The sequence below is a fragment of the Mytilus galloprovincialis genome, chromosome 1 (genome assembly GCF_965363235.1).
Source record: "Mytilus galloprovincialis chromosome 1, xbMytGall1.hap1.1, whole genome shotgun sequence".
Lineage (NCBI taxonomy): Eukaryota > Metazoa > Mollusca > Bivalvia > Mytilida > Mytilidae > Mytilus > Mytilus galloprovincialis.
This window is the reverse complement of record NC_134838.1, coordinates 69,388,754-69,532,932: the sequence shown is the minus strand read 5'-3', so window position 1 is coordinate 69,532,932 and position 144,179 is coordinate 69,388,754. Positions and strand designations below refer to the sequence as shown.

The 144,179-nt window shown below is 32.9% G+C and overlaps 3 protein-coding genes across 10 annotated transcripts; 1 reads left to right on the top strand and 2 right to left on the bottom strand.

Annotated features, from left to right (window-relative positions):
• Positions 1-44,857: 44,857 nt before the first annotated feature.
• LOC143042847 (uncharacterized) lies at positions 44,858-50,462 on the bottom strand. Its single transcript, XM_076215362.1, has 3 exons — positions 50,135-50,462; positions 46,932-47,162; positions 44,858-45,446 (listed from the first exon to the last, which is right to left on the bottom strand). The coding sequence occupies exons 1-3, from the start codon at positions 50,393-50,395 to the stop codon at positions 44,868-44,870; spliced, it is 1,071 nt and encodes a 356-aa protein (XP_076071477.1). The 5' UTR covers positions 50,396-50,462; the 3' UTR covers positions 44,858-44,867.
• A 37,008-nt stretch (positions 50,463-87,470) lies between these two features.
• On the top strand, positions 87,471-94,720 carry LOC143082683 (uncharacterized). Of its 3 annotated transcripts, none has more exons than XM_076258503.1 (5): positions 87,471-87,912; positions 89,343-89,498; positions 90,563-90,728; positions 91,249-91,618; positions 94,250-94,720. In XM_076258503.1, exons 1-5 carry the CDS (start codon positions 87,500-87,502, stop codon positions 94,297-94,299), a joined length of 1,155 nt encoding a protein of 384 aa, XP_076114618.1. In that variant the 5' UTR covers positions 87,471-87,499; the 3' UTR covers positions 94,300-94,720. The 3 variants fall into 3 exon arrangements, with proteins under 3 accessions (XP_076114618.1, XP_076114625.1, XP_076114611.1); XM_076258496.1 differs by having other exon boundaries at positions 87,472-87,912; positions 91,249-91,593; XM_076258510.1 differs by lacking the exon at positions 91,249-91,618.
• A 1,170-nt stretch (positions 94,721-95,890) lies between these two features.
• LOC143082649 (uncharacterized) lies at positions 95,891-139,659 on the bottom strand. 6 transcript variants are annotated; one of them, XM_076258450.1, is made up of 25 exons: positions 139,596-139,659; positions 127,111-127,544; positions 126,024-126,056; positions 122,004-122,042; positions 120,445-120,685; positions 118,602-118,750; positions 115,361-115,510; positions 114,450-114,582; positions 113,616-113,788; positions 112,477-112,632; positions 111,909-111,923; positions 110,516-110,705; positions 109,847-109,959; positions 108,571-108,732; positions 107,844-108,056; positions 107,209-107,339; positions 106,457-106,617; positions 104,712-104,854; positions 104,006-104,187; positions 103,551-103,668; positions 102,394-102,578; positions 101,345-101,503; positions 100,427-100,642; positions 99,333-99,925; positions 95,891-99,026 (listed from the first exon to the last, which is right to left on the bottom strand). In XM_076258450.1, the coding sequence occupies exons 2-25, from the start codon at positions 127,487-127,489 to the stop codon at positions 98,771-98,773; spliced, it is 4,290 nt and encodes a 1,429-aa protein (XP_076114565.1). In that variant the 5' UTR covers positions 127,490-127,544; positions 139,596-139,659; the 3' UTR covers positions 95,891-98,770. The 6 variants fall into 6 exon arrangements, with proteins under 6 accessions (XP_076114565.1, XP_076114571.1, XP_076114587.1 ...); XM_076258456.1 differs by lacking the exon at positions 111,909-111,923; XM_076258472.1 differs by lacking the exon at positions 122,004-122,042.
• Between the last annotated feature and the right edge of the window lie 4,520 nt (positions 139,660-144,179).

Genomic DNA, 144,179 nt, shown 5'->3' with positions numbered 1-144,179 from the left:
TGATACCAGGGCTAATATAGAAAAGGGCATGTTATAATCTATACATATTGATTTCATCCAAGAATGGTCGCATATATCATGTGGATTCTGTTTAGGTTGTCATGAATGACACTAATTTGTATCTAAATTGGTATTAACCAGTATATAAATCAGAGATAAACGTCGTAATGTAACTAAACATCAGTAAGTAAAATATATTGGGATGCTAGAATATATAAAGAATAAAGAAATAATAATGAGTAAGATAAAATAAAATGTAGAGAAAAGTAACAGACAATTTAAAGAATATAGAAATAAACAACACCCCCAATCCGGACCCTCATTGTATACACGAGAATCTGGATGGAAACACAGAATATATAGAATAATAGATAAGGACAGTAGGAAGTGATGCATTAATAAAAAAAGATAGAAAAAAATAATAACTGTTTGAGAATAAAGACATGAAACACCCGTGGGTGTTGAAACAGTAACGGATTGCTATGTACTCATATTGGTAATAAATGCTAAAAGTTTACATGCGGACAACTGCAGTTCTCCTCTGCACTTATGTAGAAAGGAACTAAACGGAATAAAATTAATTAAAACTTAAGATAACCAAATGTAGCTGCATTCGCTCCTTTCTATTTACTTCTTTAGACTGATTTGTAAACAACAGATGATTCAGTAATAGAAGAAAAGAACCAATCGGATGATGTTGACGATTTAGAGTTTAACGTCCAGTGACAAATATCATGTGCACAATTGAGCGACAACACGTTATATGTACCCTGTGCATGTTGTATTACAAAGACACTTTCGGACGGATTTGAGAACGTGCTACTTTGAACAGACACAAAAATTAAGGCTGAAGAAAACGTTAATAATAGATTCATGCATATTCCAGCAGGCAATCCATATCCATATATTGAAGTGACACACCCCTTAATGAAATGCAAAGGAAGTCAAAATAAAAATGTTCTTACTAGAAGGATACTGTTGCAGCGTATTGTCATTTTTTTACTCAAGAGCATCTCATTCTTAACTTTTTCAAAGGGAAAATATAAAGGTAGCACAACTATTGTCGTGGCTAAATAACTCTTAACTGACACAATTTCAATTGTCCAACCCATTAACAGACGTTATTTCCATAATGTTCACTAAAACGTGGTATTACTCACGTTATATTACAATTATAAAATATTTACTAATTTCAATTTATATTTTAGAACCAAAGTCGATTTTGTGTCCTTTAAATGATATCTAAAATCGTTTTTTTCACCTTTCATTACAAAAATTGCTATGCGTATAAGCATAAAAACTACATACTTGCGCGACGCCATTTAGTTTTACTGAAAACTGCGCAGACTATGAAATGTTTTTACAGTTGGAAAATGTTCTATGATATATATCATTTTGTCAGACACTTTTCTTTTTTTGATTTGATTTTTATAATGTACCTAAAATCTGTATATTAAATAGATTTTAATATTAAAATTGTGCGTTTTACTCTTAACAGACGTATAACCAACCCGATTAACAGACCAACCGCCGATATAGCCGCATACTCAATATAGATTAACCGACCAAACTCTCGGTTAGCCGAGTGCCGGCCGTGGTGCCAAGTCAGGGAAATTGCCATTGTTATATTATAGTTCATTTTTGCGTGTGCTACATTTTAATGTTGTGTTTTTGTTGTGTCGTAGTTCTCTTATATTTGATGCGTTTCCCTTAGTTTTAGTTTGAAACCCGGATTTGTTTTTCTCTATCGATTTATGAATTCTGTACCGCGATATACTACTGTTGCCTTTAATCAGATTTGTTCTAAAAACAAATAGATTCATTGCAAAACATCAAATGAATCAGTATTAAATCTAAGTTAAATGTGTGTAAAGTTAGTGTTTGTACACAAGCCAAATATGGTCATATTTATTAACGGGTTCAACCATTCATGTCCAAAATATGTAAGCATGTTCAGCAATGCATTGGTCACGACATGTAACATACTATACTTTTAGATTTAAGAGTGTGTGTTCACAAACATTAAAAAAAAATACATACAAAAAGTCATGTATCCACACGATTATTCATTATTTTAGAAACATAATGTCTTATATGAGATTAGTGTGTCAAGTTGTGCATTACGTACGAACTTCGACGTAGTCGAAAAGATCAGTATTTTTTTGTATAAGAAAAAAAACCAAGTATACTCACCAAATATTATCAAATATTTTGAATCCTGTTAATATTGATAATATACAGATAGCACATTTTAAACTCTAGTCGATAGCACACATATTTGCAGAAGCAGAACTGTGTGCCCAAATTAATTGGAACAAGGATCACATCGATAACGGTATCGATTCATGAAAACTAAGTCATATAAATACAAAAGAATAACATAACAAAGATATGTAAACTTTGTAGAATGAATCATATTATAAATACTTATATTATAGTGCGGCAGCTACAAGTATATTTCAGAAAAATTGTTCACATCCTGCTACAAGCATGAAATTTTGCATAGACCTTCCTCAACTATTACTCTTTTATTTAAGATAGGGAGGCATTTGAAAAAAAAGTCTCACTTCCGGTAAAATTCAAAATGTCGGACATCATCCTTTAATCAGCATTATATCGAAGGCTAGTATGTGAAAAGGTGTTATTATCATGCTACTAACATAATATTTGGTACCAACCTTTTTTATATACTACTTTTGGATATATGATATAGATAAGATGTCTTCAAAAACCCTACTTCCGGTAAAATCCAACATGGCGGACTTAGTACTAGAATAAGATTATTTTTAGGGAGTGTAATTGAAATGTGTTTTAATGTATTGCTTCTATCATTAAATTGCATGTGCACGAACCTTATTTTGTGCTTCTCATGGATACAATGTATAAGACATATCTCTTTAAAAATCTTACTTCCGGTAATATCCAAAATGGCAGACACAGAAATATCAATTTTCTATTTTAATATTCAATGTTTTTCAAGATGTAAAGAAAAAGTTTTTTGTTTTGCTTGTCATTAAACTTTTGGCTTCTAGTTATCCTCAAAACCACTAATTTTATTCTGCTGTAAATTTTTTAAATAACACTTCCGGTGAAAAAATCCAACAATATGGCGTGTTTCAAAAATGAATCCTTAATCCATAGCTTTGATTTAGAGTTTTAGAAAGATTGATTAAAACAAAATAAAATTACTAATAAACTAAAACAGTTTTTCAAATTACTACTATTTGGCTAAAAATACATGTTTATTCACAGTCATCACCACATGCAAACAAAGTAGTGTACGGGAGACCCGATTTTCCACATTAACAACGACTGCGACATCCTCTGTATCTGTATGAATACGTTGTCGATACCAATTCTAGCTTTCATATAACGATTTGAGAGAGCGCCGACGGTTTATTGACTAGGCGTAAGAGCAGATTTGACGCTCTCTTCGCTTGATGCGCGCACTACAGTGTCGTCTAGCTGATTCGACGCGATCACTGTCTTTCAAAGAATGAGTTTGAGTATTGTGGTATTTTGCTTAGTGGGATGTCAAAACACTTAGAGTGATTCTTTACTTGCTTTTCTACAATATTTGTTGCGTGGTATTCTTCGAACTTGTTGGCAGTTATGTTTCTCTTAGGACGTGCTTTTTTTTTAGAAATTCGTCTGGTTAAATAGCGGGAATCAGCCCCTAAACCACTTTGTACATGAATATCAACTTCTAGCTTGTTCGTCTTGCAATTGTCTGGAGGTCTTGTAGTTCCAGTTGGGCAAGCATATTGGAGACACATCCATCCTCTCTTGACTTAATCTAGGGTGATAAATCTTGCAGCTTGATGTTGTATCCTTTTTAGCTAATTTATGTTTGTTACCGTGTAGGGGTCCCATACTATGTCCCCATATTCCATCGTTGATCTGACGAGCGAGATGTAAGCTGTTGTGGTTTTTTTGCAATCTTGGGGGCAGTATTTCAAGTTTTTTCGTTGAAAGTCTAGTGTTGAATTTGCTTTATTTGCCACGTTTAATATGTTGGTGGTCCATTTGAGGTCTCTCGAAATTTGTAGTCTTAGGTACGGGTTATGCTTGACTTGTTGTAGTATGTGTTTTTTTTAACTGTAGATTTTATGGCTTTTGTTTCTGATGCTTAGGTTTTAGCTTTTTTGGCATTGAACCACATTCCCCAGTACATCCGCAATGAACAAGCATTTCACAAAATGATAAAGCCTTAGAAAGTGTTATTTAAAAGTGATAATCTTTGTCCCTTCTCCATCCATTAGCGCCTGACTGGTTAGCATAAGTGCCAATTCCAAGCTCGTCTCCCTACACACCTGCTTTAGTATATTGCAAGTTTTACATGCTGGAAAAGACAAGACCAAGTTGAGGGAATACCCTCAGTTAGTCTTCCCTTTTGCGCAAACATTTATTTTCTTGATTCGTTAACCTTTTCAAGCAATCAGAGAACCATATCACAACCGGTAAAGACATGGATCACGATAAATGTGTGAAATCACTCATTGCCAGGTGCATTTGAAAGGGTATTGATATATATTTATCCAAAGCATTTTGCCCTTCCAAACAGAACCCATAAGTCGTCTACCTCTGTCACTGAATAGCGAAACAGTATAATGACAACATCATCAGTAACGATTATTCAAATCATGACTCGTGCAAGTTCGTGTTTCATTGCATCAGACACATGCACCATGATGCTCTTGTCACCCTCTTAATGTGAACATGGTGATAAAATTGACATACATCACGAGGTAGATAAGATAGAATATTCTGAGCATTTGTTATAAGAAGCAAGACCTACATTTATGGAAAAGGGAATACACAGACAAATCCAGAGTCAAAAAAAATCCTCAAAATTGGCAAAGTTTTCTGAGATATGACGACAATAAGAAAAAACTTTTAAGTTTTCATTCGCAACAGCTTGCTCAATAGATTTTGAGGAAAAAGTAGTTGTAGCAACAATTGCTCGGGATGTTCTGTGTTATCTACCACATGATTGTGTTTCAAGCTTAGCACCATGTTCACACGCAGAGGCTGACACTAGAATCAAGATGCATGTGTCTGATGCAGTGAAACACAGACTTAGCTGAGTCATGACTCGAACAGTCGATATGATAATGTTATCGATGATAATGATATTGATGATAATGATGTTGCTGTCATTGCTGTTTCGCTATTCAGTGACATAGGGGCAGACGAACTTTGGCTTGCATTTGGAAGTGGGAAAAGCTTCAGATATATATCTATCCATGACCTTTCAAATAAACTAGGCATTGAGAGATTACACGTCTGATGGAAAGGGAACTGCGTTGGTGACATGGATGGTGTTTGAAGACGTGACTCTATCATTTAGAATGATGATTGGTCTCCAGATATGGATTTGACAATGTCATTGATAAAACGATACGTGGTTTTGTTGTAAGATCGAACAAAATTATCAGATGGGGTTAACGAAGAAAGAAAACATGTGTTTTTGGAAGAGGAAATACTTATTGCGTATATTCCCACGACTCGGTCTAGTCTTTTCAGCAAGTAAAACGTGCAATATATCATGGTGGGTGCAAATGAGTAACAAGCTTGGTATTGGTTCCTATGCTAACTAGTCCAGACGCATATGAATGGCGAAATGGGAACCCTTTTGGACAACTCTTTGTGAGGCCTCTTCATCTCATCAGGAGCTTGTACATTATAGATGTAAGAAACAATATCACGATCTTTGGAAATTTGGAAAAGAAGCTCCCCGATTGTGAATAATTATGTATTTGCGGCCATAAAAGAGGGACGAAAGATACCAAAGGGACAGTCAAACTCATAAATCTAAAACAAACTGACAACGCCATGGCTAAAAATGAAAAAGACAAACAGAAAAACAATAGTACACATGACACAACATAGAAAACTAAAGAATAAACAACACGAACCCCACCAAAAACTAGGGGTGATCTCAGGTGCTCCGGAAGGGTAAGCAGATCCTGCTCCACATGCGGCACCCGTCGTGTTGCTTATGTGATTACAAATCCGGTAAATAGTCTAATTCGGTAGGTCAAATTCATGAAAGGGAAGGGGATTGTAGTTACGACGTGAGGAACATATCCGATATCATTTGTGAAATGGTTATTCCATAACGGTCAACCAACTCGTGATGGCGTCCGTAAAATTTACGAAGGGATGATTTCAACTTCACCATTTGGAACTCTTGATTTAATAGCTTCCTTGTGAGCAGTAACCCTCTATCAAGAAAATCATGATAGGAAATGCAAGCACGGGAATATCGTATCAATTGAGAGATATATACCCCGTATGCAGGTGCTGCTGGAATGTTGCTACTTAGAAATGGAAAGTTCACAATTGGAAAGCTGAAATCATCTCTTTTGTCGTAAAGTTTTGTCTTCAACCGACCCTCATTGTCAATTGTGTCCGTGAGAAGCACCAAAGACAGGTTCCTGCATAATATAATGATAGTAACAATATTAGTCATTCTAAAGATGTTTAAAAACTTGATTTTATTTTGTTTTAATCAATCTATCTAAAACACAACATCGAAGATATGGATTGAGGACTCATCTTTGAAATTTACGCCATATTGGTTGGATTTTTTTTTACCGGAAGTGTTAACTTTGTATTGAAACATATAAAGCTGAATAGACTTAGTGGTTTTGAGGATGAGTTAAAGCCAAAAGTTTAATGACCAGCTAAAAAAACCATTTTCTTTACATTTGGAAAAAAGTTGAATATTAAAATGAAAAATTATAAATATTTCTATGTCCGCCATATTGGATATCACCAGAAGTAAGGGTTTTAAAGACATATGTCGTATACATTGTGTCCGTGAGAAGCACCAAAGACAGGTTCCTGCATAATATAATGATAGTAACAATATTTTAAACACATTTCAATTACAAATTAGTTTACTTTAGTACAATGTCCGCCATGTTAGATTTTACCGTAAGTAGGGTTTTTGAAGACATCTAATCTATATCATGTACCCAAAAAGTAGTACATAACAAAGGTTTGTACCAAATATTATGATAGTAAGGCTTAAATTAAAATATTGTTTGTTTGCAGTTTACCGACCGACCCTTGAAAATCCTGCCGACTGTGAAAATTTTATTGCTTTAAATTTGAAGAATTTTTTTTTAATACTTCTATTGACGCGATCAGGAACTTTGGGTCCTTTCCGGAAATGATTTAAAGTCTGGGTCAATTACTCATTTCAAGTTCGGTTTTTCTTAGCTTCCCGTCAAGCGTTCATGTGACCATTTAATGATAAAGCACATGGAAATTGTTTACAGGTATCCATGAAGTCACGGAGGAGTACTTTACGCTGTCGTCTCGTGTCAATTTTAAGACAAATAACAAACAAAAAAGTTTATTAGTAAACTGTTTATACAGATTCAGGCACATGTAATGATGTGTGATGATATCATTGACGATGATGCAGCGGATATTCATAACTGACACGATAACCATTCTGTCTCAAACAAATCGGGTACAGAATCTGTGGAGCCTGACTTTATGGAACCAATTTCAGTGGTTAAATAATTCGACAGCAGCTTGAAGTATGGCATATTTTCTACAAATCGTTGTGAAGTCGACAAAGATAAAACCACTCCTCCGTGACTTAAATCTTCATGGATATCTGTAAACACGCCTGTACGGAGAAATGGGCTCATTTGAAATGTTAATGGATATAGATCATGCCAAATCAATAAGAAACAATCCTAACTACACAAAGATGTAGAGAAAATGAATGGTTAGCTTGAAAAATAAATATACTCTCTCTTTATCAAATCTATCTTCGATTGCAATGAGTATGCTCCTTTAGGATAAGGGGGGCTGCCCCACTCATTGCAATTATTCTCTTTCTTACAATATTAAATATACCCAAACTGTGTGGCCTGTGTGAATTCAATTAAAACATGTCCTTATGAGCTATGCTGCCAATTTTTTTTATGCATTAAAAACATTTCAGTACAGACCATTTACTTTTAATGGGGTGCTATGGATTTCACCCCAAACTTTAGATTTCTTTGGTTTTCATTAAAGCCTGGCAAAAATATAGCCTTATCACATATATTATATAATTAAATATTGTTAGAAATATGAAAACAGTCGAATGTCTTAATACTTTTTTTTTAAGTTGCCTTTTTTTCAATTGAGGAAGATACAATGGTTATTTTTTTTTATTAAAAATACACTCTTTAATACATGTACATTGTCTTATAAATCTTTAATATCTACATTTTTCTGATGAAAATACTCTACTCATGAAAACATTCTAGTCAAGAAGCATGCATGTCTGAATATATTTCTTTAAAACAGTTCTAGTGACGACATTTCTTGTTTATAAGTGTTCCAGTATTTAATAATTATACCATATTTTATGTCATAAATTGGATAATGACACTATGTTAAAGTTTCAGTTTTGGTTAAAAAGTTTTTTATCTGAAAATGCCTGTTCATTTGATGTTGGTTTTCAGCATGTCCAGTGTTTGTTGTTTTAAAATGGTTTTTTTTCTTCACAAGAAACTTGGTTTAGTGTAACTGCTTGTTTAAACTGTATTTTGGCTGATAAAATAAAATATTTTTCCTACCTACCGACCCTTCAGTCTGAAGGTACAGTTGGAAAACTGCAAAGAAACATATTTTTAAGGTTGGCCTAACATGTTAATAACACCTTTTCACATACTAGCCTTCGATATTTGGCTAATTTAAGTATGATGTCCGCCATTTTGGATTTTTCCGGAGGTAAGACATTTTTTTCAAATGCCTCCCTATCTGAAATAAAAGAGTAATAGCTTGTAGCAGGATGTGCACAATTTTACACAAAGCCGCCGTACTATTTTTAAGTTATATCTAACCAAATAGTGCTTCCCTCAACTATTAGTAAGCTAACATGAGGAATACTAAGTTAAAAGCTGTTAACTTGGTAAATCTTTACATTAATTATGCAATAAAGATATTTGAACATTTAATAAAAAATAAACAAAAAACATTTTTCCGATGAAGGACATGAATGAAATGTGGTCTACTGATAAACGGCACAATAGAATCTGTGTGGAAACAATGCAAAACTTTTGACACTATTTGTAATTTTTAAATGATAATTTCATTACAACTAAAGACCGCAGTAATGTTATTTGTTCATGTTAAAGATTGCCCGTACAATAAGGGATTTTAGGAAAACCCGTAGAAAAAAACGTGAAATAACACGAAATTAAGATTAAAGTGACAAAGAAAACTTACGACTTCGAGGATTACCACACACAACAGCTTACTCTTTAATGTCAAGTTAAATGATATACAAACTAACTACAACACATTCTCATAACAAGACGAAGTACTAGTACCACGTCTACCGAGGATAAAATGTTTGAAACATTCGCTCGTTTTATAGATGACTACACCAAATAATTTTTCTGACATCACATGGTAACCTATCATTTTACATTTTCACATCACTTGAACTCTGATTGCTTGTTGTCGCTAGTGCAATCATAACACATCTGCCTATTTTTGTAAAAATAAAGTGTAAGTTTTTGTTGCAATTTTAAATAAGTGCACATTTGAATGTTACCAATAAGAAGATTTGCAATGAATCATGATAAAAATATGTACTTTATTCATCTTAATATTTGTCAGCAGTTTCAATGATCCCATCCCTAATCTCAAACACCTTCACATCTATGTTTTTTTATTCTTTAAACATGTTTTTGCATGTGTAATTCAAACATTTATCATATCTTTCTAGAGAGAATCATGGAAGAAATATCGGAATGGAAATCTTCAGACGAAATATTCGTTCAGACAAATAGTTCAAAGCAACTTTTGGAAATATTGAAGAAAAACAAGATCGTAGTAGTTACAGGAAATGCAGGTATTGGTAAATCAGTTACTTCAAGGCACGTAGGTCTACATATGTTACGTGAGGGTTTTGACGTATTACCAGCTATATCTCCAAAAGATATAAGCTCATACACTGCTAAATCAAGAAAAACGTTATTCATTTTTGATGACATATGTGGAAGATACAATGTTATTCAGTCTGAAAGTGAAGAATGGAATAGATATACTACAGTTGTTCAAAACTGTATTTCCATATCACCAATTAAAATTTTGGCGACCTGTAGACAACAGGTCTTTCAGAATCCTATGTTACAAAGATTAGAATATTTGACTCAGTGTGAGTTTAATATGACATTTGGGAAGTACGCAACGACAGTAGACGAAAAAAGATCCATTGCAGATGTTTATATTCCAGAGCAACACATGGCAAAGATATCTGAAGAAAGCATACAGAGGTATGACTGTTTTCCATTATTATGTAGTATGATTTCAAAAGTTGGAGAAAACAAGGTTGTTGACGTTATAGAAAATCCTTACATCTTTTTTGAAGAAGAATTCGAAAACATGTCGATAACAGATGGCATGAGCCATTGTGCTTTACTTTTTGTTGCGGTGTTTAATGACAAATTCAGTGAAAAACTACTCGAAAATCAACTAACGATAAAAGACAAAGCGGCATTTGTAGACATTTTTGAAGCTAGCATGCAAAATACAAATACGTCTAGATCACTTTTAAAAAACCACCTAGATAATTTGGTTGGGGTTTACATTACTAAACTGAATGACAACTATTCGTTTATTCATGCCAAAATATTTGACATTGCATGTCAGTATTTTTCTAAAAAATGCATGAAATGTTTTATTGAACATGGGAATATATTATTACTTTGTGAACGATTTGAATTAGAATTTTCTACACAGACAGATGATGTACAACGTATACTTGTTCCTATATCTTTTGAACAAAAATATTTCCACAGAATGTTTGACGAAGTAACAGAAAACACCTTTTTAGATATTTTTGGTTGTAAACAAATGAAAAATGAGATATTTAGACGACATTATTTACAGACACTACAATCGCATGATGATGATTTAATTTCTTCATTTTTAAATATCTCTCAACTTGGAATTACCTTTTTACATCTCATGTGTGAACAAGGAGATCTGGAAATGGTGAGCTTTTGTTTACAGAAGGGCATGGATAAAGATGGATGTGATGATATTGGCCTATCACCACTCCATATTGCTTGTAAGTATGGACATGAATGTGTTGTTGATTTATTGCTTCAAGCTGGTGTCGATGTCGATATATATAAACGCCGAGGCTTTACGCCTCTGTATGAGGCATGCGTCAAAGAGCGAACAAACATCGTCCAAAAACTTCTTAAAAGTGGTGCACGTCCTAATTTATGTAATCAACGAAATCTACTTCCATTAATAGTTTCCAGTAAAATTGGCAATATCGAAATAACGCAGCTACTTTTACAGAACCATGCTGATATAAATAACCAAAATAATGACGGAATTGCAGCTCTTCATGAAGCATGTATAAATGGAAATAATGATATAGTTAATATTCTAATTACCCATCAAGCTTTAATTGATATAAAGACAGTCCATAATGAAACACCACTGTATTTTGCATGTATGGGACACCATTGTTACATTATTGACATGCTTATTTCAAAAGGCGCTAACTTGTTTGAAAAGTCGATAATTTCTGAGTCATCACCAATGTCCATAATAAAAGATGGAGACGACGTAGAAATGTTAAAAAAATATTTGAAACCATTGATTGATAAAGAAGCAAACTTTATTTTCGCTGAACTAGAAAACGCGTGTTTTTCTAACAACAGCCGATTTATAGGAATTATGCTTGACATAGGTTTTGATATTAACAGACGTACACAATCCGGTAGTTCTTATTTAAATATCGCATGCTCTGAAGGTTATGAACAAATAGCCGAAATGCTTATTAAGAAAGGAGCAAACATATATGGGTGCGATAAGGATCACAGGAATTCATTACAACTTGCATGCTTACATAGCCACAAGGAAATTGTGAATATGCTTATTTCCAAAGATGTCGACATTAACTACGTATCTTGTAGAAGTACATTGCCGACTGCTTTACATATATCTTGCCTGAAGAATGATTATGAATTGATTTCTACATTAATGCAAAGCAATGCAGAAGTAAATCAAATGAGTCAGCTGCACTCAAGTGCTTTGTGTGAATTTGAGAGCAAAGAGTTGGGCAAGAAATCCTCTCTTTCTGCAAGTGATCAAAATACAATATTCATGCTGATTCCAATAGAAATTGTCTGCATGGAAAAAAAGATGAATTTAAAAATTATCAATCTCTTGCTCGAAAACAAAGCTAAGTCATCTTACAAAAGTGCAAATGATATAAGTCCTTTATTAATTGCATGTTTTTACAAATACTATGATTTAGTAAGTATCCTTTTGGAAAATGAAGCGAATATAAATACATGTGAATGTGTTGATACCTTGTGTCTAGCTCACATGCAAAACAACGGTGAAGAGAATATCATTGATTTATTATCTTATACAAATTTCACAGAAGAGATATCTAAATCTACACCACTACATATATCATGCATGACAAATTCTCATGATTCGGTGACTATGTTTTTGCAAAATCAAGCAAAACTTAACCGATCGTGTAATATTTCGCCTTTTATGTTCGCTATTCTTAATGGAAATTATCAGTTGAAAGCTAGACGGAGAAGTCGCAGAGATATTATACGTCACTATAAAGACTTCGAAGCAGTCATAAATTTGCTTCCTATTCACATTGCATGTCTTTCAGGATATCGAGATGTTGTTGAAACTCTAGTTAAAGATGAGTTATATTATTACACAGAGGCTGCTATAAGTATTTCTCCCGTACAGGTGGCGTGTATTAAAGGTCATATTTACCAATTCAAACATAATAGGTTAAATCGATATTTTGTTTTAACGCCTCTTCAAATAGCCGCCCTTGGACATTACTGGGATATCTGCAAAGTATTAATGCATAAGGATTTGAATTTAACGAAATCATTTGATGTATCTAAAAAGTTAATAACATGTTTTTTGGACGGCAATTCAGAAATAGAAGTAAGCGAAAATAACACCGGAATCTATAAAACATCTGTTCTTCAGCTCGCTATTCAATATGAACAGAATGATATAGCAAAATACATTCTAGATACTATTGTGACTGCTGAATGTGAATTAGGTGAAAGTTTGAAAACTGTATTCAGCGACGCTTGTTCAAAGGGTAATCTTGAGATTGTTTCTTATCTTTACAGCAAAACTGTAAACATGAATAAAAATGATGATTCTAATAATATAAATGCATTGTATAATGCCTGTGAAAATTGCCATCGAGAGGTTGCGGAATTCCTTATTTCAAACTGTGTATGCATCGAGTCTGCAACTTTTGATAAAGAAAAGCTTCTTCATACAGCATGTAAAATCGGACTAGACACTATTGTGGGATTACTTTTAAGTGTTGGAGCAGATCCATTATTGAAAAAACTTGGAAAGAATGCTTATCATACAGCATCTATATACAATCAAGCAGAATGTTTAAGCATATTGTTCAATTTCTGGAAAATGAATATTCATTCAGCTAATACTGACACAGTTCATTGTCTAGATAATTTTTCAGATGGAAGGAAAACCGTTTTGTACATTGCTTATCAGAATAAGAACGTAAACTTTATGAAACTCGTTTTGAGTTTTGGAGCTAATATAAATTTCACTTATGGAAAACAAAGTGATACACTTCTTATAGAAGCATGTAAAGACAATCACACTGAGTTTACACAATTATTACTGGAACATTCTGCCAAAATGGACACTACAAACAATGAAGGACAGACTGCTATTTGTGTTTCCTGTGAACTTGAACGTACTGAAATTGTAAGACTTTTGTTAGATAACGGAGCTAATGTCAATATTTGCAATTACGTCGGACTAAGTCCACTTTATTTTGCGTGTACCAAACACCAAGTTGATACTGTCAGTTTACTGTTAGAAAATCAAGCAGACACAAACGTTTGCTTGCCCGGTTCTGAGAGTTTACTTATGATTTGCTGTTTAAGCAAAATGTATTCAATTGTAGATCTTTTACTTCATTACGGCGCCGATGTTAATTTTCGGAATGAGTATGATGAAACCGCATTATACAAATCATTTCAAATGTGTGATGCTAATCTCATAAATAGCTTACTAGCTTATAATGCAGACTTGAAAGACATCTGGATCAATTTGAAACATTTTTTATTCAATGCATGCAAAAAAGGCTTAATTGAAATTGTGCAGATTATCATACAAATAGATCAAAATATTGACGTCAATGCAGTTTTAAATGGAAAAACGCCTTTGTATGCTTGTTACGAATGTATATCAAATACTTATTTGAATCAATACACGTCACATATAAAAACAGGCTGCCTTCTTGTTCGTCATGGTGCTGATATATTTCTATCAACACATGGAAATGATACATCGTTTCATCAGCTATGTATGAAAGGTGAAATAACTGATATAAAAGAAATTTTACAAAATTGTGATGTTAATCAGCAAATTTTGGAAGAAGAACTCACTCGCGCCTGTGCGAACAACCGAAAAGAGTTAGCATATCTTTTAAATCAATTCAGGCATCGCCGACTTAGTACAGAAAATTTGCAAACCGTTTTTTATCTAGCAGCAAAATATGGAATGGATGATATCGTTGAGGACTTTGTTGAGGATATCGATTTAAATAATGAAAATGAAAAAGGTCAAACAGCTTTGCATATTGCTTGTTCGAAAGGAAATGACAGTATTGTTGAAAAGTTGTTGGCAAGCGGTAGAATTGATATTAACAAACAAGCAGATAATGGCTATACTGCATTGCATTTTGCATGCTGTAATGGTCATGATAATGTTATTGAACTTCTACTGAATAATGATGCTGCGATAAATATACGATCATATTTAAACGAAACAATAGTTGATGTTGCTTCTAAACGACATGCGAAAGTTATTGATATTTTGTTGAATAGACACATGGAAGATATCATACATCAACTATTGGAACATAGTTCTACCTTTTCGAAAGCATATACTTCATCGATGAGAATTCAAAGAATTTTACAACGACATTTGGTTTTAGAAGATCCAAATTCATACGTGAATAACACGGAGTTTTCACTTCACTATGCTTGTTGGGTAAGTGACAATGACCTGGTTGATCAACTGCTGCATAACCCGAAAGTAGATGTAGATTGTATTTCGAAATTTGGTGTAACACCACTTTTAATATGCGTTAGTAATCAGGATCTGAGAAATACAAAAACAATAATAAATTCGGGCGCGTCAGTTAATAAGATAACAAATGTTTCTAAAGAAGGACTCCAACAACTTTTTGGACATACCACTGCTTCCTTCTTCAAGGATCTTACCCCACTTTTATTTGCATGTTTTGTGCAGAATTGTGAAATAGTTCAGATTTTAATTGACCAAAATGCAAACATTTGTTCAATGACGCATATATGCTATTGCAATGTGGATGATTGTTCTGAATGCGAAACCCTTACGCCGTTATGTGTATCAGTTATACAAAACAATATGGATATAGTAAAATTATTAGTAAACAATGCATTGGACACAGTTTCACCTGATGTTAATTACGTAATGATTGGTTCCCTTTATGATAACCACAACATGACAGAAGAACAGTTTCGCAAACTAGGAAGAATGCAGCTAACTTCATTCCAAGTAGCTTGTGTACTACAAAATATGACTATTGTGTCTTATCTAGTTGAGGAAATTCGTGCAGATATAAACGGCACTTTTATCATTACCCCTATATTTTTATCATTATACGTGAAATGCCATGCATTACTGATAAGGATAATGTCAAAGCATAAAATAGAAAACAAAACGTTTCAAACTAGGGTAACACCATTAATATTCTCAGCTTTGGTTGAGGATTTTGATTTAATGACAATATTGTTAGAAAATCATGCAGATCTTGAGTATGATGCTTCTCTAACTTTGTTACACATAATAGCGCTGAAAAAAGACATTCTCAATTCATTTGAATGTAATGAAAATGTTCAAGATTTAAAATTGGAATGTACCGTGAATGCTCTTTTTATTTGCTTCTTAAAAGACAATAAAGACATGTGTAAGGCCTTGCTACAACGTTGGGTTAGCCGAACAAGTAGTTCAGAAATCACAGCATTACACGCAGTATGTTTGAAAGGAGTTGTAAATCGTTTACGTCTTTTTTTCGAAAATGGCTATCACTGTAAAAGATATTTTTCTATTCAAACAATTCATTTAATTTCCATACATATACATGGAGACTGGGATTGGTTGTACCTAAAATTTTTCAATTTAAGCAGTACCGGTCACTGTTTAAATTTACACGTTACATTTACTGAACTAGCGTGCCTTATATCACATGACACAAGTTTGTGCTTGCTTAGACGAATGTTAAATGACAATGATGTTATGGAATTATCTCCTTTGATGTTGTCTTTCTTGTCTGGAAATATAGGTTACTTAAATTTAAGTACAATATTACCGTTTACATTTTACGGTCAATGTAGCGTAATCTCAAAAGCATGTAATATCGTTTGGCTAAAAAGACAAATAGCAAATCTTTCAGTTACATTCCCAGATGATTTACATGAAAAACAAAATATTACTGACATCAGTTTGCGTTCTCTTACAGGTTTTCATATTTGTACTTCATCTAACTATTATGAAGAAAGTATGTTACAAACATTGTCACTGAACGATACAATTGAAGTGCAGCTATATCACATCATAGGATTTGACCTTATTTTTGAAGAAATTGATTATAAAGACCTTGATAACAATACAAATGCATTATTGTCAAATTTGGCTGCTATGAATGACATTTCGAAGATAAATATAGTATACCTGATTTTACTTCGGAACAAAGATTTTCATAATTTGTCAAAATTTTCACATATTGACACGGCATTCGATTTACTCCAATTCAGCCCTTTCGAGATCAGTTATCTAGTGAACAAACATATGTCTCTACCTTTTCTAAATATTATGCAAACAGCTAAGGAAAAAGCAACAGTTTCACAGCTTATGGTTGCTTGTTTACATAGAAATTTACCGAATGTTAAATGTTTATGCTCAAAGGGGAAAATCATTCAGAATAATAAAATGACGATATGGGATTTGTTAGCGTTTTTCTCAAGAGAAGATATATTTGAAAAAAACAAACCGATAATGGAAGCTTTAAGCAAACGGCAACTTTACGGATTATTCAATGAACTTCATATAGCTTGTTTGATGGGAAATAAAGAAATCATAAAAACTCTTTTACGAAATATTAATGACATAGATGCGAGATCGTACGTTTCTCCAATTCATATCTCAATAATTTGCGATAAGTTGATGCTTTATGACGAAAACGAATTTCTATCTGCTGTTAAAAGATCAAGACGAGGATTAAATATTGAACATTTTACAGATACTATATGTTTACCTATGGAGTTAAATGTCCTTCATTTGATATGCTTTCTGTATGATATAGAATTTCTAAGGATTTTGATCCGTTTCAAGTGTGATCTACATTCGGTCGCAAAAATACCAACATTATTTCTTTACTATATAGATATGCTGGATATTGATGGAATCACAAATATATTGAGTGCAGTGTCGGAGATGACACCGTTACACATTGCTTGTATGCTAGAGAAAGACGATTTCGTAGATAGTATTTTATCAAACACCAATTATATAGATGTACCTTGTTCTATACATCCGTTGCATCTTAACACAACATACACTAAAGGTATATCTGAATTAATAACAGACAAGTCTATTTTTACTATAACAGCTCTTCATGTTGCTATTTTGTGTAAAAAAACTGATATAGCCAAAACTTTAATCACAAATGATGCACATACTGAGAACACTGCAAAGTTATTCATAGAAATATGCATCGGCACCGACACATTAATATGTACCCATTCAACGCTTAAACCACTTCATTTGGCCTGCTTGGTAGAAAATGAAGCTATTTTTAAGACTATTTTGGCAAAAACATCAATTCCAAATTTAAATGAGAAAGTAAAGATGTCATATTTTCACGTGTGCTACTTTAATTTACCAGAGAAAGCGATTTCATCTGGTACATTAGGCTATGAAATAGAAATGCGAATAAATATTCTTCATATTGCCTGCATAATTGGGAAAAACGTGTATGCTGAACTGCTATTGAATGCAAATGTAGAAACTAATTCAGAAGTAGAAATTGTTCTGATTCATTCTACATTTCAAGCCGAATTCAGTGTCAGAAAATATCCCTTGCATTTGTCAGCCGAAAAGGGAAATTTTGATCTTTGTAAATTGTTACTAGATCATGGCGCTAACATTGACGTTAAAACCAGTGTATTTGGACTTCAACCTTGGCATTTGGCGCTATACCATGGGTATGCGGATGTTTTGGACTTTCTACTTACAAACAATAGAAGTACTTATATAGATAAGTCAAGGTTTATGTTTATTTTTATGTTGTACCTAATGCGAAAACGTTTTAGTAGGTTCATTTTGCCATTTATAGCAAAATCAAGAAAATGTATTCTTTTTCTTTCTGTATATAGGTATCTTAGATATGTTCTTGCATTCCCTGTAAACAACAAATGTGATTATACGACTGATGATAAAAGTGATGAATATAATGATGAAAGTGATGTATATCCTGAAAGTTATGATGAACATGATATATATGATGGATATGATAATATATAATATAGATTAATATGTCTAATTAGGTAGAAGAATGTAAGAACAGAGATTTGGCAATTTAAAAAGAAAGAGGTAGAAGCAAAGTTTTTTTTTTTGTCTTCACTTTCCAAAGACAAAATACGTTAGAGTAAAGTATTGATTGGAATTAATGTTATGGACTGTTTCATTCAAAATTTGTATATGTTTTTTTCTTATCGATGTTTCTAGTAGAAACAATATATCAATGTTGTTAGCAGAGGTTTCGAAGGTTTTTAATGGGTTTTTTTTCATATAGAAATGTGTATGACAACACAATATTTAAGAAATGGTTATTTCTATCTTGCTTCTATGTCCATTTTAACATGGGAAGGCATTTATATCCCTCGATCTTTTGACCATGCGCTAGCGAGGTGTAATATGTGGTCAAATACAATGTCTGCCATTTCAAAGTGTACATAGAGCATGACACAAAGGAATTGTTAGAACACATATTGTATTTTTTATATATTTTGAAGCGTACAAAAGTAGTTAAGAAATGCTTTACTGTTTCTGTCTCTTCCAATGAAGTATGTACAACACATTTTTTTTTTTATATTTTATAAGTTTTAAGACTAAAAACATGGTAAATATATTATGTTTTTTTATAATGTCATATGTAATTTCATGTAAGCGGTAAAATATATGTATTTTCTAGGATATAATTGAAAATATCGGGAATGTAAAATGCAACTTAGTGCGCATGTGACAAATATGTTTTGTGCTAATTAGAATACGGTGTTTTTTTATAAAGCGATTTCAGGACGTCATATCAGGAATCATTGTAACATATAACACTCAGATTTTTCAGTTTTAAATCTGCTTGTATTCATATTATAGAGATGTTTGTGTTTAACACTTTTTGTAAATAATATTGATAAGAGGAACATTTACATCGTAATGGTTATATGCAATGAATAAGTATATGTAATATTTACGAAAAGGGGAGAAGAATGTGATATCCTTGTCATGAAAACAGTATTTTCAGTAGTTAAGGATAAGAATAACAATAATAATACAGTACTGATTATATTTGAAGATTTTATCATTTTATCATAAACCACGATATTCTTATATCAAAAGGTATTTTCGATATCACTTAATTATTTTATTCCATTGAACTTATTACAACAGTTCCAGCTTTGCTTTTTGTGCATTATATTGTAATTGTTAACATGCTTTGTATAAATATTTACTCTGTTTTCTTTTCCCCCCAGTTATCTTCCTCAGAACTTTTCGATCTCCCGCGGCAAAAAAAAGAGCTAAAATTGTTATCTGCTGTTCCAAAACACTAAGCACTTGGCATTTGGAAATTAAAGCCGGATGGCCGGCCAGGAGTCATAATAAGTTGTCCGGGTTTTGACATGTATTCCTGCTGACTTTTACTCTGTCAACTAATATGATAAAAATCCCACTCATTATATTGGTCTACTTACAGACAGGGTTATAACAATATTTATCATATTATCCTCCTAAATATGCATTTTCAATGCATTATCATGATCAATTCTTTTTAATATATTGCTTTAGATATTTCAGTTCAAATACACTTCTTCCAAATGCTCTATCGACACTGGGGATCTTTCTTGTCGTTCTTATTTGTGTGTATCATGACATTCGTTTCAAAATGAATTGATAATTTTAGAACCTTTTTAGCGACTTCCTGGCGATAAAAATAAAGTAAACTTTGTTGAATATTTTTCGTCGATTAAGAATAGTCTTTGATATATACTGTTTCCAAAAGTACAGGTAAAATATCGTTTACTATTGCTTTTGAATTTTCAAAGTAATCTCCGTGAAATGTTAGGTGCTATTGTATCATATTAGAATATTGTGTATAAAAATAGGGTGCATGTGATGTGCATCATTAAGACAAAAGCACTGTATTTTATGTATGAAATATTGGTCTTTTACTTAAACTAAAAATGATATGTATAATTGTATATAAAATTATCATATTGTATAAATATTTTGTGCTTTGTATTCATTAACCGTTCTTTTTTATGCTCCATTTATGGGTATTATGTATTCTGGTCTGTGCGTCCGTTCGTCAGTCCCTCTGTCCCACTTCAGGTTAAAACTTTTGGTCGAGGTAGTTTTTGATGAAGGTGAAGTCCAATCAACTTGTAACTTAGTGCACATGTTACCTATGATATGATCTTTCTAATGTTAATGCCAAATTAGAAAATTTCCCTCATTGTCACGGTCCATTGAACAAATGATATTGCGGATGGGGCATCCGTGTACTGTGGACACATTCTTGTTTATTATTCAATTGGTTTATTATTTACATTAAACTAAAAAGTGCATATCAGTTTCATTTCAAGTTTTTTTCTGGTATATATATGCATCATTCCAAGTTTTAAAGTGTTTCATTAATTATTAATTGTGAAAATAAAATCGAAATAGTATTTTTGGACTATTTGTTTGACAATCCTTAAACTTTTTATAAAACAAAATCGAGATGAATGAAAAATCAAAACCATAAGAAGAAGAAGCACAGACAAAACCAATGATAAAAAGGAAAAAGATCAGACAAAAAAAAACCAGTTCATAAACATAGATATAGGAAGATGTGGTATGAGTGCCAATGAGACAACTCTCCATCCACTAAATAAATATATGTTTAGCGACACGAACGCTGTGAAATCGTGCGCATCGGCTAGGTATATTCCTGTTGCACTATTGGAACACATCGTTTATCGTAGGGCACATTTAAGTGTATGAAGAATCTATTTGCATCTGATGATGTCAGTTAAGAGGACAGTATCAAGGAACTGTAACTACGTTAAAAAAAATCAACATAATCCTAGGCACTCTGTCTATTGTCCATATAATGATATATCCGTAAATTGAGAGATGAAAGTGTTTGTAGTAACAATTGCCGATTTAATATGTTCCGCCTACGATAGAAGAAAACATGTTATTTAAAGGTCTTTGGTTGGTCATCCCCGTCCGTTGCATCGTCAGTTCAGTATCGGGTTAATTTTATACTTGAAGATAGTTTAGCATGAAGTTACGGTCACATTCAATTGAATTATGAAGTCGTAGTCACGCCAAATTTAGAATTAAGGCAATTGATCATTATTTTTTGTACTTTCTAAAATACATGCCAAACTAACTTACTGACCAAGAGAGTGAGTGACATGGTGTCCACTTGACGCATCTTCTTGTTCAAAAGGAGCAGCGATATAGGCAACGATAAAAACTCAGATGGTATCAACAATAGGTCCCCGTTTGACCTACAACAATGAGCATACACTAAACAATATAGCAACTGCTCCAGCATAGCTCTGTAAAAAAATCTAGAAAACCAACCAACAAATGAAGTTTTCCTAAGTCAGGAATCTGATGTACAGTAGTTGTCGTTTATTTATGTAATTTATACGTGTTTCTCGTTTCTCGTTTTTTATATAGATTAGACCGTTGGTTTTCCCGTTTGAATGGTTTTACACTAGTAATTTTGGGGCCCTTTATAACTTGTTGTTCGGTGTGAGCCAAGGCTCCGTGTTGGAGGCCGTACAATGACCAATAATGGTTTACTTTTATAAATTGTTATTTGGATAGAGAGTTGTCTCATTGGCACTCACATCACGTCTTCCTATATCTATTATGTTCAAAACAATAAACGAAAACACATATAATTTACACACCAAGAAACGACAAAATATAGAATTACAAGCTACTGACTTATGACAGCCACATACAGGATGTATACATCTTTTCCTGACCTCAACTGTATTATTAACCTGGCAAAGCAGTGAGGAAGCATAGCATAGATCAAAATTATTTGATGCATTGGTGGTTCCTATTTTGACCTATTCTTCGGAAATATGGGGGTTTGAAAATAAAAATAATATTAAAAAATTACATCTACAGTTTTGTAAGCGCATTTTGGAGGTGCGATCCTCTACGCCAAATTTTAACCAGACTCAAGCTGGCAGCCACTTTTATCGGCCAATCAAGATAGCAGCCACTTTTTTCCAGCAGCCAATTTTGATGATATGTCTAAAAACCAAAAAACTGCATGAGACCCAAACGTTCCGAAAATCGTTCAATCATCGTTAAATGCAATGTATTAGCGGAAATCGACAATTTCATGGCTTGAACTGATCATTTTAAAAGCATTTCATTCCGTTTTAAATATGTATGTGAAGCTAGAGGTCTGTTCGATATTTGATATTCGATAATTGATATTCAATATCCAACAGGCTGTTAGCAGTCGATTCAATATTCAAATTTAGTTGAAAATCATTAAAAAGCATGAGGGAAAAGATACGTCGGAATTCGTTTTATAACCCTTTCAAGCTGTCGTAAATTTTCGTTGTCCTCGAATTTAAACCCTTATATAACGTGCATATTTGTCTTTATGTAATAAAGATTTTTATCAATAAAACGCCAAGAAAGATTCAAAAAGATGTAATTCAATATATAATATATAAAAAAAAAACAAAAACCATCACTCCAGAAACATTTAAAAATATAAATAGAAAATATTTAAGGAAAGCCAGAAAAAGAAAAACAGAATTTTATAGTGAAAACCCACCAGAGACTGCTTAAATGATGGTGTGACGGGTCACCCACTGGCGACTTTGAACCTCTGTAGTGGCCAGACGGGCCCGGATCCCAGAAAAATATTTGAGTGGGGAATAGCCTGGGTTAATACCTTTGAAATGAGCTAGGTCCGGTTCGGAACTTTGCCGTAGGGATGTGCCGAAAAGTACCGAATCTATGGTTGGTATGGAAAATACGTAAATGGACGATTTTAAACCTCTGTGGTGGCCAGACGGCTCCGGATCCCAGAAAAAAATTTAAGTGGCGAATAGCCTGGGTCAATACGTTTGAAATGAGCTAGGTCCGGTTCGGAACTTTGCCGTAGAGATATGCCGAGGATTACCGAATGTGTGGTTAATATGTAAAATTCGCTATAAGGGCAACTTTGAACTTCTGTGGTGGCCAGACGGGCCCGGATCCCAGAAAAATATTTGAGTGGGGAATAGCCTGGGTTAATACCTTTAAAATGAGCTAGGTCCGGTTCGGAACTTTGCCGTAGGGATATGCCGAAAAGTACCGAATGTATGGTTGGTATGGAAAATACGTAAATGGGCGATTTTAAACCTCTGTGGTGGCCAGACAGACCCGGATCCCAGAAAATATTTAAGTGGCGAATAGCCTGGGTCAATACCTTTGAAATGAGCTAGGTCCGGTTCGGAACTTTGCCGTAGACATATGACGAGGATTACCGAATGTGTGGTTAATATGTAAAATTCGCTATAAGGGCAACTTTGAACTTCTGTGGTGGCCAGACGGGCCCGGATCCCAGAAAAATATTTGAGTGGGGAATAGCCTGGGTTAATACCTTTGAAATGAGCTAGGTCCGGTTCGGTACTTTGCCGTAGGGATATGGCGAATGTATACCGAATGTATGGTTGGTATGGAAAATACGTAAATGGGCGACTTTAAACCTTTGTGGTGGCCAGACCGGCCCAGATCCCAGAAAAATATTTTAGTGGCGAATAGCCTGGGTCAATACCTTTGAAATGAGCTAGGTCCGGTTCGGAACTTTGCCGTAGAGATATGCCGAGGAGTACCGAATGTGTGGTTATATGTAAAATTCGCTATAAGGGCAACTTTGAACCTCTGTGGTGGCCAGACGGGTGCCGGATCCCAGAAAATTATTTGAGTGGGGAATAGCCTGGGTTAATACCTTTGAAATGAGCTAGGTCCGGTTCGGAAATTTGCCGTAGGGATATGCCGAAAAGTACCGAATGTATGGTTGGTATGGAAAATACGTAAATGGGCGACTTTAAACCTCTGTGGTGGCCAGACGGGCTCGGATCCCAGAAAAATATTTAAGTGGCGAATAGCCTGGGTCAACACCTTTGAAATGAGCTAGGTCCGGTTCGGAACTTTGCCGTAGAGATATGCCGAGGAGTACCGAATGTGTGGTTAATATGTAAAATTCGCTATAAGAGCAATTTTGAACCTCTGTGGTGGCCAGACGGGCCCGGATCCCAGAAACATATTTGAGTGGGGAATAGCTTGGGTTAATACCTTTGAAATGAGCTAGGTCCGGTTCGGAACTTTGCCGTAGGGATATGCCGAAGAGTACCGAATGTGTGATTGATATGGAAAATACATAAATGGGCAACTTTGAACCTCTGTGGTGGCCAGACGGGCCCGGATCCCATAAAAATATTTAAGTGGTGAATAGCCTCGGTCAACGCTTTTCAAATAAGCTATGTCTGGTTCGACACTTTGCCATAGAGATAAGCCTAGAAATACCGAAAGCATGTGTGGTTAATATGAAAAGTACGTTAAGGCACACCTTTGAATCCCTATATTGGCCAATCTGTTTCATCAGTACACCTCCAAATATAGATCAATTAAGATGGCTTCTATTAATGTTAGTCAAACAGAACACGAACATAAAGTGTATGGAACTTTTATGGTAACCTTCTTCCATTAAAACAGGTTAAATTTAAAGTAGGGGACGGACGCAGTTTTAAAACTTTAAAGAAAAGCATGTTTAAAAAGGTGGACCGAGAAAAGTCTTAACTGTGTCCCACATGTTAAACATTTAGCCCAAATGTATCGCCTCAAGGATTTTACTGACGAAGAAGTACAAGGTTCCTTTTATGAACCTTAACTTAGAAAGACGGTTCAGGATTTGAACCGCATCGGAAAGGTCTTGCGAAAAAGAAACAGGTGTGGAGTGAAAGAGGTCTTTGTTCGCTTGAGAGGGTAACCTAAGTCCTTAAACTCTTGATTCAAACAATCAGATATGCAGTACCAACCTTTTACTTTTAGCAAGTATAGTCTTTGACAATTTGCCCAAGATTATATAGGATACTTAATACGAGTATTGTGGTGAAGGCTTACACATCTGGGCTACGTCCTTACCAAATAATAAACCACTAACGGCTTTCAATCTCCATCCATTATGTTTCAATAGAATACACATGCTCAGACTCTCTAGATCTTCATTGTTTTGCTCTTAAATTTCTATTGACCAAGAAAGTTTCAGGAAAGTTTCAAGAGTTCATCAATGTTTTATGTGTCGAGTTTTTAATCTGATTTACCTCGAGTTCTTGTTGTAGAGTGGTCTAAACTCATCTACATCTTTCTCGAGTTCTTTAATGGTTGTATCATATCCTTTCTCTAGTCGTTTTATATCCGTCTTTATCTGGTTACACGCGAATTGTAATTGTAATTCTAATTGTTTCGTATAGTATTTCAATTGACGCATGACTCATCGTTTTGTTGCAGCATCCGTATTATTATTCGGTGATTTAATTTTAGTGATACGATTGTCGTTCATGTTTAATTCTTCAAGCAATTGACTCATATTTATTTCTCCATTTCCATAAAATCCAAATTTATCTGTCATGGAAACGCAACTTCATCAAGGTTTACCTTCAGACAACAATTGTGACACATACTAACAAAAGTGTCCACAGACCACTGGTGCTCTTATCTGAAGTTCATCGGTGATGTAGTAGATCTTAAATTTCAAGTAATTTACCATTACGTAAGGGGAGTGGAAGTCCGTAAGAATCAAAATACACTTTGCTGGTTGTCGTCTTGAACTAACACGTCCAATGGGTTCCAGATCCCATAATTGAAGGATTAAAAGGTTTTGAAAAAGGGTAACCTGCATTAATACACCTCGAAAATAGAATATCTGAAGAGTTTTAACTGTTTTTTCCAATTTTCCGTTTGATAGGGGCTTGTTGGAAAGTAGAATGTTGTGTTCACGTATCATTTATTTTACCCTCCGTTTGATAGGAGCTTGTTGGGAAATAGAATGTAGTGTACACGTATCACTTATTTTCAGTTTCCGGTCCTCCAAACTAGCGCGAATTTGCAATCGTCTTTTAATAATATCCATATTCTATTTACATATGATAAATATTGTCGTTCTTCGTATAATGATTTTTTAAGAAGTTTAATGAATCCAGGCATTGGTACTTCTATTACCGCACGTCCTTATAGTATTTTTTGTTCAATTTTGTAATGTCTATGTGCCAAGGCACTGATTCCATCTTTTAAAATTTAACGTTTTTCATATTGTGTTAATTTCTCCAGACACAACGTTGTGAAGGTTATTGCGAACGACGTTTATTTTTCTATGACATCTTTACTGGGTCGTCAAACACGTCTTGTAATCGTTAAATGTAATGTTCTGTCTATTGACTTGTTTATTCGTTCCTTTAGCTTTCCTGGTGTGTTGACCATCACCCATTCGATATTTTCACATCTTGTAAGAAGCCATACAAACTTTTCATCATTTGACCACCACATGCATACCAATCCTTTTTTTTTTTGTTGACGTTGGTCGGAATTCCGAAACGGGTTGTCCATACAATAGGCTGATGTGTCAAACTTGTTTTGAATGTGAGATATGTCTTTGTAAAAGTCGTCGGTTTGAATTTATAAGCTCAATTATATATCAGTGTCGGTAAACAGTAGTCGAACTTTGTTCCCGTTGGTTTTAAGTCCACATGAATGTCGTACATTTAAAATCTTTGAAATTTCTAAGATGCATGCTCCCAAGTACACAGGCTTGTCAAGCTTGAGTTTGGTTTTCTTTATGATAACTACTACCATGGACTCGTTATACACCACGAATTGGTCACAGTTGGGTTTAGCTATTAGTTTCAACGGTTGCCTATCAGTAGTCATTAATATTATATTCACCCGTAAACGTATGTTTCCATGGTATTTTCAAACATTGAGTTGTTCATCAGTTCAAAAGAATACTTTTCAGACACGATGCTGGCTATGATTCTAAGGTTAGTGTTCAGGTCAATGAAAAATTTAAGCCAGATTGATTGTTAAAAATTTGACACACGATGCACTTTGGTTAATACCAACCCGTGGGAACAACACTGTTTCAAACTCTATGATGAAGAACATACTTTACACGTTTGTTTTAATCTAAATGCGGTACCAACTTATGAACCTTGTTCATTTATATATTTTCATGTAAAAATGATTAGTTGTTATGGCTATGTATTGTCTGCTGGGTAATCCAAATCACATTCAATTATGTTCCCAACCTCATCCTCATATTTCCACATGTCAATGACTTAAGGTGGTCCACGCATTCCAAACCCCTGTTGGTTACGGACATGACTAACAAATACAAATTGTTAGTACCTAAGTATTCCAAGAAAGTCGTTGGTTGTGAAGGGTCGTAGTCACTCATGTATTTGTTGTTGGCCACCCCATGGCGACGGCTTATTTGAGCAGCCCCCTTTTCGTGTTGCTTATTCAAATAGAAGTAACATTTCTGGGTCGTGTAAAAATTCTAATCTAACTTTGCTTATTTTTAACGCCACATCGTAAGCCAGCCCTGTTGACGTGTAATAATGAAATGCGTCAAGCCCGTTGTATTTTAAACAATAGGCACTAAAGTTTTTAAAGATATCTTCCAATTGCACAACGTGTCCTTTCAAGTACAAGTCGTGGTAGTCTTGACAATTTGTAATGTTTGACAGTTAAATGTAGTAAACACATGTTGTACATAAGCATAGTTAACCACACTAATGTGTTTATTGTTAAGTCGGTCAGCAGATAGTAGTTGTGTTTTCGTCATGTTGTAATGACCCTTCATGAAATCATAAGATAATTATTTTTTATCATTAATTCATAATGCTACCCAAATCACGACTTTCATACCGTTAATTGGTTCAACTTTAAATTCTTAGCTAAATATATATAAGGTGTGGAACGAATTTAACATAAACCTACACAAATCGATGAAAAGCATTTCTTACCCATCCACTTTCTTAGAAAAAAATATGTTCTTTTCATCAGTGTTGGGAATGCAGTTCACTTCACCATCGGTAAACCCCAACACCTTTACGAACAAGTGGGAGTCATACCCTGTTAAGTTATGAATCACAATTGGAACAAAGGTAGATTGTTGACAGTTTAAGGTACATTGTTTTATGTGCTGCACCACTATACCTACCTGTCAAGTGGCCGTATTCACGCACTTTGCTTCTCCTAATTCATCATCGCACGTGTGACAATGTTAACTCGCTGTAAAACATTGGGGGTCTACTTCAGTCATCACCAGGCCTTTTTATCCATGTACATGTCTGTCATGTCTGTAATCTTCTTCATTATCTCCTCCATACAAGACACACATTTCTTAACAATGTCTTCCCCTGAGTACATTTTTGTGTCTTTGTATTCCCAATGAGCATACTTGACACGGTAGTTAAACCAGAAGGTGTATTTTTTTGGTTAACATCCGTGCAAGCTTTTAATTTGTCAGGTTGGCAAGTGTCTATCTGTTCTAAGTTACATTGAATGTCAGCATAAATAACATAAGGAAGTCGCATTTTACGTTTGTACTAAGTTGTATGACATTGTAAAGGTATCTTCTTCTGCATCTCTATTTTTACTCCATTCCTCTTATCACAATACACTAAATGTTGGTCTAAAAAGTCCTCACTTCAACAGTGGTTCATACATCTTCGACAATAACACTTTACCATTGTGGGATGACACTTGGGGACTTAACAAATGTGATAATCTTTTTATCCAATAGTAATGATGTTTAGTAGCATTGGTTAAATACAACATGTTTGTGTGAGTTCTATCCTTTCTGATGTTCTTTGAATTCCTAACGGGTTTCACTTCAAATTTTTTTAAGAGTTGTTGTTTATTTCAACACCATACCCAAACACATACAGTATACAAGATAGTATTTAGCCTTTCAAATTTGGTCAATATGTTTCAACGACAATAACTAGCCCCTCCCCCCTTTTTATGCAACTCGTTTTCCTATGTTTTGTATTGACTCACTCGGTGTGTACTTTTCTGATCCACCTCTTCATTATGTGATTTTGAGAACACAGCCCACGTAAATAATAGTCTTCTTCTGTGCTAGTTTTTTCTGAAAGGCGTAGGTAAGACTTACACTTCAGGGATACAATTTATCCATATGAAGGTGTACTTCTACAATATAACTAACGTTCACTCACTTCCATCACGCATGCAAGTTGCTTTCTTTTGCCTTTTCTATCATTACTGATACATTGATTCATGAGTAATACTAACTTGAGTTGACCTAAAAAGTGGAATCACTGTCACCTGTTGCAGGGTTTGTTTTTACCAACTGTACTAGAAGCACTCATTGTACCTTCGATGCCTACTTTAATTGTTGTGCGTCTGAAATTTTACTAATCAAATGTAGGTAAAGCACTTCGATTTGCCTTAAAAATGAATTAACAAATGGTTCAATGATCACTGTAATTCTTTTCTACCATCTTTCACCTTAATAACAGGTTTCTTACCTATGTCTTGTTGGAGTCGTTTTTCTTTTACCTAGATCTATAAGGTATACCCCGTTTCTTTGCTCTTAGTATTAATTCATTTTTAGTGAACACTTGTGTACGGGGTAACACTTGATGCGTTTTGTCTTCAATAAGCTTCACCAACACGTCTTTTGGATTCATACTATATCTTTTTAACCCAAAATCCTTTGCCATTCGATGTAATTGGTTTACCGTTATTTGTAAATGACCCGTTGGTATTGTCTTTATAAACCTAGCACCACCACTTTATTAAGTATAGTACGTTTATTAAACGACAATATAGACGGACCCGTTATGTTTTTGTTTGTTAATGCCATTGTTTTTTTAATACCTTACACACACACACACATGTCTTTTTTAATGATTTTTTTTCAATTTTACACCCATAACCACCACTTGTATTTTTTTTAAAATTTAATGATTACTAGATGTGAAAAGGAAAACAAGGACACATACTACCACGCGATTTTCTGTCTAATTAGGGTGTAGGCAATCGTACTTCTGATGAACGTTCTCGTTCGTAATACAACCCACTACAAGCCCACACCTTACTTGTTACCACTTCCTTGACTTCAAGATTAATTTTGTCATTTTTTCTAATGGGAGACGGATTTATATAAGTTTTTCTTGTTTCCGAATCCCTGTATTTATATTGTATATTTATATTTCATGCACTTTTTGAATAAATATTGTTTAAACTAAGATTAGTAGGTAACTATCACAAAATATTCCATCCACACTTGTAGTCTATATAATTTGGTTCACCTCATTTGTTGGCAGGTCCCTCCATTTTTGTTTTTCTTTTGTGTCAAAGGTATTCAGATCAATGAAATGATATTGATTATAAGATGCCATCGTAATCTCAATACTTTTAAAATATTTCTATATTTTGTTTTTTTTTTCGATTTAAAAAACACCACCCCGTACTCCTATTCAAATTCTAACCCTAACACCTCTTACCCTTACACACCTTACCCTAAAACGTTAAACACCTTACTCCTATTCAACAGTTTTAAATCAGACTACTTTAACTTTTACACCATGACACTACTTTACCTGTATAATGTTACGCCATTACTTTTACTTACTAATATGACGTCACTTTTTTTTTCACTATCATCTTCCTTCTTTCACGTTCACTGTTAGTTACTAAATTTGAAAGTGTGGCAGCACTCTCTATTCTACACCACTGGTATTAACCAAGGCTATTCACTACTTTTTTTTATATAATCCTGAGCCATCTGGCCATTACAGTGGTTCAGAAATTCATATAACGTATTTTACTTACAAACCACATATTTGGTACTTCTTAGCATATCCTTACGGCAAAGTTCCGAGCTTTAATATTTTTCTGGGATCATGGCAATTCTGACCACCATTGGGGTTTAAAGTTGTGTCTTAACAGACTTTTCATAATAATCCTGTCAGAAAATACGCGAAATATAAACATAACGCTATGGAAACGTTGTAACCATAACGCTATAGTGAGTGACGTTATTGTATTATTCATTAGCTATCACGATGATTAAACGTATAAAGAAAACACAACGCATTTATTGAAATCCTTTTACATTTATGGTGCCATGACTGACGGGAAATTTGTTCAACAATGGAAACGATGTTAAAGGCAATACGTGTTGGCAACAGAGCATACGCGACGAAGCTTTGGATCAAATTCGAGGAGCTAAAGGAAAATCCTGAAAACGTCAAAATGGAGGAATTCAAGGCCATAGAGTATGCCGTAACCCAGAAAAAAGAAGATTATTCATGACTTAAACGAGAAGATGAAAGAAGTCCTACACGAGGATTACATTGAAAAAGAAATTACAGAATCGGATGAGTATATGTTTAATTTAGACAGTAAACTAAGGCAAACAATCAAATACTCCAGCAATACTTCTAATTTTAAAGAAAAGTCAACAATGAACGCTAACGCTGAATGCTATATACCTACATCAAACGCTATTAATACAAACACATCAGCCGTTTACACGCTAAACACTAGAGAACGAATTCCATCAGAGGAAAATCCTACCGGAAATCAATCACGCAACTTTACTGGTTCGCCGCCGCCTATCCATAGTAGGATTTGCGCTTACGCACGCCAATTATGAGACAGCCGTTTGATTGCTTAGAGAGCGATTTTGAAACCCACACAAAACTTTTAATGATTACATGAAATCACTCATGAGCTTACCCGCACCGACAAATGATGCATTTAGCTTGAGGTCTTACGGAGACAAACTTGAATCATATGTGCGAGGATTAGAGTCACTTTGTCAAACACCTGAGATGTATGGTTCGCTTTTAGTACCTGTAGTTTTGAACAAGTTACCAATTGACATAAGAAAACCTATTGCAAGAGAACACGGGAGATATAATTTGATATTGAAAAATCTACGAAAATCAATAACTAAAGAGATTGAAATACTTGAGGCTGGCGAAGGAGTCATGGATTCAGACATATTGTACGCCACTGCATTTTTATGGGTACGCAATCATATTCATACAAGAGCAAATTCACAGGCACACGTAAGAAGGTAAATACACATACATGTATTTTTTGTTTAGGTGGGCACTATCCGCCCTAAAATAACAGACGCAAACATAAGAAATCAAATTGTAAAACAGAAACAGTTATGCTTTAAGGGTTACACCAAGTGGCCGCATGCCAGTCTACTAAATGATGCAAAAAGTGTAACGGAATGCATCATACTTGCATATGTAAAAGAAAAGAGGTAATTCCAGGTGTGACACCGCAGTCTACAATACAACAGTCAGCAAACGTAGTTGAAACACCAAACGAGACTAGAGTAATGTATTCTTCACAACAGAGTCATGACATTCTCCTCAAAACAGCAACTGCACCAGTTGTAAATAACGAACAAGAAGTAGAATGTAACATTTTATTTGACGAGGGAGCACAGCGTTCTTTTATAACTCAGAAATTAACTGAAAAAGTAAGCATTCATCCGTCTGTGTAAGGAGATTTATCCCAGAAGGTTCGCAACTAAGACACTGCAACAATACAGTTACAGACCGTCCTAGGAGAAAAAGTCCATATCGACAAACTCATTGTTCCAGATATTGCCGTTCCGATTCAAAACAAGATTTCACAGACTACAAGAAAGTTGCCACATTAGAGAGGACTCAAACTTAAGTACAGAACGTTTCGAAATTGACTTTCTCATGATAGGAGCCGACTACTACTGGTAAATTATCGAGGACAGAGTTATAAGAGGAAAAGGATCCCCCGCTGTACACTCAAAGATCGCTTATTTGTTATCAGGACCAATCAATAAAATACTAACCATCCGTCAACACCTACAGCTCTGGTAAACGTCAATGAAGACTAGACACAGCTATTGACAACGAAAAAGGAAAGTCCATGGCAAAGTTGCTATGGAAACATGACCATCCAGATGATATACCTTCAGGTACGACCGTTGCCAAAAGAAGACCAAAAGACACATCGCAATGGCTCATACAAAGTAGATCGCACATGAACCCATTTGAGAAAAATTTCCAAGGAATAAACTTGCTACCTAGACCGTCCGAACGAACACACTCTCAACTGGTAGACTCAAGAAGCCAAATAGATACAGAAAAGGAACTTGCAACGCATAAAGAAAATTACCGCTTAGTGAAGCTATCGCATGTGGAAGAAGAAATATCCATGAATGGACTATGAGATAAACTTTAGTTGTGATCAGTTAAGGTTACGGAACAAGATTGTTTAATTTGAGATGGACATTAATTTAAAATTTCTTTTATCTATATTGTGAACTCCCATTTTCTTATAATTTTTCGTTACATATTTCAGTTTTCTCGGCCCCTAGAATGTCGTCGAAAAATACGTAAAGTACAAACATTATGCTATGGTAACGTTGTAACTGTAACGCTATAGTGAGTGACGTTATTGTATTATTCATTACCAATCACGACAATCAAACTTAAATGGAAAACACAACGCATTTATTGAGGTTCTTCGGAACTCCTGCGAATCTCTTTACGGCAAAGTTTCGAACTGTACTTAGCTCATTTTAAAAGTATTGACCCAGGCTATTCCCCACTTAAATATTTTTCTGAGATCCGGGCCCGTCTGACCACCACAGAGGTTCAAAGTTGCCCATTTTACGTATTTTCCATATCGACCACACATTCGGTACTCTTCGGCATATCCCTACGGCAAAGTTCCGAACCGAACCTAGCTCATTTCAAAGGTGTTGACCCAGGCTATTCCCCACTTAAATATTTTTCTGGGATCCGGGCCCGTCTGGCCACCACAGAGGTTCAAAGTTGCCCATTTATGTATTTTCCATATCGACCACACATTCGGTACTCTTCGGCATATCCCTACGGCAAAGTTCCGAACTGGACCTAGCTCATTTCAAAGGTGTTGACCCAGGCTATTCCCCACTTAAATATTTTTCTGGGATCCGGGCCCGTCTGGCCACCACAGAGGTTAAAAGTTGCCCATTTATGTATTTTCCATATCGACCACACATTCGGTACTCTTCGGCATATCCATACGGCAAAGTTCCGAACCAGACCTAGCTCATTTTAAAGGTGTTGACCCAGGCTATTCCCCACTTAAATATTTTTCTGGGATCCGGTCCCGTCTGACCACCACAGAGGTTCAAAGTTGCCCATTTATGTATTTTCCATATCGACCACACATTCGGTACTCTTCGGCATATCCCTACGGCAAAGTTCCGAACTAGACCTAGCTCATTTCAAAGATGTTGACCCAGGCTATTCCCCACTTAAATATTTTTCTGGGATCCGGGCCCGTCTGGCCACCACAGAGGTTCAAAGTTGCCCATTTATGTATTTTCCATATCGACCACACATTCGGTACTCTTCGGCATATCCCTACGGCAAAGTTCCGAACCGGACCTAGCTCATTTCAAAGCTGTTGACCCAGGCTATTCCCCACTTAAATATTTTTCTGGGATCCGGTCCCGTCTGACCACCACAGAGGTTCAAAGTTGCCCATTTATGTATTTTCCATATCGACCACACATTCGGTACTCTTCGGCATATCCCTACGGCAAAGTTCCGAACTAGACCTAGCTCATTTCAAAGATGTTGACCCAGGCTATTCCCCACTTAAATATTTTTCTGGGATCCGGGCCCGTCTGGCCACCACAGAGGTTCAAAGTTGCCCATTTATGTATTTTCCATATCGACCACACATTCGGTACTCTTCGGCATATCCCTACGGCAAAGTTCCGAACCGGACCTAGCTCATTTCAAAGGTGTTGACCCAGGCTATTCCCCACTTAAATATTTTCCTGGGATCCGGGCCCGTCTGGTCACCACAGAGGTTCAAAGTTGCCCATTTATGTATTTTCCATATCGACCACACATTCGGTACTCTTCGGCATATCTATACGGCAAAGTTCCAAACCGGACCAAGCTCATTTTAAAGATGTTGACCCAGGCTATCCCCACTTAAATATTTTTCTGGGATCCGGGCCCGTCTGACCACCACAGAGGTTCAAAGTTGCCCATTTATGTATTTTCCATATCGACCACACATTCGGTACTCTTCGGCATATCCCTACGGCAAAGTTCCGAACTGGACCTACCTCATTTCAAAGGTGTTGACCCAGGCTATTCCCCACTTAAATATTTTTCTGGGATCCGGGCCCGTCTGGCCACCACAGAGGTTCAAAGTTGCCCATTTATGTATTTTCCATATCGACCACACATTCGGTACTCTTCGGCATATCCCTACGGCAAAGTTCCGAACTGGACCTAGCTCATTTCAAAGGTGTTGACCCAGGCTATTTCCCACTTAAATATTTTTCTGGGATCCGGGCCCGTCTGGCCACCACAGAGGTTCAAAGTTGCCCATTTATGTATTTTCCATATCGACCAAACATTCGGTACTCTTCGGCATATCCCTACGGCAAAGTTCCGAACCGGACCTAGCTCATTTCAAAGGTGTTGACCCAGGCTATTCCCCACTTAAATATTTTTCTGGGATCCGGGCCCGTCTGGCCACCACAGAGGTTCAAAGTTGCCCATTTATGTATTTTCCATATCGACCACACATTCGGTACTCTTCGGCATATCCATACGGCAAAGTTCCGAACCGGACCTAGCTCATTTTAAAGGTGTTGACCCAGGCTATTTCCCACTTAAATATTTTTCTGGGATCCGGGCCCGTCTGACCACCACAGAGGTTCAAAGTTGCCCATTTATGTATTTTCCATATCGACCACACATTCGGTACTCTTCGGCATATCCCTACGGCAAAGTTCCGAACCGGACCTAGCTCATTTCAAAGGTGTTGACCCAGGCTATTCACCACTTAAATATTTTTTCTGGGATCCGGGCCCGTCTGGCCACCACAGAGGTTCAAAGTTGCCCATTTATGTATTTTACATATCGACCACACATTCGGTACTCTTCGGCATATCCCTACGGCAAAGTTCCGAACTGGACCTACCTCATTTCAAAGGTGTTGACCCAGGCTATTCCCCACTTAAATATTTTTCTGGGATCCGGGCCCGTCTGGCCACCACAGAGGTTCAAAGTTGCCCATTTATGTATTTTCCATATCGACCACACATTCGGTACTCTTCGGCATATCCCTACGGCAAAGTTCCGAACTGGACCTAGCTCATTTCAAAGGTGTTGACCCAGGCTATTCCCCACTTAAATATTTTTCTGGGATCCGGGCCCGTCTGGCCACCACAGAGGTTCAAAGTTGCCCATTTATGTATTTTCCATATCGACCACACATTCGGTACTCTTCGGCATATCCCTACGGCAAAGTTCCGAACTGGACCTAGCTCATTTCAAAGGTGTTGACCCAGGCTATTCCCCACTTAAATATTTTTCTGGGATCCGGGCCCGTCTGGCCACCACAGAGGTTAAAAGTTGCCCATTTATGTATTTTCCATATCGACCACACATTCGGTACTCTTCGGCATATCCATACGGCAAAGTTCCGAACCAGACCTAGCTCATTTTAAAGGTGTTGACCCAGGCTATTCCCCACTTAAATATTTTTCTGGGATCCGGTCCCGTCTGACCACCACAGAGGTTCAAAGTTGCCCATTTATGTATTTTCCATATCGACCACACATTCGGTACTCTTCGGCATATCCCTACGGCAAAGTTCCGAACTAGACCTAGCTCATTTCAAAGATGTTGACCCAGGCTATTCCCCACTTAAATATTTTTCTGGGATCCGGGCCCGTCTGGCCACCACAGAGGTTCAAAGTTGCCCATTTATGTATTTTCCATATCGACCACACATTCGGTACTCTTCGGCATATCCCTACGGCAAAGTTTCGAACCGGACCTAGCTCATTTCAAAGGTGTTGACCCAGGCTATTCCCCACTTAAATATTTTTCTGGGATCCGGTCCCGTCTGACCACCACAGAGGTTCAAAGTTGCCCATTTATGTATTTTCCATATCGACCACACATTCGGTACTCTTCGGCATATCCCTACGGCAAAGTTCCGAACTAGACCTAGCTCATTTCAAAGATGTTGACCCAGGCTATTCCCCACTTAAATATTTTTCTGGGATCCGGGCCCGTCTGGCCACCACAGAGGTTCAAAGTTGCCCATTTATGTATTTTCCATATCGACCACACATTCGGTACTCTTCGGCATATCCCTACGGCAAAGTTCCGAACCGGACCTAGCTCATTTCAAAGGTGTTGACCCAGGCTATTCCCCACTTAAATATTTTCCTGGGATCCGGGCCCGTCTGGTCACCACAGAGGTTCAAAGTTGCCCATTTATGTATTTTCCATATCGACCACACATTCGGTACTCTTCGGCATATCTATACGGCAAAGTTCCAAACCGGACCAAGCTCATTTTAAAGATGTTGACCCAGGCTATCCCCACTTAAATATTTTTCTGGGATCCGGGCCCGTCTGACCACCACAGAGGTTCAAAGTTGCCCATTTATGTATTTTCCATATCGACCACACATTCGGTACTCTTCGGCATATCCCTACGGCAAAGTTCCGAACTGGACCTACCTCATTTCAAAGGTGTTGACCCAGGCTATTCCCCACTTAAATATTTTTCTGGGATCCGGGCCCGTCTGGCCACCACAGAGGTTCAAAGTTGCCCATTTATGTATTTTCCATATCGACCACACATTCGGTACTCTTCGGCATATCCCTACGGCAAAGTTCCGAACTGGACCTAGCTCATTTCAAAGGTGTTGACCCAGGCTATTTCCCACTTAAATATTTTTCTGGGATCCGGGCCCGTCTGGCCACCACAGAGGTTCAAAGTTGCCCATTTATGTATTTTCCATATCGACCAAACATTCGGTACTCTTCGGCATATCCCTACGGCAAAGTTCCGAACCGGACCTAGCTCATTTCAAAGGTGTTGACCCAGGCTATTCCCCACTTAAATATTTTTCTGGGATCCGGGCCCGTCTGGCCACCACAGAGGTTCAAAGTTGCCCATTTATGTATTTTCCATATCGACCACACATTCGGTACTCTTCGGCATATCCATACGGCAAAGTTCCGAACCGGACCTAGCTCATTTTAAAGGTGTTGACCCAGGCTATTTCCCACTTAAATATTTTTCTGGGATCCGGGCCCGTCTGACCACCACAGAGGTTCAAAGTTGCCCATTTATGTATTTTCCATATCGACCACACATTCGGTACTCTTCGGCATATCCCTACGGCAAAGTTCCGAACCGGACCTAGCTCATTTCAAAGGTGTTGACCCAGGCTATTCACCACTTAAATATTTTTTCTGGGATCCGGGCCCGTCTGGCCACCACAGAGGTTCAAAGTTGCCCATTTATGTATTTTCCATATCGACCACACATTCGGTACTCTTCGGCATATCCCTACGGCAAAGTTCCGAACTGGACCTACCTCATTTCAAAGGTGTTGACCCAGGCTATTCCCCACTTAAATATTTTTCTGGGATCCGGGCCCGTCTGGCCACCACAGAGGTTCAAAGTTGCCCATTTATGTATTTTCCATATCGACCACACATTCGGTACTCTTCGGCATATCCCTACGGCAAAGTTCCGAACTGGACCTAGCTCATTTCAAAGGTGTTGACCCAGGCTATTCCCCACTTAAATATTTTTCTGGGATCCGGGCCCGTCTGGCCACCACAGAGGTTCAAAGTTGCCCATTTATGTATTTTTTATATCGACCACACATTCGGTACTCTTCGGCATATCCCTACGGCAAAGTTCCGAACTGGACCTAGCTCATTTTAAAGGTGTTGACCCAGGCTATTCCCTACTTAAATATTTTTCTGGGATCCGGGCCCGTCTGACCACCACAGAGGTTCAAATTTGCCCATTTATGTATTTTCCATATCGACCACACATTCGGTACTCTTCGGCATATCCCTACGGCAAAGTTCCGAACTGGACCTAGCTCATTTCAAAGGTGTTGACCCAGGTTATTCCCCACTTAAATATTTTTCTGGGATCCGGGCCCGTCTGGCCACCACAGAGGTTCAAAGTTGCCCATTTATGTATTTTCCATATCGACCACACATTCGGTACTCTTCGGCATATTCCTACGGCAAAGTTCCGAACCGGACCTAGCTCATTTCAAAGGTGTTGACCCAGGCTATTCCCCACTTAAATATTTTTCTGGGATCCGGGCCCGTCTGGCCACCACAGAGGTTCAAAGTTGCCCATTTATGTATTTTCAATACCCATAACCCAAAATCCTTCTAGTCACGTTTAAATATACACCCAATTTTATATACTACAAAGTCTATAATATCGTTGAATTTGGGATAATGAAAAACCAGGGTCTCACCGTCCTCAGAGCGGTCTCCCGTAGGTTTTCACTATATATTTTTTTCTTTTTTTGGCTTTCCATAGATATTGCTATTTATATTTCTGAATGTTTTTAGAGTGGCCGGCTGTAGTTTTAGTTTTATATATTATATATTAAATTAAATCTTTGATGAATCTTTGATGTCGTTTTATTGATAAAAATCTATATTACATAAAGACAAATATGCAATTTATAAAAGGGTTTATATTCGACACATTCCCCATTTATTTTTTTAGAAATTACTATTAATTATTACCAAGACTGTATGACATTTTATATTTTAATATTTTATGATGTATTTAAATGAGTAGTTATTGTTGCAAACTCCATTAGAAATTTGAATTGAGATCATTTTTGAATAAGGAAAAGGGGGAGGTGAAAAAAAAATTGTGGAGGGGGGGTCAATTTTTCTCATTTCTGAAATTAAAAAGAAAATTTCTTCAAATGTTTTTTTTTTTGAAAGGATTTTAAATATTCAGCAGCATAGTGAATTGCTCCAAAGCAAAACAAAATATTTTAAGTTCATTAGACCACATTCATTTTGTGTCAGAAACCTAAGCTTAGTCAACTATTTAATCACAATCCAAATTCAGAGCTGTTTCCAGCTTGAATGTTGTGTCCATACTAGCCCCAACAGTTCAGGGTTCGACCTCTGCAGTCGTATAAAACTGCACGCTGTGGCGCATCTGGTCCATTCTTTTGTTTATTTCTTAATTTGTGTGAATTAACATTGTTACAGTAAATGATAATTACTACACTTTCATACCACAACAAATATTGTATTGGTAAAATGTACATGTATCACTTATATTTGTATCCATATAACAAACAAAAAATGAAAAGGAATAACTTTGCATTACCTTTTGAATACTATGACTTTTTAGATATTTAGACATATTAAGACTAATTAAGTAGATATTGATAATATTGGCTTGACATGTGTGAAATTCTATCAGATTACTTTTGGAGCAGTTATGAGTCTTTGAAGCATGCTCACAAAAGTTCTTTTGATGAAATCATTTTCATATTAGTCAAAATTTTCTTTACTTCGACCAGCTTTGGAGGAAATATAATCAAAGAATTGATATAAATCAGCAAAGAAGTTTACTTCCTAGCTCATCTATCCCCAAGCATCATGTCAGGCATTGTCATTACTAAAAACCAATAAATGTATTCTAATCTGAGGAACATATGAACATTTTAAAAAAAACTTTAACTAATGATACCGACAATCCACCACAAAGTAATATAAATAGAACCATACCAGTAGTAAGCAAATACATATAAAAAAGAGGTGGTATGATTGCCAATGAGACAATTCTCCACAAGAGACCAAATCGACACAGAAATTAACAACTACATGTCACTGTATGGGGATAAACCAGCAAAGTCAATACCTCATAATCAGCTATAAAAGGCCCCGAAATTACAATGTAAAATAATTCAAGCGAGAAAACTAATGGCTTTATTTTTTGTCAAAAAAATAAACAAAAAACTAATATGTAACACATAAACAAACGACAACCACTGAATTACAGGCTCCTTATAGCATGTTCTCAAAACTAGATATCATGTCCCATTTAGAAAAAAACACGTGAAAAAAGAACCTAGCTATTATATGTTGCTCTCCTAGCTACAAAATGTATCCAAAATCAAAGATGTAGAACATATTATATCATAATAATTTGGTAACTAATGTAATTACTGTCTCCTACATGACTTGAACATAATTTTTTTTTAATAAATAACACTCCTAATGCTCAGATTGGTTTTCATCGTGCAACAAAGTTAATAACACCATATAGGAAAAACATAGAACTCCTTTTGTCATAAGACACTGTCAAACATCCAAACATACTATTAGGGGCGGATCCAGCCATTCTAAAAGGGGGGGGGGGTTCCAATTACATGTCATCATTCAAATGCATTGGATCTGCGCCTGTACTATCCACACTCATCTGTGTCCACACTTGTTATAGTTATAAAAACTTAAAGGTAACAACGCTTTATCAATAGCTTGAGGAAAAATGAACTATTTGGATGTATTGCACGAATTTTTAAACGTCAGTAAACCGATTTTTCTTATATAATAGTTTATTTTATTGGCATTCCGATTGGATTACCCACCCCTAAATCACTGTCGATTAATTTCTTCACTGTAACAGTTTAAATTACTAAAGTCCAAATTAAATCTAACTATGTACCTAATTCTAACGGTACTTGCAGATATTCAGTATTTTTGATATGTAAATGAAATTTAGCTACCTTAATTCATTCTTACTATTCAAAGTTGATAGTGACCGGAATTTCTTTTTACCTAGATATTTAAATATTTCATTACAATATGCATTCAAAAATATACGGGAATATTTTTTCAGTCAATTTCGGCACCGGTTTCCATTCGATCTGAAAGTTAGTGGCAACACCACAGATCGGCACCATAAAATACTTAATGATACTGAATAATGTATTTAAAAGAACATAAAAATAACGTTGATTGAGTCAGTAACATTAATATTTGCCTTGATTGTAAGATCATTGTATGAGAAGTATTAGCGAATTGGTACTTCTAGTATTACAAGCGGACCTGAATCTGCTTTTCCTTTTGGATCACATGAAATCGGCCCAGTGTTCTGCTAAATCATTATATTTAACCGACGTTCGAGAAATGAAAATGTCGTGATAAACTTAAATATTTATTCATATGTTCTAGACTTGGATTTTGAAACTTTTTATGAGAAATTAAACAACCGAATAACATTTATAAACTTGATAAGTCGAAAGCGCTTGGAATTCTTGATTAAAAATGACCCAAAGAGACATACACAGAATAGGCAAATCTATATACGAGCAACATTTCTAAAATTCCCCGTTGATTAATACAATATAGAAATTCAGACTCTAAGTTCAGTTTTCAACTCCCTCATATCCGGTTTTCATTGGAATAATTTGGAAATCTTTTACAGAAAGCTTTTGGTCAAATACATCCTAACTGTCTACGTATGTTTAAAACCCTTAATATCAAATGTTTAGGTTTAAACGTTCATAATGAAGGCAAGATCAGAAAAGCGCGTCGAACGCACCATGTTTTTAAACATGGTCAACTTATAGAGTGTGTGTTTGCTCTGTTTTACTTGTGATCTAGTTCGCACTTTTTTTTATTGAAGTGAAGTTTTTCAAGTTAATCCTATTGCAAATTTCATATAGTTTTAAATTATAACATTTAAAGTGCATAATATCATTTAATCATTTTCCTAATGCTATTTTTAATTAATTAAAAATATACATTGTATAATTGGCGACTGGAGATAAAAGAAATAGACTTTATACTGTTTGAATTATTTCGGTTCTTTACATACAGCTAATGATACAACTTGTTATGAATTTTATAACATAACAATGCATTTTGATTGGTTCCTTTATATACTTGTGATTTAAAGAATTTTAAGTTTTTCATTCTGCCGTCGATAGCCGAAAACTATTCTCAATGTGTACGTTCTGCATGGCCGAATTTTTGTGTCAAAGCTGTTAAATTTGTTAAGAGACTTTCCCGATAATGGGAAAATAGTAATTCCAACTGATTTTAAACATGACTTATTCGGGTGGCAGGAATTTTTGCTTAGTTATAATGGGATTTCTATGATTTTATCTGATGAATTCTCAAACCCTGATCAATTGTTTTCTGTTGATGCATGTTTGACAGGATTAGGCGGATGGATGGACGGATGATACTTTCACTCTTCATTTCCGGAGTTTATTTTAGATCAAAACTTGCATATAAATTTATTAGAGATGTTGACGATTGTAGTAGCCTTTAAATTATGGGGTATTAGTCCCCGAGGGTATCACCAGCCCAGTAGACAGTACTTCGGTACTGGCATGAAAATACGGATTTTTTGTTATTAAAATTTGCTGTTTCAAAATGATAGAAATTATTATAAATGAAGGAATGTATCTCCCTCATGCAAAGCTCTGATTCCTTTCATGGATTTGGCTATACTTTTTGGACCTTTTGGATTATAGCTCTTCATCTTTTATATAAGCTTTGGATTTCAAATATTTTGGCCACGAGCATCACTGAAGAGACATGTATTGTCGAAATGCGCATCTGGTGCAAGAAAATTGGTCCCGTTAATTTTATTATATACTTGTGATTTAAAGAATTTTAAGTTTTTCATTCTGCCGTCGATAGCCGAAAACTAACCCTCCCATTATTTATCCCACCCAATATTTATAATCAGTAGTTTCAGTCTCATTTTCTGTGGAAGTTTTATTTTTCAGCGTCTGTTCCTTGCTGATGTTACTGTGGATATACGAATTTACAATATAATTGACTGATTAAAGGACGTTGGAGCAACAAACTTTATAACCGATAATTTGGATTCGGATTAATTCACAATGGTGTAGATGTCAGATTTATCGTTACCCGCTAGATATAGACGTGCGATCAAAGTGTTGTTGATGAATGGTGCTGAACATTGATTGAATTAACTTTAATGTCTATTATTGTTTTTTCTTATGAAATTGTAATAATTTGCTAAAATTAAATGTTTTATTTTAATTCGTTTGAATTCTTACTGAGCATTTATTTAGTATTGCTTTGCATCCAGTCGTCTCATATCTTTTATGTATCTGCGTCTTTTAACTTCGAAGAGCAAATTATTTAGTTTGTTCCATTTATCAGGACTGGCATAATTTATAATAACCTCCAACAATTTCCGTCGATCAATTTTACAACTCTAAGAAACTAATATTTTGACTCCCCCAGGTAAAGTTGATCTAAGATTGATTTAGCTAATTTCGTTATCCTTTGTCGTTATACAGCTCTTCAAGGGTTTCCATTCTTATACATTCTCGGCTTTCAAATACTCGACTTTGATCGTTCACAATGACTTGAAATCTAGAAAAGTGTTTCGGACGCATGAAATTTGTAATGGGTTGTTTTAATTTGTGTAATCTATCGTCTAAACGAATACCAGAAAAACATATTCATCAACCCGATATAATGCCTTAATATCTTAATTTTAATGAATGTTTATTAAAAGAAAGTTTAAACAAGTTAAAAGTTTTGTGCTATTTTTTTGTTCTCAGACTCAAAAAGTGGTTTGGTGCTTCTCTCCCATGCATCCACTTTAAAATGGTTACTGTTGTTGTTTCTTTCAAATCCAAACTGCAGAAACGCTTCGTCAATTATTTTGTTTGGTGTTTCGTCTGGTAGTACTATTTCCAAGCAAATGTTATCTGCTGCAAGACATATAATTTCTTTTAGATGGAGATAAAGATGTTCTTTAAAATTTGCGTCAGTATTTCCATAAACATCAAGGTGGTAGAACAATCCGTTGAAAGTATAAGCATATGTTCCAATGGTTATCAATGCGTTGTTGGGTTGATGCAAACACGAGGCAACAGTCGTTGTCCTTTTATTCATAATTAAAGGGATATTTGAAGGAAGTATTCGGTAAGCCATCCAATATTTCAACAATCGGCCTTCTGGAAAAAGATACTTGCATAGTATATGCGAAGAAAATAACTCTTTAAGATGGTTAATGGTAATAACCTGCGCTGAAGCTGGATAATTTTCGTTGAGAATTAATTTGTTTGCAATCTTTTTTCTGCTTGTAAAGTATTGGACCATTTTCTGAAAAGAATAAGTACATGTATACGTTAGTACTTTTCATAATACTCAACATAATAGGGAAAAATATTTTATTCTTTTTTATTCATATTTACAACAAACTGACCTTATGTTATCGTTTATAATTACAAAAAGTGTACAGTAAAGAGTTTTACGACACATGGTCTAGATAGGCAAATACAGAGATGTGCTCAAGAACACGATCGTATTTTTAGACTGAAAAAAAAAACGGCAAAAGATACAGAAGGGCAATCGAATTCCATAAGTATAAGAGAAAATGAAACCACTATAACCAACCAATATCTGTCAAACACATAAAAGATAAACAACAGTCGTACAAAACCTTACATAGAAATACAAAAACTCAGCAATACAAACGAAGCTACTAGTAATTGATGATCTAAGATGGTAAGCCGATTCTTCACCATATATGGCACCCCATATAGTAATCAAAGATACCAGGGTTATAATTCAATACGCCAGACGTGTGTTTCATCTATATAAGACTCATCATTGACGCTCAGATCAAAATAGTTTTAAAGCCAAACAAGGACAAAGTTGAAGAGCATTGAGGACCCAAAATTCCAAAAAGTTGTGCCAAATACGGCTAAGGTAATCTATTCCTGGGATAAGAAAATCCTTAGTTTTTCGAAAATTCAAAGTTTTGTAACAGGAAATTTATAAAAATTACCGTATCATTAATATTCATATCAACACCGAAGTGCTGACTACTGGGCTGATGATACCTTCGGGGACGAAACGTCCACCAGCAGTGTCATCGACCAATGTGTTTCGATAAATTTTGAAATATTTTAATTCATGAAAAAAAATCAATGTTAGAAACGATAAAGTCAATATTGGAAGACTTAAAAACAATATAACATTGATAAAGTTATAGAATGCATTCATTCAATGGGACACAGGAAAGTATTGGTCGTATGTAAATTTTCGGAATTCTTCGGACAACATCAACGTAAGAATTAAGTTATGACATCCAGCTTGTTACAAGGTTAAAACATGTAACAGTCTCTTCATTATTTATAGTTTGTTTTAACTGACCCAACAGTATCACCCCTAGTTTTTTGGTGGGGTTCGTGTTGTTTATTCTTTAGTTTTCTATGTTGTGTCGTGTGTGCTTTTGTTTGTTTGTCTTTTTAGCCATGGCGTTGTCAGTTGTTTTAGATTTATGAGTTTGACTGTCTCTTTGGTATCTTTTATAATAAAGATTATATCCCAATTGTCAATTTAGTGTTTAGCTGTATGCTTATATTTAAAGTTGCACTCAGCAGTACATGAAATAAATAATTATTAAACCCATACAAACTTCTATATCCTCGTCATAGTGATGACATCACGGAAGACATCACAACAATAATGGCAGTTACAATATCATCGACGCCAAATGTATAAGAAAGCACAATTACATTACCGTGAAAAAAATATTTAAGAAAGGTCAAACGTGCAAGAGAGACATGAAAGTACACTAACCTTTGACATAATTTTGTCAGCACTTTTGAGAAAAAATCCACTAGAAAACTTCTGACTGGATGTCCCATCTATGCAAGCAACGAATTGCATTGCAGTTTCATAATTGACAGTTCTATGGTGATCAAACATTTTTGGGGTTAGACAATAATCATGATATTTTGCTGAAACTCTTACTCCGAACAGTCCAATAGTTTCTTCGTCATCAATCAACGATGCAAAGTGCAATGCCACCTGTAAGAAAAAAATAACTTATTTTTTTGTAATGATTCTTACACTCTATCAAAAAGGGTGTTACTGAAAGGAAAGGTACAATCGAAATATTCATCAAAATCATCAATCCATAATAGGGGCCTCGGTGGCCGAGTGGTCTAAGTAGTTACTACTGTAATCACTTAAATTAGATATAAGCGGATGAGGTATTATTGCCGATGGGACAACTCTTTGTGTTACGGCTAAATACGGCCTGTATGAGGTAGCATTGGGCACTGACGTTGTTTATAGTCTTAATAGCGTGTTATAGTATTCTTTAGTTTGTCTTTATGCATATTACTTTTACTGTTTAGTCTGTTTTTGGTATGATAATTTTTGTATTCTTGTATTTCATTTTTCCTAATAGGCTTTGTCTATATGCCTTTTTGTGATTTTTTGTTACATATGACGTGGATCTGTACTTATACATCCCATCATTGTGTTATTGTGCCGTGGTAACTGTTTGCTTACATATTTGTTTGTTTTTAAAGTGATTAACATAACAATACAATGTTGACTGCTGTAACCCTATTTTTGACAATTTTTCCTATAATATAGATATAGGAAGATGTTGTTGGCTGTATGCTTTTTTCACACATCGTTGTAAATATAATGGAATTTTCTGTGACTGTTATAGATGTTAGAGGTTTAGCTAGCTGTTAAACCACATCTACATCCACCATTTTCTTCACCAAAAAAATGTCTGTACCAAATCAGGAACATAACAGTTGTCTATTCGTTTGATGTGATTAAGCTTCTGATTTTGCCATTTGATTACGAACTTTCGGTTTTGATTTTCCTCGGAGTTCAGTATTATTGTGATTTTACTTTACACACCGAACAGCAAGCTATAAAGGGTTCCAAAAACGACGAGTGTAAAACCATTTAAACAGGGAAACCAACGGACTTATCTATATAAAGAAACGAAAAACACGAATGAACCACATCAACAAACGACAACCACTGAAAAATAGGTTCGTGCATTAGAACATCACGACATAGAAAGACTCACTATAAAATATCAATTGACATAGCTTAACGGAATCTAAAGACATATAAATAAAAGCATGCAAACATACACTGAACGAATAAACTTTGACTAAATGGCGTGTAATAAAATAACGTACACAGGTAAAGATAATATTTCTGTTGTACATTGGGTACGGAAATATTTAAAAATAAATAAATTTGTTGGGCTAAAGTGCGAGGAAAGAATTGAAAATTTGTCATCACACTTTAAACCTATAAAAGGTGGTATAATACATTGAAAATAATGAGACGAGAGTTATTTATAACAAAAAATGGGTAAACATTGAAAGACAAAAATGCATCACAAATTTTATCAAAATGTCAAACTACAGTACGATTTGAGAGTACTCGAAGTTACCAAAAGCTACTTACCAGCCAAATAAAATTGACAATAAAAAGTCAAACATCAGAGACTAAAATCAACTAAAACATCCCATGGATTAAGTGGTTTAACGTAACGGACAGTCAAAACCGACTTGTATCAACAGGCAGAAGAACAGTAAGGATTTAACATCATAATGTATATGTATGTATATTATTAAACCAGTGTTTTCGATATCACAAACTAGTCAAAACATTTATTAAATGTTATCATCGGTACAAGGACATCATTCGTTAATATAAAACAATATGCAGATATCTTATACATTCAGGTATTTCACACCCAATCTTTTATGTTCATATTCAAACCTCAAAAATGTCGAGTCGGCATTCACCTCAATTTATTCAGTAGGGATATTGTTACGATACTGTTTTCATGTCATCAAGGATGGCATATTTTGGTATTTATATTGATTCACTCATAGATTCTTTGCATCGGAAATAAAAACATTTATTCTAAAACCAGTTGTTGGCATGATTCGGGTTATGGTCTTCTGGTATATTTTATGATGGTATAATACTAATCCCTTAACGGGAGTGATTGTGCTTGAAAGGTAACAGTACTAAACCGCTGTACAAATTGAGTTCTGGAGCTGACATGTCAGTAACTGCTGGTAGTCCTTTGTAAATTTATGTATCATTGTCATTTTTCTTAGTTTCTTTTGTTACCTTTTCTGATATCGGACTCGGACTCGGAACTGAGTTTAACTGCGTATTGATGTGTGTTTCTTCATTCTACATTAGCTAGATGTATAAAAGATGGATGAGATCTCACAAAACATGTTTAACCCTGTCGCATTTTAGCGCCTATCCAAAGTCATGAGCCCCTGGCATTTGTTTGTCTTGTAAGTTTTCAAATTTTAGTGCATCTATGTTTTGAAGTGTAACATATACACTCATCATAGATACCAGGATTGCAATTTTATATTTGTGCCAGACGCGCGTTTCATCTGGTTTAAACCTTGCATTAAGGCAATGTTTTTTTAAACTGAGGAATAGCTCTAGTTGAGTCTACTTTCTGCAATATGTTTTCTAATGATTTGGTATTTTCTTTAATAAGTGTTTGACATGAATATCAATAATGTGGTCATTTTTATAAATTTCCTGTTTACAAAACTTTGAATTTTTCGAAAAACTAAGGATTTTCTTTTCCAGGCATAGATTACCTTAGCTGTATTTGGCACAACTTTTTGGAATTTTGGATCCTCAATGCTCTTCAACTTTGTACATGTTTGGCTTTATCAATATTTCGATTTGAGCGTCACTGATGAGTCTTATGTAGACGAAACGCGCGTCTGGCGTACTACGTTATAATCCTGGTACTTTTGATAACTATTAAAATACTCCAGCAATCAAATTTTTATTTACATTTGAATTTATCTAAGATTTTGTATTTTGATATTCTACTATGTCACCAATTATTTTTATTAAGGAACAGATTGTATTAACCAATAACTGAAAAACAATCTACGTCCATGTATCGTACAATATTTATTTCCCCAGATTGATTGGTTCACACAAAAAACTATGATTAATAAACCTACCGGTTTTTCATTTACAGTTGCAACGTATGCTTTGGTCTTTGGACTTTCTACAAGCATTTTGTAGGTATCTGGTAATGGGTCATAACCTCCATGAAGTTCTTTCGGGTCTCTTATTTCAATAACGTCGTCATAATCATCTAAGGTAGCTCTTCGAACTTTGATTGTGGCATTATTTGTGAGAATGTTATATCGTCTTGCAATGCAGCATTTGTTGACTATATAAGGAACCAATCTTGATTTCAAATACTGAGGTGTGAACATTATAATTCGTAGGTAGTTATCTCAGGTTAAGGGTCGTTTATTATGATACGAAATGCAGCTGGTAACTTGCCACCCTGTAATGTAATATAAAATCATAAACAACGGTTCAACAATAATAACATGAGTACAATGATAACGCAATGAGAATTTCAAATTAAAATGAATTATACACATTCTAAACAAACTTTTTCCCGTTTTCATTATTCCAACAAAATATGTTAAAATAGTTTAATTGAGTTTTATCACTTTTTTTTACTTACAAACAATATTTGAATGACCTGGGTTGTTTTTTTTTTTTAAATCTTCGATAATGAGCCAGAAGTGGTCTACTTATTTTTTTGCATTATATGATCTTCTGTTCCTCTCCCACCTCTCCATTTTATATAGGTTGTTAAGACGGTAGAGGCACATAACAAATATGACATTGATATATGGTTGCATGCAAATATAATATATTGTGTGCTGTGTGATACTCGTTTTTATGGTATTGCTGCCTTAAGAGAACATACATGTAGGGACAATCAACTTATGACTATCGTAGGAAATATCTCCGACCTCGACTTGAACTGTCTCATGATGATCTTAGCAAAGATATCCTAAACTTGTCGCAAGTTCTTTACATTTTCAAATATTAAGATTGATTTACGGAAAACTTCATGTAGTACACTTCTTTACCGTAAATTATTAAACGTATTGGTTAATTTTAAAAACTGATTTAAAAAAAAAATAAATGTAATTCATATAAAGAATATCGATAAATACTAATTTAATGTACAAATAAAACTTTAAATACGAAATTGCGAGAAAAAAGAATAAAATGAAGAAATTTATTGGTTCAAGTTAGTTGAATTCAATTTACTATTTCCCCTGTATCGGTAGTGATAAAGTTAAAGGACAAAATCATGCATTCTTGATATCATTACATCGAATTTTTATTGTTGACAAATCCTAATCTGTTAACCTATTAAGATCTAGTTATAAGCAGGTAACGGAGAAAAGATAATTAGAGAATAACGAGATAATTTGCAAAATTTATCTAAAAAATTATTGTAATTTATATGAATAAACTTATGACTATCTTAAGACCACCATAAGACACCTCTCGTGTAGTCCTATATTTATGACCAACTTTAAGAGATGTCATAATTTAGAAACACTTTGTGAAACCCACTTAGACTTAAGTTATGTCGTAAGACCATCCTAAGACATGTGTTAGTCCTGAGACAGCTTCGTAAAAGTAGGCCTAGGTACTCAAAGCCCTCTAATATACATTGCTTGTCTTAACTACAGATACTAATAGTCATGTTAATGTGTGTAATAATTGTTATTGAAAAACATAAACTAAACAATTAAACAAAGTGTTACAAAGATTAAAGTGTTTTAAAAAAGCATAACTGTAGCTGTGTTGTAAACATAACAAAAATAAAATTGGTTAAAAATCGACACTTTTTCTTCCGGTTTCGGATGTATATGTGTCTGTTGATGTGGTCGGGTACCTAGGGAATCACACTCAAGTACCAACAATATGTAGAAACATATATTTAAAAAATTTCATAAAATGTGTAAAAATCCACTAATTTCATTAAAATTTGTTTTAATTTGAATTTAAAATATTTTCAAATATTGTAAATTCAGAAGTTATTGCGTGCATTTCTCGTTGCATTTTTTTTAACAATGAATAGAAATGCGATATTAGTTATTGTGACCTTAGGAAAAACTAAATAAAGAAGTATATATGCATCAGATTCCAGAATGGGAGTTCTCATTTTTACGATACTCACACAGTCGTATTATTCATATTAATGAAAAATTTCGCAATAATTTGAGAATGAACAGTAAAAACTTTTTACCTAACTTAATTATTAATACAAACGATCGAAACTTGTTTAAACGTGCAAACGTGATTGTCAAAACCGCTGTTAATCTTTTAAAATTCTTCACGTTATTTTTCACATGAATAAATCGTGACTTATCAGTAGATAATTGCATACCTTTACAATAAAGAAATCAGTCTGAAGCAGTCAGGGAAATATTTTATGTTATTATATCTTAATTCCATATATTTCCTACAATTCTAAAAATAATTACCTGCTATAATTAACAACAACACTATATAATGTTTACTTAATTGTCAATTTTCTAAAATTGTTAAGAAAACATTACATAATCTTTTATTCACAAAGAACATAGATATGCTAGGCTATTGCTGATTTGACGCTATTATTGGTAACTGGAATATCAAAATTCCTTATATTCCTTTATCTTCATATTAACATGTACTGCCAGAGGCATAAGGATTAAAATTCAAATCCTTGATCGTCAATAGATTAACATGAAGTGCAATGGAGATGATTAAAAATTATTTCATATGATATTTGTAAAATTAAATAATCTATTCAAAAGTGATTTCAATGTTTATGGTTTGATTTCATAGTTTCTTTCAGCTTTAAACCACGACATACGGATTTTTTGCATCCGTATCCAATTTCTTCTTTAATAGATATAGAAAGATGCTGTGTGAGTGCCAATGAGACAACTCTCCATCCAAATAACAATTTAAAAAAGTAAACCTTTATAGGTCAATGTACGGCCTTCAACACGGAGCCTTGGCTCACACCGAAAAACAAGCTATAAAGGGCCCCAAAATTACTAGTGTAAAACCATTCAAACGGGAAAACTAGCGGTTTAATCTATATAAAATAAAAAAGTTTTACTTTGTTGTGTTTCTAGTTTTAGAAATTCAATATATTTTGTCAATAAACTGTTAAATAAAACCTTATATGAATGAGTTTGCTCAGTACTGTTGTTCCAAAATTAAACACTTCACTTGGACGAAGCACCAAAATTACACACATCAAAATAAAACGCATGCCTTTCAGGAGAAAATCACCAAAATAACCCGACGCCAAAATTTCCCAATTTACGGTATCATTTATATGTTTTTTCTCCAGTGATGCTATATGAATAAAGTTTCATGCAAAGACAAATTTGTCCTCAATGTATAAAGCCTCAAAGAGACATCAAAATATAAAAGACTTTATAATGCAACTAGTTCTGCTTATTTCCTAAATAGTAACACAGCTATATATTGTGCAATGTCAATTTCATCTTGGAATATAAAATTGAGAATGGAAATGATGGGGAATGTATCAAAGACATATCAAACAGCAGACAACGACCGGAGGCCACCAATGGGTCTTCAACGCAGTCAGAAAGTCCCGCACTCGGAGGTGGTCCTAAGCTTGTCCCTATATATTGTGTACTAGTTCAGTAAAAATGGACATCACTCTAAACTCCAAAACATATAAATGAACTAAACCTAAAAAACCCATACAAGACTTACAAAGACCAACGGCTCCTGACTTTGGGACAGGAGCATCAATGCAGCATGTTGAAACTAGATTTGGGAAATCTCAACCCTCCTTCTATACATCTAGCAAAGAAGAATATAGAAACACAATCATAGCAATACGCACAGAAAAACTCAGTTTAAAAAGTCCGAGACCGCTGTCAGAATAGGTAACAAAAAGAAACAAGCAAATGAATATGACATAAATTAACAAAGGACTACTTGCAGTTACTGACATGCAAGCTCCATACCTCAATTAAACTGATTGAAAGATTATGTCTTCATCATAAGACAACCAAGTACAATCCCAACCGTTGGATTGATTATCATACCATCATAGAACATAAGAACATAACTCTTATTATGCCAATTACAATCTAACAACAGAAAAAAGACCATGAACATCGCTTTCATTTGTGTGTATATCAACCCCCTTTCTCCACCAAAAAATTAAATAATAAAAAACACGCACACCCTTAGAAAAGGAAGATGGTCGGTGCATACTCACGAATACGTTTCTGTTGCCAAGGATTTTTCACAAGTGTAGTAATTAGCAGAACATTTCCTATATATACCTATAAACTATACATTATACGTATTCTATAAAGTTTCACAAGGCTTGATCCAAATAGCTTTTTACTTCCAATAACAAAAACAAGTTGCAGTATAAAAGCAATATTTGGTCAATGTAATAAAAATATAAACTTTTCCTTTTCCTACAATCAGGGGTTCATTAAAGGGTAAACATAAGTTTGAAATATGAGTTACATTTAAATAGCTATTAAACAGTAAAATCCTAAAAATACTAACTCGTAGGAAAATTCAAAACGGGAAAGTCACTAATTAAAAGCAAAAACAAAAGCTCAAACACATCAAACGAATGGATAACAACTGTCATATTTCTGACTTGATACAGGCATTTTCTTATGTACAATATGGTGGATTTAACTTGGTTTTACACCTTCTAATGCATAAAAACAATATTATGTCAATGTTATAGAAATATAAACCTTTTCCTACAACCAGGGGTTCATTTAGGGATGAAATTAAGTTTAAAATTGTTTTTCTTTTTATTTTATATATAGCTAACAAATTGAATGTATTTATTTATGTGGCAGTGTAAAAACAATATTAGGTCAATGTAATAAAAATATAAACTTTTTCCTAAAATCAGGGGTTCATTAAGAGATGAAAATAAGTTCAGAATTTGCGTTACATTTAAATAGCTATAAATGTACTTATCTAAGTTGCACTTTACAATAATATTAGCATTAGGTCAATGTAATAAAAATATAGACCTTTTTTTGTACTCGGCACAAAACTGGGGAAGGGCTCATTATAACCTCGTCCTTATCCATTTTTTAAGCCTTATACAAAACAAATTATATTGTTTCTGACCTTGTCCTAATATTGTTTATGTATTTAAGTCAAAATGACTGCATTATGCCGAATCTAATCATAAGAATACTTTATAAGAATAAAAGGATTTCCCTCCATGCACAGACTAATGAAAACTAACCATCAATATAATAAAAAGACATTTAAAAGTTTCTTTTACCAGAACTCAGGCCATCACCTTAATATTAGCATATAAAAATAAGCAACACAACATGCTGTATTCTTTTCTTTAAAATAAGATTATAGTCTGTAAATACAAGCTGGAAAGTTGAAAGTTGAAAACATATACAGACTATTAACTTTTCCACGCTTATCACGTCGTATTTATTATAGACATTTTTATTTAGGGACCAGGCAAGGACCACCTCCTTGTTCGGGATTTTCTCGCTACGTTTAATACCCATTGGTGACCTTCTGTTGTTGTCTGTTCTTTGGTCGGTTTGTTGTCTTTTTTTACATATTCCCCATTTCCATTCTCAATTTTATTTAAATTGAAGATTCACCAAAGGCTCTAAATGCCTAAATCAAATGATTCTAAAAACCAATACAGGAATAACCTTTCTGTAATGATTAACATTGAATACTTAAACGTTCTGTACTTGCGTTTTTGTTATGTTTTTATAATCAATTTTTATGATACATCGCACGTTCTTGAAACATTAAACTTAATTTAACAGTCTTTAAAGTTACAATGCATGTCTTGTTTCTTATCCTTTTTCGGACGTCGGATTATACTTTTATCTGGCTTAAAATTTAATTTTAGAAGAATGCATGATAAACTTTCAATAGTTGTGCAAATACAAAGCATAGACAAAATGTACTTCTTTTATGTACTTGCAAGATATTAGACAGTATCAAGCTTTTTGGATCAAGCCTTTTGAAATTTGCATTTACTTTATGGAACAAGTAAAATGTATAGTTTATAGGTGAATATAGGAAAATTGAATTTTTCTGCTAACTACTATACTTGTGAAAAATCCCTGGCAACAGAAACGTATTTGTGATTATACACCAACCATCTTCCTTTTTTGGGGTGCACTTGTTTTTATTATTTTATCTTTTGGTGGGGGAAAGGGGGGTGACATGCATATACATGAAGAAACTCTCGTGATCTTTTTCTTCTGTTTTTAGTTAACCCTCTTGCTGCCGGAGGGACACAAATGTCCAAACCGGCAGTGCCGGAGGGACACATATGTCCATGGTTAAATGTATACAAGCTTCTCATCAATGCTGTATCTCTTTCAATTAAAAGACCGAAGATTAAACAGTGTTATGTTTTTCTCCAATTTGGGTCCCAAATGTAAGGGTCATTATATCGTGACGTCATATATCGAATGACGTCGTTTTTTTTTGGCATGTTACGTCACAGACGTCGAGCTGTCAAAAAGTGAGCAAGTGATTGTTTATATCCCACTGGAAGGCCTCTGACAAAAATTCTTATCCCACGCATAGATAACCATAACCGTATTTTTAGAATTTTGAATCATCAATGCTCTTCAACTTTGTACTTGTTTTGGCTTTCTTACTATTTTGATCTGAATGTCATGAGTCTTATGCAGACGAAACTCGCGTCTGGCGAATTCCACAGAGCCAGTGAGAATAATCTAGATGATAAAAATAACTATTAACATGCATGTGAACAATTCGAACTTATTGAAACATTCGGCCCCATTAAAAAATTCACCTCATTAAAAAAATCACCTCATTAAATAATTCGACCTCATTGAATCCGTACTCATGTGACCTTCAATCTAACCGTTTAGCTATTAAAAAATAGAATGTCAACATTGGAAGTCAAACAAAACGGATGAACCAATTGGTCATTGATCATTCTTATGCATGTACATGTGGACATGACAATAAACATTCTATTTAACGGTATGCCATCTGTTTGTATTCTTATGTTTGTTTATATGTGGTTACTAGTACATGATCGTTGGCAATATTCGGAGGTCATCTCAATAATTAAATATATGAAATCTAGACAAAAATACACACGAAATTTTGATACTTATTATGCATTATTTTTGTTTATCTTAGACGTTTTGTTATTTGGATATAAGTTTTAGTATATTATAAATCAAATAAAAGAATTTGAGTCAAATCGGTCAACGTGAATTTGACAACTAATGCCCCTTTAATATGTCTTTAACATGTTTTATTTTAAATGCACGACAACAAAAAGATATCTACAGATGAGTTGTTCAAATTGTACAATTAAAAATGTGGCAAAGCCTTTAATAATGCCAAGGAAAAGCTAAACACTATAATCAGCAGATTAAATATTTTGTTTGAAAATGAAACTACAAAATAAAGATGAGATGAATAGAATCTTCTCTCCTGGTAAGTAATGGTTTTCATGACATTTGTGTTGTACTTCAAATAAGTAAACCTATACAAGTTATTTAACAGTCTTGCGTTGTAAGGGTAGTTGTAATCGGCTTCTTATGCGACTATTTGAATCTTTACACTAATTGCCGCTAAGAAAGTAATCAAGCATTGTTTCATTTTAATTTGATACACTTTTGGATTAATTTACGCAATTAAATTATTGTATCTTTATTCTCATCGTGTATTAAACCTTAGTGTATTTTAAATACGGATTACTCTTTCTAATCCTTTCTGTTTATCCTTTCCAAAGAACAACATTCATACCTGTGTACGCTCGAATTCACATCTGAGGCTTAATTGCTACAAGTGAACGAATTGACCTCAAGCCGAGAAATATACAGCGACCTTAACAAAATAATAAACACACTCTGCTCACACATGAGTTGCATTGAAATGATTATCAAAATAATAACGGTAAATAGAACGGAAATATTTTCAGTTTTAATGAAATTTATTCGAAAATATTTACTAGAGATAATTTTATATAGGAAGTTCAATTCAATAAATACAAAACGGTATACGCATATTCCTTTTTCGTTCATTCTTATATTGTGGTTAATAACTACGACCATTCGTCAGCTGTGCGCTTTTAATTACGTAAATTGTCAATAAGCTATAAGAGTTAAACAGATTTTATTTTTTCCCAGAATTCAACACATCGGGCTAAAACGTCACAACTCACTCGAGAAGTTCAACCAAAAAAGTTACAAATACTTGATTTTTTCCGTTATTAAAAGGAACATAAATTTAACCTTTGCAAATGTGTTTTTTATGTTAAGATGAACATAATTAGATGATAAGGAAAAAATCGCGGAATTTCCCTTTAGAAATAAAATGAATCAAACTGCCTGAAAAAAAGCGAATCATAATTTCATTCAGAAAAAAAAATTGTTTTTGTATTATATAGCTAATGCACCCTTAATAAAAAGGTGTATTTTAGGATTATCACTTTTAATTCTATTCACTGATCAGTTTTACCCTAATTTTTTATCAGCTGACCATATTAAAACAATGTTATAACAGTTAGTAAATAGCTGTAAAAAAAAGTGCTGACTACTGGGCTTGTGATACCTTCGGGGAAATAAATCTTCACCAGCAGTGGCATCGACCCAGTGATTTTATATACTGAACTCATATTTAATACATTGTCTAGAATTCAGAAGTTGTTTATGTAAAGAATTCCAGACAATGTACTAAATATGAATTCAGTATATAATTTATAGAAACTGACTTAACAAATAGGCCAGATAAAAGTTTTGGATTCGAGCGTTGCTGATGAGTCTTTTGTAGACGAAACGCTCGTCTGGCGTATATACTAAATTTAGTCCTGGTATCTATGATGAGTTTATTTACAACCACTGGGTCGATGCCACTGCTGGTGGAGATTTATTTCCCCGAGGGTATCACAAGCCCAGTAGTCAGCACGTTTTGTACTGACATGAATTGTCATTGATATGGTTATATTTATAAATTTACTGTTTACAAATTTTTGAATTTTTTGAAATACTATGGCTTTTCTACCTCAGGCATAGATTACCTTAACTGTATTTGGCAAAACTTTTAGGAATTTTGGTCCTCAATCCTCTTCAACTTCGTTCTTTATTTGGCCTTTTTAACTTTTTCGGATTCGAGCGTCACTGGTGAGTCTTTTGTAGACGAAACGCGCGTCTGGCGTATTTACTAACTTTAGTCCTGGTATCTATGATGAGTTTATTAAAAAGATACTAAGTGTCCGACGTCCGAAAAAGGATAAGAGCCAATACATGCATTTTTATTTTGAAAGCCATTTAAATTAATTTTATGTTTCAAGAACGTGCGATTTCATAAAAATTGATTATAAAAACATAACAAAAACGCAAGGAAAGTACTTTCAAGAATTTGATATTAATCAAAACAGAAAGGTAATCCTGTATTATTTGATTTAGGCGTTGAGAACCTTTGGTGACCCCACAATTTGAATAATAAGTACGACGTGACAAGCATCAAAAAGGTGAAATTAGGATTTACATATATATTCTAATATTTATGAATTACATGCAATTCCTGATGCACTTAGTTAATACAAGTAATTCCTGATGCACTTAGTTAATACAAGTATTTCCTGGAACTGCCAAGTTATTACTAGCAATTACTAATTTTTGAATATTTTTTTACAGCTATTTACTAACTGTTATAAAATTGTTTTGATATGGTCAGCTGATAAAAAATTAGGGTAAACCTAATCAGTGAATAGTATTAAAAAGTGATAATCCTAAAATACACCTTTTTATTAAGGGTGCATTAGCTATATAATACAAAAACAATTTTTTTTTTTTTTTTTTGAATGAAATTATGATTCGCTTTTTTTCAGGCAGTTTGATTCATTTTATTTCTAAAGGGAAATCCCGCGATTTTTTCCTTATCATCTAATTATGTTCATCTTAACATAAAAAACACATTTACAAAGGTTAAATTTATATTACTTTTAATAACGGACAAAATCAAGTATTTGTAACTTTTTTGGTTGAACTTCTCGAGTGAGTTGTGACGTTTTAGCCCGATGTGTTGAATTCTGGGAAAAAATAAAATCTGTTTAACTCTTATAGCTTATCGACAATTTACGTAATTAAAAGCGCACAGCTGACGAATGGTCGTAGTTATTAACCACAATATAAGAATGTACGAAAAAGGAATATGCGTATACCGTTTTGTATTTATTGAATTAAACTTCCTAGTATATAAAATTATCTCTAGTAAATATTTTCGAATAAATTTCATTAAAACTGAAAATATTTCCGTTCTATTTACCGTTATTATTTTGATAATCATTTCAATGCAACTCATGTGTGAGCAGAGTGTGTTTATTATTTTGTTAAGGTCGCTGTATATTTCTCGGCTTGAGGTCAATTCGTTCACTTGTAGCAATTAAGCCTCAGATGTGAATTCGAGCGTACACAGGTATGAATGTTGTTCTTTGGAAAGGATAAACAGAAAGGATTAGAAAGAGTAATCCGTATTTAAAATACACTAAGGTTTAATACACGATGAGAATAAAGATACAATAATTTAATTGCGTAAATTAATCCAAAAGTGTATCAAATTAAAATGAAACAATGCTTGATTACTTTCTTAGCGGCAATTAGTGTAAAGATTCAAATAGTCGCATAAGAAGCCGATTACAACTACCCTTACAACGCAAGACTGTTAAATAACTTGTATAGGTTTACTTATTTGAAGTACAACACAAATGTCATGAAAACCATTACTTACCAGGAGAGAAGATTCTATTCATCTCATCTTTATTTTGTAGTTTCATTTTCAAACAAAATATTTAATCTGCTGATTATAGTGTTTAGCTTTTCCTTGGCATTATTAAAGGCTTTGCCACATTTTTAATTGTACAATTTGAACAACTCATCTGTAGATATCTTTTTGTTGTCGTGCATTTAAAATAAAACATGTTAAAGACATATTAAAGGGGCATTAGTTGTCAAATTCACGTTGACCGATTTGACTCAAATTCTTTTATTTGATTTATAATATACTAAAACTTATATCCAAATTACAAAACGTCTAAGATAAACAAAAATAATGCATAATAAGTATCAAAATTTCGTGTGTATTTTTGTCTAGATTTCATATATTTAATTATTGAGATGACCTCCGAATATTGCCAACAATCATGTACTAGTAACCACATATAAACAAACATAAGAATACAAACAGATGGCATACCGTTAAATAGAATGTTTATTGTCATGTCCACATGTACATGCATAAGAATGATCTTTTTGTGGAATGAAACAGTCAACCAATTGGTTCATCCGTTTTGTTTGACTTCCAATGTTGACATTATATTTTTTAATAGCTAAACGGTTAGATTGAAGGTCACATGAGTACGGATTCAATGCGGTTGAATTATTTAATGGGGTGATTTTTTTTAATGAGGTGAATTTTTTAATAGGGCCGAATGTTTCAATAAGTTCGAATTGTTCACATGCACGTTAATAATTATTTTTATCCTCTATAGATTATTCTCACTGGCTCTGTGGAATTCGCCAGACTTGCGTTTCGTCTACATAAGACTCATCAGTGACGTTCAGATCAAAATAGTAAGAAAGCCAAAACAAGTACAAAGTTGAAGAGCATTGATGATTCAAAATTCTAAAAATACGGTTATGGTTATCTTTGCGTGGGATAAGAATTTTTGTCAGAGGCCTTCCAGTGGGATATAAACAATCACTTGCTCACTTTTTGACAGCTCGACGTCTGTGACGTAACATGCCAAACAACGACGTCATTCGATATATGACGTCACGATATAATGACCCTTACATTTGGGACCCAAATTGGAGAAAAACATAACACTGTTTAATCTTCGGTCTTTTAATTGAAAGAGATACAGCATTGATGAGAAGCTTGTATACATCTAACCATGGACATATGTGTCCCTCCGGCAGTAAGAGGGTTAACTAAAAACAGAAGAATAAGATCACGAGAGTTTCTTCATGTATATGCATGTCACCCCCCTTTCCCCCCACCAAAAGATAAAATAATAAAAACAAACACACCCCAAAAAAGGAAGATGGTTGTTGTATAATCACAAATACGTTACTGTTGCCAGGGATTAGTTAGCAGAAAAATTCAATTTTCCTTTATTCACCTATAAACTATACATTTTACTTGTTCCATAAAATAAATGCAAATTTCAAAAGGCTTGATCCAAAAAGCTTGATACTGTCTAATATCTTGCAAGTACATAAAATAAGTACATTTTGTCTATGCTTTGTATTTGCACAACTATTGAAAGTTTATCATGCATTCTTCTAAAATTAAATTTTAAGCCAGATAAAAGTATAATCCGACGTCCGAAAAAGGATAAGAAACAAGACATCTGTTGGAAATCACGCACAGAAGAGAACGTTAACGTAACGCGGCATTATTGTATATCCAACGTTGTGTACTTATGACGTTATCTTGTACTACAGTCATCAATACAAATTCATACAGTTTAGACGTCTTTGTTATATTACATGCAGTTTTAGTAAAACCACTTTACGATATTGGTACCGTGACCAGAAGAAGATGACTTCAAAGCTGAAATCTATACAAACGGGACACAGAAGCGCAGTTTCTAGGATTTTAAGAAGATTTGAGGAGAGAAGTGAAACAGAAGAAACACCGGAAGAGGACGAGCTGGAAACAATTCTGGATACATTAAAGGAAAAGCAAGATATTCTGAAGGATTTGGATAAGAACATTTTAGAAAGTGTACAAGAGGAGGATATAGAGCAAGAGATACTGGACACAGATGAGTATAAATTTAATTTGGAGACGAAAATACGTAAAATTCGTAAATTTATTCACGTTCATACATCTAGTTTAAATGCAGCCGCTAGAAGTTTTTCGCCGCACAATGAGATACTGCAACCCATTCAAAATGTTGGCCCCGTATATAACATAAGAGATGACTCACAAAATACTGGCCTCAATTTCACATCTTTACGTTCAAATTCAAGCGTCAATAGCAGCAACTTTCATAAACTACCGAAATTGAATTTACCTTCATTTGATGGAAACGTACTTGAATGGCAATCCTTTTGGGATTCTTTTGATTCCGCAATTCACAACAACAACACACTAACCGAAGTTCAAAAGTTCAACTACCTCAAATCTTTACTAGAAGGAGAAGCGTCATATACCATTGCCGGATTTGCTCTTACGCACACAAACTACAACAAAGCTATTGAACTCATACATGAAAGATTCGGACAAAAGCATAAGATAATTCAATCGTACATGCAAGCACTACTAGACATATCCGCACCAAAGAATACGCTTTCACAACTTAGAAGTTACTATGACAAAACAGAGACATACATAAGAGGACTAGAATCTCTTGGACAAGCTCAAGACTCATACGGCTCGTTATTAGTACCAGTCATACTCAACAAAATGCCTGGTGAAATACGCAAAAACTTAACACGTGAACACGGTTCAACAGATTGGTATCTTGGTGATCTTAGGAGATCTATTCTTAAGGAACTGGCAATTTTAGAGTCTGGTAGAAGTACAGAAACATTTGAAAGTCCTAGTACTACAGCTACCTTCTACACAAACACAAAATCTCGAGAAAACTGGCCAAAGACTAATTCACCACAGAAATCTTATCAAGTCAGCTGCGCATACTGCAAGGAATCACACTTTTCGTCTGAATGTACCAAATTTACAGACCACAACGACCGCATGAAAAATTGTATCAAGAAAGTTTTAGGACGATCTTATGTGAGTTTAGATGTACTTAATACTACAGTAATAGAAGTAGAGGCAATTCTAAATGACCGCCCGTTGACATACATATCTACAGATCCGATAGACGAGGACCCACTGACTCCATCTCATTTATTATATGGAAGGAAAATCGTATCATTACCGTATCATAGCAACCAACACGTCGATGAGAACCTTGTACAAGACTTTACACATTCTTCCTCCAACAAACTTTATACAGTGCAATGCCAGATAATTAAGGAGGCTCGAGGGTATAAAAATTTCAGAAAAAAATCAAACATTTGTTTTTCATTACAAATTTTATTTATTTCCTTTTATAGTTGTTACTTTATCATATGGTACAAAAATCATTCCAAACAATCAATTCGTGTTGGCCCCAGATGACTTTCAAAATGTATACATCATTGAAAAAGCTCCAAATTATCTCCCTTTGGTGGAAAAATGCCATTTTTTGGCTCTAAAATTGAAATATCTTTTTCAACTCATCGGTGACCTATCTTTTTTAATATAATTTCCATATAAGCTGTACTTAAACTAAATTATTGAAAAATTTTAGCGATTTCTGTAATAAATTTCTTTTTTTTTATTTCGATATTACCTTTATTTCTCCTATTACTTCAACAGAAAAAAAAACACCTTTACAAAAATGTATGCTTCTTTCGAAGGCAGATTGTGAGCGCAAATGAACGGTGACCCCACTTTTTTATTTTAGTTTTCTATTAACTATAAGATAAAGTTCATTTATAGAAAAATATAGAGAAATCCTATATAAATGATTTAGACCCGCGAACCCCCTTAAGCATTTCTGGTGTAGATGGAAGAAGTAATATTTAACCGCTTTACGTGAATTTCATCGCATCAACGGTAATAATGAACAGGATATCAAAGTTGGTGATATTGTTGATTCATATTGATGAAACTCCAAGGATTAATTGGCAACTAGCTATTATAAAAGAACTTGTTTTTGGACAAGATGGACTCATACGGTCAGTTATGTTGAGGACGAAAAACGGAATAACATCAAGGCCAATAAAGAAACTTTACCCTTTGGAAATAAGTACTAATGAAGTCAATATATGTGACACAAAGGAACAGGACAATGATTCGAACACACCAAAAGATCGCAAGGCAAAACGTGTAGCAGTAGAACGTATCAGGACTTGGACTACAGGGAGAACTTGAACAGAAAATCGAACGTTAATTCAAAGTGACACTATATTATGAAAAGTGGTAAAATTTTTAATTTATGATGGACTTTAAAGTTAATTTCATATTTATTATTTAAACAAAGAGACTTTAATTATTTTACAAGTTTTATATTTTCACTTTTCGTGGGCCGGAGAATGTTGGAAATCACGCACAGAAGAGAACGTTAACGTAACGCGGCATTATTGTATATCCAACGTTGTGTACTTATGACGTTATCTTGTACTTCAGTCATCAATACAAATTCATACAGTTTAGACGTCTTTGTTATATTACATGCAGTTTTAGTAAAACCACTTTACGATAACATGCATTGTAACTTCAAAGACTGTTAAATAAAGTTTAATGTTTCAAGAACGTGCGATGTATCATAAAAATTGATTATAAAAACATAACAAAAACGCAAGTACAGAACGTTTAAGTATTCAATGTTAATCACTACAGAAAGGTTATTCCTGTATTGGTTTTTAGAATCATTTGATTTAGGCATTTAGAGCCTTTGGTGAATCTTCAATTTAAATAAAATTGGGAATGGAAATGGGGAATATGTCAAAAAGACAACAAACCGACCAAAGAACAGACAACAGAAGGTCACCAATGGGTATTAAACGTAGCGAGAAAATCCCGAACAAGGAGGTGGTCCTTGCCTGGTCCCTAAATAAAAATGTCTATAATAAATACGTCGTGATAAGCGTGGAAAAGTTTGTATATGTTTTCAACTTTCAACTTCCCAGCTTGTATTTACAGACTATAATCTTATTTTAAAGAAAAGAATACAGCATGTTGTGTTGCTTATTTTTATATGCTAATATTAAGGTGTATCCTCAGTTCTGGTAAAAGAAACTTTTAAATGTCTTTTTATTATATTGATGGTTAGTTTTCATAAGTCTGTGCATGGAGGGAAATCCTTTTATTCTTATAAAGTACTCTTATGATTAGATTCGGCATAATGCAGTCATTTTGACTTAAATACATAAACAATATTAGGACAAGGTCAGAAACAATATAAACTTTTTTGTATAAGGCTTAAAAACTGGATAAGGGCGAGGTTATAATGAGCCCTTCCCCAGTTTTGTGCCGAGTACAAAAAAATGTCTATATTTTTATTACATTGACCTAATGCTAATATTGTTTGTAAAGTGCAACTTAGATAAGTACATTTATAGCTATTTAAATGTAACGCAAATTCTGAACTTATTTTCATCTCTTAATGAACCCCTGATTTTAGGAAAAAGTTTATATTTTTATTACATTGACCTAATATTGTTTTTACACTGCCACAAAAATAAATACATTCAATTTGTTAGCTATATATAAAATTAAAAAAAAAAAAACAATTTCAAACTTAATTTCATCCCTAAATGAACCCCTGGTTGTAGGAAAAGGTTTATATTTCTATAACATTGACATAATATTGTTTTTATGCATTAGAAGGTGTAAAACCAAGTTAATTCCACCATATTGTACATAAGAAAATGCCTGTATCAAGTCAGAAATATGACAGTTGTTATCCATTCGTTTGATGTGTTTGAGCTTTTGTTTTTGCTTTTAATTAGTGACTTTCCCGTTTTGAATTTTCCTACGAGTTAGTATTTTTAGGATTTTACTGTTTAATAGCTATTTAAATGTAACTCATATTTCAAACTTATTTTTACCCTTTAATGAACCCCTGATTGTAGGAAAAGGAAAAGTTTATATTTTTATTACATTGACCAAATATTGCTTTTATACTGCAACTTGTTTTTGTACTTGCAAGTTATTGCAAGTTATTGGAAGTAAAAAGCTATTTGGATCAAGCCTTGTAAAGCTTTATAGAATACGTATACTGTATAGTTTATAGGTGTATATAGGAAATGTTCTGCTAATTACTACACTTGTGAAAAATCCTTGGCAACAGAAACGTATTCGTGATTATGCACCGACCATCTTCCTTTTCTAAGGGTGTGCGTGTTTTTATTATTTAATTTTTTGGTGGAGAAGGGGGGTTGATATACACACAAATGAAAGCGATGTTCATGGTCTTTTTTCTGTTGTTAGATTGTAATTGGCATAATACGAGCTATGTTCTTATGTTCTATGATGGTATGATAATCAATCAAACGGTTGGGATTGTACTTGGTTGTCTTATGATGAAGACATAATCTTTCAATCAGTTTAATTGAGGTATGGAGCTTGCATGTCAGTAACTGCAAGTAGTCCTTTGTAATTTATATCATACTCATTTGCTTGTTTCTTTTTATTACCTATTCTGACAGCGGTCTCGGACTTTTTAAACTGAGTTTTACTGTGCGTATTGCTATGATTGTGTTTCTATATTCTTCTTTGCTAGCTGTATAGGAGTAGGGTTGAGATTTCCCAAATCTTGTTTCAACCCGCTGCATTGATGCTCCTGTCCCAAAGTCAGGAGCTTCTGGTCTTTGTAAGTCTTGTATGGGTTTTTTAAGTTTTAGTTCATTTATATGTTTTGGAGTTTAGAGTGATGTCCATTTTCACTGAACTAGTACACAATATATAGGGACAAGCTTAGGACCACCTCCGAGTGCGGGACTTTCTGACTGCGTTGAAGACCCATTGGTGGCCTCCGGTCGTTGTCTGCTGTTTGATATGTCTTTGATACATTCCCCATCATTTCCATTCTCAATTTTATATTCCAAGATGAAATTGACATTGCACAATATATAGCTGTGTTACTATTTAGGAAATAAGCAGAACTAGTTGCATTATAAAGTCTTTTATATTTTGATGTCTCTTTGAGGCTTTATACATTGAGGACAAATTTGTCTTTGCATGAAACTTTATTCATATAGCATCATTGGAGAAAAAACATATAAATGATACCGTAAATTGGGAAATTTTGGCGTCGGGTTATTTTGGTGATTTTCTCCTGAAAGGCATGCGTTTTATTTTGATGTGTGTAATTTTGGTGCTTCGTCCAAGTGAAGTGTTTAATTTTGGAACAACAGTACTGAGCAAACTCATTCATATAAGGTTTTATTTAACAGTTTATTGACAAAATATATTGAATTTCTAAAACTAGAAACACAACAAAGTAAAACTTTTTATTTTATATAGATTAAACCGTTAGTTTTCCCGTGTGAATGGTTTTACACTAGTAATTTTGGGGCCCTTCATAGCTTGTTGTTCGGTGTGAGCCAAGGCTCCGTGTTGAAGGCCGTACATTGACCTATAAAGGTTTACTTTTTTAAAATTGTTATTTGGATGGAGAGCTGTCTCATTGGCACTCACACAGCATCTTTCTATATCTATTAAAGAAGGAATTGGATACGGATGCAAAAAAATCCGTAAATCGTGGTTTAAAGCTGAAAGAAACTATGAAATCAAACCTTAAACATTGAAATCACTTTTAAATAGATTATTTAATTTTACAAATATCATATGAAATAAATTTTAATCATCTCCATTGCACTTCATGTTAATCTATTGACGATCAAGGATTTGAATTTTAATCCTTATGCCTCTGGCAGTACATGTTAATATGAAGATAAATGAATATAAGGATTGTTGATATTCCAGTTACCAATAATGGCGTCTACTTAGCAATAGCATGGCATATCTATGTTCTTTGTGAATAAAAGATTATGTAATGTTTTCTTAACAATTTCAGAAAATTGACAATTAAGTAAACATTATATAGTGTTGTTGTTAATTATAACAGGTAATTATTTTTAGAATTGTAGGAAATATATAGAATTAAGATATAATAACATAAAATATTTCCCCGACTGCTTCAGACTGATATCTTTATTGTAAAGGTATGCAATTATCTACTGATATGCTTTACCACTCGAAGTCACGATTTATTCATGTGTAAAATAACGTGACGAATTTTAAAGGATTAACAGCGGTTTTGACAATCACTTTTGGTACGTTGAAACAAGTTTTGATCGTTTGTATTAATAATTAAGTTAGGTAAAAAGTTTTTACTGTTCATTCTGAAATTATTGCGAAATTTTTCATTAATATGAATAATGCGACTGTGTGAGTATCGTAAAAATGAGAACTCCCATTCTGGAATCTGATGCATATATACATCTTTATTTAATTTTTCCTAAGGTCACAATAACTAATATCGCATTTATATCCATTGTTAAAAAAAATGCAACGATAAATGCACGCAATAACTTCTGAATTTACAATACTTGAATATATTTTAAATTCAAATTAAAACAAACATTTTAGTGAAATTAGTGGATTTTTACACATTTTATGATTTTTTTTAAATATATGTTTCTACATATTGTTGGTACTTGAGTGTGATTCCCTAGGTACCCGACCACATCAACAGACACATATACATCTGAAACCGGAAGAAAAAGTGTCGATTTTTAACCAATTTTATTTTTGTTATGTTTACAACACAGCTACAGTTATGCTTTTTTAAAACACTTTAATCTTTGTGACACTTTGTTTAATTATTTAGTTTATGTTTTTCAATAACAATTATTACACACATTAACATGACTATTAGTATCTGTAGTTAAGACAAGCAATGTATATTAGAGGGCTTTGAGTACCTAGGCTTAGTTTTACGAAGATGTCTCAGGACTAACACATGTCTTAGGATGGTCTTACGACATAACTTAAGTCTAAGTGGGTTTCACAAAGTGTTTCTAAATTATGACATCTCTTAAAGTTGGTCATAAATATAGGACTACACGAGAGGTGTCTCATGATGGTCTTAAGATAATCATAAGTTTATTTATATAAATTACAATCATTTTTTAGATAAATTTTGCAAATTATCTTGTTATTCTCTAATTATCTTTTCTCCGTTACCTGCTTATAACTAGATCTAAATAGGTTAACAGATTAGGATTGGTCAACAATAAAAATTCGATGTAATGATATCAAGAATGCATGATTTTGTCCTTTAACTTTATCACTACCGATACAGGGGTAATAGTACATTGAATTCAACTAACTTGAACCAATAAATTTCTTCATTTTATTCTTTTTTCTCGCAATTTCGTATTTAAAGTTTTAGATGAATTTGGCTATTTATTTTATGTTTTTTTGACTTATAGCTCTTCAACGGTTTCGGAACTTATACATCCTCGGATTTCAAATGTTTGGCTTTGGGCGTTCCTGATGAAGGTCAATCCAGAAAAGCGCTTCGGACGCATTAAATTATTAAACATGTAGTTTCCAAATTTTTTTTATAAATAAAAGCAAGTGACGATCACATATTGCGTGAAGGCTTAGCGCGTTTCAAAAAAAAATTATCAAATTCAAAAGCCAAATCCGGAATATGACAGAAGCTTTTCGTTCATATATCATTCCCTTGTTTATAAACAATTGGTTTTATTAGTTGTTGTGGACTTCCCTTTTTCGAATTAACTTTGGAGCTTTGTATGACTTGAGAATAGTATGCAAGTGGTAGAGACACCGGATTTCCGTCCAAAGTTCAATAGTTGCCTATGAATTTTCGATCAAAATGCTCTTAAATAAAGTCAACAGAGGTATATCGCTATTAAATTGTCCTAAATCGATCAAGAAAAAACAAGTCCGGACTACAAACTAAAACAGTGTGAAACACATCAGCTATAATTAAAACAAGGACTATCTTTAAAAAAGATATCCGACGTATTTAAATTTGAGTATATGTTTAAAACTATCATTTCGATAACCTTCTGAAGCACAAAGATACCATTTAAATAACGTTTTCTCTGTTTGTGTTCAGTATTATTGGTCCTCGTATCTTTCTGTTTACACGTGTACGTTCACCAAAACCCCAAGGAAATCTCACATGCGTAGGTGCGTTCTAAAAGTCATGTACGTTCGTACAACAAAGTTTACATTAAAAATTAGATAATTGTCCCGAATAAACAGCTGTGATGCAAAGAGCTATTTGAGAAACAGTTATTTTAATAAAAATATAAATCTTTGTAAGATCTAGTTCAAATATTTATAGTTTTTCACTTGCTTTCCATTACGATATAATTAACGAGACGTTTTTTTCAAACACAACCAGATCACCCACCATGCCAACATTTTGTCCAATCACAGAAAGGATTTTCGAGCATGCGTATTCTGTTGTCATAGTTAAGCGTCCTTTAGTTCAAAGACCACAAACTGAAACTATACCGACTACGTCGGAAAAACAATGGAAAAACAGAAACACTGAGCTATAACAAAAACACGTGCAAAAAAATACATATAAACGAACTATTTGATAATAGATGCCGAAATCCTGACTTGTCACAGGATATTTTAAGAAAAATTGATGCGTTGAACTTGGTTTGATGGCTATCCAAACCTCCCGCTTCTATGGCAATATATAAAAATACCACTTATAGTTAAAATAGCCTTTATTGATTTGAGGGGTGATAATTAGTCTCATGTTGAATTAACGCGTGTCAGGGTGCTAAATTATAAACCTGGAAATGTTTTTCGGGGTACCACCAGCCTAATATCCAGCTCTTTTGTGTTGACATGAAATTATATTGACATGTTTATTAAATATGAATTAGGCAATATTTGAATGTAATTTGATGTCTTAGTTACATATATATATATATATATATATATATATATATATATATATATATATATATATATATATATATATATATATATAGATAGATTTTTTTGATATTGTTCATTTTGTTTACTTTTTCAAATATATATGATATTGTTAATTCCTACATTTCCTCATGAAAACATCACGTAGTATATCTAAATTTTAAGCATAAAAGCTATATTAGAAGGGCATGCTATTCGGTTGTTAATATCGTAGAAACGTGATGTTAACAACGCATACATTTTTGGTTTCCCCCCTCTTTTTTTAAAATATAATATATTACTTAAATAAAGCATACGTATCATGAGAGAGATTATTGATGTTTTCCCTCGGCCAACATACTAACACATTGGATAATAAAGTCAGAAGAATAATATGCTGAATTAGATAATGAATAAAAGCGCTGTTCTTTTCTAACACCAGGTATTACGATTGAAAATCCGAGAGATATTCGAATCCTGACGAGCAATCACATGAGACGGCAACCTAAATCCGATTCACACGGAGCAAAATCCTCCTCGGAAACAGAATCAATATTTATTTTAGGACTTACAATCAACAAAGATACTTGTTTTCTTTTGTGTTACATAAGTATAAAAAACATTGTGCATTGATATCCTTTTTTTATGATTTATGTAATAATGAATTATCGTTGGTTATCTCAACGAAATTGATTTTCTCGCTTTGGCCGGTACGACGAAAGTGAGAAAAGCAATCGTGTTGAGATGACTAATGATAATCTGTTCATCCCTATTTTACCTATGAAGACGTTGTTAATTTTCTTCATAACGGGACGGTTCCCTTAGTTTCAAGCGATAATTTTCGTATCACTCGACTGTGCTGAGAAAGAAAATTATCAGTTATTAAAGATCAAAGGAAAAATTTGTAAATTAGCGATAAATATTCAATATCTTTTTGTTTTAGGGTAATGACAACTAATTGGATTATTTGTGGGACATGTTATTTTCGCCATATAACTAAACCATCAGTATTTTGGTGTTCCAAATGTGACGAAGGCCTATGTCAAGTGCACCGAACATCATAGCATATCCAAGGCAACTAGGAGGCATACTACAGTTTCTGTTAATGAATGCAAGAAACTACCATCTACAATTCTAGATATAGCACAATCAACGATCACAATGAAAAGTTCCAAATATACGGTATTAAGCATGATTGTCCATGTTGTAAAAAGTGCATTGTGGAGACTCACAACGAGTGTAAAGATTTTGTTGATATTGACGATTTCTTAAAAGATGTAAAATCTTCAAACGCGTTCACGGAAATTAATTACACCTTAGCAGAAATTTTTGAAAATATTAAAAGAATTCAGAAAGACCGCGAAGAAAATTTGAAATCAATCAAGGAAACAAGAGAAAATGTCGAGTTTGAAATAAAACTGACAAGGTTAAAGATTGTTAGCTATCTGAACAAACTCCAAGAAGATATTTTGACTGAACTGGGCGAAACAGAGGAATCAGAGTAAACTCGTTAATGTCATTACAACACACGGAAAAGGACGTCATTGAATACCAAAATAACACGCAAACATAAAGCAACATGCATCAGGCCTTCAGGCATTCTTGGGCCTTAAACAAATAGAACATGATATAGAAGAAAAGGATAAAATCATTTAGCGATAGTAAAGAATAAGGACTTTAATCATGTTACTCTGTCATGGAAGATAAACTCTGGTGTACAATATGTCCAGAGCAATTTGGCAACGTCTGGCAAAATCGTTGTCGAGTCCAAATCAAAAAGTGAAATCACAAAAATACTGAACTTAGAGGAAAATCAATTTGTAAAGTCCATAATCACATGGCAATTTCAAATAACAAAACGCATCAAAAACGAATGGACAAGAACTGTCATATTCCTGACTTGGTTACATAACTATTGCAAGGAGAAAAAACATACAAGCTCAGATCATGGTTATAGCATCAGCACCGTTATCTTTAGATAAAATAGAATCTAAATCAAAGAAAATTGTTTCTTCGAGAGGCAATGACATTACTGGATGTTCCTTGTTTTCAAATGGTAAAATGATATTTTCGAGTTTCAAAGACAAAAAGGTTGTTGTTCTAAAAAACGACAGGTCAAAACCGGGGACAATAAATTCCGAATTTCAAACATTTGATGTAGAACAGATTGACGAAAGTTTAATTGCTATGACCAATGGCTCTGAAGGTGGTAACATAATATTTGCAGATCTAATAGATAAGAAAATTAAGAAAATTATAGACGTTGGAATACCAAATGATGGAATGGCAGTGTATGGTGGTTGGCTTTATTTTAGTGCAGGGACAAACAGATTGATGCGAGTAAACATAATTGATGGATCGATTCGTTAGGTACTATATAAGCCAATGTGTGGAAGTACTTATATAGCTGTATTCGGCAACAATCTTTACTTCACAAACAAATCCGAAAACACTGTGACATGCAGCGATGTAGAGGGAAGCGTCAAGTTGATATTCAAAGATTAAAGTATTTTGTCTTTTCCTCTCGGCATCTCTTTGGATCATTACGGGAACGTTTCCGTAGCCGGAAACAAATTTTCAAATGTTGCTGTTATCTCGCCGGATGTAAAAAGAAGCAAAACAATATTAACATCTGCAGAAGGACTTGATCGCCCTCTAGAAAATGCCTTCTATAAACCTAGAAAATAAGCAGCTTCTAGTTGCAAATCGAAACGGCAATACTTTTCTCTTCGATGTAATGTTCCAATGAACTATCATACTTCATGTGAATTTCATATGTGAATTTCATATTTAATTGAATTTGTTTTATTAAGAGATTTTGCCTTTTATGATTTTACTAATTTTGAATTTTCATGCAAACCCTCCACCTAAAACCAACGCAAATAACTACTTGAAGGATAGTTCGCAAACAAAAATCTCCCATGCAATGTCATTGATTTGCTAAGGTAACTGATAAAAAAAACTTAAAACTAAAACCCATGCAACTAGGAGGTGCATAATAGCATCATACTGTATAATTTATAGGATGATTATGAGTAAGTGTCTTGGATAAGCGGATTTTAATGTCTACAATATATCTTGCAGAAAAGTCATCAGAAAATTACCCCCAATCCTGTGAAAGGAAGGGTGCAACGTATGTCTACTTAGTCCAACAACTCATAAATGTGTTACCTTTTGTACATATTGAATTTGTCATTCATCATATTTTCAAATAAGATATTGATCAGTGCTTTTAATTTACTTCATTTTCTATAAGCAGGTGTTTGACTAATTTTATTTTTTTCAATAAATGTGTATATGTAATACGCTTTAACTATTCATTTCAAAGTGCAAGTTTCCTTCCTCATTTCAATGTTATAAACCGATTGTTTAAATATCAAACACAAACCTTGATTAAAACTGTATATATTTTCTCAGTCATTATACTGTCAGTGGTAAGTAATCATAGTGAAATTTCTGTTTTTATAAGTTCGTTTGAAGTCTTAAATCAGTCATGGTGTCAATTGCATTGTATGTCTGTAATGTACATTTACACAGTTTTGGCTATCTGATCCAAATAATTGTCACATTAACCTATTATGCTCGTTTGGATTGTTAGCCCAGTTTTGTCAATATAGAGCTGAATCATAAACAAATGATGAGCAAGTGGGAGGTTTAAATAGCTATAAAACCAGGGTTAAGACACCATTGTCCTAAGAAAATACATGTAACAAGTCATATATATGACGGTTGTTTTCTATTTGTCGCGTTGGTTGAGAATGTATGTTCAGTTTTATTGGTTTTTGATGGACATCCCTTTTTAATTTCCTTGGAGTTTGGTAGTTTTGACAAAAAGGGTCGTTTGAAAACAAAACTTTTCGAAAAAAGAGATGAGTTCAGCTTCCCAATTGTGAACTTTACATTTCTATGTAGCAACAATCCAGCAGCACCTGCATTCGGGGTATATATCTCCCAACTGATAAGATATTCCTTGAATTGTATTTCCTATCATGATTTCCTTGATAGAGAGTTGCAGCTCACAAGGAAGCTTTTAAACCAAGAGTTCCAAATGATGAAGTTGAAATCATCCCTTCGTAAATTTTACGGACGCCAACGCAAGTTGGTTGACCGTTATGAAATATCTGTTCCGCAGATGATATCAGATATGTTCCGTAATTAAAATCCCGTTCACTTTTCACGAATCTAACTTGTGGTGCAATCAACAGTTTTTCCTATGACGTCATATTTTGAGGGACCATGTATAAGTGACCCTTAGTGTTGGACTGATTAATAAAGATACTTGTATAAAACTAGATATCACTGGAATCAGAATGTTCTCTAGTTAATAATGGAATGAAAAAAGTGTACTTTTAATAGTATAAAAAAGTTTTATCCAGAGAAACTGGGAAAAACATTGCCTAATTTAAGCTTAAAAAACCTGAAATCAGGTCATGTGCACACCCCTGATGTCATGATACCTGCACATTTTCCATAATCAAAATTGTATGAATTGCATAGATTTTTTTCAATTTTCACTGCCAAAAACAACAGGCTGTTTACAGTGTTGTCTCCCCTCAAAACATGTATATTTAATCTAATTTTTTAAATTATTTTAATCATTCAACCTGCTTTAATTGAAGTTAATTAAAATATTTTTACAACCAAATACAAAAAACATGATACTTTTTCACCAATTATGTTGATAAAAAGGGACTTCCCTCCATGTCTATTTTTAGTTTGGGAATAACCCCTAGTTTTTATACGAAACTGTTTATAGCACCCTTATCAAATAATAATATTTACCGGTTTGTAATGACATGGGCAACACGACGGGTGTCACATGTGGAGCAGGATCTGCTTATCCTTCCAGAGCACCTGATATCACCCCTAATTTTAGAAGGGTTTGTGTTACTTATTCTTTTGTTCCCTATGTTATATTTTGTGTACTATTAAATGTCTGTTTGTCTTTTTCTTTTTTAGCCATGACGTTGTCAGTTTATTTCGATCTATGAGTTTAAATGTCCCTCTAGTATATTTCGCACTCTTTTATTTAGCTTTGAACTATGAATTTCAGTATATATCATTTTGAAAATGAACATGTTGTAAAATTCAGGGTAAACAATGGTAAAGTGGCCCTGACTGCTTTATTAACTTTATGTTGCTTTTAACATGAGTAAGTCTATCATTAACGACGCGTTTAGAAATACAATGTATAATTGAGCTGCTATTATTTGAAAGCAGATAATGCAATGGTTGCTGACTCTGTTTGAAAACTTTCTGATATACAACAAAAATGGGGAGATGTAGTGTGATTGCTAATAAGACAAATATTTACAAGATAAAAAAGGGCGAGAATCAAAAACCCTATACGCAATGCATAGCATTGTACAATGATAAAAATTCATCTACAAAAGGCCCTGAATGGTTGCTGATTCTGTTTGCCAACTCTATAATATACAACGAAAATGGGGTGATGTATTGTGATTGTAAATAAGACAAATATTTACAAGATAAAAAAAGACGAGAATCAAAAACACTATACGCAATGCATAGCGTTCTACAATGATAAAAATTCATCTACAAAAGGCCCCGACTTTCGATTTGAAACAATCCAAAAGAGAGAGATATACGCTCTGTACATATGACAGTGGTTAAACATAAAACAAGCTATAAAAAGTATTTGAAACGGTTTGACTCATCGCCATTTACCACACAACAACATACCCGAAAGACAAAAACAAATAAAACGTACGTACCCCAAAAGAACACAATATTCAAGTCGTATTATATAAACAATACATTAGTAGGAATACACAAATTGATACACTATCAAGTTTTAAACAAATGAATTGCTTATAAACAAGACACTCATACAAACTAATAAAATAACAACACAACCCCGAGCTCCTATATCATTAACAGAAAAACGATTTTAATAGTATTTTATACTGTGTATTGATATAACTTAAATTACGTATAATCATAGTAATGTTACATTTTGATTTAAGTTTTAGGATAATGGCGAATAATTCGTTTGTATGTGGTATATGTGATGTTCGCCAAATAACTAAACTATCAGTGATTTGGTGTTCTGAATGTTTCGAAGGTCTATGTCAGGAGTGTACTGAACATCACAGTATCTCCAAGGCAACCAAGGGGCACTGTACATCCCCTGTCAAAAATACAACAAACTACCACCAACTATTCTAGAGATAACACAAACATGCAAAGTCCACAACGAAAAGTTCCAAATATACTGTAATAAGCACGATTGCCCATGCTGTAAAAAGTGCATTGTGGAGACTCACAACGAGTGTAAAGAATTTGTTGATATTGATGATGTCGTAAAAAATGTTAAATCTTCAAATGCGTTCGTTGAAATCGAACACACCTTAGCAGAAATTTCCGAAAATATTAAAAGAATTCAAAAAGACCGAAAAGAAAATTTGAAATCAATCCAGGAAACAAGAGAATATATCGAGTCCAAAATAAAAATAGTAAAACAAAAAATCGTGAACTATCTTGACCAACTCCAAGAAGACATATTAAAAGAACTGAGCGTGTCCGTGGAAACAGAGAGCAATCAAATACGGATATTGTTAACATCAGTACAACAAACAGAAAAAGATGTCACAGAATACCAAAATAACATGGCGAACATTAAACAACATGCATCAGATCTTCAGGCATTCTTGTACCTTAAACAAATAGAACAGGATGTTGACGGAAAGGATAAATTGATTCAAACATTAGTCGAGAACAAACATTTAAATTGTACCACTCTTTCTTGGAATGTGAGCTCTAATGTGCAGAGTTTCCATACCTGTATCTCAACATTTGGAGAAATTGTTGTCTGTCTATGGAAGAAGCGTATCGATAAAAACTTTTCTTATATCACATAGCGATATTGTCTAATATCAATTGTAAATATGCAGACATTCCTTGCGGAAAATGTTGTTTTCGGCAACGAAAAGTTAAGAAAATACTAATTTTAAAACTTATTGTTCAAATATAAACAACAATTGAGTCTAAATATACATTCAGAAGTTAGTAAGAAGCAAACGTTTGTGTCCGTGTAAAATTTGAAGTGCTGTGTTTTTCTTATATACATAAATATACAAATGCTATTTTTTCTAATATCAATTCGATACTTTTAAAATATCATAGCGGTGTTTTTATTATATCAATATTAGTACATATTAGTATTAATATTTGAATGCTGTATCCATATTTTGACAATTTTACCTATTATATCTTTTTTGTTCATGCATCGTTGTAAATATGACAGAATTTGATGATACTGTCATACACGTGACATGTTTAGCGCAATAAAACCAGGTTCAATCCACCATTTTCAAAATTTGAAAATGACAGTACCGATGGGGTTTAATAAACAATGTCGTAATCAAATAGGTAAGTATCAAAATCATTGTTCACATATATATAACATTTAGCAAATTTTATAATGAACGCACCGAAATAATATATAGCAGATATGCTCCCAACGCACGCATGGACGACTTTCTTTATTGATTACAATGAAACTAACTTTTGACAAAGACGAATCATACTGTCCTCGTTTAGATTGATTCGACAAAATTTGGCCTGTGCATTTTTGAATCTCTTTTTTAATACAAATTAGACTGTTGGTTTTCCTGTTTGAATGGTTTAACACTAGTATTTTTTTCGGTTCCCATATCGCGTGGTGTTCGCTGTGAGTCAAGGATCCGTGTTTAAGGCCCTACTTTGATCTATAATGGTTTACTTAAAACAAATTATTACTTTGGTGGAAAGTTCTCTCATTCGAACTCATGCACCATCTTCTTACATCTATAAATCTTTAAAATTTCTCCTTATAAATAACTGCTTTCCAGTCCTTCAAAACGTCATTTGGGTGCTGAATCTTTTGTTAAGTGCAATATGAACTAGCACACTTCTAAAGCTTAAAAGGTAACGACAGTTATGATGGTACAAGAACGATAACGTCAATAAAAATACCAAATAAACAGCACTGAACGATCTAAATGTATAAATATAGAAAAAATATATACACATTTCTAACGTCAACAGACATTTACATCTTATTAATTTATTTTCTTAAATTTTATTTTAGTATTCATCGAAGAAATGAATTAATCAGGTGATACGGATTGTTATTTTGCACTAAGAAATTTTCGCGTATTTATACGATCGATTACTAGTAAAAAACGCAAGTCAAATATCTGTGGTAAAAGAGGGACGAAAGATACCAAAGGGACAGTCAAACTCATAAATCTAAAACAAACTGACAACGCCATGGCTAAAAATAAAAAAGACAAACAGAAAAACAATAGTACACACGACACAACATAGAAAACTAAAGAATAAACAACACGAACCCCACCAAAAACTAGGGGTGATCTCAGGTGCTCCGGAAGGTAACAATACATCACGGTCATTGTTGGTAACAATACATCACGGTCATCGCGATGTAAAACAGCGTCCACGCGGCGAGCTGATTATGTTCATAGTGATATCGATTCACCAACGGGGAAAGTCTTTGATATCAAAAAAGAACTGTTTTCCTTCTCAATATTTTTTTCTATGTAAATAATAAATACATTTTCTGTAACGTGTTTGACAAGTATTTTTGACTTTCGTTGTATCTGAAGTTGTTCAATTTATAGTCTGAGGCTACTCAGTTGGTATCTTCAAAGTTCGGGACATCAGCATTTGTACATTTTATTTTTTTTGGAATATTTATTTTACCATTTGAATATTCATTGTTATTTGGAGCTGTATTGGATTGGATTGTTTGAATGAATGTTTTTTTTTCTTTTAAGTAATGATATGTATATACGGCCCGCAACGAAGTTGTAGGTGCCATATAGCTTTACCCTTGTTCGAAATTCCGTAATTCCGTCATTCTGAAATTCCGTAATTTCGGAATTCCGTCATTCCGTAACAAACCATTATACGGATTTTTTTTTTAGTAATGATATGTATGGCCCGCAACGAAGTTGTAGGTGCCATATAGCTATACCCTTGTTCGAAATTCCGTAATTCCGAAAATCCGAAATTCCATAATACCGAAATTCCGTAAATTCGGAATTCCGTCATTCCGTTACAAACCATTATACGGAGTTTTTTTTTTAAACTTTACTCGAGTTTGCTTGAGGCATTTTGAATTTATGAGAATTTAACCAAAACATGGTTTCTCAATGAAATAAACATAATAGTTTTTGAAAAACTGGTCATTATCGTGGTACAGGGACTGCCCGTAGGCTCAGTCATTATCACTATCTTAGTTAATATCACTGTCCTGTCGGCAATCCATATATCACGATAATGACCACTTTTTCAACTATTATATAAATGTTCATAATATACAAATATGCGCTATAAATATTTTTCATGTACTATTGAAATAAATAGAAAACAAAATACTGGGAATTTTGGAAAAATAGAAGCCACTTTTTAGCCAGGCTAGAAAAATCTGAAGTTCTCCAGTCATAAAATCTTTTACAAAAATTCATCGGGTCACTAAGTATATTAAATAGAGAGGGGATATACATGTATAATATATCAATGACCGCCGTGGATTGAATAATAAACTGAGAGTTGATTGTAAAAAGCAAATACACAATTTATGTGCATGTTGAAATTACTAGAAAACAACAAAAACAATGGGAATTTTGAAAAAAAAAAGAGAGAAGGGGAAAAGGGGGGACACATCATTTAAACAAAACAGTTGCTTAGAAACATGCATAGGGTTTCCCATACTTTCATACTTTTTTCACCTCTTTCAAAGAAATCCCCCCCCCCCCTAATCCAATATGGCCGAACAAATCGTGAAGAGCCTTTTTATTAGCTATTGAAGACTTCTACTGAAGAGAAAATTGCATGGGTGGTATGAGGCAAAATACGTTATCCTGTATCATAGGAAAAACACCATGGAGTCAACGACAGCGAACAAGAATGCCTAAACCTGACATGAGTACATCCTTAATTAAATAAAACTATTTCTGTGCAATAATTAAGTCGTTTGCCTTCTATCATTTTTGAATCTAATAAATTTACAGCATTTACAACATAAACTATAAACACTCATTGTTAAAAAAAGGATAAATGGGTCAATTGATGACAAATAGAGCAAAAAAAAAAAGAACAATCAGAGATACTGCGAGCAAAACGGGCAAAATGATATCCTGAAAAATTGAAGATGCATAACGATAGTTATGGTATTATATTGTAGAATTCTTGAAACGTTTATATAATCAAATGAGAGACAAAAGATACCAAATGGACAAACCCATAAATCGACCAATCGAAGATAAATTGACCAAAATGAATGACATATATAGTTATAGAAGAAAAATACAATAAGACAAACAATAGTTTACAAAGCACAACATAGAAAAACTAAAAAATGAGAAAAACTGAACCCCGGACTAAAATAGGGGCCGAGGTGATCTGCAAAGGTGAGCAAATCCTGCTCCAAATGTGGATTCCGTCGTGTTGCTTATGTAAGTACAAACCAGAGGAACAGTTTAATTCTGTATTTGAATTAGGAATGAAGATTTAAAGGAAGAAGTGGATACACATTTGTGCTATATATAGTGTTCAGATATAACTGTATAACGAAGTCCATGACAACATAAATTAACCGTCAGAAAATGATTCGGACGAAGGAATAAAACATGAGGTGACAAAAACTGTCATTAGTGAAGTACCACTAGTGAAGTAGTAGTGCTATTAGTATATACGGATACTTTATTTAGGATGAAGCCGCTTTGATAAAATTAATGAAATTTGCAGTCAGAATGAACCTGCTATTAAAAAAATACACCAAACATTTGCCACTGGACATTTAACAAAAAATCTAACATAGTACATGGATATCCATGGGAATATAAAACTCTGTGTTATTATAGTTTGATTGTCAAAATGCCAATCAGTCTTATATAATTATATAATTAAATAATTCGTTGGTTTTCCTTGTCCTGATTATGCATGTTATATTTTTCTAATAAAAGATTTATCAAAAATTCATATTGTAGGATGATTGTCTCATTGGCAATCATACCAATTTTCTTGTTTTTATTTCTTTCAATCTTCTGTTTACGAAGCAATGAGATTATAAAAACAGCTAGTCCCTAAATATTCTGTATGAAAAAAATAACTTGCTCAAAGACGATAGTTTCAAGGTTTTTGTATCTGGAATAACTTTCAAATAAATAAATAAATAATATATATTAAGTAGAAAAGGGAATGGAAACGTGGAATCTGTCAAAGAGATAACAACATGATAACAGAGCGACTACGCAATAGTCTTCGACACAGCGAGCATACTCGCATCGGGCGGAGGTTAGACAACTGGTTGTTGGGTTGCTGCCCCTGAATTGGAAAATTTATAAGGAAATTTTGCTGTTTTTGGTTTATACGACACTCCGTAACATACAAACGAACCAAATTTTAAAGAGAAGAGAATTTTTACACAGGTTACAGGTTCCTTACTTGAGATAGGCGCAACACTGCGGCGGGTTTAATATAAAATAAGCATGGTTTTGTACTTGTGTATAAGGTTAATACCCTAACTATCCTTTTTGTATTTTACTAATAAAAAAAGCATTAATACAGAAATGTCTCTGTTTGGTGTCATCATCTGTAGACCGAAGGAGTTTGGCATCAAACTTGGTAGGCCTAAACTCGCCGGTTACAGATTTAATTCATTTTGGGTAATAACAAAATATTGTGGATTGGAATGATGAACCCCTAACCACATGCTGACTTACTATAAACAAATTGTTAAAATATTGTGAATGATAAGCAATATTGTCGGATGTGGAAGGATTATATACATGATCATACATAATAGTTTTAGAGAATGATAAATTTGCAGAATAACTTGAGAGAGAGAAAAAAAAGAAGAAAACATAGGAAGAAAATTAAAGAAAAGATAACAATAGGGTGCTAATTTATAGAGAATAGAAAATAGCATGCAAACTTTATAAAAAATAGATAAAAGGCTTAAAAAGGGGCTAGGAATGCAGGAATGAAAAAAGGACATCAAAATTATTTTGAGAGTAGAATATTCTTTCTGATACCATTTCCCATATGTTTTCTTTATACCAACTCCTCTTTAATATTTAAAGACGCGCGTACAGTCATCAAAACTTATTATAAGTAATTTTTTGCTGAAACTTTAAATTTGTATTTTTTTAAGCAAGTTCTAGAACAATTACGGGTCTGGAATTACTCTGTTGCATGAAATTGATTGAGGTAACATGTACGACGATATTTTTTATAGAAGCTAAGACCACTTTGATGAAAGTTTTTTTTTCGGACGGACATAGAGATGAAGTGAGGTGCACGTATGTAAAGAGAGAGGGAATAGCAAAAGGACAATCTTTATTCATATTTTACTTTGTAAAGCCCGATATCATAAATTAAATGTCTTTTATGGTAAACATAATAATCATTCTTTCTCAAAAGTATAGGACACCTTTTTATATTATTTTATTTTTTTGAAGATAAAAACAGTCCCCTAAAAAATATTGACCACTCAAAAAATTAACAACCAAGAAACAGAATTTTTCCAGATTTATAATTTAGTAAAAATATATGCTCAGGGGATTGAGAAATTCGAAAACGAGAAAAGAAAATTTTATCAAATGGTAAATTTTATTGATATGAAAAAAGGGACATGGCTATTTTTAAAATAAGAAACAAATTATATTAAAAAACAAGAAAAAGTATTTTTAGATTTCAATTTAGTTATGAAATATGTTAAGGGGATTAAGAAATCCGAAAACGAGAAAAGAAAATGTTCTTGATATGAAAAAAGGGACATGGCCATATTTTAATAAAGAAACAAAACACTGATGTACAACAATTGATAGATTCTTTTTGAATAATTTATCCCCGCTTTCTGGTGCCTTGAACTACTGCTTCCAAATCATTGGCCTGGTGTTACCGGCATGGTTTGAATAATCACAATAATCACAATAATCACAATTCACTGAATATATCCAATCTTTAATATGTAACATCGGCCGATAACAATAGAAATTTGGTCAAAATTCTGTTGTTTGTAACTAAGGATGCTCATAGGCGATCTCTAACAAGTAAACAACACGAAAGCTACCGTCGTGTTCCAACTGTTACGAACGCGTTCACAGTTGAAAACTTGTCAATTTCACCTGTAAATAACTATCGCTTAATAGCTCTTACATTCCGTGAAATTCCCTTCAAAATAAAGGGGGCAAATTTCTATCGTATCAACCAATGCACAACACTATTACTGCAATCTTCACCACATGGCTCCACCATTCCTCTTCCTTCAACATCCATGACCAACAACCAGAAGGAGCGTGTTGTCCAAAAGCAGCTTACGGCGGGAATGATTGTCGAACGTTAACGTTGCTACCTTTATAATTTAAACGCGGACGTGATAGACAGCACCCACGCCGGATGTAAACAAAAAATGGCTGATAATTACATTGTGTTTCTGTGTAACTTTTGAATGTTAAAAATGAACAAGTTATAGAACACTGAGTCCATCTTGAGATTAATATTTGAAGAGACAATCTAAGAATAAACCTTGTATTTCAACAAACTTTAATACACATGCGGTTTGTTTTTTGCTCTCGCCTTGAAAATGAACTTTTGAACATATAGCCCAGTGCCGGTGGTTGTGTCAAACCACGAACCGAAAGACTGTTTAGAGTGTGGATGCAGACTGATAGAAAAATATGCATGTGACAAAAACAATAAATGAATAGAAAAAAATCGACAAAACAAATAAAGAATAGAAATAAATAGGTACTAATATATGAGGGGGAGGACAGGGGGGTACCCTTCTCCTTTCTCCCACCCCTCTTCTCCTTTCTCCTACACCCGTTCTCCTTTCTCCCATTAGAATAAAACATCTCCTTTTGAGATATTTTTTCTTGAAATATTAGAAATTTTTTTAAAAGGAGAGATATTTTATTTTTTCTCCTTTCTCCAACTTTTTCTCCTTTCTCCCAGCCTTCCTCTCCTTTCTCCTACCCCCTTTCTCCTTTCTCCCACCCCCTTTCTCCTTTCTCCTACCCCCTTTCTCCCTGTCTCCCTTACCCCTGTCCTCCCCCTCATATATGAAGAAAGGATTTTGGTGGGTTTTGATTGTGGTGGAAAATTAAAAACAAAACTTTAACTTTAAATGTGTTGGTTTTTGATGGCAGCGCCGGGAACATAGAAAATATGCCATTTAGCCGGCTCTTATCTAAATAAAAAGCCTACATGCTACGTAGCATATTTCTATAGCAATAAAGTTCTATTTCACCAGCGCCGTCAATAAAGTGACACATAGGGCTAACGGTTAACCTGTTCAAAGTAATTATTAAGGCCGCCCACTTTAAAAGTTAATGACCAGCTGTCTGATAATAACCATCCCCAGTCTCCACTTCCAGTTTCGACAGGATAGTGTGTGTGTGGGGGGGGGGGGGTGTTTTAACCAGACTGGTGTTAATGACTATACCCAAATTAATGCTAGTCAAAATAGATTAAAAATATGTAGTTGTGATTCAAGTTTAAAAGGGTGTTTTACTTGCTGTAATGGGTTTACAGAATAGAGAATGTTGGTGAAAGGGGCATATATAATTAAGAGCCTAAAAAAGCCCCCAATGTAGATAATAGGGGAAAATGGACAAAAAAGATAAACTGAGTGAGCATAAAATCCGTGTTATCGATAGTCTATAACAACCAAGTTAAGGTAAATGATTTAGTATTTTTTCCGACATAAGTATAACGGTTGTCCACACTGTTATAGGATTACCAGGCCAACATTCGCTGACTTTGGGTTACTTTTGCTGAACAATGAACTGTCAATCCATTTCCTGCTGATAAGATATTGGACCATTTTCTGAACAAAATATAGACGTTAGTAAGTTTAATAGTATTCAGCATAATAGTGGGAAATATTTTATTCTTTTTTTATTAATATTTATAACTATTTGACCTTAATATGTTTTATCGATTGAAATTACAAAAATAGAAAATGACCAGTGATAAAAAATGCGTTTTTTTTTCATGATAAGTTGTGGTCTCAAATTTATAATTTATGCTAGATAGAAATATGAATTAGACTTTTTTGATAGTTAAACCAAAGTATGTCTTTGAATTAAAATCATACGAACACAAATTTAAAATGATCTCTTAAAATTCTTATAAAACTTTTTCGAGAAGTTTTACTGCAGTGTTGAAGACACTGGTTCTAAAATCTCAAATCAGAGATTATCAATTATATACATGTAGGTAGTTATAATCTATTAGCATATAATAATACTCATAGTAATAATCTACAATTTTGTATGAGTTGGTCTGAAAGAGCGAGGGAAAAGTTCTAGAAGTTTGAATTGAGAAATAAAACACAAAACTAAACAAAAAATACATCTATCATTGATTAATGGGTTAACATCTATTTCAGATATATATTTATAGGATTTTGAGCTTGAGAGTAAATATTCACCATGATATGATTTGAAATTTAGGACATCCTCTTTCGAATTGATTAAGTTGTTTATACTGCTTTGTAAATACATTTCTTTTGTGGTTAATTCGTTGATTTTTTCCCATAGCTTTCTCATAGGATAACACACCCAAATTACTTGACACATAGGAAAACAGAGTTATTTCTCTGTACAGTACATGCAAATGAAAATGAATTCGAATGTTTAGAAAAGGGAAAGTAGTAGTTTTTGCAAATGCAGCGAAAATTCTCAGCCTCATTAGTGATTTTAATTCACGGACAAGTATAAATCCTGATTATATCACAAAGGGATCTATAGATTTAAATGATTTTTGTGAGTGAAATAGTGTAGCAATTTTGAGTTTACACTGAGACTAGTAGTATCAGCTTTACATTTACAAAACGAGAGAGGTTCTCCGTATTTGGAAGAAGTTGCATATAAGAATAGATCAATCTGCTCGTTTCATTCCCCTTTCATTTTAACCGCTCAGACAAACAAATGGTTACCGATCTGGCGATCATGTCAGATAAATTAAAAATGCATGACATGGATAACAATGTGTCCGGCGGGTCCTGTAAAAGTAAACGCAATGCTCATTTATCACCTTCTTCCAATTTACATATTTGGGTATCGCAATGGTTACGAAAAGATGTGGAGAAAGAGTTACACATTTTTTGTAGCGGCACAGCGATAACTCCTTCATCGATGTTGGAAAAAATTACAAATGAAGAACTAAGCGAAAAGCAAAGTGAATATATGGAGAAGGTGAAGCGTTATTTAAATTTTGATATTAGATTTCTGGAACTGATATTATGTCAGTCGGTGGCTCATTATCCTGCAACAGGCATTACCCAACACCTGAAAGATGTAATAAAGGACACTATAGAGAGGTCTATGAAGGATCCAGATAGGTAAATATTCAAAATATACATTTTTAATAGAGGAGGAGGGGCACTTCCTATATTCAAGGTGATAGGACGTAATGACGGGCCCCTGGTATGATCTTGTATTGGTCACCTTTTCAATCTTGAAAATATATGAATACATGTAGGTCAGGAAAACTGTTAGACAAATTTAACCATAGACATACATCGTACATGTGTATATGTTCCAGACCATATGAGTATTTGGACCGTACGCGTACGGTCCGGACCGTATGCGTATACTCGTACGGTCCGACCATACGCGTACGGTCGGACCGTATGAGTATACGTGTACGGTCCAGCTGACCAGACATGTTTTGAGATCATATGGATTAATCTTTAAACATTTATCAAAATCTTTATTTTTAGTTATACAAATTGTTATTATTACAAATAGATGGATGAAGTAAATAAGCGAACAATTGACATTAAATATTTGTTTAATTGTATATCTGAATCCTATTTTGTTACTCTGGCCCAAGGTGACACTAGTCTTGCTACCACAAGGAACGTCATATTTTTTTTTACATTAACATGTTTTGTTCATGCATGTTCCTTTGCATATGCATTTTTTTGTAAAGTTTCTAAATATTCTATAACAATTGTCCTCCCACATTATGTTTTACTTCCGATAACTTCAATTTCAATGAGCATACTGGGCTGCAATTAATGAATTACTGACATGCTAAATACAGGAGATTAACAGATTTTAATAAGCGTGATTTTTTTAAATAGTTAAAATATTACGTTTTTATTTCAATTACATGTACTATTGAACTTTTTATATTAGTTTGAGATATAAGTTATGTTGATCTGTTATATACATTTGTATCTAATAAACTTGACCAACTTCTTAATATTAGTCAGACCGTACACGTACGGTCCGACCGTATACATATTTTGAAAAAGTATGCATACGGTCCAGACCGTACGCGTACGGTCCAAATACTCATACGGTCTGGAACATATATATATGTCTCTGATTTAACAAGGTCAATGAAGTTCCTATAACTTCTACATTTGTACATGTACATTTGTAGGTTCTCATTTGTACGTCTGTCATCTTTCTTGATGTTCCTGGCTGATTTTTTTTCAACCAATTTTCTCTCTTTTGTCACTTTTACATTTAGGGAATACATCAAAAGATCGATGTAGGATAAAAAACTTAAATCAAATAGTTTGGGGTGGGGAGTTAAAATTCTGCAAGTTTTGTATATCTAAAATCGATTTTTACATATATCCCTATTGGTAAATCAATATTTCCCAAATTAAATTAAGAGGGGGCTGGGGGTCAGTGAAAAAACTATGTAAATTAAGTTTTTTATCCTACATTGAACTTTTGATGTCGTCCCTTAAGGTAAACATGTTTAATACACACCACGTGAGACATTTGCAGTACTTTCATATTTTTTTTTCAGATTTGTAAGATCAACTATTAGAGAGTTTATGATAGCAGTCCAGACTCTTGCTAGAAAATGTGAAGAGTACAGAACACATTTGAAAAAAACAATATATGAAGGAACATTTATACATTTCATAAGTGATTTTGCTGTGTTATGCTGTTTGAAACCAGAGTAAGTAAGCTCTAGATACATAAATGAATCTTCCAAATACAAATGCAAATACATGTCTTTTTCAAAGCTTTAAAGATGCTAGAAAGACTGCTGTTAATCAGTATGCAAAATATTTTTAGCTCACTTTGCCCAAAAGGCTCTGTGAACTATTGCCATTACTTTAAGTCACTACATATCAACAATTATAGATAAATTATCTCCTGAAACTTCTAATTATATCCCCTGCAAACATGCAAACAAAGTGTTTTTTTTGGGTTTTTTTTTTTGCGGGGGGGGGGGGGGTATATAGGAATCACTCTGTGTGACTGTCTTAGTTTTGTAAGCACAACTCCTCCTAAACCTTTCAATGGATTTCTATGAAAAGAAGAACATTATACGTAGATTTGCATGACGATATATAATGATCATGATCTAAATCCTACAAGGGGAGATAACTGCGCTTCAAAACTTTTTAAGTTGTTTATTGACACTGACCTCATAAGCACAATTCCTTCTGAACCAATCAATAGATCTCATTAAAACTACATAAAAGATGACAATTTATATTAAAAGTCAGGATAAACTAATAAAAAAAAGGCAGGACCGAATGGACATGATAAAAAGAAAAATAAGAAGGCAGGACAGGACAGAAATTACAATTTAAAAAAAGGCAGGACAAACGTTTTCGTCCTAGCCCGGCTCCCCTCATTTAAATCAAATGGTAGCTCCCTTAGAATAATAAACAATGAATATTAACACACAGACAATGACAAAGCTCAGAAATGCTTGTTTCTGGCATGGTTCATATTCATGTATATATACACATGATACAGGTACATAATGTATGTCGCGGAGTTAAGTATGTTCAGGATGTTTGTGAGCACTCAACTCAAAAAAAAACTTGGACAGTGTCATAACAACACAACATTCGAACAAACAATAAAGCTTAGTTGATCCACACTTCACAAAGACAAAATAATCAAAATGACTAAATACATAGAATTTTCCTTTGTCAAATCTGCTGTGCTAGAATATCTCAGCAGTTGACTACATGTATACCATCAATACAAGATTTTATATTTTAGGTGTTCGCTTGTTAATGCTAAAGGTGAGCCAACTATTTGGGAAAAATTTAGAGGTTCGCAGTGTGCATTTTCAAATCCTGATATGAGATTGATGAAACGAGGTCTACCAGAAGAATTCTGTTCCAGTTATGAGGAAACAGAATTGCCAGTGGCATCTATTGTGGAGGTAAGTACTAAAATGAATAAGATCAGAATCATTGTTAAGTTATAATGGTTATATTCATAAAATGGCATTCACATAATTTTAACAATTAGTCAATCTGGGTAATTTTAAGGAGTTGTTTAATGTAAAAATTGAGAATTTCAAAGTTCAAGGTTACAAACTTTTATCTATGTCAACAGTATATAAATTGTAAATAGTTGGGAATATGAGGCAGGTGTAACCTGTGAAGAAGAAAAAGTCTTAATTTGTATGATGATGGTATTAAGTGCAAATGTTGGTAAATAAGACATACCAATTTCCATATCCCTCGTTTCACACAATTTTACCATCAGTCCAGAAAAATATGAAAAAAGGAAGCAGGAGTCTGATAATTTGACAGACATTATTTTAATGACTTGTACCCAAATTAAAATAAAATTTCACTGATTTTTCTAAGATAATTGAGGACTTCTGTAAATTTAGCTACAGCTTGGGCTAAGATTTCTGTGTACGGTGGACAAATAATTTCTTATTCTTCTTTTAGGTAAAAAGGCCTTCAGATTTGAAGTTTATGAATGAATCTGGAAGGGATTCAGTCGATGAACTCGTTAGGAGTATGGAGTTAACAAAAATGAAACAATCTGTAGGAAATAGTTCATCTTCAGATTCAACATCCTCAGATAATTTGTCCGCTGGTATCTCAAGAGTCTGTAGAAAGAAGAAAAGTTCATCTAAAGTGATCACCAGCTCACGATTCCTACCAATATACAATAGTAATAAGGTTTTTGGCCAGCATGCAGGAGAATTGCTTTTCGATCTGAACAGATGTTTAAAAGACTCAAATGCAAAAGTGGGAAGAATGCCTGGCATGATAATTGATGGCGTAAAGGTGAAATTCTTAAGGAGGCTCGCGGGTACAAAAATTTTGGCAAAGATTAAACATTTGTTTTTCATTACAAATTTTATTTATTACACTATTAGTTATTACTTTATGATATGGTAAAAAATTAACCAAACAAATCGATTCCGTTTGGCCCCAGATAAGTTTTAAAATGTTTTTTATCATTGAAAAAACTCCAAATTATCTCAGTGTTCTCCCCAGGCCGTTTTAGCGTCGCGGTACCGCGACGCTATATTTTTTCACCGTGATGCTATAATAATTCCCGCGACGCTATAATTATTTTGAAGATGCTATTTTACTTGTCCTCAATTTTGAACTTTCATCTATTATCGATTATAATCATAAAAATTAAATCACCTTTAATTGTAATCCCTTTAAGTCGGACACTAAAGGCAATTAAGAGATTGAATAGCCAGGTGTTAATTGCCCTCAGGGTGATAACTGTTTGGATGCGAATATCCCAAGCTGACACTGGCCACGTGTCTGCAATCACCAATTTCGACATGGAAAAATGCAATTACAAAAACAATTCGAAATCTATGTTTTGTATTACGAAATTTCAAAGATTAAAACGATTTTTTATTTTTTAAAAGGTCGTTTATTTGTGCAACTCGAGTCTCCAAAAAATACTTTCTTTCTCTTCCGGTAATACGAGAGCGAGAATTTTGGTTTTGAGCTAAAATAAGTTTGATACTTCTTTAAAAAGTGATCCTAATTGGCTTAAGTTTATGTTTAATTCATTTAATGCATTAAAAGCGTCTTATTCATTCACAATCTCTTGTCAAACAATGTTTATTCTCGGACTCATTTTCGTAAATTTTTCTACGGCCGCCATTGCACATTTTTGTGTAAACTACGGATCGGAACCGGACCAGATATGACAAAAATCCGCATTTTCACGATAATGACAACAGACGGACGGTAGACAGAAAAAATATACCTAGAGAAAACTACGCATTAATAGACTATTTGTTAGATAACTTTGTTAAAGATACGTATCATTTTGATGTAAAGATAAGAAATAACAGGGACTAATTCATTCAGTGCCATGAAACAAGTTTTTAAATTGATATTTTTTTTGCTACTTTTACTACTAGTACTTTATCTTTACTTAATATAATATAAAAAAATAGTTAATTTTTTGTACTAGATATTTAGTTTTGTATATATACAGGTTGCACTTTAATGAACCATTCATTCATTTGACTTATTGTTGGGTAACTGAAAGCACATATCTATTTTTATTTGGCACACTAGGAAAAAAATTAATTCTGTAACTATAAATGAATAAAGAAAACATAAACTGAAACAACTGTTTTTGTTGTTATAGTTTAATTGTATTCTCAGTTATGAATTGAACAATATAAACTTAAACATATAAAGGAAATAGAGCATCAACACGACGCGACAAATGACATTAAAAAAAATACAGTTATTTTTTTTTACGCAAAATGTGATGCTATCCAAAATTTCTGGGGAGAACACTGATTATCTCCCTTTGGTGCAAAAATGCCATTTTTTTTTGCATTAAAATTGAAATATCTTCTTTAACTCATTGGTGACCTATATTTTTTATTATTGTTTTCAAATAAGCTTTACATAAACTAAATTATTGTAAAATTTTAGCAATTTCTGTAATTTAGTTCTTTTTTTATTTCGATGTAACCTTTATTTCTCCTATTAGTTCAACAGAAAAAAAGGACATTAACAAAAATGTATGCTTTTTTCGTAGCCTGAATGGTGACCCCATTTTTTTATTTCATTTTTCTATTAAGTATATGATAAAGTTCATTTATGAAAAAATATAGAGATATCCTATATTAGGATAAAAAATTGATTTAGACCTGCGAGCCCCTTTAGAAGTGAAATTTTAGAAGCTTTCAAAAGAAAATATAGGATTAAGGGAGCTACTATTTGATTTTTATGAGGGTTATGGTCATGGTTGAACATAGAATTTTTTTTTGGTGAAAACACTAGAGAAAACATCCTTCAACAGATTTAAACTAAACTTGGTATTTGATTAGCCGTTGTCATGATCTAGAAGTGTATTGATTCTCATCAAAGATCAAGGTCATGGTGGAACATAAAAATGTGTTGTTGTGAACACACTAGACTGCATCCTTCAATGATTTAAATGAAAGTTGATTCAGGGTTAACCCGAGTCAAGATAAAGAAGCCCATTTATATTCAAGTTCATAGGTCATTTGGCACCATTATTTACCAAACTGTAGTTGCAGTGGACTATATTGACCCTTAAAATTCAAGTTGTTCTAAAATACTTAAAGAATAATATTTAAAATTTCATAAAAATGTAAGGCACAGAATTGCTTCATTTTAAAAATGTGAGCACAGTCAATGCTTTTGCAACTATATAAAATTACTAAAAGAAGCATTCAATACTTATAACAACACTATTTTGCTTGGATCATGAAACATGATTCCTATCACGTTTTTCTTTTATTTATCTGTGCACTTTATTGTGGTAGCTCATACTGTCATGAATGTTGAATTTCATTTTTAAATGAAGGTTAATTTCAGAATGACGCTAGATTGTTGTAAGCTATATTATAGCCAATCAAAATAATGTATAATAATGAAGCAAACATGTCATGTAATTATATATGATTATTTTAATATTTTGTAGGTCATCTTTACCTTATTAGAAATAAGAGTTTCACATCTGGAGAAGCTTAGGAAGAACCAAAAGCTAGATGATGAAGACAAAGCATTTATTTACTATTCAATTCCTTATGACATCTTAAATCAAACAGATCGAAACATTGTGATGGAATATTTCATTAAACTCAATAATGTGAAGAATTATGGTTATAGTGAATTGGAAGAAACATGACTTGTGAAATTTTACGTGAATTTCACATAAATTAAGATTAACATTATTCTCATGTGAACTTTTCACATGTTGAATTAGACATGAACGAAACTATCAACGACTCATTAACACCACTGCTGGAAAAGCAACACTATGGGCAAGTGTTTAGAGGACCACAGACTTATCAGTGAATTGATATTTGCGAAACAATTGACTTTTTATGATTTTTTCATTGTTTATTACATAATGAAAGAAGTTAATAAAACTGTTGATAGTTTGTCCAAACCAATATTTTGTTTCATTTCAAATTGTATTTGTTTATCTGGTCTATCATATGTATGTGCATGATGGTTAAAGTATGATATTCTGTTTGTCTTGGGGAAAACATGAGCTCTTCAGGGTCTAGTCTTGCATCCATGAGCCTTGAACAGAATGTAGTCTTTGCCTGCTGGAAGCATATCACATTACACACAGACATTTGGTGTGTGGTGGATAGTTGTCTCATTGACATATAAATCAAGTCCATATTTTTTTATGTTATTGGTTGTGCTTCTGGCAAGTGGTCTAAAACTGCTGTATCACTAGCCTGTCAAAACTGATGTGAGTTCTAAGCCCACAAGTGGCAGATACACTTGACTCCAATCTTAATTGACTATGATTATGTGTTTTTGTACCGAAGGTCAGTGGTTCTCTCTGGCTTCCTCCACTAACATAAAACTGACCGCCACAAAATAGCACGTTATTGGCAATATATGGTTATAAGAAGATGAAGTATGAGTGCAAATGAGACAACTCTCCATCAAAGTCACAATAAACCATCACCATTATAGTTCAAAGAACAGTCTTAAACATGGAGCTTTGGCTCAAACCAAACAGCAAGCTGTAATGGACCCAAAAATGACTAGTGTAAAACCATTCAAACAGGAAAACTAACAGTCTAATCCACATCAACAAATGAATACAAACAATATATTCATACAAGAAAAAATCCTAGTTTGATCGTAGAGGCATCATTTTTTGGTGGTCTCTAGCTTATCAACACTGAGAATGTGAGTTCTGACCCTGCTTATGGCAAGGTACATTTGACTCTAATCTTAATACACTAGATGGTCATTTTGGTTATCTCAGGAAATAAAAACTGAAAGTGAAGTTTGACATATTTGCAATTATTTTTATTCTGTTTATATTTTGAGGTGAACTGGCCATGGTGTGGAGGATGTAGAATTCAACTTGGTAATTTTTTGACATTTTGCAAGTAATTTCAAACTAGGTCCTATACTAATAGATAAATTGCACCTTTCAATTGTTGTTTATGATCACAGACAGTATCTATCTTCTTTCTGACAAGCTAGAATTAAATAGCTAAATTACCATTGACACTCAGTCATCTCTTCTCAAAATAGAACACAAAGAAATAAAGAAGTCAAAAAGACAAATGAATAAAAACAACAAAAATAATGGTCAAGACAAAATTGTATTCAATACTGAATCACAAAAATAACAAGTGTTTTATCACAGAAAACAGAATACATAAGTGTAAAGGTAACAATAATTAATAAACTATGTCATGTCTGCATGGTTTATATAACTGATGTTTGCATTTAAATTTGGTATCATGTAAACTTGTTGCTATGGGATTCTATTGAAATAAGAGAAGATACACTAAAAATATAGATGATGGTTTTTGAAACTCATACATAAAACATTAAAATCATTGAAAATGTATATGCATAAACAATATCCAGACTTATCTTCAACTAAATTTTAAAATCACCAGACATTAGTTTAAATAAAATTAAAATAATACATTCTTTAAAAAAATGTTGCTGAATAGAATAAACTTGATCCTTTATAGCTAAGTTAGAGTAAAATGTTGTGTCAAATTTCAATTTCAATCTTTCCAAGGCACTGGACTTTTAATCTAACTTTAAAAGATTAATTTTCTTTAGAAAACTACAAATTAACTAGTTTCATTTTACAATATTTAGCAGTTTTCATGAGTAAACTTTGAAATTGACTAATATTAATGACAAACATATAAGAAATAACAGTTGACTATCTAGTAAGGGGAAATAGAGTTCTAGACACCATTTGTGAAATACTGATTTCATATAAACAAAAATAAAAAAATACTATTAAAACAAATATAATAAAGATTTTGATGGTGTTTGTGCATGACAATAAAAGATTATAACAGAAAATTACATTGATATAATTATGGTACATTTAGTAACATATAAAGCATCACTCCAAAATTTTCCTCATTTCAAAGGCTCCATCTTGGGTACCTAATTTCTGAACAGAAATTATTATTATAGATTTTTTTTTGAAACTGAACTACAAACTTGTAATTGATGAAAGGAATAGATAAAATTATAAAACAAAATAACTGGATGGAATAGTAACACATGAATAGCATATTCATAAAATGTAAAAAAAAAATAAAATATCACATTTTGCTCATAAACAATTAATTGACATCAATATTAGAAATTTCCCTTTGAAATATCAAATACTGACATCTTAAGTTCTAAATGTACAAGGCACTAATACTATACTACATTATATTTGATGTCAACTTTTCAAATACCTCGAAAAAGGTTTTTTTCTCCTAGGAAGAGTATTTATATATTTGAAGATCAGCTGTTAAGGAAATTGTACATTTTGATTGGAATTTATGAATTAATTTTGCTAAAACAGCTATCATTTTGTCATCTATGTATTTATTTGTCAAAACAACAATTAATCAGTCATTTTTTAGGTAGATTTAGCCCTGTGTATTTTGTAAAATATACTATTACATATTTTATTTTAGCAGGTTCAAAATTCACTTCTACTGGCTAAACCAGTATTTTGTTTTTCTGCTCTTTGATTCTGACCATCTTTGCTTAAAATTGAATTTAATCCAGGGAATATCGCTTAGAATTGACCTTAATCACAAAGTAAGACGAAAATGAACCCATCAAAAAATTTCTCGCTTTACAGAACTCTGCTTTAGCAAAAAAGAGACTACTTGTAGTGAAATAAGGGGACATAAGGGGAAGTTAGCAGATTTTTTTAAGAAGATTTGTCTTCATCTCAGACTACTTGTAGTGAAATAATGGAGACATAAGGGGCAAAGTAAGTGTAGAGTTTTGAGGAGACTTGTTTTCAGTGGATATTTCCTTTTTCTAATCGGGACCTCCCTATTACATTTGGAGAGTTGACACCTCTTATCTTATTCTATACAACTATTATCTATTATGTCAGCAGTTTACCACCGATTTGGTAAGACAAATCTTAAGTTCATGTCCTTTATACAAAATAAATATATAAATAATGTAAAAACTAAATTTAAAAAACTATATACAATTCAGCAGAGTACTGCAGCAGTTAATTACAAATATATACACAGCAGTTAAAGACCACAGAAAGACTATTGACTGATACTTAGTATTTACATTTAAAGTAAGGTTAATTGCATGTAAAATAATATAAGTTAAGGCATAAATAAGCCAGTTTACATATATTATTTTATTACAATACTAATAATATAGTATATAGATTCATAAACTGATTCGATTTCCATATTGGTTATTTTAGTGCTGTTCAAAACTTGGATTGAAAGGTATTTTTTATTTTATAAAGGGATGAATAAAATTTTAGTTGAAAGGGACAGAAAATATATATTACTACTCATTACAATTAAACCAACATTAATTGTTCGTCCAATTTTGTGATTCATTGAAATCTTTTGGTTGGTGGGATCTCAAATAAAAAAGATTGAAAATTGAAATAAAAGATAATCAAGAAAAGATTAATACTTTATTGGTGATTTTTTGTTTCAAATTAATACTTTGTGGTTTAAGAAATTAATGTAAAATGTAAATTAGTACGCACCACAAATAAATATATCTAACAGAACCCTGTTTTTTAACTTGTTTTTACTCGAAAGTTTTCATCTGATCTTATAAGAGAAAAACACTTAACTCATACTAGCAGAAGTCCACAACGAGTCCATTACTAGTCCATTACTATATTCCATTACTAGTGATGGACTTCTGATACTACATATATTTCCTTCATTATACTTCACTGAAGTGCAATATATGAGTATACACACTGTTGTATATAAATATACTGCACTGCATTTCTTTAGTGCACCATGCAAGCAAAGGGAGACAATTTATACAGCACTTGTATACAGCACAAGAAAAGTGCAAAAGAAGACGATTTAAAAACAAATTATCCCCCTTTACGAGGATCTGAATTCATTAAAGTATCTCCTATTAATATATGAAGCACAATCATGACATGTTATGAAGCATCTCGAGAGAATTCTCCCTAGGTAGTACACTACTGAACAGCAGTTTCTAATTGTGCTTGACTGTTATTCATCATATTTGTTTGTGAATTCATGGGGTCCACCACTGACTGGTTAATTGATGTTCTTGATTCCTGGGCAGGGTTCTCTGGTCCCAATGTCAATTCTGGCAGTGCTCCAAATCTTTTTGGATCGTCAGGTATTCTAAACAAATGATTATCTCTCTCAGAATCTGTCAAAGGGATGATATCTTTTCTGTGAAGTAATGCCCTTTCTTTATGTATTGCACTGAAATTAGAGAAACATTTATTTTATTTAATACATCTTTTAAACATGAAAGTACAGAAATAGAAAAATATCACTATTTAAACTGACCTGTCTCTAACTTTTTTATAATAACCCACCAAAATTAACTTGAACATGATACTAATTTTGAATGATTTCATGCAGATAGGTGAACCACAAATTGTATTGTTCAAGGAAGTAGTTAGTAATTTTTCAAATCACAAAGCATTTGTACCTATAAAAAAAATATACACACCCACAGTTATGTTTCAATTGTAAATCTTTTAATATTTTGTCTGATATACTCACTTAAAGTCCTGTCCTTTCTTAAACCTGAATCTTTGATGTTCATAGTCAGGTACTGGTATCTTATTCTTTTCCATCACCCAGCTGTTTTCCTCAAATGGACCTGGATTGAATCCTTTGTTTTTCTCATTTCCTTCTCCTGCTACAGCAGGTAATAAAGGCTTGCCTTCCAGTCGGGATAAAGAGTCTACACTTGGATTTAGAACAACATTTAACGGTGGTATATCTCTCAAGGAAAAGCCAGGTCGTTTCAAACTTAACTTTTCTGGTTTTTCTTTCAATAAACCTTTCAATTTATCAATTTGATTCTGGCCTTTCTCGTTCATTTCTGTTTCTGGTAAACAGCGATGAAAATGTCCTCTTGGATCTTTCACAATTATCTTAGATTTCCATGTTTCATAGTCTTGTTTAAAAGCTTCTAATTTTTCTTGTTTAAGTTTTTGTCCTGCTAGATGAATTGTAACTGGTTCCCTGCCAAATGTTGTAGCTGGTCTCCTATAAAGTTCAAGGTCTTCTGATCTGTGTTGCCATGGGAACTTGTCTCTATTAAGTGGTGGTTGTAGCAATCCAACATGGAGTATGTTTTCAATCCATTGCTAAAATAATAAAATATTAACTAAAGTTTTGGCAAATTTAATCTCTTTTTGATCAGTTGATCTTATTGATTACCAACATGTTGTTCATTTATTCTCATTCATAATCAATTGGTCAGAATTCAGTAATGAAGTCAAATTTTCTTTCCTTCTAAAAAACATGAAATCTCATGAAAGTACTTATAATTCAGCAAAGCAATTGTGCTGATGGTTCTGTCCTCTTTTGTCAAAGGCTTTTTCGAAACTTGATATCAAAGAGTTTATATCATATAATTTGAAAATATATAACTTTTTTTTTTATATATATGTTTCCAAAAATTTAGATATATGTCTTAAATTTAAATTACTTGTTGCTGTCAAAAAAGATGAAACTTAATAAAAGTTGAAGAGCATTGAGGACCCAAACTTCTGAAAAGATTTTGCTGAAGAAAGCTAAGGTTATCTTTTCCTATCAAGTAGAAATCCTTAATATTTAGAACAAGACTATTATAACTAATATTCTACCTCTCGTAGAGAATCCCTTCTGGGTGTTCCTGGTTTTTTGGGATGTATGTTACTCTCCTGCATTGTTCTGAAACCAGGATAAATCAATCCTTTCTCCGTCTTCCATCGAGCCTTTGACTCAGCCTCTGCTTGTTTCTTCAGAGCTTCCACATTAACAGGTACTACTGTCATAGAGTGATGATAGTCTTGGCAGTATGTATATCTTGTGTCAGGGTTCTGTAAGAAATCATATATGTACTATACAATAAAAACAATTGGCAGATTTTCTTACGTTTGCATGTGAATCAACAAAATGTTTGAAGAAAAGATAGATACTGATCAGTAATGAGCCAAAAATAGAAATAAAAGATGAACAATAGTTACTCGAGAGCTTTTTTTTCTTCTTTTAAGTGTCAGTGACTTTATACTGTTGATTTATTGGCTCTTGCAAACATCCAGTGGCATGCATATTTAGCTGAAACCACATTTTAAAAAAATCTATGCATCATCACTACTTATTCTTCTGCAAAAGTTGAAGTACATTTTTTTGGCATTATTCCAAAGACATATTTAGAAGTTAGTTGCATAATGGGGAAAGCTGAGTTTTTTTTTAAGGTAACCGATTAGTCGTAAAATTATTCATAAAGTATTGAACCTGATGACCATAACTCAGAAAGATTGAAGTTGAATTCTTAATTTTTTCCATTGCTTTAACTTCTGTTGATTAATCAATTTTCATGGGTATCAATTTTTTATGGATTGAGGAAAACTTGCATTTTCATGGATATTTGATTTCATGGTTTTGCCAATCCCTGAATACAAAGCCTATAGAAAATTTGTTTTTCATTGTACATGAGAATTTTTGGTAACCTTTAGCCCACGAAAATTGGTATCCAACAAATATTTATGAATCTACAGTTAGTGTATTGAAAAACTTACCTGAGCCAACATTTGTCTGAGCTTTTCTTTAGCAAGTTCTGTTGAATTGAGATGATGTGTGCTATAATTATGTGCCACCTTGACATCAGCTTTAACTGTAGGAACTTTATTCATGTCATTCTCAGCTTTGTTGATTTCACTGGCAAACTTAATCATTTCCTGGAAGAAAAAAAAAATGTCATAATAATATTTCTAAATTTTCAAGGTTATGTAGTCAAAGGAGTAGGTTCAGTAAGACCCCTTTTTGGCCCCAAAATATAGCAGTTTTACAAAATTGTTAAAATGTAAACCTTTAGTTATTTATTGGACAGTACAATGCTTCTGCTACATAAATATGGGCTGTTTTTGATAAAACAATGCACATATATTCGGTACACTCACCATTAAGTCATGCTAAATTACTGTAATCCTCATAATTCTAGCATTTTAGTTAAATTTTAGACGGCTTTCGTGTAAAACGAAAGTGGCCGCATTCGTGTTCATCCTTAATATTGAAATGCAAGTTGTATTTTATGATAATACATAACATATATAAAAGTTGAGGATGAACACGGATGCGGCCACTTTCATTTTTACCAAAAACCATCTCAAAAGTGACATTTTTCGGCATATTAGGTAGATTTTTCATATTTGAGCTTGAATCAGATCGTTTTTAATGACTAAATCTGTTAAAATCTTTTACATAAACTAATTAATTCAAATAAAATAGACACTTAAGTGTTTAAAAAGTGGTCAAAATCTTTCGTCAGATGAACCTGAAATTTGAGGCCAAAATCGGTCCTTACCGGACCTACTCCTATGAAATAACAAAATTACTTTCAGGCTTGAGCATTTGGATTGGTTACAAAAAAAATGGATTGATTTCAAGTTACCAGTATTTTCAATGCTTCTCTTTTTTTCTCTCATTTCAATGTATGTGGTTTTTTTTCATTTTAATGCCTGATTTTTTTTACATTGTAATTGAAAATGAACCTTTCAATGAATTGAGAAGTTAGAGAATATTTCAACATGTTTATATATAAAATTCATTCTGAAACTTAAAAAGGTACCTTATTTTCCTTAATAAAATCTAATTTAGTCTTTTCTTTTTCTGGTGACGCCAATTTGTCTATATAATCTTTGTTCAAGTGGTCAATAGGAGTCCAGATTCGTGACGTCTGCCTCAGTATGTTTGGTTCTTCTTCAATTCTGACTTCTGTTTCCTCCATTGTCTTTTCTCTGACTGGCTGTAATTCTGTGAAAAAGGTATAAGCAATATAATAAATTCAGAAATAATTCATAATTTCATGAATTTAAAAAAAATTATCGAGTTGGCAATAATAAAAACTTGTATTCTTAGTTTAGGTTTTGATTTTTCCCTCATAAAATTTGTGCAATCATTAGACTTAGTATTTTAGCTAGTGGTTAAAGACTCCCAATAATAATTGCACACATTAATTTCTAAAAATTTACTGTGGAAATAATGTTAAAATGTAAAATTCACAAGATCAATTTAAAAAATATTGTTACAACAGGTTATCCCTCTTTTTGCCCTTTTCATACCATTAATGAAGGTTAAGGCCACCTTATTTTAGTCTTGACCTTTGATATTTAATAAAAGACATCAACAAAATATTTCCCATAGATTTGAAATAACTTAAATATTGACCTTAACATTACCATTTGATGCACAAGTTTAAGGTCACCTAACTTTAGTGGACCTTTGTTGCTAAATAGGACGCATAGACTGACAAAATATTGATTGGTGATTGCTATATCACCTTTATATATAGACTAACAAAAGATCATTCCACTGTAGGGGGTCTCATTGGGGGGTTCTGATCCCGGATCCCGCTTAATGTTTTGTCAGATTCCCGTATCCCGCTTATACTATGTACCTAAGCAATTCTCATTTCTTAGTAATTTTCCGTGTCCCGCTAAACCTTAATTCCTGTTTTCACGACACAATAATTTGACTTTCCCGTGTCACGCTTACAAAAAAACGGCAATCCCGCGTCACGCTTAGACCCTAATGATACCCACACTGTAGGAATTATGACAAAATATCTTTTTTGTTGATCTTGTATTCAAGTTCCCCTTTCTCTCCTAACCTTTCTCAAATTCTATGGAGCACAAAATCCCTTACTCATAGATATCTCAATATTAAACACTTCTGAAAACCAAACTCCACTTATATATACCCCTGCAACATGTTCTATAATCTTACCTTCAAAGTCCTCCTGTGTTAAAGGAACACCAAACTCTTTACTCATAGATATTACCATATCAGCTGTTGGAAACAATCCATTCCTCACAACATTTTTCATCTGAGTTAACTTTGTTATCTGAAAAGTTATAAAAACATATAAAGTCAAGTTTTCAAATTCCTTTTCTGGACTATATTTTTTCAATGAGTTTTTCTCTGTTATCATACATTTGTAGGAATTACAATGATTAAGATGAAAAGACAAGAGTTAAGTGCACTCAAAACTTTTTAAGTTTAAAGTAACCTCACCAAATGTGGATGTTCATCAAAACACCTTTAACTATAGATATATGTATTGAAAAGTCATCACTGAATATTAGATATGACAGTGATCATGCAAATTTTTAAAAAAGTCCTTAATTTTGTTTTTTAAATGGTTTTGCTCAAATAAAATAAAATATCTGCAACCAACTTACCTCATACAATTTGACTAGAGCTTCAAAACATGGTCTAGGCACCATGTCTCTGACATACAATAACGGTTGCTGGACTATTATAGACAGGGGTTCATGAAGCTTAACTCTACATAGATCAACATCCAACGGTCCATATAATCTTTCACCAAAACTATAGTCAGAGTTATATAATACACGAACATCTAAAATAAAACATAAATATCTGAAATAGCGCATTAAATTATAATATATTCCATTTCTAAGGTAATTAATGACACTGGCGGTAACCATGACCTGTAATCATCTATTCCATGTTGTTCCTACCCTTTTATAATAATTATTTTTGTTTCCATTTTATTTTTCATCAAAAGCGTTGGAAAAAATCTCCTCAATCTTTTTTACTGGTTCTATCTCAATGAATGAAGATAAGTAAACTTTAGCTTACATATATTGATAGGTTAGCATTCATTTAGATGCCATTAATAAAGACTCAGCACCATTTTGCAAATCTAACCATGTTCCTATTTTCAAACAGATGACATGTGATTCTAAATCATGCTTCTTTTCTGCACAAAAAGTGTTAAATCAAAAGTATTTCCCTTGATAACCTCCACAACTTTAAAACACAGACTTTCAGTACAAAATGAGTAGCAGAAAGTATATATAATTTCCAACAATAATTCCTCCTGTAAATATATATAAACTAAAACTATTCATAGCCTAATACCTGTATTTTCTGGTCTAGGAAGGGAGTCCCATAGTGACATCACAGCCCTTTCTCTCATTCCCTCAAGTATAAAAAGATGCATGTCTCCATCCATAAGCTGGAAACCTGTTACTATATCTAAATCTCTACTTCTTTGTTGTTCTCTGAAACATTGATAAACTGATGTCAATATAGAAACTAAGTCAACTTTTTTTGTTTATTCCATGGATTTATTAGCTAATAAAGTCAATTGTTAAACTTCAAACAGTACCAAACAAAGGCTGCTGGATATTGCTTCATCATCCACATTACATGCAAGCAGATTAAATTTCATTGTACTTTGAAATCCTTTATATTCATAAGCTGTAAATTAATTCATTCTATTTTCATATAATAAAAAAGAGAATTGGAAATGGAAATGTGTCAGACAAAAACCTGAACAAAGAGCAAACAACTGCCCAAAGTCACCCACATCTCACTATACAGTATGTACTTAAACTGCCCAAAGTCACCCACATCTCACTATACAGTATGTACTTAATCTGCCCAAAGTCACCCACATCTCACTATACAGTATGTACTTAAACTGCCCAAAGTCACCCACATCTCACTATACAGTATGTACTTAATCTGCCCAAAGTCACCCACATCTCACTATACAGTATGTACTTAAACTGCCCAAAGTCACCCACATCTCACTATACAGTATGTACTTATCTGCCCAAAGTCACCCACATCTCACTATACAGTATGTACTTAATCTGCCCAAAGTCACCCACATCTCACTATACAGTATGTACTTAAACTGCCCAAAGTCACCCACATCTCACTATACAGTATGTACCTAAACTGCCCAAAGTCACCCACATCTCACTATACAGTATGTACTTAAACTGCCCAAAGTCACCCACATCTCACTATACAGAATGTACTTAAACTGCCCAAAGTCACCCACATCTCACTATACAGTATGTACTTAAACTGCCCAAAGTCACCCACATCTCACTATACAGTATGTACCTAAACTGCCCAAAGTCACCCACATCTCACTATACAGAATGTACTTAAACTGCCCAAAGTCACCCACATCTCACTATACAGTATGTACTTAAACTGCCCAAAGTCACCCACATCTCACTATACAGTATGTACTTAAACTGCCCAAAGTCACCCACATCTCACTATACAGTATGTACTTAAACTGCCCAAAGTCACCCACATCTCACTATACAGCATGTACTTAAACTGCCCAAAGTCACCCACATCTCACTATACAGAATGTACTTAAACAGACTATTGCAATCTAGCACCATATTTAACATCTGATGTCTTCCCATCTCCTCATTTTAAAAGTTAGTACCCTGAAGTTATTTTGCTTACTTAAGACGCATTAGAGTTCTTGCATTAATATAATTGGGGGTAACTTAATTGTGCAAATGCAGAGAAATTGTTTGCAATATTATCAACCTGAATCATGTTTTAAATAGAAGTAGTCCAGGCAGGCATAAAGAAAAAGACAAAATTTTTGAATGATATGACATGAGAGCCATGACATCAAAAGTGAAAACTGCAGAATCATTATCTATTACAACCAGTGAATCAATAAAATCATTTGATTGATCGATTGTTTGTGTTTAAAGCCATTTTCAGAGATGTTATCTATATCATGGCATTAAGGTGTTACTGGTGGAGGAAGCCTGAAAGACCCAAGTAACTTTCAGCAGAAAAAACAGGCAATCCTACCAATTTCATTGGATAATACTTACAGTGAAAGTTTATAAGTGGATAAAGCAGCATTTATTACATGTTGAGGCATGTCGTCTAGTTCTAGAGCCGTGGCATTGATCTCCACAACAAGTTCTTGTAACCTGGTTAACATGCTGGTGTTCTTGTAGTCAAACATAAATACTATCCTACTGAAGGGACACTAAAAATAGAAAATATATAAGTATGAATAGAAACTATCAATAAACAACATATAAGACTGTAGATTAACTTGTTTGTTTTAACCAATTTTTATGTTTTGAGGAAAAAAACTTTTTGGCATGTGAGACATGTGACATCAATTATTTTGTGGCTTTGACAAATTCTGCATACAAGTGTATAGTTTTAAACTGTATTTAATTTTTGACATCAAAATAAGTAAACCCTAACCACTAGATTTGATATGATCAAACTGAATTTCTTATTTCCCTTTAATGAAACAGTACTCAACACTACATGACTTGTACCAGAGACAACAGCTCTAAGACAGGAACTTCTTAGTACTGCTGTATCATTTTTTGGACCCATTTTTTTTTAAATGAATATTGAAAATTAAAGACAGTAAAATTAGAAAGTGTGATCTATTTTCATCATGAAATGGTGAGGTTATAAAATATCCCAAAGATTTATAATATGAAATCTCAAAACAAAATTGAATGGTCAATTTAGAACAAAAGAGTAAATTTTGGAACATAAGAGTAAATTTAAGAACTTAACAGTAAATTTACACTCAAAATATTTCATATGTACTAACCTCTATTGTAAGTGGGTATTCAATTTTGGCTGACACATAACCTACACTGACCAAAGGATAGGCCACTTCAACTTTGACCTTTAGCATGGTATGTGCTTGAATGTAATGTCCTGCTGGTAATGGTTTATCAACTGAAAGAAAAACAGTAGACATTGGTTTAACATGTGAAAATAAACAATTATTTGTCAAATTTTACAAGAAACAAACTATCCAGAGTACATAAAAGTCACAATTTATTGTGACATAAAAGAATTCAAACAAAAAGGAAAATTGGTGAAAATTGGTGCTGTCATGGACTGCTTTTCCTCAACAGTATCGATCATCCCCACAAAATTCAATGATTTAGTAATGACATGATTTATCATATACCATTCAGTAATTTTCCGTAGATAATTTAAAAATTATTAAAAAGTGAGGTTCAAATTCCCTAGGCTAGGACAAAGATAGCATTATGGGATTTCCCTATTCTTTTGGAGACCCTTTTGATCATATAGAGATCTTTAAGTATTCCAATATATTTACATCCACGGCTTTCTAATTTTGGGGTTTGAGCATACCTTGATGAAGATAAACCCAGTACTTTAGACACACACACTTTATGAAGAGTTATTTCACTTTTCTCAAACCAACCATACCTGGTCCATCAACAGCTCCAGTCATTCCAACGATCTTTCCTTCTACTTTATCGCCACTTCCTAAGATTTCAGGTACTGCACAATTATGTATAGGAACTTTTAAATGTATATACTGATGCCCTAGTAAAAGCTCTGATAAATCTAACTTGGCAACACCATATGGATCCCATGGTTTGTTTCTACCTACAAATGGGTTATTTATTGTCCTTCTACCTGTAAACAAGAAGAGACATGAATGAAAAATGTTTAACAAATGAATATTTGAAAGTTCTATTTGATACTTTAAAAACCACACAAAATGAATAAATCCTGGATCTTGTCTGTGACTGTCTACCTTTATTGAATGAATCTGGTTTTTAACAATAGAAATATGTGAAAATTTTAGACAATCTAGAACATTACAAAATAATAAGTATAAAAATAAGGAGATGTGGTATTATTGCCATTCAGACAACTATCCACTAGAGACCAAATGATGTGGATGTTCATGTAAGCAACAAAACTCATATCATTCAGTCGGCTATAAAAGACCCAGAAAGACAACTTTTCTATTGGAGTTCATATAGGTAAAATACATGTATAGTTTTAAAAGATGATACTTCCATATTACTTTAAATTTTACATCAAATTTTTACAAAAAAAGTTAATTAGTGAAAACATTTTTACTCCTACATGTATACTTTGTTCCAAAATTTACCCCTATACTTTTTTCCAAAATGGAACTTACTTGCTACAGTGCCAACATTACTGATCTTTTCATCCTCAAGGTCGTCTCCAAACAATGCTGGTTTTGGTTTACACTCCTCCCCTTTCCTATCACGATCATGTATTTCTAATTCAAAAGCTGGTCCATTCAGATATTGTCTTAATTCTGAAGGCTCTATTGTACCTGAAATTATGGATTTATATTTTGAATGCTTCATTTTGTTTTGTAATTAAAACTCATGAGGCTCTTCCTCCCTGATAACTGATAATCAGTGATAATTTTTATGAGAACTGCATCTAGATGATATTTAAAAAAAAAATCAAAAAAATCAGTGTTATGGATGACTGATTGCTTGACATCAAACATCTTCAGCCATTTGTTAGCTTTCTTTGCTGATCATAGTATGTGATCTCATGATACTATCCCCATCTGTGTTCTACAGTGCACAGGGGTAGCATTTTATATTCGTCTTCCGAAATAGGTGCTAGAGGCAAAGCAAGGTGTGCAAGAGCTTTAATTCATGTTGATTGTTAACGTTCCACTGTTATTTTGATATGAAGCAGAAACAAAATTGCTGTTCTTTTGCCTAGGCTTTTTTATGCGTTTACTTTTCTGCATTGGCTAGAGGTATAGGGGGAGGGTTGAGATTTCACAAACATGTTTAACCCCGCCGCATTTTTGCGCCTGTCCCATGTCAGGAGCCTCTGGCCTTTGTTAGTCTTGTATTATTTTAACTTTTAGTTTCTTGTGTACAATTTGGAGTTTAGTATGGTGTTCATTATCACTGAACCAGTATATATTTGTTTAGGGGCCGGCTGAAGGATGCCTCCGGGTGCGAGAATTTCTAGTTGCATTTAGGACCTGTTGGTGACCTTCTGTTATTGTCTGCTCTATGGTTGGGTTGTTGTCTCTTTGGCACATTCCCCATTTCCATTCTCAATTTTATTTTGTCAAGTGTTTGATGTGTTTTTGTGACATGCAGTTATATATCATATTCCATCTTTAAACATTTATTTGATGATGATGTTTGGTGTTTTAACACCATTTTTTAGCACCACATTTAGGCTATTTCATGGTGACCAGTTTTTATTGGTGGAGGAAGCAGGAGTGCCCGGAGAAACCCATGACCTTCGATAGAAAAACTGACAATCCTAGTCAACTAAGATTGGAGTCGAGTGCACCCACATGAGTGGGGTCCGAACTCACAACCTCAGTGTTGACTGGCTAGTGATTACAGTAGTAACTGCTGAGACCACTCTGCCACCCTGGCCCCTAAACATGTATTTGTGGTAATTACCTGCTAAAATAACATTTATGTCATCCCAATAGAGATTTTTTCCATGTTCTCTGCCTACACTGATATGTTCTGGCTGTTTGTAGAACTTATATTTACAATATACAGGCTGGCATCTGAAAAAAAAGAGTAATTTCACTTATCAGAAAACATAAACACTTCTAGTAAAACAAGTTGTGTAGTGAGGTGCGAGTTGTTGTGTTCCTCATTTAAAGCCTAATGGTAATTTTACTTTTGATAATTTCAAGGTACATGCATTACATTGATACATACTAACTTCCATCTTTGGTAAAGCATACACCAATGCAATCAATCAATTCATCTTTCGTTGGTGGTTGTCTAATCTTAAATCATTCAACTTATCCTTATTGTTTGGTATGTGTAGAAACTATGTTTGAATTAACACACTTTAACTTCAGTTATATCTGTTAACTTTTGGCACATCTGTTTTTAATTTTGGCATATGAAGTATTTCATAACAAGAATTTAAGTGGACTGTGATTAATTGGGTCAAAACTTTAATTTGGCATTTATATTAGAAAGATCATATCATGGGGAACATGTGTACTAAGTTTCAAGTTGATTGGACTTCAACTTCATCAAAAACTACCTTGGCCAAAATTTTAACCTGAAGCGGGACTATCGTAGCTAGGACATAAAAACTATAATTACCTTAAGCTAAGATCACTATATGATAAAGGTGTATCTGGCATATTTTTAGCTGAAGATATTTTAAATATCATAGGATTAAGTTCTTTTATGTGTTCTTTTGCCATCAAGGGATCACTAAGTTCTATAGTTACAAAACAATCTTCTACTCCAGGTACAGGGCTCTCTAATCTATTTGTGACTGTCCTCACTCCTGAAATTACAAAGAAAACATGCTTTATATATAAAAAAAGAAGATGTGGTATGATTGCCAATGCCAAAATTACACAGAAATTAACAACTATGGGTCATTGTATGTCCATCAAAGTCTGATTAACTAATTCACTACTTTTCGAACAAATTCCTGAATTGACTAAGAGCTAGACACAAATTATTGGGAGGTTTTTATTTTTGCAAATAATGCAACTGGTTGAGTATCACAATAATAAGAACTCACATTCTAATATATGATACTTATATATGTAAATAGATTTTCCTAAAATCCAAATAATAAATCTTACACGTTTGTCTGTTCTTTATAAATTGCAAAAAAAATGCACACAATATTTTCTGAATTTACAACATACTGCATTTATATCACTCTGTGGTTATTTTTCTTTATTTCACCATAAATAAAATTTGCTATCCCAACACAAAAAGTCTGTATACAGCAATTATATTGATGTGAATTTCCAACTCACTGGTACTGTTGATGAACAAATTTTATCTTTACTCAAAAAGTTGCATGCAATGAAATTGCAGATTCAAAAACCTGCAAATTTTAATTGTTCAACAAAATACAAATTTCCCAAAGTTTGAATGCAGTTTTTAGGTCGAAAGCAGTAATAAAAACAAAGAAATTGACAGTCAATACATATCTTTTACCCCCTAAATCCATTAAACTGGCACCCACAAAGGGGCTTGTCTTAAAATTTCTAATCTTGTAAAATAAAATACTTAACTTTCAAACAACCTTTTTTTTAATATAAATAATATTTAAAATATTGAAACAAGAGGCTTTGAAACATCATAGTGCTGTCTGGTTTTCTTTAAACAAACAGTGTTTCAAAAATATGATGACCCTTTAAAGATTCAACAATGATTTTAGGTCAAACTAGTTGGTTATAAACCATACCAAATGTCAAACCAAAAACTAAACCCAACTTAAACAAATGTTACATTTGGTTAGATATGCATTTTGTAAATACATTACAATTTTTTATAAAGAATTTTTTTCAAAAACAACAGATATCCTGTTTTTAAATAATCTGAAAATTGCAAAAGCTGAATTAACACGGTTAACATTAACAATAATTAGAGCTACCAATCAAACACATGTTATAATGAAAATCAATCAATTATATCCAAATTTTCCTTTCAATTAGAATAAGACAAAACTACTAGCCAGTTAACTTACCAATGCCCTCAAGCTCTATATTAGAAAAATAAAGATAACTCATAGAATGCATATAGAATTTTCCACAAATGGGGATAGGAGAAAGATCACAATTTCTATCTTAAAAAAGTCTATGCTATGGACATCTTAAAGGTTATTTTTATAAATGAGTTACACAAGTTGACCCGAGGTAAATAGGCATAAATGATGTCATTGAACAATGGCTTCTTACTTTTAACATAAGTATTTGGACTTCAAAAATTACAGGAAAATGCAAGAATTCTGTAACAATTCCAGAAATATTATGGGACATGCATGTACCGGTTCTTATTTTGGATTTTTAACAGAAGAATAAACACCACATCAATCATATGAAAGTTTCACTTTGAATATATAATAATTCAGAATTTTTGAGATATCATTATCATAAAATACTTTACTTTTTACAAAAATAAATTCTGAATTTAATAACTTCAGATAGACCTTATTGCTATTGTCCCCCATTGCTGTACATCATAGCCATTCCTGTAAAATTTTGACAACACAAAGAACATATGACAAACAAACATTTACAAATTCATAACTTTACCAGAAAATAATCTTGATAATTTGATTGGTATCATGCACACGCCATATTGCTTGGCATGTTCAGTTGCCTCCCTTGTTGCTGCATCCATACGCTTTGGACGTCTGGGTCTCATCTGGGTCAGTTCCTTATCTACAAATCCACCACCTTTACTGGAACCTGTTTGAAAGAGCAAGAAAAATTTAACAGATTTAATAACCAAGCTTATCTATATGTTCTACATCTTGAACTATTCATACAGGTACTTTTTTATAACAACTTTTAGCTTCAACAACTATGGTCTACTTTTTTTTAAGAGATGTAAATATTAAAAGTAATATTGATTTTACTGTATTCAACTATTGATAAAATTCACAATATGATAAAATCAAAAGTAAGGCAAAGTTTTTGTATAATGCTTATATCTTCTTAATCTTTTCATTACAGCAATTCCACAAATTATGAAAATTCAAGACAGGATTTGAATATCAGCATTGTAAATACTGTAGTTATATGAGTGACCAGGAAACTTTTACAAATTAAGCTTGTTTTCAAAGTTTTTTATTTACTATGAAACCTGGCAGTCATTTCATATTACAAAGACCTGGACCCATGCCAACAACAAGAATGTGTCCTCAGTACACGAATGCCCCACTCGCACTATCCTTTTCCATGTTCAGTGGACCGTGAAATTGGGGTAAAAACTCGAATTTGGCATTAAAATTAGAAAGATCATATCATAGGGAACATGTGTACAAAGTTTGAAGTCGATTGGACTTCAACTTCATCAAAAACTACCTTGACCAAAAACTTTAACCTGGAGCGGGACAGACGGATGGACGAACGGACGGACGAACGGACGCACAGACCAGAAAACATAATGCCCCTCTACTATCGTAGGTGGGGCATAAAAAGAACAAATAAAAGGATGATGCCCAACTTGCATATAATGTTATAAAGGGACATAACTCAGGAATAGTAAGAGTGGCAACCAAAAAGCAAGATGTTGTGATAAGCATTGTGCACAAGTTTCATAACATCAAGTTAAGGCAAACTAAAACTTGAGCAGGGAAACTTATTTGGGGATGTACAGACAGAAAAGGCCAACATTTAATGCCCTCTACCCAGATGCAGGGCATACAATCCCAAATAAAATATTCTACCCAAAGATGCTGATGACTTGATTTGTCTTTGAGTTGGTGACCCTGACTGTCGACTTTGTTTTCCTGAACTTCCTTGTTTACTCTTGGGAGAATCTCTTTTTGGGGAATCCCTTTTGGGAGATCCTGGTGCAGCATCAGGTCCAGCTAATCGACCTAATCTACTGAAGGAATTCCTAAAATGAAAGAAAGATATTAGAAAAATAAGTGATTAACTCTTATATTTTTTTTCAATGGGGTTATTAGTATCAAATACTATTTAAAAAAATCTTTGGAGTAAGATTAATGGATTTCTACATGGCATATAGCTATCCAAAAAGATTTTTCTTTAATAAAAAATCTAATCAAGTGGAATTCCCTTATATACAATCCTTATGAAGTTGTCTTGATTATCTTTTTGAATCAACAGAGAATCAAAATACTGTTAGCAGCAATTGAAACATAATTTAAAAAAAAATAGCAGATGTTTAACTTCATATCCTATATGGAAAAATCTTTGAAAGTTCTGTTGAATTCAGTTGAGCTGTTTTAAAACAGTTGCATGTTGATAAATTGTGACAGGGGCAACAGGGACAAGGCTTTACTAGACAACATAAGTGTCCATATGCATTGTAGCAGATAAACAACTGTCAGGCAACATAAAAACTAAACAGCTCAAGAAATGTTTGAAATCTTTTGATGATCACATGATCAGCATTAGGCTGTTTTATGTGTTTAAGATGTAACAGACAGAAGCATGAACAGACACGAGGGTTCAAAAACTTGTACTGATGCAATTGTTTGATGCCTACTAAATCTCTATTTCGCAATTCTAGTGTCAAGGGAGAATAAAATTACCTTCCATCTTCTATAGCTACGCTTGGAACACCCATCAATGTCTTAGGAGTTGGAGAACCTTGACGGGACTTCTGAGATTTTTTGTCAGATGCATTATCATCCTGAGACTTGGCAGCTGCTACTGCTACTGGTTCTGTAAAATAAAAATTCTTAATTCATTTAAAAAAACATGTTTTTACATCATGAAATTAAAGAACATTTTCCTTTCAACACTATAAGTAGTAAGTATAAGTTGATTCATTGTTATTTTTCAGATACCAATTTTCCTGCATCTCATTGGTAAAGGTAAACCAGAAATTTAAATTTTCAATGAAATACATATAGGCATTTATGCAGATTCAGCAAAACCAGGAATTCAAGTATCCAGGAAACTATTTTTTCTCTAAATCCACCAAAACCAATTTCCCAGAAAATAAATAAATTCTTCAGACTCGGACTTCTCTTGAGCTGAATTTTAATGTGCGTATTGTTATGCGTTTACTTTTCTGCATTGGCTAGAGGTATAGGGGGAGGGTTGAGATCTCACAAACATGTTTAACCCCGCCGCATTTTTGTGCCTGTCCCAAATCAGGAGCCTCTGGCCTTTGTTAGTCTTGTATCATTTAACTTTTAGTTTCTTGTGTACAATTTGGAGTTTAGTATGGTGTTCATTATCACTGAACCAGTATATATTTGTTTAGGGGCCAGCTGAAGGACGCCTCCGGGTGCCAGAATTACTTGTTTCATTGAAGACCTGTTGGTGACCTTCTGCTGTTGTCTGCTCTATGGTCGGGTTGTTGTCTCTTTGGCACATTCCCCATTTCCATTCTCAATTTTTATTAGTATCCATTTTAAGATTCAAAGCATGAAGTACAGACCAAATTGGCACCATATCAAAACCTACTCCTTTGTGAGATGAAACTAGATTTTACCTTCTTTTTTCTTGTTTGCCATTTCTAAATTGGTAAAGGACACCTGTGTAGGCAAAGGACGTAAATCTGTTGATTTCTTTGGTTGTAATTTGTTAAAATTCTTGAACTGTTTTGATACTTTAGCCCTTACTCCTCTGTTCTCTATATCCCCTAAAAATAAAGAAAATATACATTGATAAAACTGTATATGTAAAAAAAAAAATAATAGGCATATAAAGATATTGAAGTTAAATTCTCTATATGCATTTTTATATTTTGATAATTCAATATAGGTTATGTAATTGCAAAACGCTATACGGATAGTATATAGATTCATTTCATTATATTTCTTTATGAGGTGTAAAATACTTACTCTTATAAAAAAACTTTTAATGTATCAAGGCAAAATCTTTTATTTTTAGTTTTAGCTTTCATCTCTTTGATATTGAGAATATGCTTATGTATTTATCATAGGATATTGTTATCTATCTGAGCATTGCACAAGTTCATGTTTTTCTCTGACACTAAATCCATCTGATGTTGGATGTGTACTGATTGATATTTTGGTCTTGTAGCCTGTAATTCAGTTGTTGCCATTTGTATGGTGACATATAGTCGTTAATTTCTGTGTTATTTGGTCTCTTGTAGAGTGTTGCCTCATTGGCAATTATACCACAAATTCATATTCTTAAATAATTTTAAAAGGTGTAAGCGAAACATAATATATCTTTTTTTTATTGTTTGTCAAAAATGTTATTCATATTTTGCTATTTCCAAAATTACAATAAAAAGCAGCTGTTTTAGCAGTAGTTTTTAACCTATGAGATGTGCACAATTCTCAAGATTTGAAAGTCATAATATTAGACTGCAGTGAAAAGGAAAAATTATGAAAATAGAAAGAAAAATAAGTGAGAGAATTTGGTTATAAAATACATGCAGAAATCTTTTCAATAATATATAATTTTAAATTTGAAGATATTAAGATATTTGGTGACCATATTTGTTTTCTTTCTGCATAATGCAAAAAAAAAGATAAATCTATCATAAAAATAAATTTTCTGAGTTATCCCCCTTAATACATCAAAGTCAAATTTATAAAATATGAAAAGCGTTTCTGTATTTATAAAAAAAAAAGGTATAACCATGGCCATATATATGATAAAATAATCAAAATGGAATTTTTGTACCAAAGGTTGTGGTACATTACAATGCTATCTTTATATATTAAATATTTGTTTTAATTTGTCTAAAGGGGTTTCCATCTGACTAACATAAATTATTTTTTAATTAGTTAAAGAAATACAACAAATGGTAGTTTTTAACGACCTTGACTGGCTATACAGCCCTTACACCATCAGCAATAATTTTTTTTTAAATAAAATTAATAAATTCTGGTCCATGCATTAAAACCTCTATCAAAAATAATGTCAGTGCCCTCTATTAGCAAAATAGAATAAACTATTTGTTTGTAGATGAAATAATTGTGATCATGCACTTTCTTGTGATCTGTGTGACATCTAACCTCACCTCCAATAATAAGACTTAATATAAAGTATCATATTCAATATAAAGTACCATATTCATTTTAGAATTTATCAATATAAAAAAGAAGATGTGGTATGATTGCCAATGAGACAACTATCCACAAAAGACCAAAATGACACAGACATTAACAACTATAGCTCACTGTATGGCCTTCAACAATGAGCAAAGCCCATACCACATAGTCAGCTATAAAAGGCCCTGTAAGACAATGTAAAACAATTCAAACGAGAAAACTAAGGGCCTTATTTATGTAAAAAAAATGAACGAAAAACAAATATGTAACACATAAACAAACGACAACCACTGAATTACACAGGGTTGGCAAAAACCCGGGTTTTATGAGTATTGCCCAGCCCAGTGGGAAATACTGGGAAAACCCGGGTTTTACTGGGTTTTAGTGGGTAATACTGGGCAATACTGGGTAATATAAAATATTTGTCTGAATTTTAAAGAGGATTCAGTGATAAACACAAATGCAATACATTTAATAAGATATTTATACCCTATTTTGTTTGTTTAGCATTTGCCTAGATTGGCAAACTGTAAATAGAAAGCAAATAAATAATTTTTTTTCAAATGATTTTGAATGTACATGTAGCTCCTAGATTAAGAATTAACAATTACATGTATTTAAGAAACATCACATTTAAATAATGTATATGTACTGTCACTAATTAATAAGTAATTATTCAGATTAGAACACAGATTTGTTTATGTAACAATAATCAGTCCTTTCAATTTTATAAGTGTTAATGGCATGACCCTGTAGGGTATTTATTTAGCATTATGAATGTATAACAATTAAAATTAACAATTCACTTAAACACTGCAAAAAAATGCATTTTTCAAAGTTTGGATTATTGAAACAATACTTGGTAATTAAAAGGTATCTTTAAATGTGAAAATCTTGTATTCTGCCTACATATAAAATTAATAAAGAAGAGAATGAAATTGAATTTTCTAGAAATGACTGTCAATGGTTATTTGTATAAAAAGTATATACATGTATTTAGCTGTTATACTATGAAACTATAACAAGTCTTTACTATTTTGTGTTAAAATAAGCTTAAAAAATCATATTGCCCAGTAATGCCCACTATTACCCATTTCTGGGAGTATTCCAAAGCCCGGGAAAACCCGGGTTTTCCCGCCCGAGAATTCCCGGGTGGGTAATACTTTGCCAACCCTGGAATTACAGGCTCCTGACTTGGGACAGGCACATACATAAATAATGTGGCGGGTTAATCTTGTTAGCGGGATCCCAACCCTCCCCCTAACCTGGTACAGTGGTATAACAGTACAACATAAGAACGAACTATAAAAATCAGTTGAAAATCAAATTTACTACAAAAGGGAGATACTCATAAGCTTTTGCATAGTGGATTCATTATTATTTGTAGAATACTCATTTTTTAAGGCGTAGTGGTGAATACTGAATTATATTTATAAAATATTCCATATAATTACTTATTTCCTTTAAGCTTGTTGCAAAAATTAAACTAAGGAATCGTACATCCTGGCAGGGGAAAAAAAACTACACAAAAGTTGGAACCATGAAAATACATAAATCAACAGTATATAAAGAGTTGCCTTCTTAAATTGGTTTTCAATATTAAAAAATAAAAATGATATCCTTCAAAACTATGGTCACTATTTCTTATTCACGGAGAAATGTTATATCTTAGAAGTGATTAAATTGATATTAAGTGTTATTTACCTGATCTGTTGGAAGGCAATTTGATAGGTTTGTTGAGTCTGTCATTTTTAGCTGTAGGTTTCAGTTTCTCCTTGATGTTCCACACACGCATTTCCAGGGTATGGTCAAATAACTTCAACAATACATCTTTGTTTATATCAATAGTTTGACTGAAAAAAGCAAAAAAAAGAACAGTGAATATGTGAAGCCTCATTTCACCTTAAAATGGATGATACAACATTATGATTATTTCACTAATTTTTAGTTTGACCAAGGATTTATATATAATATAGTATATACAAGTCTAAATTGAAAACTACGTTCAAACCTATGACTGCATTGGATAAAAATCACAATTTTTATACGTGTGCATGTAAAACAAATTTCGTTGTAGAAGGGTCTAAATACAGCACAAACAACATTTTCCAAAAGACCAAAAAAGTGAAAAAGAATATTTAAACAAAACGCATTTGACTAACAGGTCAAACAACTGATGTTCTTTAACCCTGCTGACTGCCATTGGCAATTGCCAAATAAAATTCATCACAAGATGTAACAAAATGGATCTTAATTTAAATTTAATACTAAAAACAGAAAAATATAAACTTGTGGCCAAGATGTTATGCCACAAACATAAGGTGTCAATATATATGTATCTTACTATATCAATCCTTGGTTTGACACTTTTTTTTTAACATTGAAATTTTGCACAAATTAACAGTTGTCATTATGTCTTCTGGTGAAACAGTTTTAGCGACATTGCAAAAGTACAGTAGCAAATATAAAGTGTTGGATGGCAGATCTTGGATAGCCTCTGTAACTGTATATTCTAAACTATTCTAGCTGGGCTTTTGTTTAATAAAACTTTAATCAGTACTGGGAGTACAAAACTTGAGCTTGAAACACTAAATCCAGTGTTTTGATTGGTTTTTTTTTCAAATTCTGTGTACGAAAATCGTACTTGATAGTTTTATGGTTGTAAGGCTAGGACTAAAAGCAATTAAAAGCTTGACATATATTATAGCCCTTACCATGTGTTTAACCCTAATTGTTTTTTTGTTTTTTAATGTCATTGGGTTCAATATGGCATCAATGTCTCCCAACACCACCTTTAATCAAAGTTAAGCAGTACTTTTTTCTGCTAAATCAATTTAATTCATAGCATACTCTGTAATGATTAGGTATAGTGTAAATAAGACATTTTCAGTAAGCTTAATTATCAAATGCTAACAAGTGAGAAATATTTTTTGGTTAACTGTCATAACAAATAAATACACAGATTCAAACTAAATTGAATTATGCTTTTAATTCATAAGAAAAATTAATAAAAGATTTTAAATGTAGAAATTTATTCAACCAGTGACAGAACAACACATTAATTCATGAATGTGTGTAGCTAAAGTTAATTATCAGTTATGTCCGATATCTAGTTTGATATTTTCATTATTCGACAAGTTAATTTTATTCTTAATATTACATTTACAATGAGCTTTTTAATGGGAATAAAGTAGAAATTGCAAGGAACTAAATATTTTTCTATGCATTAAAAATTTGCATTGATGCAAAGAAATTGACCACCTCTTGAGTGAGTCTTGACAACATTATTGTATATATGATATCAGACGAGTGAAATAATCAAATTTATTAGACATGTGAAATTATTGATTTTTATTTCACTGGGAATTCATGGGTTTTAATTTCAATCAATGTTATAAATTTTAAAAAATTTGAATTATGTTTGCAATAAACTGACTAATTACAATTAAATAAAATGCATTAACCCACAGAATTACAGCATATAGAGCATCCAAAATATCAACACCTACATTTACAATGTACAATATTTAAATTTAATGCCACCTACTGATGGGTCCATGCCACCCAAGTAAGGTCTCCTTCCTGCCACGTTCTTTCATTTCTTGCAGCATCTGGATATTTGAAGAGTCTAAACAATGGTCCATACAATACAAGATCTGTAACCGTTGGCGATGTCCCAGGAAGTACAGAATACTCTGTATGGAAATAACCTTGTGGTTTGGAGACTTCAAAAGTTCGTTTCTTTTTCTTCATTAATTCTTTCAGATCTGGAACATCATCATCCTCAACTACAAAATAAATAAAAATAATTATTCATTGCATTTTTTTATTGACATCTAAGATAATTATTCAATGAAATATTATTAGTGACATTTATTTTGAACGGAAAGTCTAATTTGATAGAGGCATGAGGGCAATTTATAAGCAAGAGGGTCATGCACAACTATTCTTAAATCAATTAATTCAAAATTTTAAAAGTTTGCCGAAGAAAAAAGACAAAAACAGATGTTATATTTTGATTTTCAATCTTATAAACTCTTACTTAACATTTTTTTTCATATGGAATAGAAACTAGATCAAGTATATTAATACAATCCTACATGCTTTCCCTCCCGCAAGTGACATAACAAAAAACTTTTTTTGTTTTTTTCAAATTATAAATTAGAATGGCTTTTTGAAATTATTTGGTCTACCATCATGCAACAAATTAATAATTAATATAGTGCATTCACTTCAAAATTTATAGTGAGACTTTTTTTGGAGACAGAAATACATGTATTGTTTTACATTTGTCATTTCAGGGCCTTTTATGGTTGATTATGCAATATCAGTTTTGCTCATTTTGAAGGCTGTACAGTGACCTAATAGTTGTTAACTTCTATGTCAATTTGTTTCTTCATTTTATCCCAATTATATATATTATATACACTGCTTTTTCTTTCATGAAAAAAGTAAAATTACAAAAAACGAACTCTGAGGAAAATTCAAAATAGAAATTACACAATCAAATGGGAATGTAAAAAGCTCAAATACACCAAACAAATGGATGACAACTGCCATATTCCTGACTTGGTACAGGCATTTTCTTATGAAGATAATGGTGGATTTAACCTGGTTTTACAGCTAGCTATATCTCTCAATTGTATGACAATCTTGAAAAATTATCCTAAATATTTTAAAAGCAAATCTTACAAAATTTAAATGAATACCAATTAAGGCCCCTTTTCCAAAAGAAAATGATGAAGATGTTTTAATACATTTCTGTAACACATGCAGTTTTGTGATAATATATATCATATACCGGTATATCATTATTATTTACTCTTTGTGAAATAATGACGACATGCAAAGTGACGTAGTACAAGTTATTTTACATACACAGTAAGACCTTACTCATGCAATATTTGCATAATCAGTATAAAATTATGAAGTATCTGACCTAATAAATACATGCAGGAAAGGGATATCATACATATTTTGACCAATAAATAAACTTAGTATCATTTTTCTATCATCTTAATTATTAAGAAATATAATTCAAATGTGACATGCTCGACAACCTATAAGTGAAATAAATTTATATATATATCATGCATGAAATTGTACCCCATGAATCCTCTTCTGAACTTGAATATACATGTAAACCTAGAGAAAAAAATCATTTGTTAGTATTAGAGTGGTTTATGATACATTTATGAACAATAAACGTGGTAAAAATTAAGAAATTTGAAAGACAACAAAAACTTTCAACAGAAGTTAAACACATTACCTGAGAAACTACCGCAGAAAAAAAAATCCACAAAGTTTTTTTCTGCCGAAATATGCAAAACTATGTAACAAAACCAAGTCCCATGATCTTATGCATTTTGCAAAACTTTCCCTGATGAAGTTGAAGTCCAATATGAAACGTCAAATGTTATAACAACCCCAATTCCAATAAATAAATGTAATTTGCATAATTTTGTGACAAGTTGTATCTTGTACTGTATAGATATGCAAAACAACAGAATTTCCTGGGACAAATCAATGAAAGTACAATTGAGAGAAACTAATCAATAGTCTATCAAATACTGTTAGAATAACGAGAATTTTATTTCACTTTTTATGGCAACTATCAGTGCTATATAACAAGTTTACAATTAATCTTAGAACCATGGATCAAACATTGTCACAGGATTGTCTGATCAATAAATATTGGATCAAGTATTGAACTTAATAGAATTCTTCGTATTTTGGCAGGATCATTGCAACTTTTATATAATGCAAAATTTGAACTATTGGAAGACACATTTAACTTTTGGCTACATGTATAAACATTTTAACTCTGTATCTTTTTAAAAATTGCTCTGACGAAACGGTTTTATTCAGAAAATTATCGTAACTTTGCCTCTGTTTTGCCTTGAAAATTTTATTTCAACACCTCTTGATTAAAATAAAATCTTGATGTAATCAAAAAGGAATTTATCACTTAAGAGAAAACTATAACATGAGAGCATGAAGTATACTAGGAGATTTAACATTCTTGCTTCTTTAGACTGATTCCAAATTTTGGCCTTTACCCACAACTCCTCTGAACACTAACACAACCAGGGTTATTTTGGCACTTAAAATATCTAGAGCTTAAGTTTGTTGTTCCCATAAGTTATAGTCTGGATTTAAAAAAAAAAATAATCATATTTTAGCCCTAATTTACTTTTAAGATTAATGCCCGACATTTTTTGGTTATCACAATATAAGTCATTGTAAAGTTAACATTATATGTTCTCCCCAACACAAAATCATCCTTATAATGAGAAATCAATAACAAAAGTCTGGTTTATCAGTAATTGATGAAATTGAAACGAAAATGACAAATAAATATTTGACTTTTAAGATAAGATTACCAATAAAAACAGATATACACCTATAATCTCTTGCACATATTAGTTCTTAACAAACAATTTGGATTAATTAACAATATTAAATTGTATTTTACATTTTCCCTGAGGAAAATATCTGCCAATTTTTCTATTTTTATTGAAAAAGCATACAAGATGAAAGTATGATTATAGCTGTATATTCCATGTTGGGACACTAATCAATAAACAAGTCAATAAACAAGTCTGTAATCTTTTAACAGCTTCTCCTCCAGGATTAATTAATAATTGGAATTGATTGATTTTACACAACCAATTAAAGATTTTCAATTAAGTCTAATAATTTACACTTTTATCATGTCGAAGCCATTATCACCTGTTAAGTATATGGTTGCATGAAAGGTTTTTTTGGTGCTGTGGGCAGAGGAAGGGCTTCAACATAAAATGGCATGTTGACAATGATAATGGTGGTCTGTCATGAAAGTTAATAATTTTAGAATCCATTGTAAATTAATTGGTTTTTGAAAACAAAAACTAGGTGTTGAAATGTCATTATGGGAGACATGGCAAAATTGATTAAGTAATTGATGTAAACAGCATCACCACTTGGCTTTGAAATAAACTTGTTTTATATGTAATAATTGTATAACAGTCTGAGTCAAAGAAAAATAGTTACAAAAAGATTTAACACAGTAACATGCCAGTCTTCAAATTTAGTAACAAGCCTGTCGACCCAGACCAGTAAAATCATGGTTGGGCTAGTTAAATTTATCTAAAATGAGGAGTCAGTTGCCAGTTATACAATGTACCTTAAAAAAAGTGTTGTAGAGATCAAAAGTAAAACCTTAGTCCAGAGATCTGATAGAATGACTGAACATGGTAACAGACTGAATGAACACATTAGCAGAATGAATGAATACAGTATCAAATTGGCTAAACAAAAGAATAAGAAATACTCAACACAGCAACAGACTGACTAAACACAATTACAAACTGAATAAACACACCAACAGATTTACTGAACACAGTGCCAAACTGACTACAGATAGTTACAAACTGACTAAACACAGTAACAGGCTGACTAAACACAGTAGCTGAATGATTCAACATACAATGAATGTAGTAATGGAATGATTAAACACAAAAACAAAACAAATAAACACAGTAACGGACTTACTAAACACAATCAAGGACTGAATAAACATAGTAACAGAATGATTTAACTTAGTAACACAATGACTAAACACAGCAGTGTTCTCCTCAAAGCCTTTATTAGCAGCATAGTAATTTGATGCTATATTTCTTGAATGTAATGCTATCTGACTTGATTTTCTTGTAGATTGCGTTATGGATGTTATGCTTTAAATTTTAGAAACAAGGTGGTATTTAAAATTTCTCTGTTTATCAGGTCGATGATGTAGGAAATATCTGGGGAGAACACTGAACAGTAACAAAATGACTAAACACTGTCAAGGACTGAATAAACATAGTTACAGACCTCTTTTGATTGATTTTAGGCGGTATCTAGATGGCGTGTACACTGTATCTTCTTTTATTCAATATAAAAGAACATGAATACCAATTAAAAAAAATATATAGGCTCTAACAATGTTCATTTCTCTATGAATAATTTCGTCCATACTAAAGTCAAAACCAAATAAAATAAAATGTCTGCATCTAATTTATTCAACCCTAAATGTTTAATATAAAAATAAATTGTAAACACAAAGATATGCCTCGACAAGACCTTATCACCAACTATATAAACTGTTGATGCAGCCATAACCACCAGCATCCACAACGGAAACAGCATGTCTATGTCTCACTTCAGCAACTTTTGTTGCAGGTAAGACGATAATACAACAAAAATACACATTATTGATCATGAGTATTTTCCTAAAAAATTCCTTGAAACTATACATGTATGAAGACATAAATTATATATAAATGGTTTTGCATTTAGTGGAAAGGATATCTTTTAGGCTGTGTAATTCTAATAAGCAGAGAAGCACAATTCTAGATAAATAAATTTAATAATTGATATTAGTTTTACTCTTAAAAAAGATAATATAAATAATTTGGCAACAGTTTCATTGAAACATATACATATATATACATTCTTTTTTTAAATTTTACAACTAATTTAAAATATCTTTTAACTTTAAAGTACAACAGTAATTCATGCAGGAATAAAATTAAAACACAAACAAAAAAGTGTGCACTTTCAATGAAGTTTTCTGAAAAACTATTTTCAAATCTAAAAAAGTTACCACAAGATAATATAATATTTTCAAAATAAAATTATTAGTAGATTTTAAAAATGAGAGCTCTACAAATATAAAAAAGTTTGATAGTTTCATTTTAAGTTTTCCATTATATTAAATCTATAAACATTATTAAAATATAAAATTTCTATAAAAAAAATTATAAAGACAAAATAAAAAGATGATCTACAAGTGCCAACTATAGGTACATCCAAGGTCATTGCTTAGTCACTAATTCTTTAGAAAATTGAGTTATCTCCCTTGTGATGAATTATGCCAATAACTTTACCAAAATAAATCAAATATTTTTCAATCAATTTTTAAAAAAACTAGTTAAATTATTAATAAAACTAATAATGATGTTATTCTGTAAAATGTTCACATGAACAGAATGATAAATAATTGATTCAGAAATATTTTCAATCTTTTTTGTATTAATCTTATATCCAAAGAATTAGGAAAAGGATAATATGACCTAAATATAAAGGTGAATCGTAACCACCTACCACTCATAGCCAAAGATGCTGCATTCATATCATCTGAAACATTGTTATAATCATAGATGTACATCTTAAACAAAAAAGTAATTACATGTAGCACAGTCCCGTAAATTCTGAAATTTTTCCAATGTTTTTATCATAAATTGCAAAAATTGCAATGGAGCAGGTTTCACAAAAAGAAAATCAAGCCTTTACTTGCCAAAATTTCTGAACTTACAGAAAAGCTACATGTACAAATGTATTTAATTGTTTTCAAAAACAGAAGGTAAGTTACATACATATATACATTGATGATGCTCATGAATATAGATACATTTTGTTGTGGTTAAGATCAAGATGTTAAAAGGGATGAATTGGTTACACATTTCATTGGAAATAATCATGAGAAACAACTTATTGAAGTTGTATGAGTGCTAGTTGTTATGAAGTTACAATGGACAACTAGGTGCTTTAGGTTGGAATGAAAAAAATTGCTTGAAAATTTCTAATTCAATAGAACTTTGAAATCCATACCATCAAAAGCTTAACCATTTCTGTTTTACATTATTTTCTTATATCATTGTCATTAAATTTCAATTCTTTTAAAACCCTAAATAAATGCATTAGAAAATTTCTATTACCAAACCTAAAACAGATGCATTAGAATTCCAACAATCGTAAGATTATCAGGGGCACCTGGGTTACATGTACATGTATAATCATTTTCATTTCTCTCCTACAATTTTAGATTTAGAATAAAGATGAAGTTCTATCACCAAATTGGATTAAATGTGGGGTCCCTTTCATTGGGTATCTATAATTCACAAGATTCAGTGTTCTCCCCAGGGCATTAAAGCATCATGGTACCCTGGTATATTTTTTACCATAGTGCTATCTTGGATAATTTTTATTATAGAATTTATCGTGCCCATGGTGCTATATTTTTGGGAAAACCAGTGCTACATGTACATTGTACATGTATGTTAGTTTTCATGGTGCTATTTGAAAATATTGGGGAGAAAACTGACATGACAGAGATTGAAATGGCTTGCTGAAAATCTTTTTCTTTCTATTTTACAGATATCAAACATTATTGTCATTTTGATAAACTTACCTGTAGGTACAGCTACTGATACAGTAATTTTAAACGTGACACTATGTGTAACATCTTGGGCCACACCTTTCTTCCCTCGTCTCGTTTTACCAATTGATGTATTACTTGCGGTACTCTTAGGCCTATCAATACTTTCCGAACTTTTGGGTCGACTCTCTACAGATTTTCTTCCTGATGCAGGACTATCATTGTCCTTTCTACTTTGCCTGCTACCCGATCTTTCTGGTGTTTCATTCTGTTCATTTTCAGGACTTATTTTTCTTTCAATTTCAGGAGTTTTCCTTTCTTCCTCTTTCTCTGTTCTTATTTCATCTTCTTTGATCTTTGCCTCACTTTCACTCCTCGCTGAATCCTTTGTAGTGGATTCTTCCCCTTCCATTTTCTTTCACTTTACAATGTATGCTTTCTTGGATATTAAGTTCCCATTACTTCTTCTAAAAAACAGAATGAATGTTGGTTAAATACATTGTACATTAAAAAAAGATCAACACCTTCCTCAAAAATGCTGTTTGAATGATAAAAAAGTTATCCAAATTTGTACAAGAAATTGAGTAACTATATAGCTATTAGTAGGAAGTTTATTTTGACTTGACGCTGAAACCATTCATGAAAATTCACAGAACTTGGTTGTAGTACATGTACATTGAAACATTCTAATATAAGCTTAAATATTAATGCATTTTTTTATTTTCAAAACTCATTTGAATAAGAATGCATTTGTATGAAGTACTATTCTGGTTAAGTACAGTTGCAAAAATGTACTATAAATACCAGTGCATTTTAGTATTATATAAATTTTATGTGATGTTAAAATGTTTTTTTGTGAAAATATCTGATTTTCTTATAGATTGTGTAACAAGATGGTATTTCAAAATCCACTGTGTACCCATTTGAAGCTTAGTTTACATGAAATTTGTGGAGAGAACGTTAACATTCCCTATTTTCAAATACTATCAATGAATTCTATAGGTTCATTCCTTTTTTGTATGCATTCTTTTATCAAAAAGAACAATTTTAGAGGGAAAAAAATTTCATATCACAGAGTCAGAGATTCTTTGTAGGTAAATTAAGATTAGTTGTGATAGAGAAATCTTATTCTTGTCTCTTTTTTCAGTGGTGAAATCTGTTTCTGTTTTTAGGGGATTAGATTTTGCTAACCTTCACCACTTGTTAAGCACTGTGGCATCAGTGTCTGATGAAATCAAAAGTTTTCCAGGGCCAGGGCATACAAAATATCTACATAAAAAACAATCTCAAGTTTTTATAAAGGACGAGTTATATCATGTATATAACAGTGTTCTCCCCAGGCCGTTTTAGCGCCGCGATTTTCAGCGCTATTTCAATTTCCCGCTGTCCTATTGCACTGACCGCGTCGCTATCCCTTTCAACCGCGTCGCTATATTTTTTTTCGTATTTTTTTAAATTTCCCGCTTATTTTTCTTTTCGGATCACGTGATTGACTGGTTACCGATTTTTGAAAGAATTATTTCCGTTGTATTAAAGTAACTCCGCGGGAACAGTCTAATAAATTTTACAAAATGGCGTCGTTGAGAGATCAAAATAAACAAAGATTTCAACATTGACATCTATTTAATGAATATATAGAGGCATATATGAATGAAATGAGAAGAAATAAATTGACCGCATTTCCCAACGACATTCACAAACTTGTTTAACGAACTTTGAACAAACACTGATTTTAACAACGATCAAATTGGCTTCAATGAGCTGTCTTTGAAGTATTAATTATCACCCAATCGAACTAATACCTGTTTAATCAGCAATTCTACAGTAATGAATTTTACCCTTTGAAAACAATTAAGAGGATATGATTAGAAAAACAAACCCCAAGCTGATACTAGATTGGAGAAATTCACTTTCTCGATGTCCAGCTTGGGTGAAGCCAAGCGGTGTGACTTTTTACCCCAATATACCCCAACATACCCCAATATACCCCAATACACCTAAAATAAGAGTTTCAACATAATATTATCGAATAATAATATCATTTAAGGCAATTCTATGTTATTTTAACACTATTAATACTTTATTTTATGAAAATATTTAATTTTAAATCACGTTTTTCATTGAAACTTGTTCCGTTCTTGTCAGCCGCTTACGATCACAAAATGACTTTTTACCCCAATATACCCAAATATACTCGAATAAACAGTTTTAATACAATTTCGATAAAAAGGAATGATATAACATGTAGAAATATTAAAATTTAACTCAGCTGTTTACATTTTTGTGCATTTATAGGCATTAAAAACCGTTCTTTATTCAGGTATTGACGAAGGTTTCACTAAAAACCAGAACGAACGAACCTAAAAATATAACGGTAATTTTCTGCAATTTCTTTTTTTCCCCCTTAACATGTGGAGATGGAAAATACATATTTGTGTTTGACTTTTCTTTAGAGTTAGATATGATGTATATTTTTAAAATGAAACTCGAAAATTTTTCTCAAATTTTGAAAAAAAAATCTCAGATATTTTTTCTCAATCAAGAAAGAGCTCCCAATCTGTCAAATCCAATTCTCAAATTTTTGTTTTAAGTAATAATCCTTATATGTTTAACGTTTAAAGTTTTCTTTTTATGTTAATAAAATGTATCTATCTTTCACTCAGTGATAATACTGTAGTGGTCCTAAATGTATGTATCTTTCACTCAGTGATAAAACTGTAGTGGTCCTTCAACAACATCTATTAGAATTTGATTTTATTCAACAAAATAATTTGTCCTACATGTACGTATAGCTTTGACCACGGACATATACCGAATGGTCAATATCAATCATCAATGAAATTGCTCTATGGCATTTTTTTTAGCTCGTTGAATTAAAAAAAAATCCATGTGGGAGAAAGTGTTGTTTTTTTTTTTGTTAGAGAAGTTAATGAAATTTACTGGTAAATGGAGTTACAATGAACCATGGTAGTAATATTGTGAATCTTCTCAATTTAGGAATGATGGGTTGAACCTGGTTTTATGGCAAGCCAAACCTCTCTCTAATTGGCAATGTTAAAACTATCGCTATAATATGACAATTTGTATTTATGGCGAATAATACCCTATAAAATCTTGAAATTACTAAGGCAAAGTTTTTGCTTTTTTTAATTACGAACATCAAAAGTTCTTACTAATCGTTGGCTGAAGAAGAAAAAAAATCAGGACGCATGTTTGCTCAGTCAGTCTTTATATTTCTGTGCTCTATGACGACTACATCATAAGTAGGAGAGATCTATATGGTGAGGGATGAATTAACAGTGTTATAAAAAAAAATACGATTTTTTTTAATGATTTTGATATATTTTTCTTTCTAAAATCAAATCTTCCATACAAATTCGCATGTTTGCTATTACAAAGGTATATATAGCTATATTAAGATATCAACAACCTGAATGACACAATTGTCACAGGAAAATGATTTTGAAGCTCCGTTAAAAATGAGGAGAAAGTTGAAGATATCATATCCCGTTGTCACAGTAATATTTCTGCTCTAGTCCTACAACAGGAATGTACCCACCACCTAGTATGCAACATGTTTCGCCTTTTACACAGTCACAAATATCACAACAGAGACCACCATTGGTGGATGAAATATTTCAACACATGGACAAGAGAAACTTGATAAACTTGAACAAATTGATAGCCTTGTTTCTTCAATTAATGCCAAAGTTGTTCGTCTTGAACAGGGTTCTAAATCTCTCCATGACCGTATGGAACAGGTAGAAAGGTGTTCACAGCACATCAGCGATAACTATGACAAACACAAGTGTGATCTAACGGAACTTAAAACAGAGGCCAATAACATTTCTAAATCTTTAAAAACTATTAACAGTAAGGAAGTTAAAAATGTTGGCCATGAATTTCGATCTTCTTTGTCCGATATGAAGAAGGAAAATGACAAACTAAAAGAAAGTTTTCTGGACGTCTAAATGAAATCAATGTCGAACAATTTGATATTTTACAATATTCCAGAAACTGAAGTTGAAAATTGTCCGGATATTGTACTTGACTTTTGCAAAGTTACAATGAAGCTCGAAAACTTAGATCAAATTCAGCTGTCAGATGCCCATCGTATTGGTAGAAAAGGAGAGAAGACCAGGCTAATATTAGCCAAATTCTCTTCATATGTACATCGTGAACTAGTGCGAAAAAAACGCTAAAACATTGAAAAATTCTTCGTTTGGAATATCAGAACAGTTACCAACAGATGTTCAAAATTGCAGGAAAGAACTATTACCACTCATGAAAGAACTTAGAGACCAAAACGTAAAAGCCTACTTTGTCAGGGACAAAATCCATGTTGGCGGCCAGGAATATAAACCTTAGCGGTTTCCCAGAGAACATCCATACACTTTAAAATATGTATCATGGAACATTAATGGCTTAGAGTCTTGTTATGATGAGAATGATTTCTTGAACTTAATAAATAGTTATGATGTGTTATTTTTATGTGAAACATGGTTAAAAAAAGACATTTTGATAAATATTGAAGGTTTCACTATGGTAACTTCTGTTAATGGAAAGAAATATATAGGTCAAAGAGAAGAAGGAGGTATTGCTGTTTTTTGTACCTTACGAAAAGTCTAATTCTAATCGTATTTATGATAATGATTTTCATGATGATATAGAAAATACTTTTAAATAAATATAAAGGTTCAGTTATTGTTTGTGGTGATATGAATAGCCGCACTGGCGAGCTGAATGATATTCTTGAGACTGATAATTTAGAAAAGTATATCGACTGCGTTGAGCCCGATGTATCTCCTATCGATGCTCGATGGACAAAGTAATAAACGCATATGGACGCAAGTTAATACAACTATGTTACAATTCAGGACTGGTCGTCTCGGTAATGATTCTCTTGGATCTTATACTTTTTGTACATCTAGGGGTCAAAGTGGGTCAAAAGTCAAAGTGTAAATGATTACTTACTGGGTTGTCCCGAAAATTATGATATTATCAAGAACTTTGGTGTAATAGACTTTAATGAATTTTCTGATCATGCTCCTTTATCATACGAGATAGGTCTAAATAACAATATTAAGTGCAACAGTTAGCCAAGTGATCACAAATACCTTAAATGGGACTCTAGTAAAAACCAAGACTATTCAATTGCTATCACAACAAAATGAGTTACTTAGTTCGTTGGTCTGAAACATTATTAGTGCCGATGATGTTAATATTAATGCAGTCAGGGAGATAAACCGTATTTGATATGACAGTGCTTTTGCTGTTTTTGGTAAAACTGTACAGAAACGTAGCACAACATATGTAAATAACCAGATAATTTTGTTTTGACTGCTCATATGATTAAAATAAGAATTATATTTTGCAATACTTGCTAACATACAATTTCTATGCAATCAAATAGAAAATGAGCCTCATCTTCGACAGTATTTGAAGAACATTTATTACATATTTTGCTACTTCCTAATAAATAAAATTGGTTCAAGAGACAAAGAACGCTACGAAATATTAGATTAATTTTTCGGTACTACCGGGCTTATCACAGCCCAATAACAAGATGAATTTAATGAAAACGCAACAAGCATCTGCCGGTTATTTTTAAACTTCAACACGTACTTTAAAAAAAATTTATATAAATGTGAATTAAATATCTATAAAAATTTGTATTTCAGTCACTTATTAATATGAACATCAAATAAAAATCCGACATTAGATATATTTCTCTGGTGACAAATTTATTATTTACAAGAAATATACACTTGAGAAAATACTTCTTCATTCAGATTTTTTTGTTAATAAAATTTCAACAACAATTCATTTATTAGTATCCAACTTTACCAAAAGGATTCCCGTGTAATCAATTAATATGTAATTTGACACGTGTCAAACGGTTCATGGATTTTCGGCATATCAAAGAAAAACAGGCACGTGTCTAAATAATGTTGAATATCTCCTTAATTTATTATTATTTTTCTATAAAATTTGAAATTTATGCATTAAATATCAATTTCTACCGTAATATGAAAAGAAATTGCATGTAACAGCTCTCCATCTAGTTCTTAGTGGCATGTTATCAGTCCTTAGTGCACTAAGGACTCCTTAGCAGTGTTTAGACACACCCATATTTTTGTTCGCGACAGGTAAGGTATAAAATAAATAAATAAATAATTTGTTTATTAAAGTGTCACATATTGATTGCAATGAAATAATTCATACACAATATACATCCATAATAAAACAACCAATATCCAGCCAAAAACTGACTTACGAGACACTGTTATACCAAATACATATTTACAAATTAAAATAGCGTAAAAATAAAATATTAAAACTAATATACATTTTTTTCCCCAAATAAATAATCCTCAGCTTAAAACTCTAATAATTAGTTTTATATAAAACATATACTTATGTCACAAAAATGATAAAAATTCTCAAAGATTTCCATATATAATTGAATATCAGTTCATGAATCACATTGTCTAATAAATAAAATAAAAATTTAACTATTTATAGAATATAAACTTATAAAATAAATAAAACCCTTTAATTTGTCTAAATTAGGCATAAAAAAAAAGACGTTGAATCATTATAAAAATAATTTTCTACGGATAAAAAATTTGTGTAGACTTTTACAAAAATAATGCTAGATTTCAGTGCCATTCATAATACATGTACTTAAAAATTTGTCATTAATGTTCAGATTGTCAAAATTCGTAATGTGTTTACAACATTCGTAAAATAAGTCATATCTTAGGTCACTATACAACGGACATTCCAGTAGGAAATGTTTTTCATCTTCAATTGCTCTAGCATCACACAATACACATAATCGTTCCTCTGTAGGAATAGGCGGTCTGGAGTATCTCCCTACTTCAATTGCGAAAGGAAGAGAGCCTGAGCGGAAGAGGGCCATAGTTCGTCTCTCCATTCTAGAAATGTTTAATTTAACGTATGTTTCAGTGTTCACAGAGTTTTTGTACATACGAAATGTCCGAAGTTTGTTCCCATTTCGCGTGTTGTATTTGTCATTAAAAAGTTCTGTGTACCATTCTGTATTGTCAAGGTCGACAAGTTTATCACTAACCAATCGCATGGCACATTTTGTTGATATAGATAAGTCATTAACCGTATCTTTAATATACAACCGATTAATGGTCTTTTCAACTCCTTTTTTATACGACCGCAAAATTTGAAAAAATTTTCGTCGTATATTGCTATCACGTTGGCGTCGTCGTCTGCGTCGTCGTCGTCGTCGTCCGAATACTTTTAGTTTTCGCACTCTAACTTTAGTAAAAGTGAATAGAAATCTATGAAATTTAAACACAAGGTTTATGACCACAAAAGGAAGGTTGGGATTGATTTTGGGAGTTTTGATCCCAACATTTTAGGAAATAGGGGCCAAAAAGGGCCCAAATAAGCATTTTCTTGGTTTTCGCACTATAACTTTAGTTTGAGTTAATAGAAATCTATGAAATTTTGACACAAGGTTTATGACCACAAAAGAAAGGTTGGGATTGATTTTGGGAGTTTTGGTTCCAACAGTTTAGGAATTAGGGGCCAAAAAAAGGGCCCAAATAAGCATTATTCTTGGTTTTCGCACAATAACTTTAGTTTAAGTAAATAGAAATCAATGAAATTTAAACACAAGGTTTATGACCATAAAAGGAAGGTTGGTATTGATTTTGGGAGTTTTGATCCCAACATTTTAGGAAATAGGGGCCCAAAGGGTCCAAATAAGCATTTTCTTGGTTTTCGCACTATAACTTTAGTTTGAGTTAATAGAAATCTATGAAATTTTGACACAAGGTTTATGACCACAAAAGAAAGGTTGGGATTGATTTTGGGAGTTTTGGTTCCAACAGTTTAGGAATTAGGGGCCAAAAAAAGGGCCCAAATAAGCATTATTCTTGGTTTTCGCACAATAACTTTAGTTTAAGTAAATAGAAATCAATGAAATTTAAACACAAGGTTTATGACCATAAAAGGAAGGTTGGTATTGATTTTGGGAGTTTTGGTCCCAACAGTTTAGGAATAAAGGGCCCAAAGGGTCCAAAATTAAACTTTGTTTGATTTCATGAAAAATTGAATAATTGGGGTTCTTTGATATGCCAAATCTAACTGTGTATGTAGATTCTTAATTTTTGGTCCCGTTTTAAAATTGGTCTATATTAAAGTCCAAAGGGTCCAAAATTAAACTAAGTTTGATTTTAACAAAAATTGAATTCTTGGGCCTCTTTGATATGCTGAATCTAAACATGTACTTAGATATGGGCCCAGTTTTCAAGTTGGTCCAAATCAGGATCCAAAATTATTATATTAAGTATTGTGCAATAGCAAGAAATTTTCAATTGCACAGTATTCAGCAATAGCAAGAAATCTTCAATTGCACAGTATTGTGCAATAGCAAGAAATCTTCAATTGCACAGTATTGTGCAATAGCAAATATTTTCAATTGCACAGTATTGCACAATAGCAAGAAATATCTAATTGCACAATATTGTGCAATAGCAAGAAATTCCAATTGGATTTCAATTGGAGTTATCTTTCTTTGTCCAGAATAGTAGTTGAATCAACTTAAATCATTGTTTTATACAATATACAATGTATATTCACTTTTACTACCAACTGATAGATTAAAACAATCTTTACCATTCAGTGATAACAAGCACTTTTTTTACATTTTAGTATTTTATGATGTATTTAAATGAGTAGTTATTGTTGCAAACTTCATTAGAAATTTGAATTGAGATCAGTTTTGAAATAAGGGAAAGGGGGATGTGAAAAAAAAAATTGGGGGGTCAATTTTTTTCATTTCAGATTTCATAAATAAAAAGAAAATTTCTTCAAACATTTTTTTGAGAGGATTAATATTCAACAGCATAGTGAATTGCTCAAAGGCAAAAAAAAAAAATTTTAAGTTCATTAGACCACATTCATTCTGTGTCAGAAACCTATGCTGTGTCAACTATTTAATCACAATCCAAATTTAGAGCTGAATCCAGCTTGAATGTTGTGTCCATACTTGCCCCAACCGTTCAGGGTTCAACCTCTGCGGTCGTATAAAGCTGCGCCCTGCGGAGCATCTGGTTTCGACGTGAAATCCACTTGAAGATTTTATATGATTTTCTAGTTTCATTAGTACGTGAAAGTCTGCACAGAAGTCGACAAAAGTTTATGCGTTGTTTAGTCCAACTATTTATTTGATGTATGCTTTCCGACAGAAAGAAAGTATTTACAAGCTCTATTTTGGACGGCAGTGATACAACTGAACTCCTTTGTGCCCCAAATACCGCTTTCGTACATCAATATCGGTTCTACTGTAGAGGAGTATAGTTTGGTATATACTTTATGCGTCATACCTCCCGTCTCTACTACTTTTGCAAATAACGTTCCTAACGCACGACTAGCAGCCTTTGACAATTCTTTTGCGTTTTAAAAAAAAATCAAATGTTCATCAAACCAAACTCCAAGATACTTGTAACTGTCACTATAATCGATTACTTTATCAGAACATTGGAATATAAAGTTTGATTTACTACAGGATTGTGGTCGAAAATGAACAATCTTAGTCTTATTAATGTTGATACACAATTTCCACTCTGAACACCAATCTGTCACCACGTTTAGCATACTTTGTAAACTGTTCTCATCTGGTGCTATCAATGCGATATCGTCTGCGTACAAGAGAATACTCAATTTGAAGTCATCTATATTCACGCCACAGTTTGGAGAGTTTATACGTTCAGTCAAATCGTATATTAATTATCGGCTGATAAGACGAGTGCCCGATAATTTAGATATAATTGATAAGTAATAAGTCTATTGGGGGATGCCGACAAATATCATCTACATCATAGGTCCGCAATAAAATATCATTCCACAACATTAATATTGTACTGAAACGTTTTATTGGAAGATATTGGGGTATATTGGGGTAAAAAGTCATTTTGTGATCGTAAGCGGCTGACAAGAACGGAACAAGTTTCAATGAAAAAAGTGATTTAGAATTAAATATATTTATAAAATAAAGTATTATTGGTGTTAAAATAACATAGAAATGCCTTAAATGATATTTTTATTCAATAATATAATGTTGAAACTGTTTTTTGAGGTATATTGGGGTATATTGGGGTATGTTGGGGTATATTGGGGTAAAAAGTCGCACCCGAAGCCAAGTTAAACGTCGCAAGGTTAGGGAGCTACCATTTGATTTTTATGGGGGGGCTAGGATGAAATTTGAAAAAAATAGGCAGGACAGGAGTTTTGAGTAAAAAAAAAGGCAGGATGAGACAATTGCCAAAAAAAAAAGTCAGGACGACAATTTAGGTAAAAAAAAGTCAGGATAAACTAAAAAAAAAAAAAGCAGGACCAAACAGAGTGAAAAATAAAAAGGCAGGACAGAGATTACAGCTAAAAAAAATGCAGGACAAAATTTTTCATCCTAGCCCCCCCATAAAAATCAAATGGTAGCTCCCTTAACAGAACACTGCTACATTTTTTCGCTTTATAAAGATGCCGAAACGTATGAAAGGAATGGACAGTGCTAACAGAGACATATAATACATGTCTCGGGTGCTGAAAAGTTCATTTCTAAATTATATAAGGGAAGTTTTACCCCCTTCTCTGACAACGTTGTCTCGACCATTTTTTGAACCATCCACGATTATATCATTACTTTTTTTGCGTTTACAACCGAACTGTCGAACCAGTATTGCTTGAAAGAAGCATCCCTGTTATCAAGGGATTCATTATAAGCCCGTATTTTACGATTACTTGACCATACATGGCTCTTTTTCAAATGGATAAGGGAATAAAACAAAACGAAAATTTTGTGTAAATATATATAAAATATCGATATTTGTCAACCAATCATCAATATATCTTAATTAAATATTGCTTTAAATTTAATGTAAACAGAGGATGGCTTGGATAAGGAATAGTATTTAATGCTAAAAAAAAGACACAGGTGTAAACAGGAAGTTATGTCAGCCAGTAAGGGAGATAATTTGGGAGGGAAAGACCTAAAAGAAGTATTGTCAAATCTTGACAAACTTATCTGGTGGCATGTATTCAAATGTTTATAAAATTATCAAACAAAACCTTTAAAGGTGGTAGTTGTTTCAATTGGCATACATAATGTATTTGATTGGTAATTCACCTTTGAAATAAAAAAAATCTCTTTAAAATATTTTTAAAGGATTTCTTTCATATTCATAATTGGAATATTTTAGCCTTTTTTTTAAGCAAGTCTTTGATAAGATTTGAATATTATTAAAAGGGCAATTTCATTTCTTTCTTTGAAATACTATACTCATTTTTATTGAAAAGTTGTACTTTGCTAGAAATGTTAATAAAAGTAAATGTAAAAAATACCAATCTTGTCATTGAAAACTTTCTCACAGAAGCTGACAATGACTTTATTGTTGGTCCTACATGTTCTGCAACATCACCTGTTAGTGATAAGAAATCTTCACATCTAGGCAGTCTGGTATAGACCCACCATGGAAAAGACTTCTCCTTGGGTTTTATAGACAGATGATATGAGGATTATATGTATTTACAATGGAGACAAAAAGACTTTTCTTCTATCATGTATATATCCAGACAATAACATTAGCAAACAAAGGGGTAACTTCCATGAGCATGATGAGGACATCATTACAAGAGAAAACATCAATAGCATTATATAAGAAAAACACATAACAAATCAATTACAAACCAACCGCGCGCCGCGACAAAGTTACTGAGAATTGTCGAAAGTCACGCTTACCACAGCGCTATCCAAAAATCCTGGGGAGAACACTGAATTATATGCCAGTTAAGTCTTGACCCAGGGTAAATCTTTGTAAACGATGTCAGTAAACAATCCATTTTTACTGCAACATAATAAATTTAATTGCCTGGTTGTGGCATAGGAAATGTTCTGGAAAGTCGTCTCTAATGTTTTTATTGAAATATAGAGACACATGCATATATAGTTTGTTACTGTTAACATGGTTATAATATAATCCATAATCATAAAAAAACAAGTGCTTTTTTAAAGACTTGCCTATACCATTTCTGATCTCCAACAATTTTTAATGCTTCAAAACAGAGACATATAATATAATAATGTATTATATGTCTCTGTTCAAAACAATATCATATTATTTGAATTTTGTTGTCATAAAAAGTTTAGAATATTTATCTACGGATGCCACATAAACAATTGTTTATTCACGGGTATGTATTGGTGTAAATTTCACGAATTCAATAATTATAGGTGGATTTTTTCAAATAAACACATATTTTATTATCAATCAATGAAAAAATTGACACACATGAATTATGATCTGACGACACAGGATGAAAAAAGAAAGTTTGAAAGTTGTTTTCGTCGTGTACATTGAAAAACTAAATGGACAGGAAAGAAAATCAAATTGAAAGAGGAGAGTGCGTTTTTGTTCAACTTTGTAGACTGATGTCAAATGCATCAGCTACTATGACGTATTGTTTAAACACCTTACCAAATTTTACCCCCGAGAACTTTTGTTGCTACAACTGCTTGGCAACGATTATCGGTTATGTCCCTTGGGTATTTCTAAAATTGGATCATGTCTCCGGTCATAGTCCCGATCGACTGCTACAGGTTTGTTCACCTGTGATTTCTATAATGATCTATCATTAAGTAATGACTTTTTATATATTTTTTTTAACAGAATTCGTAGTGATCATCTTAAACTTATCAAAAACTTCGAGTACCATAGATCACAAGCACTTGTTTTCTATCTATGACTCTGACAAGATCTTGTACACGTATATTGGCAGTGGCTTTTTTGCCGGCTTTGATTTGAATATCTGAATTCAAGCCGGTAAAATATAATATTTCTATAGAAATAGTTGACTTTTATGTGTGCACAAATGCAATTCAAAGAACTAACTATTATTCAAAAAGCATTTATTTTTTATTTTTTAAGCTTTTTTATAATGTATATTAATGTTTTATTAAATTTTCAGAGAAAACAAGACAAATAGAAACACTACACAGTTTAAAAGGAGAAAAATGAACAAAGTAAATCCGGCCCTTCAAAAAACGGACAAAGGTACTCTAGAAGGATAAGTATTACCAGCACTTCGTGCACCTGTTTTTAAATGCTCTTGAACTTCTTTTTTGATTTGGTCTGCAACTGTTTTGCCATACACAAGAATGAAGGACATTTATTTTTGTTACATTAATCAGTACACGTGCTATGTCATTGATAAATCTTATGAATAGTTATCATTGATGTATACGGGAAACACTTATACCCTGTTATAATTTTTAATATATCTTTTTTACCTTAAATGTGATAAAAATGTTCCATAGCAAGTGAACTTTTAGAAGGATTTCCAAATATGATTCTTCAAAAAAAATAATTTTAAGTCAGCGTTTACTGTTGTCACGAGGCCATTTGAAAATAACATTCATACCCCCCCCCCCTTATGTTTCTATTTGTGTACCTTTGACTATGGGTTGATGCTTTAAAAAAAATCATAAAAAATTATTTTTCGTCGCAGTTAATTTTTCCATAGCAGATAAGATTGAAACATGATGAAACAATCAAAATAAATCATCAAGAAAAAAAATTTAAATCAATGTTTTCTGTTGTCAACTGCATTTTGTAATGCAAACTCCAAACCTCCGTTCGACAGATGTCGTATGTACAGTATACAAATTGATCGACATAATAGAAATAGTTTCTGCTTTGCCCACTTTCATTATTTAGAAATAAAACATGGTAATTGTTATTAAATGTTCTATCGAATTTTAAGAGATTTGATACAGAAAAACAAGGATTTTACTATACAAATCCTTGAGAAAAATGTATCAAAATGACGTATTTTGTTTATGAATTTGATATACCGTGGCCATGATAGAGGGTGGTAATGCCCATTACCGTCAGGCGTCAAACGGTCATTTTCGGCTACCGTTAGCGTCAAATCGGTTAAAATTTTAACGTGTTTAAGGTCAAAATAACATTATCGTGATTCGTCAGATGTCTCAAATAATTATCGTTACCGTTATTTTTGGAAAATTCGTCAAATTCAGCTGATTTTTTTACCGTCTAAAAGAAAGTGTACATTTTATCGCCACGCACTAAAAATTAACGTTAACGTCGTTTGGCAAGAATTTTTACCGTTATACGTCATGAAGGTACCCCCATTACTACCCTCATGATATATTTCGATAAATAAAATGAACAATAGAATGACACAGATACATTCAAAACCGAGGTTATGTCAATTTACCAAAAATATGAAGACTTAATCTAAATACACATACGAGATATGTGTCATGATAATTATATCTCGGTGAGCAATTTAAAACTATTATAAAAATTTCTTAAACAACTTGGGTTATCTCGCTTGGAAATGTCCAATATTCTTGAACATGGGACATTCCTTTTTGAATTTTCCTCGGAGTTCAGTACTTTTGTGATTTTACTTTTTACCATAAGTTTAACTTCATAGAAACCATGTATATACATAGCATGAATTGTACATCATGTATCACCTTTCTATCTGCCAATTTTCAACCCATGTTTATAGTCTTCTTAGAAAGAAATGCCTTTTGGAAGATTAGTACTACTTAAGGTAGATCACAAGTATATATTTTTTGAGACAGAATTTTTTCATAATTTGCCAAAATGAAGATTTTATTATGCTCTTTTCAAAAATTTAATAAAAAGTATGGGTCACCGTGCTATTTTTCAAGCTATGGGTGGTTAAAAATTGCCAAAATTTGGTTAGTTTGTTCATGAAAAAACACATTAGTGTGCATAAAAAAAATTCTATGAGATAGAATTTTGAAATAAATTGTGAGAAGAAAGGTTTCATAATATGTTTTAAGAAAATAAAAAGAAAACATGGTGTCACCGAACTTGTTTTCTTGCTACAAGTAAAAATAAAAAATTTCCCTATTAGCCCAGTATAAATTTTGTACTAAAAGAGTTATTTCCCCTTAAATGGCTCATTTGAAAAAAATAATTGTTATACCCAAAAAATTGATATTTGTTTAAATATTTTGAATAATACGATTAATTAACAATTTGTCTTCAAATAGAAAAAACAGTCTAACCATTGAATTGCAAATCTGTCTCCAAATTTGCAGATTTAAGCAAATAATTAGACCGATTTTGTACTGCGATTGTGCAATCCAAGATGGCGGTATACCATGAATCTACCTTAAATAACCCCTGTTTTTTTGGAAATCTTAAATTAGTATACTCAGTTTAAGATTTCCAAAAAAACAGGGGTTATTTAAGTAGTACTAATCTTCCAAAAGGCATTTCTTTCTAAGAAGACTATAAACTACTCAGTTGAATAAAGATAAAAAAAAAAATTAGTATACTCAGTATGGAGCGAAGTAATCATCAGCATAGAAAACTTAACAATAAGCAACGACATCCCCACCAAAAACTATGGTGCTCCGGAAGGGTAGGTAGACCCCTCTCCACATGTGACACCTGTTGTGTAACTCATGTTAGTACAACCCAGAAACAAGTCTAATTCGGTAGTCTATGTCATATGCGTGAAAGGGGACGGGATTATAGTTACGATATTAATTTATATCCGTTATCATCTGTGAAACGGATATTCATTAACAGTCAACCAACTTGTGATGGCATCTCTTAAATTTACGAAGGGGTTGTTTTAACTTCACCATTTGGAACTCTTGGTTTAAAAGCTTCCTTCTGAGCAGCAACCCTCTATCACATTTTTTTGGTTTGAATACGGTTTAACTTTGATTTAACTGAACATTTTTATATTTCGAGGGTCACACAGGTTCGTTTTATAAGAACCGCGCGTCTGGCGTACCAAATTATAGTCCTGGTATCTCTAATGAACTTGTACTAATTTAAATACTGTGTTTGACAACAGTGACTTCCTGATTCTACATAGCTCATAGAAACATTTCCCGACAATTGATGCATAACGTATATTTATCAAACATCTTCAGACAGCTCCAACTAGTATTTTTTTCTCTCTAAAAAGTTATTAGTATAATAACAGTCATATCGCAATCGTTTAGAGATAAACTACAGACATGTAGTGGAAATTGGTTAAATTGCCTTCAGGTTAGAACAAAATTTCCAAAACATCTTGTTTATCAAGTTGTAACGCGACGTGTAGGTTAAGTAACGATGTCGGTCAATCTGTTTCAGTATATTTTTTTCTTTTTCTGTTATCGCATTTTAAAGGATATACAGATGGAAAGTGATAAGGAAATATCGATTTACTGTAATAATTAACAGAATATTTTCCTGATATTAACTGTATCTGGGATAAGACGATAAGCTTCTTTGAATTTTGTTACAGCTTAGTTTGTATATGTATAAATGAGGGGTTAAGCTTCCATAAGTAACCATAATTTTTTAAGTTACTAACTTTAAAGCAAATAATTTTTAGTGAAACTAAAATTACCATTGATCATTAATATATTAATAAATGAAAAAGTAAAATCACAAAAATACTGAACTCCGAGGAAAATTCAAAACGGAAAGTCCCTAATCAAATGGCAAAATCAAAAGCTCAAACACATCAAACGAATGGATAACAAATGTCATATTCCTGACTTGGTTCATGCATTAGAAAATGGTGGATTGAACCTGGTTTTATATCTATATAAACCTCTAACTTGTATGACAGTCACTTCAAATTCCATTACGTATATTTATTGACAACGATGCGTGAACAAAACAAACAGACATACTAGGTAAAAATGTCCATTAAGCAGCTTTCAACATTGTGCTATAATCTTAATCACTAAAAAAAATATACAAACACGTAACAAAGAAGAAAAAAATGGCATTATAACAGACCAAGCATATTAGTAAAAATTAAAGACAAGAATACACAAATTTACCATAGTACAATAACAACAATGACGGGATGTATAAGTACAGAGCTACGTCATATATGTAACGAAGATAGACAAAGCATATAGGAAAATGAAAAACGAGCAACAAAAAAGTTTTCGAAGTAACACCAAAAGGCATATAGACAAATCACATTAGCAAAATGAAAGACAAGAATACGAGAATATCATAAATATAATGACAGAATGTACA

Excerpts from the sequence above, each read along its gene's own strand:
- LOC143042847 (XM_076215362.1), bottom strand. The coding sequence starts at position 50,395 with ATGTTCACACCTCAGTATTTGAAATCAAGATTGGTTCCTTATATAGTC. Across the intron at positions 47,163-50,134 it reads CAACTGTAAATGAAAAACCG|GTGGCATTGCACTTTGCATC; the intron begins GTAGGTTTATTA and ends TTTTTCTTACAG. Across the intron at positions 45,447-46,931 it reads CTGACAAAATTATGTCAAAG|AAAATGGTCCAATACTTTAC; the intron begins GTTAGTGTACTT and ends TATTCTTTTCAG.
- LOC143082683 (XM_076258496.1), top strand. The coding sequence starts at position 87,500 with ATGGTTACCGATCTGGCGATCATGTCAGATAAATTAAAAATGCATGAC. Across the intron at positions 87,913-89,342 it reads TCTATGAAGGATCCAGATAG|ATTTGTAAGATCAACTATTA; the intron begins GTAAATATTCAA and ends TTTTTTTTTCAG. Across the intron at positions 90,729-91,248 it reads CAGTGGCATCTATTGTGGAG|GTAAAAAGGCCTTCAGATTT; the intron begins GTAAGTACTAAA and ends TTCTTCTTTTAG.
- LOC143082649 (XM_076258450.1), bottom strand. The coding sequence starts at position 127,489 with ATGGAAGGGGAAGAATCCACTACAAAGGATTCAGCGAGGAGTGAAAGT. Across the intron at positions 108,057-108,570 it reads TAATGTTGGCACTGTAGCAA|GTAGAAGGACAATAAATAAC; the intron begins GTAAGTTCCATT and ends TCTTGTTTACAG. Across the intron at positions 104,188-104,711 it reads TCCTAGACCAGAAAATACAG|ATGTTCGTGTATTATATAAC; the intron begins GTATTAGGCTAT and ends GTTTTATTTTAG.